The sequence below is a fragment of the Salmo salar genome, chromosome 27, assembly GCF_965601325.2.
Source record: "Salmo salar chromosome 27, fSalSal1, whole genome shotgun sequence".
In the NCBI taxonomy this organism is placed as follows: domain Eukaryota; kingdom Metazoa; phylum Chordata; class Actinopteri; order Salmoniformes; family Salmonidae; genus Salmo; species Salmo salar.
In genome coordinates, this window is record NC_138317.1 from 1,945,078 (window position 1) to 2,089,256 (window position 144,179).

At 42.9% G+C, this 144,179-nt stretch overlaps 2 protein-coding genes across 2 annotated transcripts; both read left to right on the plus strand.

Moving 5' to 3' along the window:
* The first annotated feature begins 29,009 nt into the window (after window positions 1–29,009).
* On the plus strand, window positions 29,010–35,135 carry cks1 (Cyclin-dependent kinases regulatory subunit 1). The gene is given in 4 exon segments (NM_001141438.2): window positions 29,010–29,213; window positions 29,878–29,945; window positions 30,076–30,203; window positions 34,383–35,135. Coding segments are annotated over 3 exon segments (231 nt in total). The 5' UTR covers window positions 29,010–29,213; window positions 29,878–29,886; the 3' UTR covers window positions 34,427–35,135.
* A 2,649-nt stretch (window positions 35,136–37,784) lies between these two features.
* On the plus strand, window positions 37,785–98,509 carry LOC123730992 (acyl-coenzyme A thioesterase 1-like). Its single transcript, XM_082970063.1, has 3 exons — window positions 37,785–37,794; window positions 97,485–97,687; window positions 97,925–98,509. Exons 1-3 carry the CDS (start codon window positions 37,785–37,787, stop codon window positions 98,507–98,509), a joined length of 798 nt encoding a protein of 265 aa, XP_082826189.1.
* The last annotated feature ends 45,670 nt before the right edge of the window (window positions 98,510–144,179 follow it).

Genomic DNA, 144,179 nt, shown 5'->3' on the forward strand with positions numbered 1-144,179 from the left:
TTTTATTTTTCACTATGATAAGCTTGTCAAAAATGGATGGATACAAACTTGAAACCACTGGTAATGACAATGGGGTGAAACTTCTGGACAGTAGTGATTGTCCATTTTACTTTAACCTGTCCTGTTTTTAGGATATGTTGTTTAACATGACAGCACATTTTTTATTTGATTGAGCGCCATTTAGCTTACATGCTGAGCAGACCGCGCATGTTGATTTTGTCCACCCACACCAGACGTGATCAGGACACGCAGGTTGAAATATCAAAACAAACTCTGAACTAGCTATATTCATTTGGGGACAGGTCAAGAAGCATTAAACATTTATGGCAATTTAGCTAGCTAGCTTGCCGTTGCTAGCTAATTTGTCCTGGAATATTAACATTGGGTTATTATTTTACCTGAAATGCTCAAGGTCCTCTACTCCGACAATTAATCCACAGATAAAAGGGTAAAAGTTTGTTTCTAGTAATCTATCCTCCTTCAGGCTTCTTATTTTGACTTTATATGAAGGTTGGCAACCAACTTTAAGGTGCATTTCCAATACCACCTGGACTGGAGTGTGGACCTCAGTTCATCTTTAAATCACCCACGTGGGTATATGCTCCTAAAAATCAATGAGGAGATGGGAGAGGCAGGACTTGCAGCGCATCAAGCGTCACAAATAGAACCAAGTTTTATTTTAGTGCCTGGCTACACAGACGCGTGTGAGCAGTGTGGGTGCAATGATTGAATAACATGTAAACTCAGCAAAAAAAGAAACATCCTCTCCATTTATTTTCAGCAAACTTAACATATGTAAATATTTGTTTGTACATAACAAGATTTAACAACTGAGACATAAACTGAACAAGTTCCACAGACATGTGACTAACAGAAATTGAATGTGTCCCTGAACAAAACAGGGTCAAAATCAAAAGTAACAGTCAGTATCTGGTGTGGCCACCAGCTGCATTAAGTACTGCAGTGCATCTTCTCCTCATGGACTGCACCATATTTGCCCGTTCTTGCTGTGACATGTTACCCCACTCTTCCACCAAGGCACCTGCAAGTTCCCGGACATTTCTGGGGGGAATGGCCCTAGCCCTCACCCTCTGATCCAACAGGTCCCAGATGGGCTCAATGGAATTGAGCTCTGGGCTCTTCACTGGCCATGGCAGAACACTGACATTCCTGTCTTGCGGGAATGAGCAGTATGGCTGGTGGCATTGTCATGCTGGAGGGTCATGTCAGGATGAGCCTGCAGGAAGGGTACCACATGAGGGAGGAGGATATATTTCTTGTAACGCACAGCATTGAGATCGCCTGCAATGACAACAAGCTCAGTCCGATGTCGTGTCTTTGGCTATGCCGGATTAAGTGATATGATATGCTAACTTATAAAATGATTTCTCTGTAATTAATATTACCTGATTAAGCTAATCATGTAAATGTAATTAACTAGAAAGTCGGGGCACCACGGAAGAATGTTTATAGAGCCGTTATCTTCCGAATAAACTCTTAAAATACTTTAATATTTTACATCGATAGCAGTCAATATTAACCCTTGTCTTATTTTCAGTCTCATAATGAAAGTTGTAAATTCTTGGCTATCTTCACGAACCCTTGCTAACAAGTTGAATCAGCAATACAAAATTGGGTTTAATTATTTATTTACTAAATACCTAAACTAATCACACAGAATTACATATACACAGAATACAAATGATGTCATACAGAAAACGTCCTGGTGGACGGAACCTGTATCATGGCTGGTTACACAAAGGAAAGGGGGTTGGGCTTGAATGAAAGAGCGGGAAGATTTAGGAACAGAGAAACAGCAGCTAGGCTATCGTAAATACATTATCTTATGCATTCTAAATTACCGCCCATTTGGAAAAGGAAAATGCAATAAATATTTACTCTGAGCTGCGCTTCGGTAGATTGGTCGTAGATGCTGGTCGTGTTGACCAACAGATCTTCCTGTAAACTCTTAAGAATGTCTCTGGTGGTAAATTGGATACGTGGTGGTATCTTCGTCCGTCTGTTAGACTGGATCCGTCGTCCGTCCTTTCCTGGCCCACGTCTACAGCGGCTAGGAAGTATCACTTCTGTAGTGAATAAGCTCAAAGTTCATACCATTCGCCACCAACGCTCACGCCGAGGTTGGCTTAGTTCTGTACTTGACGTGTGTCCTTCTAACGTAGAGGCTGCAGAGCTCACGTACTGGAACAACCTGGTTATCTTTTCGTCAAAGGCTTATATAGTGGAGAGGGGGAAGGATGTGTTTCATCGTTTATAACCCCTGTCTCTTCACAGGGGTGGGCCACTGATCAAGCAGGGCACTTTCCTTATGAAAACCCAATTCTCTCATTTGGAAGCTAAAATTACATTTAATCTCCTAACAAACAATTTCAATATCAAACATTTCAATTGCATAACAATTCCATGTTACTCTGATAACTAGAGTGTATACTTTCTCAGGTACCGTTTATGTCATCCTGTCATCAGTCATAATGTTTCAGATAACAACGAACTTGACATACATACTCATTACGTTCCCAAGCATATTTCCAACTAGTTTTATTACCAAAATATGGTTCCTTTTCCCCATTTGTTTGATGTTCCCAGACTCTCTATATTTAACACAGGCTATTCAAGTCCTTCAGTAGGGTCAGAGAGGGGAAGGGAGAAAGGTATTTATGGGGGGGGGGTCATAAACCTTACCCACAGGCCAACGTCATGACACCGATGATGCTGTGACACACCGCCCCAGACCATGACGGACCCTCCACCTCCATCCCGCTCCAGAGTACAGGCCTCGGTGTAACGCTCATTCCTTCGACAATAAACGCGAATCTGACCATCACCGCTGGTGAGAAAAAACCACGACTCGTCAGTGAAGAGCACTTTCTGCCAGTCCTGTCTGGTTCAGCGACGGTGGGTTTGTGCCCATAGGCGACGTTGTTGCCGGTGATGTCTGGTGAGGACCTGCCTTACAACAGGCCTACAAGCCCTCAGTCCAGCCTCTTTCAGCCTATTGCAGACAGTCTGAGCACTGATGGAGGGATTGTGCGTTCCTGGTGTACTCGGGCAGTTGTTGTTGCTATCCTGTACCTGTTCTGCAGGTGTGATGTTCGGATATACCGATCCTGTGCAGTTGTTGTTACACGTGGTCTGCCACTGTGAGGACGATCAGCTGTCCGTCCTGTCTCCCTGTAGCGCTGTCTTAGGTGTCTCACAGTACGGACATTGCAGTTTATTGCCCTGGCAACATCTGCAGACCTTGCAGCATGCCTAAGGCACGTTCACGCAGATGAGCAGGGACCCTGGGCATCTTTTTTGGTGTTTTTCAGAGTAAGTAGAAAGGCCTCCTTAGTGTCCTAAATTGTCATAACGGTGACCTTAATTGCCTACCGTCTGTAAGCAATTAGTGTCTTAATGACCGTTCCACAGGTGCATGTTCATTAATTGGTTATGGTTCATTGAACAAGCATGGAAAACAGTGTTTAAACCCTTTACAATGAAGATCTGTGACGTTATTTGGATTTTTACGAATTATCTTTGAAAGACAAAAAGGGGGCATTTCTTTTTTTGCTGAGTTTATGATTAGACTGTAGTTTACTACAGTGTCTGTAAATAAATATTGATAATGAAAAGAAGTGGAGAGCGCTCAACCTACCTGAGTTGAAGTGTAATCCAAAAACTTAATCATGATTTAAAAGTGAAACGCACAACGCACATATAGATTAGGCTACTATGGCGAGCAAGCGTTGCGTCTTCATTTTCAATTCAGTATGGATTACCCATTTTTATTTGTCTCTACCTGCAAATCATCCTCCTAAATGGTAGGGTATATCCTATAGGAGTTTGAAAAATGTAGCAAGTCGCTCTCATCACTCTTGCTGCCTCCAGTTCAGTAGCCATACCTATGAGATCAGATGCGCATGTGGTCTCAATTAAATGGATTAGGCTATATTCTATGTATACATAGGCAAAGAAGCACAGGACAGATATCTTTTCAAGGAAATGTACTTCTTAATAAATAGGCCTATGATTAGGCTATAGTTTACTACATTGCCTAGAAATTGGCCTAAGTATTGATCACCCATATTTCTCAGTCTGAAAATCTTCCCACACCTAAAAGGTAGGCTTTAAAAATAGCTCAAGAGAAAATGCAAGTCTCTCCAAATCTAGCATATCGGCTGAATCTCTGGTAAATTAACCTATTTCGTAGGTTATTTTTGCACATTTTATATTGCCTATAGGGTGCAAAATTGTTGGGGCCATGGCTGGCAAATGAGATCCAGTTAGGTTTGGGACCAGTTCATGCGGTAGTGGGTGGGAGTCGGACAGAAAGCCAGCTGGTGCCAGCTGGATGAAGAAATTGGTCCTGTGCAGACCTCAACTGTGCACCATGACAGTGAAGCCTGTAATGTTAGAGCTGTTTATTACTGTGTCAGTGTGAAAAGTGGGGAATTAGCTAGGGAAACTGACAGATCAATAACGTTACATTGATATAATGACTAATACAACTCACATTGATATTCTCAAGTTTTTTCAGTGTAATCTTCAATCGTTTGGCCGATGGTTTCATCGTTTGATTCAGGTCTAATTTGAATGCGGCAGAAATAATACCTAATGTACGATTACTTTTGGCCAGCTCTCTCTCTAATGGTACATCAACAAGCAAAAGCTTGCAAAGTTCATTTACTTCTGAAATGTCACAAAACAAAGGCTACAAAACAAGTCCATACAAATAACTGCTGTTAGATAGTAATAATAGCCACCTCATAACGCTATCTGACAGAACTAGAGGCTAGAGCTGACCTGGCTGTGGTAGCTACTCACTAGCGTAGCTTATTCATTCACCTCAGTTGAGAGTGATGAAACATTAGCTAACGTTACATGTCAGTTACAATACTAACTCAGCACTGCGAATAAACACTAGTTATTTGTTTTTCTGTCACGTTAAACAGCAGTTACCTTGCAAGCTACATCATGCAACTAAAGAGTAGCCAGATTCTCTATTATTTTTACAACTCGGTGAAAGAGCAAAACATGTACACTGAACTATGCTCAACTCTCCCATGCTGGTCCAGCTAGCCTTCCAGACGCATCACCTTCACACAGCTTGTCAACCAGCTCTGTGGTGTCCGTGTGGTCCTAAATCCAGTCAGCAAAACACTCCAAACAGCCTACCCGAATGCTCGGAGGCGTCTTCATGGTCCTAAAGCACACCATTGCCTTGTTTTGTATCACATTCCAATTATGAATCTTTGTGTGACAAAAATGCAATTTCAAAATGTGGAGGGGACAGTGAAAGTTGCATCCCTGCATTTATGGGCTGTTGACATATTTTAGAGGCTATTTATACAGAAAATTGGTATAAACTCTGTATAAACTGTATTTAGAATTATTTGACTAGAATTACGTTACACAATTTCTGATACATCACATGCCTTACTTTGTTTATCCTGTATAAATAAAAGCAGGAAATGCATCACCTATGCCTCTACTGCCATTAATTCCAATTAGACTGGTTTTGGATTTCTCCCTGACCAAGATGGTTGCCATTTTCATCCCATTATTTTTGCCCAATTATTTTAGGGTTTAGTAATTTAAAACCTCTTACATCTAGACGTTCCGCTAGCGAAACACCTGCTCCAATATCCAATGATGGGCGTGGCGCGAAATACAAACTCCTAAAATCCGAAAACTTCCATTTTTCAAACATATGACTATGTTACAGCATTTTAAAGACAAGACACTCGTTAATCTAACCACACTGTCCGATTTCAAAAAGGCTTTACAGCGAAAGCAAAACATTAGATTGTCAGCAGAGTACCCAGCCAGAAATAATCAGACACCCATTTTTCAAGCTAGCATATAATGTCACAAAAACAAAACCACAGCTAAATGCAGCACTAACCTTTGATGATCTTCATCAGATGACAACCCTAGGACATTATGTTATACAATGCATGCATGTTTTGTTCAATCAAGTTCATATTTATATCAAAAAACAGCTTTTTTACATTAGCATGTGACGTTCAGAACTAGCATACCCCCGCAAACATCCGGTGAATTTACAAAATTACTCACGATAAACGTTCACAAAAAACATAATTATTTTAAGAATTATAGATACAGAACTCCTCTATGCACTCGATATGTCCGATTTTAAAATAGCTTTTCGGTGAAAGCACATTTTGCAATACTCTCAGTAGATAGCCCAGCCATCACGGCTAGCCATTTAGACACCGACCAAGTTTAGCCCTGACCAAAGTCAGATTTACTATTAGAAAAGTTTGATTACTTTTAGTGTTCTTCGTCAGAATGCACTCCCAGGACTTCTACTTCAATAACAAATGTTGGTTTGGTTCAAAATAATCCATAGTTATATCCAAACAGCGGCGTTTTGTTTGTGCGTTCAAGACACTATCCGAAGTGTAAATAAGGGTCACCAGCATGGCGCATTTAAAATCAATTTTTATGCCATTTTTCTCGTAAAAAAGCGATAATATTCCGACCGGGAATCTGCGTTTAGGTAAACAGACGAAAGAAAACAAAGCATGGGGTCGACTCGGGCACGCGCCTGAGTCTCACAGTACTGTAACCAGCCACTATCCAAACGCGCTAATGTTTTTCAACCAGGGCCTGCAAAGCCACGATTCAGCTTTTTGCCGCCTTCTGAGAGCCCATGGGAGCCATAGGAAGTGTCACGTAACAGCAGAGATCCTCTGTAATGGATAGAGATAATCAAGAAGGGCAAGAAATTGTCAGACAGGCCACTTCCTGCATGAAACCTTCTCAGATTTTTGCCTGCCATAGGAGTTCTGTTATACTCACAGACACCATTCAAACAGTTTTAGAAACTTTAGGGTGTTTTCTATCCAAAGCCAATAATTATATGCATATTCTAGTTACTGTGCAGGAGTCGTAACCAGATTAAATCGGGTATGTTTTTTATCCGGATGTGAAAATACTGCCCCCTAGCCCAAAGAAGTTAAACCAGAAGATAATCGGCCTATACTATAATAGAATATAATATATAATGTTATAATATAGGAAAGTTATATTAGGAAAATTATAACTTTGTAATCTGAATATTTTCCTTGGTGCCCCGATCTCCTAGTTAATTACAATTAAACGATGAATCAGTTTGATCGCGTGATAATAATTACAGGGAGTTAATTGATAAACATGTCTTCAGTTTAATGGTACCCCAAAGACACGACACAGTAGGGGAAGCGGTAGTTGTTTGGGCTAAATTATAGATGGGCTATATACAGGTGCAGTGATCTGTGAGCTGCAGACAGTGTCGAAGAAACAAACGTTTATTTCTTGTACAGGGGCAGGCAAATGACAGGTCAAAGGCAGGCAGAGATCAGTAATCCAGAGAGGGTGCAAAAAGTCCAGAACAGCAGGCAGTTGCAGGGTCAGAGCAGGCAGGGGTCAATAATCCAGTGAGGTGGGGCAAGTATAGAACGGCAGGCAGCCTCAAGGTCAGCGCAGGCTTAACGGTCAAAACCGGGAAGGACTAAAAAGCAGGAGCAAGAACAGACAGGAGCAAGGGAACAAACGCTGGTAGGTTTCATGAAACAAAACGAACAGGAGACAAAGGGCTGTGAGACATGGGTTTAAATCTGGGATGTATACGGAGGGTGCGGGGCAACAGAAGATGAACAGCAGAGAGGCTAATGACTTTGATGGGAAAAGGGCCGATAAACCGGGGGAGAGTTTGCGGGATTCCACCCAGAGGGGCAGATCCTGGGTGGACAGCCATACCTTCTGCCCGAGACAATACCGGGGAGCCAGGGTGTGGTGGCGATCCACTTGTTGTCAATACCCGGAGGTGCCCTTGAGGAGGGCCGACCGGGCTCTCCTCCAGGTACGATGACAGCGGAGGACAAACATCTGGGCCGAAGATATGCCGACCTCTTCTTCTTGCTCAGGGAAGAGCAGGGACTTATAACCCAGGGAACACTCAAAAGGTGATAGGCCCGTGGCAGAGCAGGGAAAGGTGTTGCGGGTGTATTCGACCCACACAAGCTGCTGGCTCCGGGTGGTGAGGTTGGCAGAGACCAGGCAGCACAGAGTAGTTTCTAGGTCCTGGTTGGCTCGCTTCAACTGGCCATTGGACTGGGGGTGGAACCCAGAGGACAGGCTGGCCGATGACCCAATGACGTTGCAGAATGGCTTCCAGAACCGGGACGAGAACTGAGGACCCCGGTCAGAGACCATGTCAACTGGCAGTCCATGGATCCGGAAGACGTACTGCACCATGAGCTGGGCCGTCTTTGGCAGAGGGTAGCTTGGGGAGAGGAACGAAGTGGGCGGCTTTGGAAAACTGATCCACCACGGTCAGGATGGCGGTGTTGCCATCTGACGGGGGGAGACCCGTGACAAAGTCCAGGGAGATGTGAGACCAGGGACAGTAAGGGACAGGCAGAGGTTGGAGGAGACCAGCTGAAGCTTGCCGAGGAGTATTGTTCTGTGCACAGACCGTGCAAGCGGAGACGAATGCGGAGATGTCAGGAATCATGGTAGGCCACCAAAAGCGCTGTCGCACAAAATCCATGGTCCGATGGGAGCCCGGGTGGCAGGCAAGCCTGGAGGAGTGGGCCCACTCCACGACCGAGGAGCGGATCGCGTCGGAAATAACATCTTGGCATCTGGACCCCCACCCCCCGGGGTTCGCCTGGGAATGCTGCACCTCACGAACATGCTTCCCTATTCTCCAGCTGTGTGCCATCGCCAGGCACGACGTGGGAAGGATGGTCTCAGGTTCCAGGGTAGTAGCCATGGGGCTATAGCGGCGTGACAGCCCACCCGGCTTGACATTCTTGGATCCTGGCCGGTATGAGAGGGAGAAGTTCAACCGGGTGAACAGTGGACCCACCTAACTTGTCTGGAATTGGCGGTGCGGTGATATTCCAGATTCTTGTGGTCGGTCCACACAATGAAAGGATGTTCCATCCCCTCCAGCCAGTGCCTCCACTCCTCCAACGCCATCTGCACCGCGAGAAGCTCATGATATCCCTCATCGTAGTTCCTCTTAGTGGCGTTGAGGCGGTGGGAGAAGAAGGTGCAGGGATGTAACTTGAGGTCCAGGGCAGACCAATGGGACAGGACAGCTCCCAATTCGACATCTGAAACATCGGCCTCCACCACGAACTGGTGGGACGTGTCAGGATGAACCAAGATGGGAGCAGTGGTGAAGTGGTGTTTGAGATCCTGGAACACCCAGTCAGCTGTTGGGGACCACGTGAACGGAACCTTGGGAGAGGTGAGTGCAGACGGGGAAGCCAGGGTGCTGTAGCTCCGGATAAAGTGGCGATAAAATTTGGCGAATCCCAGGAAACGTCGCAGCTGTACTCTGGACGTAGGCTGGGGCCAATCCACCACCGCTCTCACCTTCCCGGCATCCATCTGTACACTCCTTGCAGTGATGATGTAACCCAGAAAGAGGATAGTGGAGCGATGGAATTCGCACTTCTCTGCTTTTCCTGGAGAACATGTCGGACGTGGAGCATGTGTTCTTGGGTGAAGCGGGAGAAGACGAGGATGTCAGAGGTAAATGAAAACGAACCGGTTCAACATGTCACGGAGAATATCATTAACCAGAGCCTGGAACACAGCAGGGGCGTTGGTAAGGCCAAATGGTATGACCAGATACTCGTAGTGACCACTGGCCTAGTTAAAAGCAGTTTTCTACTCGTCCACTTCCTGTATCTGCACCAGATGGTAGGCGTTCCGTAGGTCCAGCTTGGAGAACACGGTAGCCCATGGATCGGCTCGAAGGCTGAGGAGATGAGAGGTAGCGGGTAGCGGTTCTTATATCCTGCCTGTTTAGCCCTGTCCGGGGGTTTCATCGGATGGGGCCACAGTGTCTCCTGACCCCTCCTGTCTCAGCCTCCAGTATTTATGCTGCAGTAGTTTGTGTCGGGGGGCTAGGGTCAGTCTGTCACATCTGGAGTATTTCTCTTGTCTTTCCGGTGTGAATTTAAATATGCTGTCTCTAATTCTCTCTTTCTCCCTTTCTTTCTTTCTTTCTTTCTTTCTCTCTCTCGGAGGACCTGAGCCCTAGGACCATGCCTCAGGACTACCTGGCTTGATGACTCCTTGCTGTCCCCAGTTCACCTGGCCATGCTGCTGCTCCAGTTCCAACTGTTCTGCCTGCAGCTATGGAACCCTGACCTGTTCACCGGATGTGCTACCTGTCCCAGACCTGCTGTCCCAGACCTGCTGGAACCCTGACCTGTTCACCGGACGTGCTACCTGTCCCAGACCTGCTGTTTTCAACTCTCTAGAGACAGCAGGAGCGGTAGAGATACTCTGAATGATCGGCTATGAAAAAGCCAACTGACACTTACTCTTGTGTTACTGACTTGTTGGACCCTCGACAACTACTATGATTATTATTATTTGACCATGCTGGTCATTTATGAACATTTGAACATCTTGACCATGTGCTGTTATAATCTCTACCCGGCACAGCCAGAAGAGGACTGGCCACCCCTCATAGCCTGGTTCCTCTCTAAGTTTCTTCCTAGGTTTTGGCCTTTCTAGGGAGTTTTTCCTAGCCACCGTGCTTCTACACCTGCATTGCTTGCTGTTTGGGGTTTTAGGCTGGGTTTCTGTACAGCACTTTGAGATATCAGCTGATGTAAGAAGGGCTATATAAATACATTTGATTTGATTTGATTCACAGTGATGTCGTTGAGATCTTGGTAGTCGAAGCAACAGCATTTTGTCCTTCTCCACAAAGAAGAACCCTTCACTGGCGGGCGAGGCAGAAGGACGGATGAACCCAGCAGCTAGGGAGTCCTCAATGTAGGTCTCCATAGCCTTGGTCCCCAGACCGACAGAGAGTACAGTTGTCCCCGGGGCGGAGTGGTGCATGGGAGAAGGTCAATCCCGCAGTCATATGGTCGCTCCGGCGGCAGCGAAGTGGCCAGGGCCTTACTAAACACCACCTGGAGGTCCTCGTACTGGGCATGGCAGAACGGGCTCCAGCCCATGATGGCCCCAGCAGACCAGTCAAAGAGGGGATTGTGTTGCTGGAGCCAGGAGAATCCCAATACCACAGGAACCTGAGGAGACATAATGAGCAAGAACTGGATCGTCTCGCTGTGGTTCACTGACACACGTAGGTTGATAGGGGTGGTATTGTGGGTGACCCGGCCTATAGAGCACCCGTCCAGTGCTCTAACGTCCATGGGACTGGAGAAGGGAACTCGGGTAGCCTCGGGTTCTCTCGGTAATGGAGCCGTCAGGGACTTCCGGGATACCTCGGAGGCAAGGTGGATTCAAATCTCCTCTCATTCCTTCATTCCCGTAGTCGCCCATCGATCCGAATGGTCAAGCCGATGAGCGAGTGGAGATCGGTTGATAGTTCCTGGGCAGCAAGCTCATCCTTTACTTCCTCAGAAAGTCTGTGTAGGACGTCGAACAGCGCTTCCGGGTTCCAAGCACTCTCAGCTGCCAACGTGTGGAAACGTAGCTGGAGCAGCTTGTGAGCAGACTCTCTCCTGGACAACGGAGAATCAAGCATCTTCAAAACCTCCCCCATGAACTCCTCCAGACTGAGGTAGACAGCAGATTGTTGCTACCATACCGCCGTGGCCCAGGCGAGTGCCCTCCCAGACATCAGCGGTACTATGTACGCTATCCTCGAGTGGTCCGATGGGAACGAAGAAGGCTGCAGCTCAAAAATGAGGGAGCACTGGGAGAGAAAAGCCTGGCAGGTTCCAGAATCTCCAGCGTAGTGCTCCGGAGGAGGTAAGTGGGGTTCTCGGGACACTGGGGTAGGCTGGGAGATCACCGTTGAAACAAAATGAACAGGCTACAGTAAAATATTGGGGAATGGGGAAGATGGGCGACACCTGGAGGAGGGTGGAGACAAGCACAAAGACAGGTGAAACAGATCAGGGTGTGATAATGCATAAGATTAGCTAGCCAATGTCACTATGACATCGTCTACAAGTGTGATCGGGTATTTGGAGAAGCAGATTCTGCCTATCTTCATACTGTACTGTCTTTGGTAATACCAGTAGATCATCAGACAGAGAGGAGGACCAAACTTCCAGAGGTTGGCTTTGATGACAGGAAATTCCCAAAACATGTGTAAGAACGTTCCCTGAGAGTGAATTTGTTACAGATTTTCATGTGAATATTTTAAAATCCGCATAAAGAAAATACGCGCATTTTCCCGTGGTGTTTCGACCAAACTAACTTGTTGCAGATAAAATCAGTGGGTGATAGTGTACAAAAAATTACTTTTCCGCTTAGCATTTTCAACTCTACTAATAATTTTGTCACAAAAACTGTTGCGGTAAATAGCAAATGTGCCTACTCTGGTCTTGTGCGCTCTATCCAACAGCTTGCAGATACATTGTGGGTAGGCTGTCTACATAAATAGATTATGGGATAATCAAATAATGTTTTGATTTGTCAAAACAGCAGTCAAACATTGATCATCATATCACCAGAATTTAGACCCTCGACATTTATTGGAAAAGAGCATCAAACTAGACCCACTATAATTTGCATACCGCCCCAAAGGATCCACAGATGACGCAATCTCTATTGCGCTTGTCGTGGAAATTCTTAGACAGGGACACTCAAAGTCAATCTTAAATGAATCATTGTTTATTGTCAGCGCACTGGAGAGGTTTCAACCAACTCAATGTACCATAGGTCTGGGCGTACTGCCAAATTGCAGATACTGATAATGAGGATGTGTACAGTCAGCCACTTGCATGAACACAGAAATTGGTTTATAGGACAGCACATGAATAGAACACAGAAATTAGTTATAATTACTTATAAAAATTCCCATTACACACTGCCCTTTCTCACCTGGACAAAAGGAACACCTATGTGAGAATGTTATTCATTGAATACAGCTCAGAGTTCAACACGACAGTGCCCTCAAAGCTCATCACTAAGCTTAGGACCCTGGGACTAAACACCTCCCTCTGCAACTGGATCCTGGACTTCCTGACGGGCCGCCCCCAGGTGGTAGGTAACAACACATCCGCAACGCTGATCCTCAACACGGGGGCCCCTCAGGGGTGTGTACTCAGTCCCCTCCTGCCAAGCACGACCCCAACACCATCATTAAGTTTCCCGAAGACACAACAGTGGTAGGCCTGATCACCGACAACGATGAGACAGCCTATAGGGAAGAGGTCAGAGGCCTGGCAGTGTGGTGACAGGATAACAACCACTCCCTCAACGCGATCAAGACAAAGGAGATGATCGTGGACTACAGGAAAAAGAGGGTCGAGCACGCCTAAAAAAACCACATAAAAAACGACGTCCGACAGGAAAAAATATTTTGAACGGTCATCCAACTCGGAATCTCGGGCCTCTTTCTAGAGCTCCGACTTTCTGACCTGAAGATCAGTGAGGGAGCAAGGGGTCATGTTGAGGAGCTGAGAGCTCAGAGAAAAATGTTGAGTGCACACAAAGTGGAATTGAGCACAAGAAATGAGTTACAACTCGATCAGACCGACAGCGTATTTCCGCAAAATGGTACGTATCATCATCTGGATATGTGTGCAACAAAACTTCAACATTCACCTTCTGCTACCATTTCTGTCACGCTGTCTACACATTCAGTTTGATGCATACATTTTATAAATCCAATGTATACACCACACAGATTGCACTTGCAACAGCCTCTGCAACGCAATGCTGCAAGACAAATGCAGCGTTCCATTACAATACCCTGTTCAAAGGCACTTCAATATTTTGTCTTGCCCATTCAGCCTCTGAATGGCACACATACACAATCCATGTCTTAATTGTCTCAAGGCTTTAAAATCCTTCTTAACCTGTCTCTGCCCCTTCATCTACACTGATTGAAGTGGATTTAACAGGTGGCATCAAAAATGGTTAATAGCTTTCACCTGGATTCACCTGGATTCACGCAGTCGTGGCCAAAAGATCTGAGAATGACACAAATATTAATTTTCACAAAGTCTGCTGTCTCCGTTTGTATGATGGCAATTTGCATATACTCCAGAACGTTATGAAGAGTGATCAGATGAATTGCGATCTCATTCAATTGTTCAATCTAAGTGAATAACATTTTTATTTGAATAACAATCAAAACAAATTGCAGCATGTAGTCAGCCAATAACAAATCGACATGGACTACATGGAATTCATGTGTCGCCAGGAGCTGATTCTCATGTTGTCGTTCTCAAATCGTGTTCAGATATCCACATCCATCACACAAGCACTTCAGGAGCTCCATGGTCTTGTAAGAGAGCAGTTGAAGTTTACATTCCCATGTACAAAATGGAAGCTGTGGCAGGTGTGCGAGGACATCCCAAGCTTGTTATAAAACAAAAGTTGAAGAAAATGCTGTACACTCAACTGCCTGTGCCATGCATTGCCAGTCTGACAGGTGTGCCAAGATGTGCCATCTTCCGACAGATGCAAGAATTTGGTCTGTCTGTGGGGAATTGTATAGCACCATTACAGAGCAGGAACTTGATAACGTGGTGACAACTATCAAGACTGAAATGCCAAATGCTGGCTACAAATTGGTGAGAGGGAGGCTGCAGTCCTTGGGCTTTCATGTACAATGGAGAAGAATGGTGGCCTCAATGCACGGGGTGGATTCAGCAGGGATCCTGTCCAGAATGGCTCATCTTGGGTGTGTGGTGCAGAGAACATACTTTGTGCAAAATCCCCTCTCATTAGTGCATGTGGACACTAATCCCAACTTGATAAGGTACTGTACCTGTATACTTTTCAAATATTACATCTATTGTGTCCTTCATCAATTCATGTGTATTCAATTCATTATCTTTTATATTCCCAGGTACAACATTCTTAATGTTTAGAGGAGTGGATGGATTCTCCAGAAATGTAAGTGTGGTCACACATGTAGATGCATGTCGGTCTGATCTCCATTGGCTGATGATGATCTGGCACCAGCAGCATCACACTTGCCAATTCAATGTCAACTGCTCTTCACTCTCATCAGTCTGTGTGCTACAACTGCAGAGCAGATCAATAGCATTGTGATGTGATAGATTGAATAGCTTAGAACAGGGATTGGCAACTTTAAACGGGGGTGGGGGCCACAAAATCTGAACTCATCATGAGGGGCCGCAATTGCTCCCAGGTCTAAGTCCCCTCCACACTGCGAGCAAAACATTTTAGTGGCCCCCTCTTCACAGCTGAGACATTTAAAAAAAACAAGTTTTAGAGCCAATTTCACACATTTTGCAATGAGGTGTAGAAAAAATATTGCAGTTTTAACGCAAGTTTGCTGCAATTCTACACATTTTGCCATTGGGTGGAGAGAAGATTTAACAATTTTATAGCTAATTTCATGCAATGCTACTCATTTTCCATGGGATGGAGAGGAAAATAAGCTGTTTTATAGCTACTTTCCTGCAATTCTACACATTTTGCCATAGGATGGAGAGAAATGTTTGCCGTTTTTAATATGACATCTTAGTGAGACTGACAAAATTAATTCCCCCCGTCCAGTAATTCAACCATGATAAGAAGTTTAGATAGCTGGCCACTAAACTAACTTAGCAATCTAAAACATTTTGGCTGACATGGGCTAACTGACATAACAAGATAAACATTTTTGATGCACAACCAAATTTCAAAATTGCACCTTATGTATTCTAATAGTACTAACTTGCAACAGTAAGTTAAAGGGGGGGGGGGGGATTGATCCGAGGGCCTTTCGCCGCCAGTTACCCACCCCTGGTTTAGAATTTAGAACTGGTTATTAACTGGCTGTGAACAGTTTAATTCAGCAAAGCACTTAGCTGTAGTCAACAGCATCTTATGAAAATGCCTGATTGAGATTGGTTTCTTTTGCCCTCCACAGTTTGAAAAAGTAGAGTTAAATCCATTGGACGCTATTGTCACTGTGAAAGTGAAATGATTCAGTTAGGCTAGGTCTGTTATGAGATATTTAATAGCGTTTAGATCAGTGGTTCTTAACCTTGTTGGAGGTACTGACCCCCACCAGTTTCATATGCACATTCACCGAACCCTTCTTAATTGGAAAAATAAAATTCAAAACATAGGTATATATTTTACTGGTGCACAAAATGAACCATGCATCAACATCAGTGTTCAAAGAACAAAACCATTAAAACATGATTTTCACACAAAAACAAAAACATAATAATGAATATTTACTGCAAATCAGTGTGACTTCTGCTGTTGCCTTTCAGAGACCAGTTCAGAAATGCGCGGCTTCACCTTGGCAAGTGCCACTCTCATGTCATTTTCGCAACAAAGTCTGTTCCTTTTCTTCGTTTTTATGTCCAGCATCCTCGAAAAGGATTGCTCGCAAAGATATGTTGTAACAAACGGTATGAAAATCTCCAGAGCTTTCTTAGCAATAACAGGGTACGTTACCATTTGTTGACACCAAAACGTTGAGAGCGTTGTTGTTCTGAAGAGTTGCTGTTGAACCTGGCTCTGCTGAATTTCAATGATTTCATCGAGGTATTCATCATTGACATCTGTTGTCTCAACACTAAACGTGAACGGCTGTCTCACCCATGCTGGATATGACTCTCTTGTAGGGAAGTATCCGTCGAGAGACTTTGCAAGCTCATCTAAGTGGGATAACTTAACTTCAGCCGCTTTTCCCAGCATGATATTCGCCATCTTCAACACAGCTGGTTTTATGAGTGTTTCACCAATGGTGTGTGGTTTGCCCTGCTTTGCGATCAGGTAAGCAACTTCGTACGATGCTGTGAGGATCGGTTTGTTGATGGGTACAAAGCCGAGAACAGGCAGAGTAGCCTTTTCATCGAATCTGGCTCTCTTCACCTTGAATTCAGCGAGCGTTGTGTTCTTGTATTGTCCATCTCCATGCAGCTTAAGGAAGTGTTCTCTTAGTTTTGCCGGTGCTAGACTAGAATTGCTCAACTTGGCATTGCAAATCATGCAGTTAGGACGCTGACTCTCATCACGTTCCGTTATACATGTGAATCCATATTGTACATATTCGTCCGACCACTTTCTTTTTTTGCTCAACATAGTTAGTATGAAGGGATTAAAATATTAAGAAAGAAATCACACGACGTACCATCACGACAGTCACAATTCGACTACTGAGCGCGCCAAATTCCCTGCAGCACAGATAGGCCAAGCGATGTTGCGTGATCACCTGCAGCCAATGATGGCCAAGCGGGGCGTGTCATCACGAATCATATGAGTCGGGTGTGTGTCTTGACCTCCGCCGAACCCCTGAGACTGACTCACCGAACCCCTGGGTTTCGATCGAACCCAGGTTAAGAACCACTGGTTTAGATTCAGTGCCAAACATATTGATGTCATATTCATCACATCCATGATGGAAACGTGCACATGCACTGTCGTTCTGTGTGTGTGTATTTGGTTGATTTAAATGTAATTTATAGAGCCTTGACTGCTTTCAACTGCTTCCTGGAAGCAACTCAGACATGGAATACCCTCAAAGTAATATGTTATTTGGTGTCTCCAATTGAGTACATTCTAGTTTAGGGTTAGAGCAGACCAGGGAGTTAAATGCGGATATAGCTCGCTTTATGTTTTCGGTGCATGGAACTGGTTGAGGAAGCTTTATTTCAGGACAAAGATGTTCACAATCAGAAGTGATATTGAACCTTTTACTCTTGTAGTGATGCATATTTTGTGTAAATTAATACTAATGTTTATCAGCTGGCCAACCCTCCTGTAATGAATGGGTTAATTCATATTGTGCAATTTTTTTTATTTATTTAACCTTTATTTAACCAGGTAGGCTAGTTGAGAACAAGTTCTCATTTGCAACTGCGACCTGACCAAGATAAAGCGTAGCAATTCGACACGTACAACACAGAGTTACACATGGAATAAACAAAACATACAGTAGAACAAAAGAAAACAAAAAGTTTACATACAGTGAGTACAAATGAGGTAAGTTAAGGCAATAAATAGGCCATTGGTGGCAAAGTAATTACAATATAGCAATTAAACACTGGAATGGTAGATGTGCAGAAGATGAATGTGCAAGTAGAGATACTGGGGTGCAAAGGAGCAAGATAGATAAATAAATACAGTATGGGGATGAGGTAGGTAGATAGATGGGCTGTTTACAGATGGGCTATGTGCAGTGATCTGTGAGTTGCTCTGACAGCTGGTGCTTAAAGCTAGTGTGGGAGATATGAGTCTCCAGCTTCAGAGATTTTTTCAGTTCGTTCCAGTCATTGGCAGCAGAGAACTGGAAGGAAAGGCAGCCAAAGGAAGAATTGGCTTTGGGGGTGACCAGTGAGATACCTGCTGGAGCGCATGCTACGAGTGGGTGCTGCTATGGTGACCAGTGAGCTGAGATAAGGCGGGGCTTTACCTTGCAGAGACTTGTAGATAACCTGTAGCCAGTGGGTTTGGCGACTAGTATGAAGCGAGGGCCAACCAACGAGAGCGTACAGGTCGCAATGGTGGGTAGTGTATGGGGCTTTGGTGACAAAACGGATGGCACTGTGATAGACTGCATCCAGTTTGTTGAGTAGAGGGTCGGAGGCTATTTTATAGATGACATCAAAGTCGAGGATCGGTAGGATGGTCAGTTTTACGAGGGTGTGTTTGGCAGCATGAGTGAAGGATGCTTTGTTGCGATATAGGAAGCCGATTCTAGATTTAATTTTGGATTGGAGAAGCTTAATGTGAGTCTGGAAGGAGAGTTTACAGTCTAACCAGACACCCAGGTATTTGTAGTTGTCCACGTATTCTAAGTCAGAGCCGTCCAGAGTAGTGATGCTGGACGGGCGAGCAGGTGCGGGCAGTGATCGATTGAATAGCATGCATTTAGTTTTACCTGCGTTTAAGAGCAGTTGGAGGCCACGGAAGGAGAGTTGTATGGCATTGAAGCTCGTCTGGAGGTTAGTTAACAGTGTCCAAAGAGGGGCCAGAAGTATACAGAATGGTGTCGTCTGCGTAGAGGTGGATCAGAGAATCACCAGCAGCAAGAGCAACATCATTGATGTATACAGAGAAGAGAGTCAGCCCGAGAATTGAACCCTGTGGCACACCCATAGAGACTGCCAGATGTCCGGACAACAGGCCTTCCGATTTGACACACTGAACTCTATCAGAGAAGTAGTTGGTGAACCAGGCGAGGCAATCATTTGAGAAACCAAGGCTGTCGAGTCTGCCAATAAGAATGTGGTGATTGACAGAGTCGAAAGCCTTGGCCAGGTCGATGAATACGGCTGCACAGTAATGTCTCTTATCAATGGTGGTTATGATGTCGTTTAGGACCTTGAGCGTGGCTGAGGTGCACCCATGACCAGCTCTGAAACCAGATTGCATAGCGGAGAAGGTACGGTGGGATTCGAAATGGTCGGTAATCTGTTTGTTAACTTGGCTTTCGAAGACCTTAGAAAGACAGGGTAGGATAGATATAGGTCTGTAGCAGTTTGGGTCTAGAGTGTCACCCCCTTTGAAGAGGGGGATGACTGCGGCAGCATTCCAATCTTTTGGAATCTCAGACGATACGAAAGAGAGGTTGAACAGGCTAGTAATAGGGGTTGCAACAATTTCGGCAGATCATTTTAGAAAGAGAGGGTCCAGATTGTCTAGCCAAGCTGATTTGTATGGGTCCAGATTTTGCAGCTCTTTCAGAACATCAGCTATCTGGATTTGGATGAAGGAGAAATGGTGGGGGCTTTGGCGGGTTGCTGTGGAGAGTGCCGGGCAGTTGACCGGGGTAGGGGTGGCCAGGTGGAAAGCATGGCCAGCCGTAGAGAAATGCTTATTGAAATTCTCAATTATAATGGATTTATCGGTGGTAACAGTGTTTCCTAGCCTCAGAGCAATGGGCAGCTGGGAGGAGGTGCTCTTATTCTCCATGGACTTTAGTGTCCCAGAACTTTTTTGAGTTAGTACTACAGGATGCAAATTTCTGTTTGAAAAAGCTAGCCTTAGCTTTTCTAACTGCCTGTGTATATTTGTTGCTAACTTCCATGAAAAGTTGCATATCACGGGGGCTATTCGATGCTAATGCAGAACGCCACAGGATGTTTTTGTGCTGGGCAAGGGTAGACAGGTCTGGAGTGAACCAAGGACTATATCTATTCCTAGTTCTATATTTTTTTTTTGTCGAGTTTGCAAGTGTACAATTATGTTCACTTCTGGGCCTGAAACTCCCCATAATTCAATTTGAGACAAATGTACATCTGCTAAGAAAAATCTCAATGTCAACGTACAAGTGTAAGTAAAAACAAATGTAAACAAGTTAGAAATTGAGCTATAATGCACATGATGGCACAAACACGTCTCGTAATAGAAATTATGTTTTTGTTTGGTTAGCTTTTGGAAATTGTTGAAATAAAACATTTTCTTTCTTTAGAAGTTCCAACTAGGCAGGCTAACGTTATTTAGCTAATTTATTTGCTAGCTATCATTACAGTAGGCGTATATTAATAATTATATATTTAATGTAAGTAGACATGCAATTATAATTGACTGTAGCGCATATAAAGCACCCACAAGCTACCGGTGGCTGAAAACACAATCATTGCGGGATGAACGAGTGACTAATTTCCGGGCAAGGGCGGTCCATTTAAAAATCATTCCTTCTTCCCTCGCCCTACAAGTGTATACTCGTCAGACATCATCAGAAGTGTCCACTTAATTTGAGGGCAGAGGGGATATTGTGTGTCTTTTAAGTGTTTGGACTGCATTCAATGCAGCGTTTACGTCGTACTAGGTAGACGGACATCGGAGGTGCCAAGATGACGGTGTTGGGATAATATTTTCCTAAACTAAATGTGATGCATAGCTTATGAGTAAATTCATGTTAAACATAACAGGTTTGTATTGTACTAACATGGATTGAGCTACATATAATAATGTGTGACTAACTGGAGGGTTACTGGGGTGTAGGCTGAGTTGGACTCGTGACACACACACACACACACACACACACACACACACACACACACACACACACACACACACACACACACACACACACACACACACACACACACACACACACACACACACACACACACACACACACACACACAATGCCTGGTTGTGGGGCCGCTCAAGGACAGGTGTATGTGAGGAACTGATAGAGCGGAGAATGGCTGTGGCATAAAAACAGACACTGTCCTTGGGTGTCTGACTCGGATACACACACGAAGATAAACTGGAAGACAACTACGTTTGGCAACAATGATGCGTCTAGAGGCTGGGACCAGCCTGCACGCCAACTATAGGATGAGTAAATTTAAACCACACTCATCCTCCCTCTGACAGGCCAGCAGTTCTCTGTCTGTCCTGCGAGATGTTACAGTGATCTCGTATATACGAACATTGCATTTATCACCATTTACTTAGCCTAATAAACAGCTGTGAAACAGTACTAGCGACCAGAGTTTCTCTTTGTTCTGACACCAGATTCGAATTGACGCAACCCGACAACGGCTTGAACAGTCGCTTTTTTTTACCAAGCTCCGTACCAAACTTCAGAAAGATTGTGAAAAAAACAAGTTTACAGTCATTACTATTACTGTTTTTATTTGTTTAAGATATAAGACCTTTCCTGTGACTGGAATAATAATTGGATAATTTATTTCGGCATGTCCATGCAAAGTCGTGACAAAAGAAAGGAAGAAGTTAGCCGTTCTATTGCTAATCAACAAGAGAGAAACGTGCTTATAGACAACTGCCATAACTACGCTTGGCCAATGGATAATATCATGCTTTCGAATGCTGTTGAAGATGATGAGTTCCCCTCTTTACCGGTTACTCCGTGCAAACCTCCACCCTCCAAAAAACCCAACATGAACTCTGACATCGTGGCTACCCTCTCGTTACTCATCAACTCCAGGTCTGACGCCATAGAGAAAAATGGTAGGCGCGAACACCATGGTTATCTAAGGCTTGAAAAAGACTGGCGTTTGCATGTGGTGAAATCGAGGATGTGAAAACGAGAGGGGCAAAAGTTGAAAAGGTGGAAAAGAATAACAATGTCTACCTACCATAGAAGTCTCACTGATCTGGAACAATACACAATAATATGGAGCCTGAGACTCTACGGCTTGCCAGAGGTGGAGAATGAAGATGTGCGGGGAGAGGCTATCCACATCTGCCAAGAAGTTATGCCTGCAGAGAAGAACAAAGTTGGTGATACCATCGACGTTGTGCAACACCTCGGCAAGAAGCAACAGCAAAACGTTTCAAGACCAAGCATTATCATCATCCTCTTCACTGCCAGATTCTACAGGGATGCTGTCTGGAAAGCTGCTAGGAAGAACGCCTTCAGAGCCATGGTATGCGTTTCGCCGAGCATCTCAGCCCGGAGGACATAGAAAGAAGGAACAAGTTAGCACGAAATGAGGGAAAGGCTGCTTACTTCGGAGGACGAGGCTTCATCAACGGTTCAGAAATCCATATTCCGCCCTAAAATCTCACCAGAAGGAACAGATTGATGGTTTCAGCCATGGTATTCTCATTTTCCTTATATTGTTTACCTAACAAGCATCAGGTGACTATTTTTCAGAATACTCAGGTACTTCAATTTATTAGTTTGTTCTTGTATGACCAGAAGACCTATTTTGTTTACAAACTTACGATGAAGACTGAAAGCTGTATTTATTTTTTTATGTATACAGTAACTAAGATACTGTTTAAGGGCATACAGGTCTGCTCTGAGCTTACACGGGTATTGTTCTATTTAGTTATTAATACTTATTTCCAAGTGAAAAGGGGCTTAGGAACATGTATATGTAAAACATTTTTTATTCATTTTTTTTATGATCAGTTTTCATATGCACTTAAAATAGTAGGTACCCTTTTATTTAAATTATTATTTTGTCTTTTATTTCTCAGAATAGTTCCTGATTTACACTAAAGAGGGTTTTTAGTCTCTCTTACTACAAGAACCCTTGGTTTGGTCTTGAACATAATTTTCAGTTGAGTTGAATTTCAAAGCCGGATAACGTCTAGCTCAAAGTTTATGCAATAAGCTATTTTCACTTGAAATTGACTTAAATGGTGCAGATCGGTTCCTTATCGTTTACGTTCACTGCTCCTACATCTTTGACTCATCCTACTACAGTTTATACTTAATAATAATAATCTTTGTTGTTTTGTCTTTGTCTATAATTTCTCTTAATGCTAGGGGGTTATGAAACAATGTGAAGCGCAAGGCCTTATTTTTATTTGCTAAACAATTTAGAACAGATTTTTGCTTTTTTCAGGAGTCTCACTCAATTTCAGCTGATGCTAACTTCTGGAGGTCGCAGTGGGGCAACGATATTTGGCTTTTCCGTGGATCTGAACGCTCCGCTGGTGTCACTGCAATGAAAAATACCTTTGGTGGTAATATTCCACACTCGGAATGTGACCCCTTTGGTCACTTTATTTGTCTTGTGATCAGTTACAATGACATTACGCTCATTACTGTAAACTTCTACGGGTACAACACCAAACATGAGAATGATGAGTTGCTTGAATCTATAGAGAAACATATAATTCATTGGTTATCTAAATGTCCCAATTCATCATTATTGATAGGAGGGGACTTTAACATTGCTATAGATAATTCAACTGATAGATGGCCCCAAGGTAGGCCAACCAATCAGAATTTGGGTTTACATTTTTGTCATTCAGCAGACGCTCTTATCCAGAGCAACTTACAGTAGTGAATGCATACATTTCATACATTTTTTTTCTCCTTACTGGTCCCCTGTGGGAAACGAACCCACAACCCTGGCGTTGCAAACACCATGCTCTACCAACTGAGCCACACGGGACCACCGTTAATACTTTTTATGGAAAAGTTTGATCTTACTGATATATGAAAAGAGGTTTCCTGCCGACAGATCATTCACTTGGAGTAACAAAACAGGTCCCAGACAATCCAGAATAGATTTTTGGCTCATATCCAAATTTATTGATAGTGAGTGTGTTACTACAAATATTTGTACTACTCCCCTCACAGACCATAGGGCCATTTACATTGATATCAAAATACACTGCTCAAAAAAATAAAGGGAACACTAAAATAACACATCCTAGATCTGAATGAATGAAATAATCTTATTAAATACTTTTTTCTTTACATAGTTGTAATGTGCTGACAACAAAATCACACAAAAATAATCAATGGAAATCCAATTTATCAACCCATGGAGGTCTGGATTTGGAGTCACACTCAAAATTAAAGTGGAAAACCACACTACAGGCTGATCCAACTTTGATGTAATGTCCTTAAAACAAGTCAAAATGAGGCTCAGTAGTGTGTGTGGCCTCCACGTGCCTATATGACCTCCCTACAATGCCTGGGCATGCTCCTGATGAGGTGGCGGATGGTCTCCTGAGGGATCTCCTCCCAGACCTGGACTAAAGCATCCGCCAACTCCTGGACAGTCTGTGGTGCAACGTGGCGTTGGTGGATGGAGCGAGACATGATGTCCCAGATGTGCTCAATTGGATTCAGGTCTGGGGAACGGCGGGCCAGTCCATAGCATCAATGCCTTCCTCTTGCAGGAAATGCTGACACACTCCAGCCACATGAGGACTAGCATTGTCTTGCATTAGGAGGAACCCAGGGCCAACCACACCAGCATATGGTCTCACAAGGGGTCTGAGGATCTCATCTCGGGACCTAATGGCAGTCAGGCTACCTCTGGCGAGCACATGGAGGGCTGTGCGGCCCCCCAAAGAAATGCCACCCCACACCATGACTGACCCACCGCCAAACCAGTCATGCTGGAGGATGTTGCAGGCAGCAGAACGTTCTCCACGGCATCTCCAGACTCTGTCACGTCTGTCACATGTGCTCAGTGTGAACCTGCTTTCATCTGTGAAGAGCACAGGGCGCCAGTGGCGAATTTGCCAATCTTGGTGTTCTCTGGCAAATGCCAAACGTCCCGCACTGTGTTGGGCTGTAAGCACAACCCCCACCTGTGGACATCGAGCCCTCATACCACCCTCATGGAGTCTGTTTCTGACTGTTTGAGCAGACACATGCACATTTGTGGCCTGCTGGAGGTCATTTTGCAGGGCTCTGGCAGTGCTCCTCCTGCTCCTCCTTGCACCAAGGCGGAGGTAGCGGTCCTGCTGCTAGGTTGTTGCCCTCCTACAGCCTCCTCCACGTCTCCTGATGTACTGGCCTGTCTCCTGGTAGCGCCTCCATGCTCTGGACACTACGCTGACAGACACAGCAAACCTTCTTGCCACAGCTCGCATTGATGTGCCATCCTGGATGAGCTGCACTACCTGAGCCACTTGTGTGGGTTGTAGACTCCGTCTCATGCTACCACTAGAGTGAAAGCACCGCCAGCATTCAAAAGTGACCAAAACATCATCCAGGAAGCATAGGAACTGAGAAGTGGTCTGTGGTCACCACCTGCAGAACCACTCCTTTATTAGGGGTGTCTTGCTAATTGCCTATAATTTCCACCTGTTGTCTATTCCATTTGCACAACAGCATGTGAAATTTATTGTCAAACAGTGTTGCTTCCTAAGTGGACAGTTTGATTTCACAGAAGTGTGATTGACTTGGAGTTACATTGTGTTGTTTAAGTGTTCTCTTTATTTTTTTTTAGCAGTATATTTACCCCTGATACTAACCTTGGTAGAGCATCCTACTGGAAGCTAAATAGCTCATTATTAAATAATAATAGTTAAACTTGAGGTTAAAGATCTGCTCTCACACTTTTGGGAAAGGGCTTGTGAAGAAAAATCTTATTGCAAGAATTGGGAGCTCTTTAACTTTGAGGTGTCCAAATACCTTAGCAAGATTACTACCATATTTTCTAAGACCAGAAGAGCTGAGGAGGAAAAGGTGATCATTAAGATAACTTCCCTTTCTCAGGAGGTCCCCAGCCGGCCTCTTGGGGGAGGAGAAGATGGAACTAATTGAGTTACAAAATAAACTGGATAATATATATATATATAGATTAAAAGCAGAAGGAGCCTTTATTAGATCTAGGAGAAAAAATGGCTTGAGGAGGGAGAACAGAATTCATCCTATTTCTTTAGACTTGAGAAATGTCACTCTAAAAATAACACTATCCATAAGTTAAACATTGGTGTTATTACAGATGACCAAAAATTAATCGCTAAATACTGTAGCAATTTTTACAGAAAATTGTGTAGCTCTACGTACTGTCAGGAATCCACAGATATGTTTTTTTAACTCACTGAATAATGTTCACTCTATCAGTGATATAGAATCTAAACAATTTGATGAACCCATCAAAGTTGAAGAGATTAGAGTCTATCAAACATCTAAAGAACAATAAATCATTAGGTGTTAATGGAATTATATCAGAATTTTACAAATGATTTTCTGAACAAGTAGCTCCTTCCTATTTGAAGTCTTTTTAGAGAGTATTAAAAACAATGTTCTCTCTCCTACAATGAGTCAGGGGTTAATAACACTGATACCTAAGCTTAAAAAAGAAGTGCTGCTCATCGATAACTGGCGTCCAATTTGTCTTCTTAATAATGACCATAAGATATTAAGCCTTACTACTTGCAAAAATAATTAAAGAAGTCCTGGATGCAGTCATTGATGAAACACAGTCTGGCTTCATGAGGAACAGACATTTCTAACAATGTCAGACATACTTGACAACTCAGACCTAATAACTGAGGATAGCTTCATATTATTTTTAGATTTTTATAAAGCATTTGACACAGTAGAGCATCAGTTCCTCTTCTACTCCCTTGAGAGACTTAGCTTTGGGGATTTTTTCTGTAAGGCTATTAAGACTCTCTATGCAAATGGTAACAGTTCTATCAAATTGAAATATGGCACCTCACCTAGATTTGAGTTAAAGATAGGACAACCGTGCCTAATTCCTATCTCTGTACCTGTTTTTATTAATCACCCAACTTCTTGCAAATTCTTTACATAATAGTCCTGTACAAGGTATTTCCATAGCTGGTAAAGAAATTATATAAGCCAGCTGGCTGACGATACTACACTTTTTCTGAAAGACGCTAACCAAATTCCCATATCGATCAATGTGATACAATCCTTTTCCAAAGCGTCTGGTCTATATCTTAACATTAATAAATGTCAACTCATAGCTGTCAAAGATTGTGTGACACCTTCATATTATGGTATTCCAGTGAAAGAAGAACTTACATATTTAGGCATAACCATTACAAAGGATCAGAAGTCTAGAGGCTTACTAAATTTTAACCCTCTTAATAAAAAAACCCAGAAGAAGCTAAATCAATGGCTACAGAGGGACTTATCTTTAAAAGGTAGAGTCCTAATAACCAAAGCTGAAGGTATCTCTAGACTAACATATGGTGCTCTATCTTTATATCTTGACAGTAAAATAAGCAAGGAGATAGACCAGATGCTTTTCAACTTTCTGTGGAGAAACCGGGACCCATTACATTAGGAAAACTGTTGTAATGAACACTTATGAGAATGGTGGGCTGAATTCATGTCTTTACTACCTTAAATAATACTTCGGAATTGTTTTTTCCAATTGATCTTAAGACCCACTTCTATCTGGAATTGTATTCCTCATCATGTCTTCTCTACTTTTGGTGGCCTTAACTTCATGTTGTTTTGCAATTATAATATTGACAAAGTTCGAGTGAAACTTTCTGCTTTTCATCGGCAGGTTCTTGTCATGGTCCTTAATTTAATAACACCATTTTTCTCCACACAGATATTATATATGGAATAATCGGGATATATTGTATAAAAATACTTCTTTGTTTTTAGAATATTGGTTCCAAAATAATATCCTATTGGTGAGCCAACTGGTAAGTGCAGTTTACTCAGTTATAAGGAATTCTTATCACTTTACAAGGTCCCTGTAACACCTAAAGATTTTGCAATTGTTTTAGATGCCATTCCCTCAGGTGTTGCTCTGTTATTCAGGAATGTGTCAAGACCTGACCCTCAGAGCCTACCTTCTGTTGACTCATCAGTAGGAAAGATTTTTCTCTTTTGGTCCATTCAACAACAGAGCGATACGAACCTTGTTTCAGCAGGATGTATCTATACCTTATGTCATGCCTTATTATCAATAAATCCATTCCAATATCTGTTGGAAAAAAGTTTGGATGTTGCCACACACATACCTACTTGTTAACAAAATTAAGGAAGTTTCCTTTAAAATTATTCATGAATATTATCCTGCCAACCACTATATGAAGAAGTTTAAGGAAAACATCAACTCAAATTGCTCCTTTTGTAATGACCACCCAGAAACAGTGTTGCATCTTTTTTGGCATTGTATTCATGTAAGAATACTGTGGCAAGACATCAGTAGATTTATAATTGAACACTTTTATGAAGGTCTTACACTATTGTGGAGAGATGTACTGTTTGGATTATTTACCTATGATAGGAATAAGCTGAAACATATGTAATTCATTTCATTATTCTTTTGGCCAAATTTCCTATTCACAAATGTAAATTCACAAACAAAAAAAAAACATTTTCTTACCCTACAAAAAGAAATTGAACTGTATTTTAAAGACAAATACTCTTAACAAAAAATCTGTTAGAATTATAAGTGTATGTATGTCGCTAAAGGTCTTTGTGTAATGTAATATTGTACCCCCTAGCTCAATTGTCCATTATATAGTGTAACGACCCTGGGTTTATAAGCCCGGAAATCGACTCTGCCGCTCGAGCATGCTTTTGCGGCACAGTCGATAGCGCGCCGGACTTCAGGCTTGAACGTCGAGGGTTCGAGACCTGCTCCCTGCTGTTTCATTACAATATAATCTATATATACACTTGTGTTCCCTCATGTACTCTCTGTATTGATTTGTTGTTAATATAAATAAACGGATGTTGATTTGCACTGATTTTGTTTACTGAAATCACCATAGCAACATAGGGTCACTCTTTATATAGCTTTCTTTGTCCCTCTATGCCGACAGGTATGACGGTTTTTGCGTGTCTCGTCTAAACTCAGCATATGTCACATGATCATTTATGTGAAAGGATTGACCAATGAGGAGCAGCAGTGAGTTTTTGAATGGTGAAAGGCAGGATCAGTAACATAAGAGAGGGAAACTCGCAGCGAAACGTGAAAAAGGTCCTTCGACAATATTACATCAGAAGCAGTACAAGCTACTGTACGTGGAAATATAAATACATCGGTGACCGACAATATTATAGAAAAGACAGGCCTGTTGTGAAATTTCTAGAATTTCCGTCACCAAATCACGACTACAATAATTTGGAACGAGCCACCTGAAGAAAGGTGATTTGTGTTTTACTTGTCAAAGCTAACATAGTAGCTAGCTAAGCTCAATGCTAGATAGCGAAGCCTGCTAGCTAGCTAACTTGAGCTAATTCATTATTGTTAGCTAGCAAGTTAGCCAGCTATTTAACTAGCCTGCTAACTTAGCTAGCTAGTTCCAACGGTTGTTGGATGGCATTGTGTTTTATGAACTATGTTAGCTAGAACACTCAGTGGATGACATGCTGATGAACATGAGTAGCTAGCTATGTATGATGTAGCTAGTTGTTTGCTAGGTTGGGCTAGTTAAACAAAAAAAATGTAGCTATTAACGTTACTGTAGTAGATAAAGCTTGTCGCCTTACTTAGCTATCTAATGTTAGCTAGTTACATTCATTGGTTTATGATGCGCAATACAGGTGCATTGATCACATCTGACTTGACAAACCTGTAATTGTCATGTTATTGCCTTTGCTTGGGCTTTACTACTTCTTTGAGCCTTATTGGTAGACTTCAAACGATGAGGTGTATTGCCGCTACGTACTCTACGGGTAGTAAATTAAAAACATACTCCTTCAGTCAGTCCAAATCACTGGATAGAACGTTCAGTCGACAGGATTCCTTGTAATGCCCCTGCTGTAAAATCCCTGAGTCCCTAAACTTTCAGGTGCACTCTTTTTTTCAGGTTGGCATCATGTCTCAGAAGCAGATATATTACTCTGACAAATATGACGATGAGAAATTCGAGTATAGGTAAGTTAAGACTGTACGTTTTTCTAAAACCGTTTTTATCTAGCTAGCTAAAATCGACATGTATGTCTTGCCTGGCGGCGGTCTTCCTTCCTAGCCCTGTGATGTTGACACTGCATGACGCTCTCTGTAGGCACGTGATGCTGCCCAAGGACATTGCCAAGCGTGTGCCCAAGACCCATCTGATGTCAGAGACTGAGTGGAGGAACCTGGGCGTCCAGCAGAGTCAAGGCTGGATACACTACATGATCCATCAACCAGGTACACTGTCAGATGTTAGTACTAATGCTCAGTACAGTAGAAAGAGTGAAGTGCTATTGAATACAGCAGCATAAAGGCTATTATGGAGGAAAACAACACTGAACGGTACTGGGGGATTACAGTTGTGCCTATGTCGCACCATGGGGGTTCATATCAGTACAGTAGATAGTGTGATGTGGTGAATGCAGTGGCATAACATTGAGTTATACAAACACTGAATTGTAGCCTACTGTACTTGGTGGAACTCTGACTTGGGGATTACTTTTGTACCCATGTCTTGGGGTCATTACTGCTACACTGGTGGTTAGGATGTACATTCAGGGCACATTTGTAAAAGAGACCTAGGACTCAATCTTTGCTGTTAAAATGAAAGGTTAAATAACATGTTTTAAAATGTTAGTTTTCAGATCCACTTTACTTGAAGTTTCATAACATTTTGTTTTTAGAGTTAGAAAGAAGCCAATGTGTGGGAGGCAGGGCTCTACAGTGTGACCATTTTCCTCGCACAGGCGCCCAAATATTCATGTTGCACCTAGAAAAATGAAGGTCTGTGTAAAACCTTGTTAGGAACCATTTGTGCTTCCTTCTTGCCACCCTACATGCCAGATTTGTTGAGTGCTTGGGGTGTTGTTGTCACATGCACACTTTAACCAGTCTTGGCCATTAAAGCCTGTAGCTCTTTCAAAGTTGCCATTGGACTCTTGATAGCCTCTCTGATCAGACTCATACTTGCTTGGTCAACCAGTTTGTGGCGATGGACCTAAGCAGGGTATTGGTGGTGCCATACATTTTTCCACTTCCTAATAATCGTCTTGACTGTGCTCTAAGGCCTTTGAAATCTTTAAAATCAAATTTTATTGGTCACATACACATGGTTAGCAGATGTTATTGCGAGTGTAGTGAGATGCTTGGGCTTCTAGTTTCGACAGTGCAGCAATACTTAACAATTCCACAACAACTTCCTAATACACACATCTAAGTAAAGGAATACAAATCTATACATTAATGGATGAGCAATGAGAGCGGCATAGGCAAGATGCAATAGATGGTATAAAATACATGATATACCTTTGAGATGAATGATGCAAGATATGTAAACATTAAAGTGGCATTGTTTAAAGTGACCAGTGATCCATTTATTAAAGTGGCCAATGATTAAGTCTGTATGTAGGCAGCAACCACTCTGTTAGTGATGGCTGTTTAACAATATGATGGTCTTGAGATTGAGAAGCTGTTTTTCAGTCTGTCCCAGCTTTGATGCATCTGTATAGACCTCGCCTTCTGGATGGTAGCAGGGTGAACAGGCAGTGGCTCGGGTGGTTGTTGTCCTTGATGATCTTTTTGGCCTTCCTGTGATATTGGGTGCTGTAGGTGTCCTGGAGGGCAGGTAGTTTGCCCCTGGTGTTGTGCAGACCGCACCCCCCTCTGGAAAGCCTTGCTGTTGTGAGCGGTGCAGTTGCCGTACCAGGCAGGGCTATAGCCCGAACAGGATATGCTCTCAGTTGTCCATCTGTAGAAAAGTTTGAGTGTTGAAGGCACTGTTGCCACACTGTGTGGGTGGACCATTTCAGTTTGTCCGTGATGTGTACACCGAGGAACTTATCTTTCCACTTTCTCCACTGCTGTCCCGTCGATGTGCATAGGGGGAACGCTCTGTCTGCTGTTTCTTTTATATCCGTCCTCAATCTGTGCCTTTCCGCAACGTTGTCCCAGAGTTCTTTTGAAAGCTCTTGCTGAGTGTTTGCTTTGCAATTCACTACCCAACAGGAGGAACCTACAGGAATTGCTGAATTTATCCTGAAAGCATGTGAATCACTATAATTTAACACAGGTGGAGGCCAATGAACTTGGTGTGATTTTGAAGGTGATTACACCTGAGCTAATTTATGATTGCTTTTGCAAGGGGGTTGGACACTTATCCAATCAAGCTATTTCAGTTAAAGATTTAGATTTTCTTTAAAAAATAATAATCCAGATAATTTTTTACTTGGAAGTTGTGGGGTACAATGGGTAAATCAATGGAAAATGCATTTTAATTCCCGACTATAAGGCAACAAAAGGTGAATATTTTTGAAAGGGGGTGTACACTCTATAGGCACTGTAGGTGTGTTGACTAATAAAGGCACTCGATTCATGAGCTGTCTTGACAAATGAAATAGGCAGTGGCATGGTGCATATAGCCATAGAAGCACAGTGACTTGCCTTTAATGGAGTCATTTGTGGCTTTCAGTTCTTTTTTGGCAACCCATCCCATGAGTGTATGTCATTCCAGTTGATCTGTTCTGTTATATTTAAGCAACTCTGACTAACCCAGTGCACTGTTTGCTATGAATTCTATCTGATGGTGTTTGCATATTTAGGTAAAAAGACAAATGTTTGGAACGCCGACAAGTAAAGCGCGCACATGAGATGTACGCAAACCTTTTTTGCTCCTCTACCAGAAAGGAATATTAGAAAAGATTTGCCATTGCCTGCACTTACCCTCTGCCCAGGCTTTCAAAAGCATTCCCTTTCATCATGATTCGTCCAGTTCTATTTGATTTCGCGCTATAGACCGTTTTAGCAGTTTCTTTTATTAAAACATTTTTTTTCCCTCAAATTTGGGTGGTTGCCAATAGGGGTGGTAGCGTCGTATATCACAATGATTTTATAGGTACGTAATCAAGATGGGACAAAGGTTGTACATCGCCAAACCTAGAATACAGTACAGTCATGTTGAGAGCTCAAAGATCAGTGTTTGTAACAGAAGATGCTCAGCCTCCATTGGAATGACTTGTATTATAGGCTACTACTATCTTTGATACTGGTCTCTTGTCATCAGCAGATCATGAGGTCTGACTCATTCTGTTTGTCTCCAAATACATCTGTTCTTGTCTGTCACCTGAACACAAGACATTGAATCTAAGCATTTCAGCCATGATAACCAAATAACCTACGTGTTTTACCAAGTCAGGGCATCTGTTGAACAAATGGTTGGGTGTGTCCCACAAACATATTTGATGAGCTTGCCTTATGTGCATCATTACACAGCCTTGAATGAAGAAACAAAGAATGAATGGCTACATGGCCAAAGCAGACAATGCTAAGACAGGTGTTAGATGGAGAGGTTTGAGTGTGTGGTGCGCCCTAGAGGGGAGGTCTGTATCATCTTGTTACACAATCACCTTGTCATCGGATGGATGGATGGTCGCTGAAGTGTATTCAGCACGTGTGCACTGATTTGCAGCCTTCGTTTAACACAAGCCTCACACAGGCCACTGTCCTACATTGCATCTGGTTTAGTTTTCATTCATTTGCTTTCTTTTGCTCAGACAAGCCTCACACATGTCATGGTCCTAAGATGGGTACTAGAATACTACTGTCGGACACAGGCGTTGGTCACATTGTTCCAAAAGCCGCGGGAACTTGTTCGTCAGAAAGATGTTAAGTGGTTGAGTATGAGAGACTAGTGACGCGTTGCCACTTATGAAACCAATCAAATATTTTGTGTTGATGGAGCTCCAAATGGAGGTATTGTTTCTAAACATGGGCTACTAAACCTTTGTCTGACTGTTGTATTGTTTCTAAACATGGGCTACTAAACCTTTGTCTGACTGTTGTATTGTTTCTAAACATGGGCTACTAAACCTTTGTCTGACTGTTGTATTGTTTCTAAACATGGGCTACTAAACCTTTGTCTGACTGTTGTATTGTTTCTAAACATGGGCTACTAAACCTTTGTCTCACTGTTGGAAAAGCGGCACTGACCAAACAAATGCAAGCGCTAACAGCCAGCGCTCCCATTCAAAATCCAATACTGAAGTTCTCCAGACTTTCAATATTTGAGTCAACGAGATGAGATTTGGAAGGATCAAGGGTGGCCTCACGAGACTACTAGAATACATGAAAGAATGATCAGCTTTCCAAACTCTGACTCTAAGGATGAGTCCCAATAATGTCTCCTTTCGTTCACTACTTCCCACAAATCTGAATGCATTAGAGTGGTGTAGGCATGGGCTAGAGGGAGTTTCCACCATGTTTCTATACCAGCCATTTTCTTTCAAATCAGTGAAGGGCAGTAAACAAGTGCACACTTTGGAAGGAAGGAGAGATATTTGGGACACAGCCTGAAATGTTTTTCATTCAGTTCTTGAACTTCATTCACAAATGTTTCCTGTTTTTTTTGTTGTTTTTTTTCAGAGCCCCACATCTTGCTTTTCCGTCGTCCACTGCCCGCAGCCTGATCTCAGACAGCGTGCGTGAGAGAACACTCATAGAGAAGAAGATAAGAGAGTGGCTGGAGATGAATGAATAAAGACTATTTTCCACATGTGTATCGTATACATTGCAGTGGAGCCAGAGTCAAGAGCTCCAACCCACTGTCCTCACTCACTGTAAAGCCTTTCACATTTCCTATGGACCTGCTTGGAACCCTTTCATCCTTTTCTCTATCTGTATTTCTGTAATCATTCAAACGTTTGTATTTGGACTAACTTGATAATGTTTTCAGGCTGTATGTCTGGGAAGAAAAAGAAAAGCTGAGGTTGTGGCAACACTTTAATTATTCTAAACCTTACTTGCTGTGCGTTGACTAACATGATGCTAATATCTATTTTAAGCTATATAGTAACTGTAAAATGTAAGGGGGACATTTTTGAAAGCGCAAATGTGCAGGGATACATGTTATGGCACTTGATTCATCTTGTTTTGAATACTGCAGATTGTATCAAGTGTATGCACACGTACTCTGGACATTGTAAAAATATATGTTTAAAAAAAAAAAATCATAATAATTGTGACCTGCAGTTATAAGTAACGCTGTTGACTGTCTGCATTTTAGAGTTGTCAAAATGGGGCCCAAGATCTTTGTTGCCATGTCTATTATTGTACAAATCAGCTGCTCAGTATTTATGAATTCTTGTACCCTGGAAATAAATGTTTTTTTTATTTTGTAATTCTTCTCACAGATTATGTGGTTGTGAATTATTATTACTATATATATATATATATATATATATATAAATAAATAAAGTGGCGCTAATGGTACTGTCCCCACTACAAAAAATACATACTTAAATACATGTAAATTGGTCCTTGAAACATTTACATTGATTTACTGTAAAATTCCATTAGCAGGGGTCTGGGACAGGGTACCATGACCGGTGAAGTCAGGTCAGGGCTCCACAGCATAAATGGGATCAGCAGCACCACCAGGTGGTCAGGAACAGCCAGGATTGGAATCATCAGACCAGGTTGTACTGAGGCACTGTCCAAGGGCTCAGGTCTGACAGGACAAAAAGAACGAAAGAGGGGAGTTGGTGGCAGTATGCCAAAGATCACACAGTATACCAGGTAAGTCAGGCTGACCCTAACAATGTGGCACGTACAAGCTATTGCAGTATAAATACTGGGGACTGAGACAAGGGGGTTGGAAAGACACTGGCCCTGTCCAAAGGTACCCATGGAGTATAGGCACTATAACATGTTTGTTCAGTAGACATAGTTATCAGTTTTGAGTAGTTTCATTAAGTGCTAGTTATGTTTTAACAAATGTCAAGGAAATCATATCAAAAGTAATGTGAATATTGATTGTATTGTGAAAAGCAGATACCAGATGGAATATGTATTCAAAGTGTTTCAGTGAAGTGAATAAGGGACTTTGTTTTACCCAGACAATTTAAAATGTAGTTTTGAAACATGAGCCATTTTGATGATCTGTTCAGAATGGTATGCTTAGAGTTGTGAAAATGTACCACAAACTTGTGAATTGCATCAAAGTGATTGAACAAAAAAAAGTTGAATGTTTAGAGACCTTCCCTCCCAGCCAACATGTCCAGGTAGGCCTGTCATGCCAAAAAAGTGTCCCTCACGGCGTTACCATGGGATTAGATCAACTATTAGCGTCCGTTGCTATATCAAGGGTGTGATGACCTAATGATTAGAATTTTGGAGATCATTACAGCCCAAATTATGTTATTTTCATCATCGCTATGCAAACAGGGCTGAGTTCCGCAACAATTTCGCTGTTTAAATAAGTTGTTTAGCTAATAAAATGAAAACATTACTTCGAACTACTTTTGGGTGTCTTGTTAACATTAGAACATGAAATCCATGTCTTAAACGTTGCTACGTTTCGGAAATAGCAAAGAAAATGTAATCTGCTTGACGCATTAAAGTTACTTACCTTACATATCACAAATTTGGCTAATTTCCACTCCATTCAAACACTGGCTTGTCTGGCTGTCATATTTTTATTTTAACTTGCCCTTCCCTTATCTACACTGAAATAATATATTTTCAGTAGTCCTAGTTTCCATACACTAAGTTGACTGCGCCTTTAAACAGCTTGAAAAATTCCAGAAAATGATGTCATGGCTTTAGACGTTTCTGATAGGCTAATTGACATAATTTGAGTCAATTGGAGGTGTACCTGTGGATGTATTTCAAGGCCTACCTTCAAACTCAGTGCCTCTTTGCTTGACGACATGGGAAAAATCACAAGAAATCAGCCAAGACCTCAGAAAAAAAATGGTAGACCTCCACAAGTCTGGTTCATCCTTGGGAGCAATTTCCAAACGCCTGAAGGTACCACGTTCATCTGTACAAACAATAATACGCAAGTATAAACACCATGGGACCACTGCTCCAAAACCACCATAAAAAACAGACTATAGTTTGCAACTGCACATGGGGACAAAGATTGTACTTTTTGGAGAAATGTCCTCTGATCTGATGAAACCAAAATAGAACTGTTTGGCCATAATGACCATCGTTATGTTTGGAGGAAAAAGGGGAACGCTTGCAAGCCGAAGAACACCATCCCAATCGGGGGTGGCAGCATCATGTTGTGTGGGTGCTTTGCTGCAGGAGGGACTGGTGCACTTCATAAAATAAATTGCATCATGAGGAGGGAAAATGATGTGCATATATTGAAGCAACATCTCAAGACATCAGTTAGGAAGTTAAAGCTTGGTCGCAAATGGGTCTTCCAAATGGACAATGACCCCAAGCATCCTTCCAAAGTTGTAGAAAAATGGCTTAAAGACAACAAAGTCAAGGTATTGGAGTGGCCATCACAAAGCCCTGACCTCAATCCCTTAGAAAATGTGTGGGCAGAACTGAAAAAGCGTGTGCGAGCAAGGAGGCATACAAACCTGACTAATTTACACCAGCTCGGTCAGGAGGAATAGGCCAAAATTCACCCAACTTATTGTGGGAAGCTTGTGGAAGGCTACCTGAAACGTTTGACCCAACTTTAACAATTTAATGGCAATGCTACCAAATACTAATTGAGTGTATGTAAACTTCTGACCCATTAGGAATGTGATGAAAGAAATAAACTGAAATAAATAATTTTCTCTACTATTATTCTGGCATTTCACATTCTTAAAGTAAAGTGGTGATCCTAACTGACCTATGACCGGGAATTTTTACTAGGATTAAATGTCAGGAATTGTGAAAAACTGAGTTTAAATGTATTTGGCTTAGGTGTATGTAAACTTCCGACTTCAACTGTATATACTAGGCATTGTCAGAGGAAGGCAAAAAAATGTGTCAAAATCTCCAGTCACCCAAGTCATAGACTGTTCTCTCTGCTTCAGCATGGCAGGAGGTAAGTCTAGCACCTAAAGGCTCCTTAACAGCTTCTACCCCCAAGCCATAAGACTGCTGAACAATTAATCAAATGGCCACACGGACTATTTACACCCAGACTATTTCAATTTTTATACTACGGCTACTCACTGTTTATTATCTATGCATAGTCACTTTACCCCTACCTACATGTACAAATTACCTCGACTAACCTGTACCCCTGCACATTGACTCGATACCGCTACCCCCTGTATATAGCCTCGTTATTGTTATTTTATTGTAACTTTTTATTTTATTTTTTACTTCAGTAAATATTTTGTAAATACTCTTTCTTGAACTGCATTGTTGGTTAAGGGCTTGCAAGTAAGCACTTCATGGTAAGGTCTACACCTGTTGTATTAGATGCATGTGACAAATAACATTTGATTTTATTTGAACTACCATTTCTTGCTTTCTCAAATGTCAACCAAAGCTTAACATACTTTGTCTATTGGGCTTCACATAAGTGTAGGGCGTCAGGGCTTTCAGTGGTCGACCGTCCAACTGCTCCAACTGTAGAAGATTGTTGGCTTCCACCGAGGTAACCCTAGGAAGACAAAGGGAAAAATATGTTAGGGAAACTAAAACTAGCTTCAAGTTATTTTGTGTGCAACTGCAAAGAGTTATTATCTGAGATGTTTTGTATTCACGTTAACAGAAGTTGACCCCAACTAGGAGCGAAAGAGCAGAGAGGTTTCCCTGGTCTTGCCTTTCTTTCGTCCTTCTTCCAAACCAAGTAATTCGGAAGGATGTCGTAGCACTTGGTCCCCTTCTTGATTCTGCTCCGGTAGCTCTCCTTCTGTTTCTCCAGCGCCTTGTCGATGTTCAGTTTCACCTTGATTGATAACAGGATTAAATGCAATCATATTTCATATTACAAATACATTTCTTACATATCTCTTGGAGGTCCAGAAAATAAATTAACAGCAGACAATCATTTTTATCTGGTCAAAAACATCAGTCCGTGCCTGAAGGTGGTCCTCGAAGGCGTTCTGATCTGGTTCGACAACTTCCACCACATCAGGTGGGATTTCAGTGATCTGAAATTATTTATACAACATAAGCAATAGTCAAACAAGAACACTAAGTCAATCACAAATTTGAAAGAATACAGTATATGCAATAATGGTATATACAATGGCATTGTTTATCTCAGTCAACAGCTGCGGCTCCCGTCCGTACAATCTTGGTTTCATCAGACCAGAGAATCTTGTTTCTCATAGTCTGTGAGTCCTTTAGGTGCCTTTTAGCAAACTCCAAGCGGGCTGCCACGTGCTTTTTACTGAGGAGTAGCTTCCGTCTGGCCACTCTACCATAAAGGCCTGATTAGTAGAGTTCTGCAGAGATGGTTGTCCTTCTGGAAGGTTCTCCCTTCTTCACCAAGGTACTCTGGAGCTCTGTCAGTGTGACCATCAGGTTCTTGGTCACCTCCCTGACCAAGGCCCTTCTCACGGGATTGCTCAGTTTGGCCGAGCAGCCAGCTCTAGGAAGAGTCTTGGTGATTCCAAACTTCTTCCATTTAAGAATGATGGAGGAAACTGTTCTTAGAGACCTTCAATGCTGCAGACATTTTTTAGTACCCTTCCCCAGATCTGTGCCTCGACACATTCCTGTCTCGGAGCTCTACAGACAATTCCTTCGACCTCATGGCTTGGTTTTTGCTCTGACATGCACTGTCAACTGTGGGACTTTATATAGACAGGTGTGTGCCTTTCCAAATCATGTCCAATCTATTGAATTTACCACAGTTGGACTCCAATCAAGTTGTAGAAACATCTAAAGGATGATCAATGGAAACAGGATGCACCTGAGCTCAATTTCGAGTCTCATAACAAAGGTTATGCATACTTATGTAAATAAGGTATTTCTGTTTTTTATTTTGAATACATGTGCCAAAAATCCTAAAGACCTGTTTCCACTTTGTCATTATGGGTTATTGTGTGTAGATTGATGAGGAAATGTTTTTTTATCCATGTAAAAAATGTGGAAAAAGTCAAGGGGTCTGAATACTTAACGAATGCAATGCATATATTATTATTTAAAAAAGTATTCAAAGATGTAGCCTACAATGCAATACACGTGATCATTTTAAGCAGAACAAAAACTACTTAGCCTACATTTGAACACCACCGCAGAAGCTTCCAATTTCGATATCTATCCAATTAAGTAACCTAGTTTTGTTTGGCTACTTGAGGAGAACTAAGCAAAGCAGTGCGACACAAACAACAGAGTTACACATGGAATAAACAAACGTATAGTCAATAACACAATAGAAAAGTCTATATACAGTGTGTGCAAATGACGTAAGATTAGGGAGGTAAGGGAATAAATAGGCCATAGTGGCAAAATAATTACAATTTAGCAATTGAACACTGGAGTGATAGATGTGCAAAAGATGAATGTGCAAGTAGAGATACTGGGGTGCAAAGGAGCAAAACAAATAATAACATATGGGGATGAGGTAGTTGGGTGGGCTATTTACAGATGGGCTGTGTACAGGTGCAATGATTTGTAAGCTGCTCTGACAGCTGATGATTAAATTTAGTGAGGGAGATATGAGTCTCCAGCTTCAGTGATTTTTTTGCAATTCGTTCCAGTCATTGGCAGCAGAGAACTGGAAGGAAAGGCGGCCAAAAGAGGAATTGGCTTTGGGGGTGACTAGTGAAATATACCTGCTGGAGCGCATGCTACGGGTGGGTGCTGCTATGGTGACCAGTGAGCTGAGATAAGGCGGGGCTTACCTAGCAAAGACTTATAGATGACCTGGAGCCATTGGGTTTGGCGACGAATATGAAGCGAGGGCCAGCCAACGAGAGCATACAGGTTGCAGTGGTGGGTAGTATATGGGGCTTTGGTGACAAAACAGATGGCACTGGGATAGACTGCATCCAATTTGCTGAGTAGAGTGTTGGAGGATATTTTGTAAATTACATCTCCGAAGTCAAGGATCGGTAGGATAGTCAGTTTTACGAGGGTATGTTTGGCAGCATGAGTGAAGGATGCTTTGTTGCGAAATAGGAAGGGGATTCTAGATTTAATTTTGGATTGGAGATGCTTAATGTGAGTCTGGAAGGAGAGTTTACAGTCTAACCAGACACCTAGGTATTTGTAGTTGTCCACATATTCTAAGTCAGAACCGTCCAGAGTACTGATGCTAGATGGGCGTGCAGGTGCGGGCAGCAATCGGTTGAAGAGCATGCATTTAGTTTTACTTGCATTTAAGAGCAGTTGGAGGCCACGGAAGGAGAGTTGTATGGCATTGAAGCTCATCTGGAGGTTAGTTAAAACCTGTTGGGGCAAGGGGGCAGTATTTTCACGGCCGGATATAAAACGTACCCGATTTAAACTGGTTACTACTCTTGCCCAGAAATGAGAATATGCATATAATTAGTAGATTTGGATAGAAAACACCCTAAAGTTTCTAAAACTGTTTGAATGGTGTCTGTGAGTATAACAGAACTCATATGGCAGGCCAAAACCTTAGAAGATTCCATACAGGAAGTGCCCTGTCTGACAATTTGTTGTCCTTCTGTTGCATCTCTATCGAAAATACAGCATCTGTGCTGTAACGTGACATTTTCTAAGGCTTCCATTGGCTCTCTAAAGCCGCCAGAAAGTGGAATGGGGTGTCTGCTGTCTCTGGGCAAAGTACAACAGCTCTGTTTGTAAGTGGTCAGCCTGGGGACAGTGAGACAGATGCGCATTCACGAGACTACTCCATTTTTTTCTTTCAGCCTTTGAATGAGTACAATGTTGCCCGGTTGGAATATTATCGCTATTTTACGAGAAAAATAGCATAAAAATTGATTTTAAACAGCGTTTGACATGCTTCTAAGTACGGTAATGGAATATTTTGACATTTTTTGTCACGAAATGCGCTAGCGCGTCACCCTTCGGATAGTGACCTGAACGCACGAACAAAACGGAGCTATTTGAATATAACTATGGATTATTTGGAACCAAAACAACATTTGTTGTTGAAGTAGAAGTCCTGGGAGTGCATTCTGACGAAGAACAGCAAAGGTAATCCAATTTTTCTAATAGTAATTCTGAGTTTAGTGAGCCCCAAACTTGGTGGGTGTCAAAATAGCTAGCCGCGATGGCCGAGCTATGTACTCAGAATATTGCAAAATGTGCTTCTACTTCAACAACAAATGTTGGTTTGGTTCCAAATAATCCATAGTTATATCCAAATAGCGGCGTTTTGTTCGTGCGTTCTAGACACTATCCGAAGGGTAACGAAGGGTGACGCGCGGACGCGTATCGTGACAAAAAAATTTCAAAATATTCCATTACCGTACTTCGAAGCATGTCAAACGCTGTTTAAAATCAATTTTCATGCAATTTTTCTCGTAAAATAGCGATAATATTCCGACCGGGAGTCGTTGTTTTCGTTCAAAGACTCAAAGAAGAAAATGGACTCTTCACGTGCATGCGCGCACCCGTCTCATTGTTCTCAGATCGACCACTTACCAAATGCGCTACTGTTTTTCAGCCAGAGACTGCAGAGTCATCATTCAACGTTCTGGCGCCTTCTGAGAGCCTATGGGAGCCTTAGAAAGTGTCACGTTACAGCAGAGATCCTCTGTTTTGGATAGAGATGACAAAGAAGGCCAAGAAATGGTCAGACAGGGTACTTCCTGTACAGAATCTTCTCAGGTTTTGGCCTGCCATTTGAGTTCTGTTATACTCACAGACACCATTCAAACAGTTTTAGAAACTTTGGAGTGTTTTCTATCCGTGAAAATACTGCCCCCTATCCATAACAAGTTAAGGTCCCGCTCCTTGAAAGCGGCAGCTCTATCCTTTAGCTCAGTGCGGATGTTGCCTGTAATCCATGGCTTCTGGTTGGGGTATGTACATACAGCCACTGTGGGCACAACGTCATCGATGCACTAATTGATGAAGCCAGTGACTGATGGGGTGTACTCCTCAATGCCATCGGAAAAATCCCAGAAGCATATTCCAGTCTGTGATAGCAAAACAGCCCTGTAGCTTAGCATCTGCATGATCTTTATTGACCAAGTCACTGGTGCTTCCTGCTTTAGTTTTTGCTTGTAAGCAGGAATCTGGAGGATATAATTATGGTCAGATTTGCCAAATGGAGGGTGAGGGAGAGCTTTGTACTCGTCTCTGTGTGTGGAGTAAAGGTGGGCTAGAGTTTTTTTCCCCTCTGGTTGCACATTTAACATGAATGCCATTTTTCTCGTAAAAAAGCGATAGTATTCCGACCGGGATTCTGCGTTTAGGTAAAAAGAGGAAAGAAAATAAAGCACGGGGTCGACTCGTGCACGCGCCTAAGCCCATTGTCCTCTGATCGGCCACTTGCCAAACGCGATAATGTGTTTCAGCCAGAGGCTGCCTCGATATCATTCAGCTTTTTCCCGGGCTCTGAGAGCCTATGGGAGCCGTAGGAAGTGTCACGTTACAGCAAAGATCCTCAGTCTTCAATAAAAAGAGCCAAGATGAACAAGAACTTGTCAGACAGGCCACTTCCTGTAAGGAATCTTCTCAGGTTTTTGCCTGCCATATGAGTTCTGTTATACTCACAGACACCATTCAAACAGTTTTAGAAACTTTAGGGTGTTTTCTATCCAAAGCCAATAATTATATGCATATTCTAGTTACTGGGCAGGAGTAGTAACCAGATTAAATCGGGTACGTTTTGTATCCAGCCGTGTCAATACTGCCCCCTAGCCCTAACAGGTTAAAATAATTGTTATGTATTTTGTCAACGTTTATCATGAGTAATTTAGTAAATTCACCGGAAGTTTTCGGTGGGTATGCTAGTTCTGAACATCACATGCTAATGTAAAAAGCTGGTTTTTGATATAAATATGAACTTGATTGAACAAAACATGCATGTATTGTATAACATAATGTCCTAGGGTTGTCATCTGATGAAGATCATCAAAGGTTAGTGCTGCATTTAGCTGTGGTTTGGGTTTATGAGACATTATATGCTAGCTTGAAAAATGGGTCTGATTATTTCTGGCTGGGTACTCTGCTGACATAATCTAATGTTTTGCTTTCGTTGTAAAGCCTTTTTGAAATCGGACAGTGTGGTTAGATTGACGAGAGTCTTGTCTTTAAATAGCTGTAAAATAGTAATATGTTTGAGAAATTGAAGTAATAGCATTTCTAAGGTATTTGAAAATCGCGCCACAGGATTCAAGTGGCTGTTATGTAGGTGGGACGATTTGGTGCCACCTAGCCCAGAGAGGTTAATGCGGTCAGTCTCCATCTCCACCCCTGACGCGGACAAACGGTACCCAAGGAAGGAGACGGACTGTTGGAAGAACAGACATTTCTCCACCTTGACGTAAAGGTCATGCTCCAACAGTCGACCAAGCACCATTCGTACAAGAGACACATGCTCAGCGCGGGTAGTGGAGTATATTAGAATATCATCTATATACACCACTACACCCCGCCCGTGCAGGTCTCTGAAGATCTCATCCACAAATGATTGGAAGACGGATGGAGCATTCATTAATCCATACGGCATGACGAGGTACTCATAGAGCCCAGAAGTGGTGCTAAATGCCGTCTTCCACTCATCCCCTCCCCTGATACGCACCAGGTTGTACATGCTCCTGAGGTCCAATTTTGTGAAGAAGCGCGCCCCGAGCAATGACTCTGTCATACTGGCGATCAGAGGCAGCGGGTAACTGTATTTAACAGTGATCTGGTTCAAACCTCGATAGTCAATGCACGGGCGTAAACCACCATTCTTTTTCTTCACAAAATAAACTCGAGGAGACAGGTGAAATGGAGGGCCGAATGTATCCCTGTCCCAGAGATTCAGCGACATATGTTTCCATAGCCGCCGTCTCCTCCTGTGACAGAGGATACACGTGACTCCTGGGAAGTGCAGCGCCCTCCAGGAGATTTATCGCACAATCCCCCGGTCGATGGGGTGGTAATTGAGTCGCCTTCCTTTTACAGAAGGCGATTGCCAAATCGGCATATTCGGGAGGAATGTGCATGGTGGAAACCTGGTTTGGACTTTCCACCGTAGTGGCACCTAAGGAAACACCTAAACACCTCCCCGAACACTGACTGGACCATCCCTTGAGAACCCTCTGTTGCCACGAAATAATAGGATCATGAGAAGCCAACCAGGGAAGACCCAACACAACAGGAAACGCAGGAGTGTCAATCAGAAATAGACTAATACTCTCTTCATGACTCCCCTGCGTTACCAGAGCAATGGGAGCTGTGACCTCCCTAATAAGCCCCGACCCCAACAGACGACTATCTAGGGCATGTACAGGGAAGGGAACATCAACAGGAACAATAGGAATCCCTAATCTATGTGCTAAGGACCGATCAATAAAGTTCCCAGCTGCGCCTGAATCTACTAGCGCCTTATGCTGGGAATGCGGGGAAAACCCCGGAAATCCTATAGATACCCACATGTGAGCAACAGGGGGGTCTGGGTGAGTCGTGTGCCTACTCACCTGAGATGAACCACCAGTGTTCCGCCTACCACCTCGACTCCCTGGAAAACCTCCCCAGCACCGACCAGCAGTGTGCCCTCTGCGGTCACCTCTAGTGCCTGGAATGGTCTCCCCTCCGGTCTCCCTAGTACCAGCCCCTCCCAACTCCATAGGAGTTGGATCTAAGGGATTGGGGGATGGAACCAACGGACCCCGATCCGGACGTCCGCGGGAGACCAGCCGATTATCCAGCTGGATCGATAAGTCCACCAGCTGGTCCAGGTGGATGGTGGTGTCCCTGCAGGCTAGCTCCCTACGAACGTCCTCTCGCAAACTACACCTGTAGTGATCGATCAGGGCCCGTTCATTCCATCCCGCACCAGCCGCCAGAGTCCTAAAGTCCAGTGCAAACTCCTGAGCGCTCCTCATCTCCTGTCTTAAATGTAACAAGCGCTCTCCCGCCGCTCTCCCTTCTGGTGGATGATCAAATACTGCCCGAAAGCGGCGGGAGAAGTCCTCGTAGTCCTCCAGTCGGGCTTTTCTCTTCCCAGATGGCAGTGGCCCACTCCAGGGCTTTACCAGTCAGACAGGAGATGAGAGCGCTCACTCTCTCGCTTCCCGAGGGTGCCGGCTGGACAGCCGCCAGGTAGAGCTCCAGCTGGAGTAGGAACCCCTGGCACCCGGCAGCTGCTCCATCATACGCTCCTGGGAGCGAGAGTCGAATCCCACTGGATACAGACGGAGGATGGGTAGAAATGTGTTTATCAGGAGGTGCAACTGGTGGTGGTGCGACTGGTGGTGGTGTGGCTGGGTTGACGGGACATCTTTTTCTCTCCATGGTCTGCAGCACGCAATCCATGGCAGTCATGAGACTCTGGATCATGCTCGCTTGCTGCTGAACGCGCTCCTATATATGAATTGGAGGGCTGGCTGCTCCTGCTGACTCCATAGTGGTCGGTGATTCTGTAATGGATTTCTTTAGAGAAGTAGAGGAGTCAGGCGCAGGACACAGGGATCAATGTAAACAAACGTGTTTACTTGAAAAATCAATAAATCTTCTCATAGGAAAATACATAGTGCGGAGAAACACCTCCAACCACACAAAACAGGAAACAATCACCGACAAGACAAACAGGAAATGCAGAGGTTTAAATAATGAACATAATTAGGGAAAATCCAAAACAGGTGTACACAATAAAGACAAAACCAAACAAACAGTGAAACATCGATCGGTGGCAACTAGTAAGCCGGTGACGTCGACCGCCGAACGCCGGCCGAACAAGGAGAGGGGCCGACTTCGGCGGGAGTCGTGACATACATTTACGTCATTTAGCAGACGCTCTTATCCAGAGCGACTTACAAAATGGTGCATTCACCTTATGATATACAAGCCTAACTTCCTTTCATGGGCAACATCTTAGCTACATGTTGAACTTCCATCCTCTCAGGTTAGGGGCACAGTGTATGAATTTGTGGTTGGATCAGAATCTTTGTTTTAATAATTTACCAGTACGGAGAATTAAGTAAAACCACAAGACGAAATCCCTACCTCCATCCATGGTTAATTTAGGAAAGGGACAATTTTAGCTAGCTAGCACACAACAAGATGCAACTATTCCATTTTTCTGTCAATGACGTTTGGCTTCTAACTCGCTTATTGGTGTGAAGCCAAATCCATACTTGACACTTTTTTGGGGGGGCACCAGGACCACTCACAGCTGAGCTCACTTAGTTTAGCTCAACGCTGATTGGCTATTATTTTATACTTTTTTTTATCAAGGTACGCCAAATGCTCACTGGCTTCCCTTGCATTCAATACGACGGGCAGCAAAAATGTCATACTCTTTTTGACTAGACAGCATAGATGGGCGCCACATACAGAGACAGAGAGGTGCTGTTTTGTTCGCTTGGATGCTTTCTTAAGTGAGAGACATTCAGCCTCTTGCAAATTGAAGGACATTTATGAAACACAGAGAGACGAAATATCATTTTGTATATATTTTTTTATTTTGTTCTTGGTCATTTTTTTGGGGAAGCCTGGATTCCCTTGGCATCCATGTATACACACCACTGCTGATAAATAAGCAACGCCTCATTATCCCTGTCAATGGTAGGATGATTGTAGAGCAGCCTGCCTCAGACTGTCAGTATGTTAATTTTCTAGCTCACAAACTACATTCCTTTGCTGTGATGTTTTCTTTTACTCATTCTTGTCTCTCACTTTTGTCTCACATGATCTGTTCAGCTCTCCTGTGTCCTGCTCCCAGAGAACAACCAAGTGCTATTCCCCAAGCGTGGGCTGATTCACTCACCTGTGAGGAGAACCATGCTACTGCAGTTTGAACTAGCCCCGCCGTCACTATTTAGACATTGAGACAACATATGCATTTGCCTGTTGCTTTTTCTTTGTGGGTTTTGTCTTACACAGTGTAGTGCATTTTAGTGTTGAAGAACAACTACAGATACACATGCTTGTGTGAGCATCTCTGTAAGGGTCCTGTGTGTAGCTGGTGTAGAGAGTCAGGCGCAGGACAGCAGAATTGAGTAATCAACGTACATTACTCTAAAAAGACAAATTTACAAAGTAACATCACGAGCCCACAAAGACGGACCGAATTACAATAAACAATCACTCACAAACACAACATGGGGAACAGAGGGTTAAATAATAAACAAGTAATTGGTTGAGTGAAGCCAGGTGTGAAAGACAAAGACAGAACAAATGGAAAATGAAAAGTAGATCGGCGGCGGCTAGAAAGCCGGTGACGTCAACTGCCGAACGCCGCCCGAACAAGGAGAGGGACCAACTTCGGCAGAAGTCGTGACAGTACCCCCCCCCCCTTGACGCCACGCACCGACACCGACCTCGTGGACAACCTGGAGGACGAGGCGCAGGGCGATCCGGATGGAGACGGTGGAAATCACGCAGCAACAAAGGGTCCAGAACGTCCTACACCAGCACCCGGCATCTCTCCTCCGACCTGAGGAGAGACACATGGAATGAGGGATTAATATGATAATCTGGGGGAAGCTGTAACCTGTAGCATACCTCGTTCAGTCTCCTCAGGACTTTAAATGGCCCCACAAACCGCGGACCCAGCTTCCGGCAGGGCAAGCAGAGGGGCAGGTTTCGGGTCGAGAGCCAGACCCGGTCCCCGGTGTGAACACTAGGGCCTCGCTGCGGTGGCGATCGGCGCTCGCTTTTTGCTGCCTCACGGCCCGTTGTAGGTGTACATGGGCGGCGTCCCAGGTCTCCTCCGAGCGCTTAAACCATTCGTCCACCGCAGGAGCTTCGATCTGGCTCTGATGCCAAGGTGCCAGAACTGGCTGATACCCCAGTACGCACTGGAAAGGAGAGAGGTTAGTGGAGAAGTGGTGGAGTGAGTTTTGGGCCATCTCTGCCCACGGGATGAACGCCGCCCACTCCCCCGGCTGGTCCTGGCAATATGACCGCAGAAATCTACCCACATTCTGGTTTACTCTCTCCACCTGCCCGTTACTCTTGGGGTGAAAACCTGAGGTGAGGCTGACCGAGACCCCCAGACGTTCCATGAACGCTCTCCAGACCCTGGACATGAACTGGGGACCCCGATCAGAAACTATGTTCTCAGGCACCCCGTAGTGCAAGAAGACGTGTGTGAACAGGGCCTCCACAGTCTATAGGGCCGTAGGGAGACCGGGCAAAGGGAGGAGACGGTCCACAACGACCAGGATCGTGGTGTTTCCCTGTGAGGGAGGAAGATCCATCAGGAAGTCCACCGACAGGTGCGACCACGGCCGTTGTGGAACGGGTAGGGGTTGTAATTTCCTTCTGGGCAGGTGCCTGGGAGCCTTGTACTGGGCGCACACCGAGCAGGAGGAAACATAAACCCTCACGTCCTTGGCCAAGGTGGGCCACCAGTACTTCCCACTAAGGCAACGCACCGTCCGACCGATGCCAGGATTACCAGAGGAGGGTGACGAATGGGCCCAATAGATCAAACGGTCACGGACAGCAGACGGAACGTACAAGCGCCCAGCTGGACACTGGAGGGGAGTGGGCTCTGTGCGTAACGCCAGCTCGATGTCCGCGTCCAGCTCCCACACCACCGGTGCCACCAGGCAAGATGCCGGAAGTATGGGAATGTGATCCATGGACCGCTCCTCTGTGTCATACATCCAGGACAGTGCGTCTGCCTTAGCGTTCTGGGAACCTGGTCTGTAGGATAGAGTGAAAGCAAAACGGGTGAAAAACATAGCCCACCTTGCCTGGCGAGGGTTCAGTCTCCTCGCCGCCCGGATGTACTCCAGATTGCGGTGGTCAGTCCAGATGAGAAAAGGGTGTTTAGCCCCCTCAAGCCAGCGTCTCCATGCCTTCAGAGCCTTGACAACAGCCAACAGCTCCCGGTCCCCCACATCATAGTTTCGCTCCTCCGGGCTGAGCTTCTTCGAAAAGAAAGCACAGGGGCGGAGCTTTGGTGGCGTGCCCGAGCGCTGAGAGAGCACAGCTCCTATCCCAGCCTCTACTATGAACGCCAAAGATGGATCCGGATGAGCCAGCACGGGAGCCAAGGTAAACAGAGCCTTCAGGCGACCAAAAGCCCTGTCCGCCTCAGCCGACCACTGCAGCCGCACCAGTCCCCCCATTAGCAGTGAGGTAATGGGAGCTGCTACCTGACCAAAACCCCGGATAAACCTCCGGTAGTGGTTGGCAAACCCTAGAAACCGCTGCACTTCCTTTACCGTGGTGGGAGTCGGCCAATTACGCACGGCAGAAATGCGGTCACTCTCCATCTCCACCCCTGACGTGGAAATGCGGTACCCTAGGAAGGAGATGGACTGTTGGAAGAACAGACATTTCTCAGTCTTGACGTACAGGTCATGCTCCAACAGTCGACCAAGCACCCTGCGTACCAGGGACACATACTCGGCGTGTGTAGCGGAGTATATCAGAATGTTGTCGATATATACCACTACACTCTGCCCGTGCAGGTCCCGGACAATCTGGAAGACTGATGGAGCATTCATCAACCCGTACGGCACAACGAGGTACTCATAGTGCCCTGAGGTGGTACTAAATGCCGTCTTCCACTCGTCCCCCTCCCGGATACGCACCAGGTTGTAAGCGCTCTTGAGATCCAAATTTGTGAATAAGTGCGCCCCATGCATTGACTCGATCGCACTGGCGATGAGAGGCAGCGGGGATAGCTGTACCTCACAGTGATCTGATTGATACCTCGATAGTCAATACACGGACGCAGACCCCCATCCTTCTTCTTCACAAAAAAGAAACTTGAGGAGGCAGGTGAAGTGGAGGGCTGAATGTATCCCTGCCCCATAATTTAGTCGCCTTCTTCTTACAGAAAGCGAGATCCAAATCAGCATATTCTGAGGGGATGCGCATGGTGGAGACCTGGTCTGGACTTTCCACCGTAGTCGCACCGATGGAAACCCCCACACACCTCCCTGAGCTCTCTCATGACCACCCCTTGAGAGCCCTCTGTTGCCACGAAATAGTGGGGTCATGACAGGCCAACCAGGGTAAGCCCAGCACCACGGGAAATGCAGGAGAATCAATAAGGAAGAGACTGATTCTCTCCTTATGACCCCCCTGCGTAACCATGTCTAGTGGAGCTGTGGCCTCCCTAATCAGCCCTGAACCTAATGGTCAACTATCTAGGGCGTGCACAGGGAAGGGCATATCCACAGGAACAAGGGGGATCCCTAAACTATGGGCAAATGAACGGTCAATAACATCCCAGCTGCGCCTGAATCTATTAGTACCTTATGCTGGGAATGCGGGGAAAACTCAGGAAATGAAATAAACACATACATGTGAGCAACTGGGGGCTCTGGGTGAGCCTGGTGCCGACTCACCTGGGGTGACACGATAGTGCCCTGCCTGCTGCCTCGTATCCCTGAGGAACCCCCCCAGCACCGACCAGCAGTGTGCCCTCTGCGGCCACAGATGGTGCAGAGAATGACCCCTCCTCCGGTCGCCCTAGGTGCAGCACCTCCCAGCTCCATGGGCGTCGGAGCGGAGGTACTGGGGGATGGAACTGACAGGCCCCGATCCGGACGACCACAGGCAGTCAGCAGGTTGTCCAGCCGGATGGACAGGTCCACCAGCTGGTCTAACGTGAGGGTGGTGTCTCAGCAGGCCAACTCCCGACGGACGTCCTCACGCAGACTGCACCGGTAGTGATCGATCAGGGCCCTGTCATTCCATCCCGCGCTGGCGGCCAGGGTCCGGAAATCCAAAGCGAAATCCTGCGCGCTCCTCGTCCCCTGCCTCAGGTGGAACAGATGTTCACACGCCGCTCGACCCTCAGGCGGGTGGTCGAACACTGCCCGAAAGCGGCGGGTGAACTCTGGGTAATGGTCCGACGCTGCGTATCCCTCCCTCCATACGGCATTGGCCCACTCCAGGCCTTTGCCTGAGAGGCAGGAGACAAGGGCGGACATGCTCTCACGCCCCGAAGGAGCCGGGTGGGCAGTCGCCAGGTAGAGCTCCAGCTGGAGTAGAAACCCCTGGCATCCGGCAGCCGTCCCATCATACTCCCTCGGGAGCGCGAGTCGAATCCCGCTGGGACCGGGTGAAGGAGGGGTGGACAGTGGGACCTGCTGTAGTGGGGCTGGTGGAGGCGCTGGAAAACCTCCTCTCTCCCAACGATCCATCGTCTGCAGCACGCGATCCATGGCGGTGCCCAGATGTTGCAACATGGTCGTGTGCTGCTGAACGTGCTCCTCCACTGCAACAGGGAGGGCTTCTGCTCCTGCTGACTCCATTCTTCAGGTGAGTGATTCTGTAAGGGTCCTGTGTGTAGCTGGTGTAGAGAGTCAGGCGCAGGACAGCAGAATTGAGTAATCAATGTACTTTACTCAAAAAAGACAAATTTACAAAGTAACATCACGAGCCCACAAAGACGGACCGAATTACAATAAACAATCACTCACAAACACAACATGGGGAACAGAGGGTTAAATAATAAACAAGTAATTGGTTGAGTGAAGCCAGGTGTGAAAGACAAAGGCAGAACAAATGGAAAATGAAAAGTGGATCGGTGCTGGCTAGAAAGCCGGTGACGTCGACCACTGAACGCCGCCCGAACAAGGAGAGGGACCAACTTCGGCGGAAGTCGTGACAATCTCGAAGACTAAATTCAATGTAGAATCAGTTTAACAGGTGACAAACAGATAATTTTACTATTGTAACATGCAGTGGGGAGCTGACAGTTGATTGATATCTTAGTGATAAAAACCAACAGCCTCATTCCATTCTATGATTAGTGGTGCATGTGAGGGAGATGTTTCCGGTCGAACTGAGCCTGCATTCCATAGACAAGATGTGGTGTATGTTTAACCAAGATAGACACAAACACAATACCGGCCATAGATGTCAAGTCAAGGAAAACAACTTTGAGCAAACCATGCTCCTTGGCAATTACAACTGTGTTGACAGGGGTTTCCAATAGGGTCACAACATGAAAGCATGTACCATGTGTTACAGTATCTTGCAGCAAAGAAAAACCGCAACTTTCAAATTCGCTAATAAGTGCCCATTTGTCAGCTGATTCCTCAGAGGTAAAGAAGAATTCAATCTGTCCATACTTCATTTGTGCTACATTAGAAAAAAAAACGGTAAAATTGTTCCTTATTTTTCCTTTCCCATAATGCCTTGATGTGAGATGAGTTCTCTTAACTTGTGCCCTGTGAAATGCCTTCACTGAATGTGGTGAATTAATGTGGCGACCAGCATGTTTTTCTATTGCAGAGAGTTGCCTTTGCCTCCTGTTAAAGTTCACTTGATGCTCCAATTATGTTTGTTCTCGACTTATCACTGTTTTCGTCACAAAAACTATGGTCATTGGTCATCCGTGCGTAAAGGTCAGCTATGCCATTAGCTGGCTTTATGATTTGCGAAATAGCAGGGCTAGACTGCACTAGTTCGACTGCATGGACCATTTGCATGGGTATATTTTGAGTACCATGTATGAGCCTTGACAAATTGCTGTTTTTGTTTTCAAAATGGAAACATGAATGAGTCCATAATGGGCCAAGGGCTCTGACGGTATCTGACAGGTGCACAATATTTGCAGTTTGGTAACGCTCACCATAGAGATTACTAATTTGATAGCAAAGTTCCATAGCAGTTTCTCTGCATGATCGATCTGTTGTACTGATGAAAATAGCTTCACTTAGAAGGAGTAAGTGATTGTTGTAAAGTGTTCCAAGAATACCACGGAAAACAGCAGGTCCAAACAGATTAAAAGAGCCCGATATTCTGACGCCTTAAAAAACATCCTGTGAGATGCTACAGATTGAGGATATTGCGTCATGGATGGTGGTTGGATATCTTGCAATAGCTTTTCTTTTTTTTCTTTTGACATGCTGAAGGTCTGATAAGAAAATAATCTGCTTGCTAAATAAACTGAATTTAGATAAAGCAATGATTGTAGTTATCATATCATGAGTGATTGATGGGTTAGAATTTGAATTTATATAAATTGGTGAAAGAAGACAATTGAAACCGCAAATTTTCATGAAAACAAACATATTGAGATTACTATTCACAGAATGGACATGCCACTGCCTAAGAAGAATTGTCCTCCAAAGAGACAAAAGTTTCCCAAAGAGGTGCATGATATGTTTCCATAATTAGACCCAAATGAGCATTCTGGTAAGTACTGCGCTAATCTGAAATCATATCAGTTTTTGCTACCCGTAGGATAAGCACCAGGAGAATATGATGATGTGCAAATATGTGTCTCTTTTCACATGTGTCAACCAGTGATCTTTTGAGAAACTTAAGGCTTTAACATTTTCTCTCCCTCTTCAATTTCTCTTTCAGGACATTTTTCTTTTGTGAGGTTTGAGGATGGATACACTGCAAAAATCTTCCAAACATCTGATATTCTAGGTGATGAGGATGTTCCTATCAGACAGCTGCAAGATCTTAGGTCAGGAGTAACCATTCTAGCCAAGTGATCGGACGGCAGATTTTATAGGGCCACTGTTGAATACATTGGGCAGCCAGACCAGATTGAAAAAAAAGGTTTTAAAGAAAAATAATTTCATATTCTTAGATAAGGACAAGCAAGAGAAGGGCCACCCACCTCAACCAACAGTACGCCAGTCACCCACAACTGAACATTTAAGCTCACAGTGTTCAAGTGACACTGTAATAATTGAGGAGTCCACTGTCTGAGCACGGTGAAGAGGTCAGATCAATACCCCCTCTCTGCAGACAAAACACAGCCAGTCCATCTCTCTAAAGTGGCAATGCACGCACCCTGGTGAGACAGCATCAATCAGCCCCAATTGAACAGCACGCACCATCCCCAGTTGGACAGCATCCCCCAGACCCCATGAGACAGCACACACCCACCCTGGTGAGACAGCACACACCCACCCTGGTGAGACAGCACACGCCCACCCTGGTGAGACAGCACACACCCATCCTGGTGAGACAGCACCTACCCCCCTGGTGAGACAGCATCCACCAGCAGTGCAGGGACAGCTTCCCCTAGCCCACGCGAAACAGCACGCACCAGCCCTCACTGGATGGAACGCACAAGCTCCAGTGGGACAGCACGCACCAGCCGCACGGCAGCCATGTGATGGTTGCAGGGACAAGGTCGAAAAAATCCTCAGTGACAAGGGAAGGAAGGAGGAAGTAATTTTGAGAGTAGATAAGTAATTAATATCATGTCACCTACTATCAAACTTTATTTTGTGAAGTTGAATTGGAAATCATTTTGAAAAACTTCTCCAACCCAATTTCGGGGTGTTTTTGTTTACATTTGGAAGAGTGATTGGACATTGAACACATAATAATGATTTTACTGTATGTGCTATTGCCTCCTCTCAGACCCAGTCCAGATCCGAGAGCTGCACACTCTCATTAACATCGTTGGAGAAACACTGTGAGCTACAGGAGAGAAGGCCATCGGTGCCGTCTGGCGAGCAAGAGTTGTTTCCTGACAGTGGCATGTTCCTCTCATTGTTCCGCCTTGCTGCCATCCATCAAATCAAATAACATTTTATTGGTTACATACACATGGTTAGCAGATGTTAATGCGAGTGTAGCGAAATGCGTGTGCTTCTACTTCCGACAGTGCAGTAATATCTAACAAGTAATCTAACAAATTCACAATGACTAATTTATACACATAAATGTAAAGGGAATAACGCTTGAGATTTTCTGGGCTAACAATGTAAGAAGTAATACATTAAAAAAAGAAAGTACTGCATAGTTTCCAAAGGACCTGAAGCGAGGCGACCATCTCTGTCGGCAATCTTGCCATCTAGGCTTGCGTCTGTTTCATTTGCTTTTTGACAAAAAACATTCTCAGTGGAAGAATGTGTCAATTCAGTTGCCTTTGGACGCTGTGGCAAGATCCCCAAGGGGAAGCAAGTCCTCGACCGGAAGAAGGTCAGCGGAATTCTAATTAAGTATTTTCTCAAAGCTAGGTTACTTTGTTACTTAAAAACTGCCTACAGCAAATTAGGATTGATTCTTGATGAAAAGGATTTACATATGTTATTTGCTAATTCATCACTGCAATCAAGTCAAATCAAGTTTCTGAAAACAGTATCTTAAAAACCTCTAAAACAAACCAAAATCCCCAATGCCCTTTTAAGACGTTTGTGTTTTGCATACTCGGAGTCCTTGAGTAGAATTGTCATGTGTTATTTGTCAAAATATTCATGAAATGTTTTATATACTTTATTCCAGCCTACGTCTTGCGATGTGCTACCTTGGATGCTTGGACCGGAATCGATGAAGCCAAACTGAAGAAGGCATTCATCAACAAGTGTAGGACCAGAGCAGGACAGAGTTGTGACTAAAATATTTTTGTGTACAATGTGCAATGTTCATATTTGCAATAAGGTTAGTTTAAGAACATACTGTTATGTGCTTGTGTCACGTCCTGACCATAGTAAGTTGTTATTTTCTATGGTAGAGTGGTCAGGGCGTCACAGGGGGTGTTTGTCCGTTTTTGTATTTCTATGTTTAGTTTCTAGTTTTGTATTTCTAGGTTCATTTTTGTTTGGCATGACCTCCAATTAGAGCCAGCCGGTTGTCTCTAATTGGAGGCCATATTTAAGTTGATGTTTGTCCCACTGGTGTTTTGTGGGTGACTATTTTGTGAGTAGTTGTTTGGTTATGGTATAGTGGGGTTGTGAGTGTTGGTTTAGGTTCTAGGTTAGGTTTTCTATGGGTAGGTTGGGTGCTGGACTCTCAATTGAAGGCAGGTGTGTTGAGTTGCCTTTGATTGGGAGTCCTATATTAGTAGGGTGTGTTTGTCTGTGTGTTTGTGGGTAATTGTATTTTGCACTGTTTCGTTTCACCTGTGAAACTGTCACCTTTCTCCTTTGCGTGTTTATTTTGTTTTGTCGTTTCCATCTATAATAAATATGATGTGGAACAGTCAACCCGCTGCGTATTGGTCATCGAGTGATTTCGACATATCTTCCGATGAGGGAGAATACGAGGAACGTTACAGTAGTGTATGTCTGATTTGCGTCACGGCTTTCTTGTTTTTTGTATTTCAAGTGTATGGTATATTGCATTAGTTTCACAACTGAATAAAAGATGTGGAACTACGATCACGCTGCGTATTGGTCCGATCCTTCCGAAAGCCCTGACAGCTTGGTGTCACATGTAGGTTTGACTTTTTGTTGACTACATCTGGTGGGTGACAACTGCCTATTTTCATCTCTACAATATTATTTTTGTGTTTACCTAAGGTACAAGAGCATATGGTTTATATTACTTTTATTTACGTTCTTACAGTTAATGGAACCCAATCTGTGCTGGGAATGAAAAGTGAGATGTTTTGTTAGTATAATAACCACTGTTGAATACATTTGTTGAACTGTATCAGTTTTCATTCTTGTTTTTAACAGCTAATCATAATTAATACAGAAAATTAATGCCAACAAATGAAATGTATCTCATTAATGAATATCTCATTAATCAAGCTCATGTATAGCTTCTGTAGTAATTTTAAGAGAAATAAATGAGACATGGAGATGTTGCACATCAAATGTAAAGATCTTTATGGCTCATACTTCTTAGATATTTCTGATATGATCACCTCAGACAAAGATCATTAGTCTAATAAAAGTCTCAAATTTGTCTCAGGAACTTATCATTATTGCTCCTTTAAAATAACAGAGGCAAGAATGAGCTCAGCGGTATACAATGATGAGACCTCTACTGATCATACTTCTCGAATACTGCTAAAACGATAATCTCAATTCAAATTCATGCGTCCTATATATGTCTCATAGAAGTCTCTAAATTCATCTCAATATTTATCCTAAGGGGCCTTTAGGAGCAATAACCCAGACACAAACGGTCACAGAATGATTCAAAATTGAGAAGCTCTAGGCAGTCTCAAAAGATCTGGAGGATATCCGAGTGAGCAACATATTTTTTCCTATGGGTGGGCACACAAATGCTCCTAGAGAGAAGGGGGAACACTGAAGCATGTGTTGATGACAGTTCTACAGTCTCCATCAGAGGCCCAGGCTTTTGGCATAGATGGTAAAGCTCTCATTTCTGGACAGCAACATTGTAAGAGTTTGTCCTCCAAGGCATTAGATATACATTGATTAGTAGGTTACACTATATTTAGATACTTTAAATACTGCCTGAGACACCTTTGCTATTTGTCTTTGTACTCAATAAATGGTGAAACACAATTTGTATTGGTTTTCTTTGTTCGAATGTATATGCATGAAACGCACATTATGGAAAACATGTCTCACACTCCAAGGTAATAGAATAATGAATGGATTGGCAAAAATGTTGGTACCGCCAGCTTTTAGAAGGTTAGTAGGAAAGTTAATCATGTAAACCATCTAAATATACTCACATTCACTGAACATTTAGTATCTGAAACTCAAACATTCATTTCCCAACTACTTTTTCTATAATCCTACAGGCTCTTTATCATTCTCCATACCTTATATTCCAATGCATCATTATCCGTGCACACCATGGTATTGTGCAGCTACTATTTGAGAACTACTACTGTCTTTAGAGAAGATTGTATTGTATGTACTGGCTAATATGCATATGCGTTTTTTAAACCTCCATTCTAGCGTACATAATCACACATTTTTATCTACATGCTTTTATTTGGATTTCTATGCAACATATATGATTGAATGTTTATTTAAGCCTGCAGCTAGTTACTTGAAATTAAACATATATCATGCCAAAACATGATAAAAAATGTAATTCACTGACAGAGATGGCTAGCTAATGAAACACAAATTGACATTTACAGTAGCTGGCTAGGCTACTCAGTCTGTAACATTGGCTAGCTTTCAATAAATTGGCTAAATGGTCAACTGAGGTACTGAGTTCATGTGACCAATGACAATTCGTATTGCATGCTGCATATTTCAAGTGTACTTGAAAACAGATATTTAACTTATTTCAGTCTTGGGGAAATAGCTATAACTGTTCCTTTTCATCTGACAGTAGCATGCGTTTTCACAAGAGGCTGTGTTTACGTCGTAGATAGAAGGCCATTGGCTGCCTTCATCACGAGGGGTATGTATTTGCCCGAGCAGACATTGTGTTGAAATATACTTCTTATGAGAAATTGTGCAAGAATCGAAGGTGGCAACAACTTTCATAGTTATCATAAGAATGTTTTACTATCATATACAAAAGATCAGCTCCTCCCTCGACTGGGATTGATCAACTTAACTATTTTCGGCTTCGGCCCACTACCTATTGATTTCGGTAGCGCATTCCCATATCTAATTGTTAATCAGCTGTTTTTAAAGCCGAAATAAGTATGACATCCGAGAATTTTAAGTATATTCGATATACAAAATGTCGCATACTCAAAAATACTGTTTGCAATTTTGCATACTCTAATGGCCTACTATTTAGGACACAAGTATGGATATTTGGACATAAGCCAGCGTCCTACCCTCCTCGATAGTCACCTTTCACCGAGACGGTTAACGGCATCGAAGACCGAAAAGGAGTAACCAGTATCTTTGGCTGGGGATATTGTTTTTGGTGATCAAACTTGAAGTGTTTGCCGCGCGTGCATGTGTGCATCTGGAGGTGGAGGGCTGGAGCGAGTGGGGAATGGTGTCCCCTGAGAGGGCAAGAACGAGATGTATGTCAGGAGAAGTACAGTATTATCATAAGGAGATATACAGTGCATTCGGAAAGTATTCAGACCCCTTCCCTTTTTCCACATTTTGTTACGTTACAGCCTTATTCTAAAATTGATTAAATAAAAACAAATCCTCATCAATCTACACACAATACCACATATTGACAAAGCCAAAACAAAACATTTTTGCAAATGTATATAAAAAATATACATTATTTACATAAGTAGACATTTTTGCAAATGTGTATAAAAAGTATACCTTTACATAAGTATTCAGACCCTTTGCTATGAGTCTCAAAATTGAGCTCAGGTGCATCCTGTTTCCATTGATCATCCTTTAGATGTGTCTACAACTTAATTGGAGTGCACCTGTGGTAAATAACATTTATTGGACATGATTTGGAGAGGCACACACCCGTCTATATGAGGTCCCACAGTTGACAGTGCATGTCAAAACAGAAATCAAGCCATTCCTCTGTGGAGATGGGAAAACGTTCCAAAAGGACAACCATCTCTGCAGCACTCCACCAATCAGGCCTTTATGGTAGAGTGGCCAGACTCAAAGAACATGACAGCCTGTTTGGAGTTGCCCAAAAGGCACCTAAAGGACTCTCAGACCATGAGAAACAAGATTCTCTGGTCTGATGAAACCAAGATTGAACTTTTTGGCCTGAATGCCAAGCATCACGTCTGGAGGAAACCTGGCATCATCCCTATGGTGAAGCATGGTGGCGGCCGCATCATGCTGTGGGGATGTTTATCAGCGGCATGGACTGGGAGACTAGTCAGGATTGAGGGAAAGATGAACGGAACAAAGTATAGAGAGATCCTTGATGAAAACATGCTCCAGAGTGCTCAGGACCGCAGACTGGGGCGAAGGTTCACCTACCAACAGGACAATGACCCTAAGCACACAGCCAAGACAACGCAGGAGTGGCTTCGGGACAAGTCTCTGAATGTCCTTGAGTGGCCCAGCAAGGGCCTGGACTTGAACCTGATCAAACATCTCTGGAGAGACCTGGATGTGCAGTGACGCTCCCCATCCAGCCTGACAGAGCTTGAGAGGATCTGCAGAGAAGAATGGGAGAAACTCCCCACATACAGGTGTGCCAAGCTTGTAGCGTCATACCCAAGAAGCACTCGAGGCTGTAATTGCTGCCAAATGTGCTTCAACAAAGTACTGAGTAATGGATCTCAATGCTTATGTAAATGTGATATTTCAGTTTTTTTATTTAGAATACAAAAAAAGTTTTTGTTTCGTCAGTATGGAGTATTATGTGTAGATTGATGAGGGGAGAAAACAATTTAATCCATTTCAGAATAAGGCTGTAACAAAATGTGGAAAAGGTCAAGGGGTCTGAATACTTTCAGAATGCACTATATACTGTGATTACGGAGGAGGAATGGAGAGGGAAAAAAGAGGCAAAGGAGGTCTTTGAGAGAGAGGGAGAAAGAAGGTGAGCTTGAATTGGTAAAAAATGTAGGAAAAAAGGGAGATACTTTGTTGATGAAGAATGGTAAAAAATGTATGCAGAGGAAGCTGTACACCAGATTGAAGACAGGAGGAGAAATGGAAGTGAATGAGGGCAAAGTCTCAGAGGTGGTAGATCTGGGGAAGTTCTCGGAGCATGTCAAGAGTGTGTAAAGCTGTCATCAAGGCAAAGGGTGGCTACTTTGAAGAATCCAAAATATAAAATATATTTTGATATGTTTAACACTGTTTTGGTTACTACATGATTCCATATGTGTTATTTCATAGTTTTGATGTCTTCACTATTATTCTACAATGTAGAAAATAGTAAAAATAAAGAAAAACCCTGTAATGAGTAGGTGTGTCCAAACTTTTGACTGGTACTCTTTATACAAACGGTGTTAGAGGAAGGCCCAAACATTGTCAAAGACTCCAGTCATCCAAGTCATAGGCTGTTCGCTCTGCTACCGCATGGCAAGCTGTACTGTAGTGCCAAGTCTAGGTCAAAAAGGCTCCTTAACAGCTTCTACCCCCAAGCTATAAGAATGCTGAACAATTAATCAAATGGCCAACCGGACTATTTACGTTTTTACACTGCTGTTACTCGCTGTATATTATCTATGCATAGTCACTTTACCCCAATTTACATGTACAAACTACCTCAAATAACCTGTACCCCTGCACATTGACCGTGTTACTTTTTATGTTTTACTTTAGTTTATTTTGTAACAATTATTTACCAAATACATTATGTTGTTACAGATGTCAAGCTTATGGGAATGTGGCAGCAGTGTGAAGGATGGAGGTTCCTGAGCTTAAGGGTGCTGAAGGGCATGAGACAAAGGTATGTGTAGCATTGGGGAAATAAGCGGTATGTGAGAGGTAGTGAAGAAAGAAGAGGAAGATGGGTCAAGGAGAGGGATCCTGAGACGAGGGGTGTGATTAGTAGATCTATACCAGTACAGAGGGATAGGCCAACAAGTGATATATGCTTCAGCAAGAGTGGAATTTTTGCATTTATAGCAATGGCTATCAACTGTACTGCAGGGATGGAGCATAAGTCGCAGAAAATAGAGGTTGTGGTGGCAGCTGAAATAAAAGTATTTGGGTGTATGAGATTTGATGTCAGAAGAGTTACAGGGTGTGCTGAGTGGTGGTGTCCTTCCTCTCAGGCTGTTGGCCTAGATTTAGTGGAGTAGAGTGGTTGGTTTTTAATGAGTGTAGATTTAGATGGTAGGGTATTTGTTGATTTATTTATTATTTCCCTCCCCAAGCAATGTATAAGGGAGTTCTACTGCAGTGTAGTTGGTGCCGATAATGCAACATTTATTGCATGCCAAACGCCTAAACCTAATCAAAGAAGAACACCTTTCACCGAGGATATAGCGCATTCCTTCCCTCCATAGTACCCTCCAAACTCGTCATTAAGCTCAAGACCCTGGGTCTCGACCCAGCCCTGTGCAACTGGGTCCTGGACTTCCTGACGGGCTGCCCCCAGGTGGTGAGGGTAGGTAACAACATCTCCACCCCGCTGATCCTCAACACTGGGTCCCCACAAGGGTGCGTTCTCAGCCCTCTACTGTACTCCCTGTTCACACATGACTGCGTGGCCATGCACGCCTCCAACTCAATCATCAAGTTTGCAGACGACACTACAGTGGTAGGCTTGATTACCAACAACGACGAGACGGCCTACAGGGAGGAGGTGAGGGCCCTCGGAGTGTGGTGTCAGGAAAATAACCTCACACTCAATGTCAACAAAACAAAGGAGATGATCGTGGACTTCAGGAAACAGCAGAGGGAGCAGCCCCCTATCCACATCGATGGGACAGTAGTGGAGAGGATGGAGAGTTTTAAGTTCTTTGGCGTACACATCACGGACAAACTGAAATGGTCCACCCACACAGACAGCGTGGCGAAGAAATTTGGCTTGTCATCAAAAACACTCATAAACTTTTACAAATGCACAATCGAGAGCATCCTGTCGGGCTGTATCACCACCTGATACGACAGCTGCTCCGCCCATAACCGGAAGGCTCTCCAGAGGGTAGTGAAGTCTGCACAACGCATCACCGGGTGCAAACTACCTGCCCTCCAGGACACCTACACCACCCGATGTCACAGGAAGGCCAAAAAGATCATCAAGGACAACAACCACCCGAGCCACTGCCTGTTCACCCCGCTATCATCCAGAAGGCGAGGTCAGTACAGGTGCATCAAAGCGGGGACCGAGAGACTGAAAAACAGCTTCTATCTCAAGGCCATCAGACTGTTAAGCAGCCATCACTAACATTGAGTGGCTGCTGCGAACATACTGACTCAACTCCACCCACTTTAATAATGGTAAAATTGATGTAATCAATTTATCACTAGCCAATATTATATAATGTTTACTTACCCTACATTACTCATCTCTTATGTATATACTGTTCGCTATACCATCTACTGCATCTTGCCATCTGATGTAATTAAATGTATCACTAGCCACTTTAAACACTGCCACTTTATATAATGTTCTCATACCCTACATTGCTCATCTCATATGTATATACTGTACGCTATACCATCTACTGCATCTTGCCATCTTGATGTTAATGTATCACTAGCCACTTTAAACAATGTCACTTCATATAATGTTTTCATACCCTGCATTGCTCACTGTACTCTATACCATCTACTGCATCTTGCCTATGCCGTTCGGCCATCACTAATTTATTTATTTTTATGTACATATTCGTATTCATTCCTCCACACTTGTGTGTATAAGGTAGTTGTTGTGAAATTGTTAGGTTATATTACTTGTTAGATATTACTGCATGGTCGGAACTAGTAGCACAAGCATTTCGCTACACTTGCATTAACACCTGCTAACCATGTGTATATGACAAATACATTTGATTTGCCCTTTGGGATGATTCCCATGGCAGAGACATAAGCATTTTTTCATTATATACCGATCTCTGCCATAAGGGGCTTATTTGAGCTTTCGCTTCTGACTGAGACTTGTAAAAGTGTGCTTTAATGAAGTTGCCAGTTGAGGACTTGTGAGGTGTCTGTTTCTCAAACTAGACACTAATGTACTTGTCCTCTTGCTCAGTTGTGCACCGGGGCCTTCCACTCCTCTTTCTATTCTGGTTAGGGCCAGTTTGCGCTGTTCGGTGAAGGGTGTAGTACACAGAGTTGTACGAGATCTTCAGTTTCTTGGCAATTTCTCGCATGGAATATCCTTCATTTCTCAGAACAAGAATAGACTGATGAGTTTCAGAAGAAAGGTCTTTGTTTCTGGCCATTTTGAGCCTGTAATCGAACCCACAAATGTAAGGAATGACACTGGAGAATAGAAGCAGGAACGGACATGCAACAGGACAGGAAGAGCGTCAGAACTGGGAAATACAAAAATAGACGACAAACAATGCAACAGCAGGGAACAGAGCTGGGGAACTTACAAATAAAGGGGAGGTAATAAACAGGTGATTGAGTGAGTCCATGTGAGTCCAATATCACTGAAGCGCGTGATGATGGAAGGCAGGTGTGCGTAAATGATGGTGGCAGTAGTGCGTAATGCAGGGCAGCCTGGCTCCCTCGAGCACCAGGGGGGAAGAGCGGGAGCAGGCATGACAACAAATGCTGATGCTCCAGATGCTCAACTAGTCTAAAGTTTTATTGCTTCTTTAATCAGGACAACAGTTTTCAGCTGTGCTAACATAATTGCAAAAGGGTTTTCTAATGATCAATTAGCCTTTTAAAATGATAAACTTGGATTAGCTAACACAACGTGCCATTGGGACACAGGAGTGATGGTTGCTGATAATGGGCCTCTGTACGCCTATGTAGATATTCCATAAAAAAATCTGCCGTTTCCAGCGACAATAGTTATTTACAACATTAACAATGTCTATACTGTATTTCTGATCAATTTCATGTTATTTTAATAGACATAAAAAAAATTGCTTTTCTTTCAAAAACAAGGACATTTCTAAGTGACCCCAAACTTTTGAACGGTAGTATATATGCCCTGAGTAAATTATTCAAGCCATTGCACAAAATAAAAATAGGGAATTGCCATTTTTTTATTATTCATGGGAGACTAATAAGCCCAAGCGGAAGGCTAGGCCATGACATATGTTATACAATATTTAAAATGTGTAAATAAAAAAAAGTCACTACATTGGGGAAAATAAGTAATGTGTACACATTGTCACTGGTGTAAAATTCCAAATGCACTTTGATGTGCTAAACTGTGTACGCGACCAGCACACTTTTATTTGATCATTATTTGAAGCCTTTATTGCCACAATAATTGAAGTGTAATTTAATTTAGAACAAATTACATAAAATTGCTTTTTTTAAATACAGTCAGCCACCTTGCATATATCATTCACAAAACAAAAAAAATTGTCATAGTAATTTACAATATCCCAGTCCAAAGTGTTCAACATATCAATACACTAGATATTAATATCAAGAACACTAATGGCTAAGCAAAAGGGAGCTGGGAAAGGTAGAGGAGCTCGAATAGAAAAGGGGGAAAGGAAGATGGCAAAGGAAAGAAAGAAAGGGAGCTAGGATATGAGGAAAGGAAATTATGAAAGGGAACTGGGAAATGAGAAAAGGAAAGGAAGCACAGAAAGGATAGGAGGAAAGGAAACAAAGAAACAAAGATAGGACAATGAGTAGTAGAGGAAAGGGAGTTCAGAACAAAACTGAACAGCATTTGCAGTAAACGGTTTCTGTTACCAAACGTTTTGCGACAGACTAAACATTTTGCAATAAAATCTGGTAATAAATACACACAAGATTGGACCCCTCTATTTCCTGGGGCACTTTTAGTAGGCAAACGTTGTGGAACGTTGCAAATAGAAATGTCATGAATGGAGGTGACATTAACTGTCATTCTATAGTCAGCGAGGCATGTTTGTACCACACAATACATTTCTATCTAAAGGTTGAACAACATTGCACCCTGTTGAATACAGTCCTGACCCCCTGCCGACGCACCATCCCCGGTCTCTGATGCTACAACTGAAAACGTTGCGTGGAGAATCAGGTTGTGCACCCAGACAGCATATCATGTACAGAGAGATGGGCAGGACAAAGTAGCATGAAAGACAAAACATCTGGAAAGCAAAAAGTGTCCTGATCAGGGAAATGGATTTAAAGACAAAGCAATTCATAATGACAGACTATTGCTGATTCTGATACAGAACATGGCTGTGAGTGGATACCACAGTATCTCTCTTAAAGTGTTGGCTTGTGTGAACAGCCCATGTGTGTTTCTCAGGTTAGGCTGCTTCCCAAATTCAGGCAAACCCCAGGTGCACGGTTACTATTCTTGCATCTCCCTGTGAAAACACAGAAAAGTTTTGAATAATTCCTGTTTTTCAATAGTAGTTTCTTTATAATGTAAAATAGTAAGAGAAATCATTCTTCATACTCTACATTCATACTTGAATGTCCCTGCAGACTTCTAAAACACTGGACCCTGGCCAGTACTCATCTTATATTACTGAATGGCATGCTAATGGGAAGACAAATAATCAATTGTCGTGTCTTTGGCATCATTAAACTGAAGATTAATCTTTATCAAAAATTCTCTGTAATTATTATTACGTGATTAAACTACTTAATCATGTAACTGTAATTAACTAGGAAGTCGGGGCACCAAGGAAAATATTCAGATTACAAAAGTTATAATTTTTCTAATGTAACTTTCAGATATTTTAATATCTGATCACTTAGTCTTCTGATTAATGAATTATTCTTTACCTCACGTTAGTCTCATTCCAAACGTCGTAAATTGTTGGTTATCTGCACGAACCCAGTGTCGTGTCTTTGGCTATGCCGGATTAAGTGATATGACATGCTAACCTATAAAATTCTTTCTCTGTAATTAATATTACCTGATTAAGCTAATCATGTAAATGTAATTAACTAGAAAGTCGGGGCACCACGGAAGAACGTTTATAGAGCCGTTATCTTCCGAATAAACTCTTAAAATACTTAGTAATACTTTACATCGGTAGCAGTCAATATTAACCCTTATCTTATTTTCAGTCTCATAATGAAAGTTGTAAATTCTTGGCTATCTTCACGAACCCTGGCTAACAAGTTGAATCAGCAATACCAAATTGGGTTTAATTATTTATTTACTAAATACCTAAACTTATCACACAGAATTACAAATACACCGAATACACATGATGTCATACATGATGGCTGGTTACACAAAGGAAAGGGGGTTGGGCTTGAATGAAAGAGCGGGAAGACTTAGGAATAAAGAAACAGCAGCTATGCTATCATAAATACATTATCTTATGCATTCTAAATTACCGCCCATTTGGAAAAGGAAAATGCAATAAATATTTACTCTGAGCTGCGCTTCGGTAGATTGGTCGTAGATGCTGGCCGGGTCCTGTCCTCGGAAGAATGTCAATGGTGGTAAAGTGGATACGTGGTGGTATCTTCGTCTGGTTGTTAGACTGGATCCGTCGTCCGTCCTTTCCTAGCCCACGTCTACAGCGGCCGCTGCTAACTCAACGGCTAGGAAGTATCACTTCTGTAGTGAATAAGCTCAAAGTTCATACCATTCGCCACCAAAGCTCATGCCGAGGTTGGCTTAGTTCTGTACTTGACATGTGTGTCCTTCTAACGTAGAGGCTGCAGACCTCACGTACTGGAACAACCTGGTTATCTTTTCGTCAAAGGCTTATATAGTGGAGAGGGGGAAGGATGTGTTTCATCGTTTATAACCCCTGTCTCTTCACAGGGGTGGGCCACTGATCAAGCAGGGCACTTTCCTTATGAAAACCCAATTCTCTCATTTGGAAGCTAAAATTACATTTAATCTCCTAACAAACAATTTCAATATCAAACATTTCAATTGCATAACAATTCCATGTTACTCTGATAACTAGAGGGTGTATACTTTCTCAGGTATAGTTTATGTCGTCCTGTCATCAGTCATAATGTCTCAGATGACAACCGAACTGACATACATACTCATTACGTTCCCAAGCATATTTCCAACTGGTTTTATTTCCAAAATATGGTTCCTTTTCCCCATTTGTTTGATGTTCCCAGACTCTCTATATTTAACACAGGCTATTCAAGTCCTTCAGTAGGGTCAGAGAGGGGAAGGGAGAAAGGTATTTTTTTGGGGGGGGGGGTCATAAACCTTACCCACAGGCCAACGTCATGACAGTCCCCCCATGTTGGGTTCAATCTTGCGATTAAACTGCATGTTGTAAACCAACATAAAAATTAACGTGGGTTGTCCTGGTTGTGGATCATCGTTGTGGTCCCCATCTGGCGGTCGACCCGGGTAGGGTGTCTGCAAATGAAGAAGTCCGCTCCAAGGCTGGGCAGCAGATGTCCAGTTGGTGGTTGCTATTGCAGTCCCCCCTCTGGTGGTCGACCCGGGTAGGGTCTCTGCAAATGAAGAAGTCCGTTCCATGGCTCGGCAGCGGATGTCCGGATTGGGATCGCCGTTCCGGACCCGTCGTCTGGTCGTCCAGACTGGAATATCTGGGCAGTAACTTAGGCAGATGTTAACAACGCACACACACTCATGAAATATATCATTACATTTCCTCCCAAATGAGCGGCGTTGTGGCACTAACTGATGGTTGTATGGGGGAGTTGTTTATGGCTTTATCACTTTCTATGTGCCGAAGAAAATGAAACAAAATGAATGAAAGCATAAACAAAACAAAATATAGTTATGCCACCTTAATCATCTAATTGGACTGTATTCTATCTACGTCCATGGTCTTGGCAAAATGACCCTATCATGGCACTGTCTAATGTCATATTTAGGGCTTTCCTAATTTGCGGGGTGGCGCTTAGGGTACTATCCTAAGTTGACAACTATATGATAAGTCTACAGCTGTAAGGCACTAGTTTTGGGCAGTCTACAGGGATGACCTATGGACTTCTGGTTAGAAAACTGGTGAGTGCTGTAGAGTCAAAGGCCTAGAAGTAAATGTTCAACTTTACTAAGGCTGGTATTTTGCTTGGACCCTTAAGTGATCCTAGCCTGTTAGGGCTAGGGGGCAGTATTGACACGGCTGGATAAAAAACGTACCCGATTTAATCTGGTTACTACTCCTGCCCAGTAACTAGAATATGCATATAATTATTGGCTTTGGATAGAAAACACCCTAAAGTTTCTAAAACTGTTTGAATGGTGTCTGTGAGTATAACAGAACTCATATGGCAGGCAAAAACCTGAGAAGATTTCATGCAGGAAGTGGCCTGTCTGACAAGGTGTCGTTCTTCTTGTCTCTGTTTATTGAAGAGTGAGGATCTTAGCTGTCCCGTGACACTTCCTACGGCTGCCATAGGCTCTCAGAAGGCGGCAAAATGCTGAATCGTGGCTTTGCAGGCTCTGGCTGAAACAAAGTAGCGCGTTTGGGTAGTGGCTGGTTACAGTACTGTGAGACTCAGGCTCGTGCCCGCGTCGACCGAAAGCTTTGTTTTCTTTCCTCTGTTTAGCTAAATGGACATTCCCGGTCGGAATATTATCGCTTTTTTACGAGAAAAATGGCATAAAAATGGATTTTAAACAGCGGTTGACATGCTTCGAAGTACGGTAATGGAATATTTAGATTTTTTTTGTCACGAATTGCGCCATGCGCACGACCCTGATTTACCATTTCGGATAGTTTCTGGAACGCACGAACAAAACGCCGCTATTCGGATATAACGATGGATTATTTTGGACCAAACCAACATTTGTTATTGAAGTAGCAGTCCTGGGAGTGCATTCTGACGAAGACAACAAAAGGTAATCAAACTTTTGTAATAGTAAATCTGATATTTGTGAGTGCTAAACTTGCCGGGTGTCTAAATAGCTAGCCCGTGATGGCTGGGCTATGTACTTAGAATATTGCAAAATGTGCTTTCACCAAAAAGCTATTTTAAAATCGGACATATCGAGTGCATAGAGGAGTTCTGTATCTATAATTCTTAAAATAATTGTTATGCTTTTGGTGACATTATATGCTGGCTTGAAAAATGGGTGTCTGATTATTTCTGGCTTGGTACTCTGCTGACATAATCTAATGTTTTGCTTTCGTTGTAAAGCCTTTTTGAAATTGGACAGTGTGGTTAGATTAACGAGAGTCTTGTCTTTAAATAGCTGTAAAATAGTCATATGTTTGAGAAATTGAAGTAATAGGATTTTTAAGGTATTTGAAAATCGCGCCACTGGATTAGACTGGCTGTTGCGTAGGTGGGATGAATTCGTCCCGCCTAGCCCAGAGAGGCTAGCATAAATCCTAATTGGATGTTCCGTTGTGCATGTGCGTTTACGTTTACACAATCGCGCATGTCAAGGGAAGAAAACCAAGTATCCTGGCAGATTACAACTTGTTCAGAATGAGTCTGACGTAGTCAGGTAATTTTCAGGTCAATGCCTGGAGGTCAGTCAGAATTGGTGTCAAGGGAGTCTGTAGTAGTTTTTCTACAAGTCACTGTGTCTTCCACTATTGTAGTGGCGGTAGGTATGAAGTCTATTTCATAGCTATGTTATCCACGGAGGAGCTAACCTCACGACGGAAGTACTCTTTAAGTATTGGACCAGTCATACGTGCTGTGATCATGGTTCATGACTTCTAATAACTTTTCTCCTGAACGGAGGGTTCTATTTATTAGTGGCATGTGTTAACCATTGGAAGAGTGCAATGGAGATTCCCTTCCCCGTGTTGCACTCTGAGTGACTCCTATGACGCTATTATCAATAGCAATTTAACTTGTGAGGTTACTAATCCTCTTACTGAGTGTTGCTGGACTGACTGTGGTATTGGTACTGGTATTCAAGGGGTCCAGTTGTCCTACCGATTTATTCTGAAATATTATCTATCGGAACACATGATTGGAGCATATTACTAGTTGTATTGTAGTTGAACCTACACATGGCAAGGAATGATTATTGTTGCCATTTGTTTTGGAGGTGGACAAGTCCATTGGACTTCCTTTACGACCAGTGTGGTACACCTCAGTACTATCTTAGATGTGTTCTAAGATAATCCCCGTCTAGGGGCCTGTCTGCTCCTCACTGTTCTCATAGGGGAGTTTACAACTAGATTTGATTTATGCTCTGGCGGCCTCGTACGGTGTTGTCCGTAGTCTCGACCCCCCCACCGGCCTCGATGAGGCTCATCATGGGTCTGGGCTACTATTCCGCCCCTTTGTGTCTCGGGATCCCCCCACCAGCGGGTGGTGTTGGTGTCCGAGGCGCAAACGAAAAGGTCTGACCCTATGTACGAGTTGTCAGTGGCCACGTTATTATGAGAATGGCTGTAACCTTTCAACCAAATCTCCTGGTGTTTGTGCTTGAAAGCACTCAGTGGCTGTCGAGGAATGTCAGTCACCACCGCGTCCGCGTGTGGCAACCTCTTCAGTACCTGCAAACTGAGACGAGGATATCGGTCTGTGATAACGCAAAGTGTTTCACCAGTAGGAGTCATTGGGTCAGTTGCTGGACTGACACCATTAGTGTCATTGTAAGGGTTGACAGTCCCCCACAAAGCGGAAGGTGTATCATCGGAAGCAGAGTATACTCTGCGCATCAATGTTTTTCTTGCTGACGGCCGCAGTGCTTGCGGAAGTGTCCGAAGGGCAAGAGAAGTTCATCTCAACTACCGTATTGCACGACTGCAAGGAGGAGGGAAGTTGCTCATTCACAGAGACAGCTGGCTCGAAATCATGAAAAGAATGGTCAATCAGATTGGCTGATGGAATGTGTCGAGATATCGTAATATCTCCTTGGATCGGATTCTGCACCAAGAGGTTTCTAAACGTCTTTTTCCCAAGGGGTGCTTTCGACAGATACCCCTCGTGAATAGGGGAAGACAGTGTGGTCAGTGGAGAAGGCACTGTGGCCTGTGACCATACCTGGTTGGTTTTCCAATCCATCAATGGGAGTAATCGATCCATCAAGTCTGCTCCAAGTAGCAGGGGTACAGTTTCGAGGCTGGTAACATACACAGGGTGAACGAGCGATACGTCCTTGAACTGTAGTTTCAGCATGACTCTCAATGTGAGAGGCGAGGTAGTCTGAGTGACCCCTCGAAGTGTAGTTTCGCATCGTTCCACTTTTAACCAACGTTTAGTTGGATTCAAAGCCCTTTTGAGATCATCAAACAATGTTTGAGAGATGAGTGATATTGTCGGACCCGAATCAATTAGCGCATGACAAGTTAAGCAGTCCTCCAGGACTGTTTCCAGGTATGGCCGTTTAGATTCGTGTTTAGTGGACATATTCCCCACAAAGTGGAGTGGTCGTTCGCAACGACGTGATGTGCCATTTCTGTTCAAGGTGGAAGCAGATTGACTTTTCCAATTTTGAGTGGGCTTGGCTTTAACGAAGCGTTTAACCTTTTTCTTCTTAACTTTTGTATCAGAGTCTACAGACAAAGCCCGGGGGCTTGTTTCTTGATCAGGCGGGCCCTGGATAGGGTCTTGAATGAGAGCGGGAGAAATTTGGACTTTAACGTCTTTGCTATGGGTGTTAATTTCTGCGGACCTGGTGTCCGGTAATTTCCCGTCTAGTCCTTATGACTTATCTTTTACCCTTTTCTCAAATTGTTCTCGCTATAGTTCTTCACGTAGTGGAACTTCTGGAGAACATTGGTCTACGTTTTGATCGTCCTTCAACCCTTTGTTACCCTTGTGTTCTGACACTTTGTGTGGGTTGGGTGCAGGAACGTAGCGAACAGGTCGATTGTAGCGGTAGTCGTTTTGAAGGCGACGTACTTTACACTTATTTCGACCGCGGCGGTTATTGGAATCATGGTTTCGTGGTAGAAACTGTTTTTGTGCGTCAGCTCTCGACGCTCCAATACCTGATAATGCACCCTCTAACTGGAGTGAGTGCTCCTGGTCAAACTTCAAAACCGAGTGGTCAGGGCTCTTAGCGTTGCGAGCTTTTGATGCCTCAAAAACTGTGCTTGCAAGCTCTCTGAGTTGTAAGATAGGCAAGCCAACGTGGGCTGCAGGGCCCAAGTAGGTAATGAAGGTGGGATACATGTTCGACAGAAACATTTGTTTGAATGGTAACAGCTCTTCCATTCCTGTTTCCGTGAGTAGGCCAAAGTAAGCTGAACGAAGCCTATGATAGAAAGCTTGTGGGTGTTTGTTCCGAGCTTGTTTGACCGTGTTAGCCGGTGAGCTATCGTGTTTGCGAGTCGCAGAACCACTGAATTCTAATTTCAAAGCTGTGGCAAGTTTAGCGTAGTCATTTAGCACGTGTTGCTGTTGTAGGCGAATGAACCTCGTCACGTGTCTATTCGACGTTCGCTTCAACAGGTAAACCCTGTCAGAACCCGTAGCATTCGGGTAGCCACCCAACGCGTCCTCTATGTCAGCTAGGAACGTCTCAGTATCGTTTGGCTGACCTGGAACGGGGTCAAAGGTGGGGAAATTCTTGACGAGTTTGTCAAGGTATTCCGCGCCAAGCGGGCGGAGAGGGTTGGCTTCATCCTGTGGAGAAATTGGGGCCGACAGGCCAAGAGGAGAAGCCAAGCTTTGGCTTTGTTGGCCAAGAGGCTCCATATTACTCAGTGCCGAATGGCCAAGAGGAGAAGACTGAGGGACACATGATGGAGGCAATGTCTGAAACCTATCGTCTTCACTCCTTTGAGTACCGGAGTCCGGTTGCTTGGATGGGTAGTCATGCTGTAGAGCGTGACCATTCTGGACTTCCTCCAGATGGTACCTAAGGGTGGTCTTCTGCTGCATTGCAGAGTCCACTTGAGCGCTTAGAGTACCAATTTTGGACACGTGAGTGTCACACCTGCTCCTTTCGGTCTCAAACTTATCTGTCATGGTTTGCAGATGGAGGTCTCGAGTACGGAGCGAGAGATTCAGTGATGAGATTTCCTCTGCTTGCTTAGAAATCAATATTTCCATCCTCATCACCTGAGTTCTCTCATCATTAATTTGGTCAGCAACTTCAATAAGTTCTGCTGATTTGTCATCCAACTTTGTCATTGTGTTCATCAACTGATCGTCTTTGGTCTGCAGAATTTGGACTAGAACATTGTTACCTTGAGTAACGTTCAACAAAACTGCCTGCATGTTATCAAATTGTGCGCTCCTGTTTATAGATAACTCGACAGATTTATCTAGTTTGGAGTGGACTACATCGTATTTAGTTTTGGCTAAATCGAGTTGTTCCTGCAGATGACGATTTTGTTGGAGAGTTTGTGCTCGTTCATCGTCATAAGTATTTGCAATTACTTTTAATTCTTCCGATTTCAAATGCAGTTCCTCGACTAGCAGAATGTTTTCATTTCCTGCTTTTGTCAATAGTTGCTCAGTTCTCTCCACCTTTGCCCTCATGTTAGCCATGTCTTGCACGTGCTTCAGCTGTGCACTGTGGTATTGGATCGATGCCAACCTTTGATGGCGATACATAAGTGCTAAAGTGGAGAGAACCGTCACAAAGCCTGTGTTTGATGGTTGATTTTGGAGAGCTTTCGCAATTTCGGCTGTGTTTTCGCTAATGTCATAATTAGGGTTGGTATCCCTGCTGAGGTCAGAGATCAATCCTTTTATGGGTGGAGGATCACTAATTAGCGGAGGAGTGGTGACCACCTCCTTTGGTAGCTTGCACATTATTAGAAAAATTTAGAGGAAAAATGTTCCTATTGTTTTCAATGTTTGGGTTTGGAATTCATTGGAAGCTGCAAAGACAAGTTTTATCTATTTATTGATGTTGACGAACCATCAGTACTGTACCAGTAATGTGGAAGTTGGACGTGAATGAATTTGCAAAAGCAAATTGAATTAATTAATCAATGCCAATGATTAATCCTACCTGGGTAGGCTATCTAGGTATTAAACTTGAATTAACCTGAGAGGTTGCTTCATCCAGGTTAATATGAGAAGTTTTAAAAGTGTCTCATTTGATTGGAAGAACATTAAGGTATGTTCAACAATTTAAATTATTAAATTGAATGAGACGATAATCCATACAATCTCCATTGATTGGATTTCATAAGTGTAAACAGTCGATCAAATGTTGGGAACACTCCCCACTATGGTACACTTCTTCCTTGGGCCGAAGCCACATGGGATTCCCGCTGGGGCGGGACTTCTGTCAGTACTGGATTACTGAATGGGTTTTGCAAAAACCAAATTTTACTGATTGATCAATTTTAATGATAAATCAAACCTGTATAGGCTATTTGGGATTTTAACTTTAATTAACCTGAGAGGTTTATTCATCTAGGTTAATGTGGGAAAAAGATTACAATGTCTCATTTAGAAAACTCATCAATTTGAATATTATTTAAAAGATCCACTTGAGAATGTAAATCTGGCAATTTCACTTATTAGTTCAATTGAATAAGACATCGATATGAGTCTGGATATCATGAGTAACGACTTGAGTGTCACCTGACTAATTCTTCTTGAAGGAAAGTACTGGTGACTCTTCAGAGGTCCCTGCTGGCACACGCTGAAATCAAGCGGAAGTACCCAGGGTGGGACTTCCGTTCAGCAAGGCGGAGGATTTACAATGTGGCACATAACAAAATGGCTGTTTTCCCTTTTGTTAGCTTAGCATCTCGAGCAAGCTAATGCTACTTTATGCCTGAAAAATGCTCAACATAGGATTCCCTTGGCAAGGGAAAGGTTTTACTTATAACGTATTATGTTCAAACCCTTTTTGGCGATATTTGACGATGTTTTAACCGGAACTCGCGGCAAACAACGAAATGCACCGTGGTCTACTCGCATCGAAACGCGAGAGAGACAGAGAGATACTTATCGCTGGTCAAGCTAATCTCTCCTAAATTTCAATCGGCTGGCACTTTGTCCTCGCTCGAGAAATTAATAATGAACGAGCCTACACGCGTCTGGAACGCGTGAGGCAGAAATAGCCCAGTGTTTGGCCAAACGCGCTATTTCTCAGATAGCTTTATCAGCCCTCATACAGAACTGTAGTTTAAGCTCCCCACTGACTACGTCAGAGCACAAAACGGAGGCGATTCTCCAGAGCACACATGCACCAATAATTCCGCTCTACAATTCCCATAATGTATATAATAAACTTGGTATATTATGTAATCTGCTTTTCAATTTTATATAGGCTGAATCAAAATGAAAGCTTCATCCTATTTTAGATTCCTCGCACGGGGCGTCATATGTCGAAATTACCCAAACGTGCGGCCTAGTTTTAGAGTCCACACAGGGGGCGCCAAATGTCTGTTCAGACCCTTTTCGGATCATTGAACAATGTTAAATTCTTAGGAAGCAGAGTATACTCTGGGCTAACAAGTTGAATCAGCAATACCAAATTGGGTTTAATTATTTATTTACTAAATACCTAAACTAATCACACAGAATTACAAATGATGTCATACAGAAAACGTCCTGGTGGACGGAACCTGTATGATGTCTGGTTACACAAAGGAAGGGGGGTTGGGCTTGAATGAAAGAGCGGGAAGACTTAGGAACAAAGAAACAGCAGCTATGCTATCGTAAATACATTATCTTATGCATTCTAAATTACCGGCCATTTGGAAAAGGAAAATGCAATAAATATTTACTCTGAGCTGCGCTTCGGTAGATTAGTCGTAGATGCTGGCCGGGTTGGCCAACAGATCTTCCTGTCCTTGGAAGAATGTCTCTGGTGGTAAATTGGATACGTGGTGGTATCTTCGTCTGTTCGTTGTTAGACTGGATCCGTCGTCCGTCCTTTCCTAGCCCACGTCTACAGCGGCCGCTGCTAACTCAACGGCTAGGAATTGTCACTTCTGTAGTGAATAAGCTCAAAGTTCATACCATTTGCCACCAAAACTCACGCCGAGGTTGGCTTAGTTCTGTACTTGACGTGTGTCCTTCTAACGTAGAGGCTGCAGACCTCACGTACTGGAACAACCTGGTTATCTTTTCGTCAAAGGCTTATATAGTGGAGAGGGGGAAGGATGTGTTTCATCGTTTATAACCCCTGTGTCTCTTCACAGGGGTGGGCCACTGATCAAGCAGGGCACTTTCCTTATGAAAACCCAATTCTCTCATTTGGAAGCTAAAATTACATTTAATCTCCTAACAAACAATTTCAATATCAAACATTTCAATTGCATAACAATTCCATGTTACTCTGATAACTAGAGGGTGTATACTTTCTCAGGTACAGTTTATGTCGTCCTGTCATCAGTCATAATGTCTCAGATGACAACCGAACTGACATACATACTCATTACGTTCCCAAGCATATTTCCAACTGGTTTTATTACCAAAATATGGTTCCTTTTCCCCATTTCTTTGATGTTCCCAGACTCTCTATATTTAACACAGGCTATTCAAGTCCTTCAGTAGGGTCAGAGAGGGGAAGGGAGAAAGGTATTTATGGGGGGGGGGGGGTCATAAACCTTGACGTCATGACACCAGTCTTCACTATGAGTCATCCATACATCAATTGTCTTAAAATCATTTATTTACTAACTAAGTACTCACAGAAATGCATAACAAACAAACAAAGTAGATATGGTTACAAAGAAATGATAGGAGAATGTGCCCTAGTGGGCTAAACCAGTATGGCGGCTTGTTAGACAAAAGGGGAGTGGGGGTCAGCTGAGAAGACACTACAGAGTTGATAATTATAACAATTGAAATGCTAATCCTTTGCACCTGAACGCTCACTCATTCGGGAATAATTGCAATCAATATATATATTTACGGTCAGTGTATCGTCGGGATCTCTGTTGAAAAGTTTGTTTCTGATGGAGAGTTTGTCCGCTCTCTCTCTCTCTCTCTCTCTCTCTCTCGTGGTTAGAATGGATAGTTCCGAGTGACATTCATTTATGTCGTTATAGAATAGATGTTTCGGCGGTTGTCGGTCTTCACGTTCAATGATACCGAATTCCTAGCTGCAGACTAGTAATTAATATCAAAGACTTGTTCTTATTCTGTCGGTATCGATAGTCTAAAAGTTTGACCTCTCTAGGGTATGTGGGACGAAATCCCACCTACTCAACAGCCAGTGGAATCCCGTGGCGCGTTATTCAAATACCTTAGAAATGCTATTACTTCAAAATCCCAAAACTTCCAATTTTCAAACATATGACTATTTTACACCATTTTAAAGACAAGACTCTCGTTAATCTAACCACACTGTCCGATTTCAAAAAGGCTTTACAACGAAAGCAAAACATTAGATTATGTCAGCAGAGTACCCAGCCAGAAATAATCAGACAACCCATTTTTCAAGCTAGCATATAATGTCACATAAACCCAAACCACAGCTAAATGCAGCACTAACCTTTGATGATCTTCATCAGATGACAATCCTAGGACATTATGTTATACAATACATGCATGTTTTTGTTCAATCAAGTTCATATTTATATCAAAAACCAGCTTTTTACATTAGCATGTGACGTTCAGAACTAGCATACCCACCGCAAACTTCCGGTGAATTTACTAAATTACTCATGATAAACGTTCACAAAAAACATAACAATTATTTTAACCTGTTAGGGCTAGGGGGCAGTATTGACACGGCTGGATAAAAAACATACCCGATTTAATCTGGTTACCACTCCTACCCAGTAACTAGAATATGCATATACTTATTACATATGGATAGAAAACACCCTAAAGTTTCTAAAACTGTTTGAATGGTGTCTGTGAGTATAACAGAACTCAAATGGCAGGTCAAAACCTGAGAGATTCCTTTACAGGAAGTGGCCTGTCTGACCATTTCTTGAACTTCTTTTCCATCTCTATCTTTTACTAAGGATCTCTGCTCTAACGTGACACTTCCTACGTCGTCCATAGGCGCTCAGAGCCCGGGAAAAAACAGAATGTCGTCATCCCAGCCCCAGGCTGAAACACATTATCGCCTTTCTCAAGTGGCCGATCAAGGGACACTGGGCTTAGGCGCGTGACCCGACCGCCCCCGCCTTTGTGATTTTTTCCTCTGTTTGCCGAAAAGGAGATTCCCTGTCGGAATATTATCGCTTTTCTACGAGAAAAATGGGGTAAAAATTGATTTTAAACAGCGGTTGACATGCTTCGAAGTACGGTAATGGAATATTTAGAATTTTTTTGTCACGAATTGCGCCATGCGCACGACCGTTCTTTACCATTTCGGATAGTGTCTGGAACGCACGAACAAAACGCCGCTATTCGGATATAACGATGGATTATTTTGGACCAAACCAACATTTGTTATTGAAGTAGCAGTCCTGGGAGTGCATTCTGACGAAGACATCAAAAGGTAATCAAACTTTTATAATAGTAAATATGATTATGGTGAGTGCTAAACTTGCCGGGTGTCTAAATAGCTAGCCCGTGATGCCTGGGCTATGTACTTAGAATATTGCAAAATGTGCTTTCACCAAAAAGCTATTTTAAAATCGGACATATCGAGTGCATAGAGGAGGTCTGTATCTATAATTCTTAAAATAATTGTTATGCTTTTTGTGAACGTTTATCGTGAGTAATTTAGTAAAATGTTAGCGAATTCCCCGGAAGTTTGCGGGGGGTATGCTAGTTCTGAACGTCACATGCTAATGTAAAAAGCTGGTTTTTGATATAAATATGAACTTGATTGAACAAAACATGCATGTATTGTATAACATAATGTCCTAGGGTTGTCATCTGATGAAGATCATCAAAGGTGAGTGCTGCATTTAGCTGTCTTCTGGGTTTTGGTGACATTATATGCTGGCTTGAAAAATGGGTGTCTGATTATTTCTGGCTTGGTACTCTGCTGACATAATCTAATGTTTTGCTTTCGTTGTAAAGCCTTTTTGAAATCGGACAGTGTGGTTAGATTAACGAGAGTCTTGTCTTTAAATGGCTGTAAAATAGTCATATGTTTGAGAAATTGAAGTAATAGGATTTTTAAGGTTTTTAAAATCACGCCACAGGATAGCAGTGGCTGTTACGTAGGTGGGACGAATTCGTCCCGCCTAGCCCAGAGAGGTTAAGAATTATAGATACAGAACTCCTTTATGCAATCGCTATGTCTGATTTTAAAATAGCTTTTCGGCAAAAGCACATTTTGCAAAATTCTGAGTAGATAGCCCAGCCACCACCGGCTAGCTATTTAGACACCCACCAAGTTTGGCCCTCACCAAACTCCGATTTACTATTAGAAAAGTTTGATTACCTTTGCTGTTCTTCGTCGGAATGCAGTCCCAGGACTTCTACTTCAATAACAAATGTTGATTTAGTTCAAAATAATCCATAGTTATGTTCAAATATCCTCTGTTTTGTTCGTGCGTTCAAGACACAATCCGAAGGGTGACGAAGGGTGACGCGCCCGACGCGTTTCGTGACAAAAAAAAATCTAAATATTCCATTACCGTACTTCGAAGCATGTCAACCGCTGTTTAAAATCAATTTTTATGCGATTTGTCTCGTAAAAAAGCGATAATATTCCGACCGGGAAACCCTGTTTTAGTTCAAAGACGAAAAAATAAAAACATGGTGTCGCCTCGTGCACGCGCCTCAGTCTCATTGTTCTCTGATCGACCATTATCCAAATGCGCTAGTGTTTTTCAGCCAGGGCCTGCAAAGACATCATTCAGCGTTTTGCCGCCTTCTGAGAGCCTATGGGAGCCGTAGGAAGTGTCACGTTACAGCAGAGATCCTCAGTTTTCAATAAAGAGAGTGTAGAAGCCCAAGAAATGGTCAGAGAGGGCGCTTCCTGTAAGGAATCTTCTCAGGTTTTTGCCTGCCATATGAGTTCTGTTATACTCACAACACCATTCAAACAGTTTTAGAAACTTTAGGGTGTTTTCTATCCAAAGCCAATAATTATATGCATATTATAGTTTCTGGGCAGTAGTAATAACCAGATTAAATCGGGTACGTTTTTTATCCGGCCGTGCAAATACTGCCCCCTACCCTAGAGAGGTTAACCACGTGGTATGGTTAAAAGATTCAGCCATCTACTCAAACCTTAGCTGATACTCAGGTTTATGGTCTCTACCGAAACCTTGGCCCTCTCGTGGTAAGCTGGTCTGCAACCTTTAGCCATCTTGTAATTGAGGTAAGCTCGGTCTGCTCTCAAACCTTGGCCCTCTCGTTATCGAGGTAAGCTGGTCTGGTGATAGAACACCTAGGTGGGGGTTTTATTCGGGACATAGAAAAAGGCTGTCTCATGACGCCATGTCCTGTCTGTGCCCCTGTGGACTTAGTGAAACTTTTTAGGGAATTGGAGTTTCCTTCATTAAACATTCCAAAATCACATTACACAATTTCACAAATAGCTTCATCCTTATTCATTCATTTTATACAACCATTAGATGTAAGCCTCATACCTGAGACTCTTCTATAAACATGGTTATGGTAATGTGGTGCTATTGTCTCTCATGAGTTTCACAAAATTGTACCAAACGGACCAGTTCGTAGCTGGATTCTTCACCGATCTTTTATACCTTCTCCAGAACATAAATGTCATTTGGTTCTCCAGTTCTGTGAAGTGGAAGAAATTCCTTTGTTCTCTCTATGAAACTCACTCTCTCTCTATACTGTGGCCATGAGGAGAGGATCTCCTCCAGGAATTTACGACCTCTCTTACAGAGCCTGGTGTCAGGAGCATAGAGAGGGGGATGGTGCTCGCTGTACCCAAAGAGGGCAACGTCATGACACCATATTGTACAACTGTGTGTGTGTGGCAACACTGGATGGCCTGAGGCTGCAGGGGAAACTTACTGCTGGACTATGCTGACCACTGTCTCCCATTCTATTTACCAGAATGTTGCTATTGTCAAGGACATTCTCACTTTTTCCGGTAATGTGAGACCTCAAGTTCAAACGACAAAAAAATGTCCTGTAGCACTCTGGTGCACTGCAAATCATGACCCATTCTGTATCTTACATACTGTCAAATGTAATGGAGTGTGTTAAATGGTAGTTGTTCATACAAGGACATGTGTATAGCTAGACATGACCGCCTCAATGACCAGATAGCCATTGAGGTGAGAAATGTAGCTTTACCAACAGCAAACACACCTAATAAACATTCTTGTGTAAGCAAAAGTTGGTTTGATGATGATATGGTTTCCTCTGTATCAAATAGGGGGTGCGCTGCTCATTTCACTGTTAAATGGATCAGGCCTTTCCTGACCAGCATATGAAATACCATAACCTTGTATCACGCTTGGACAGCCTTGGATATACAGTGGCAAGAAGAAGTATGTGAACCCTTTGGAAATACCTGGATTTCTGCATAAATTTGATCTGATCTTCATCTAGGTCACAACAATAGACAAACACAGTCTGCTTAAGCTAATAACACACAAGAAATTATACATTTTCATGTCTTTATTGAACACACCGTGGAAGCATTCACAGTGCAGGGTGGCACAAGTATGTGAACCCTTGGATTTAATCACTGGTTGACCCTCCATTGGCAGCAATAACCTCTACCAAACATTTTCTGTAGTTGAGGATCAGACCTGCACAACAGTCAGGAGGAATTTTGGACCATTCCTCTTTACAAAACTGTTTCAGTTCAGCAATATTCTTGGGATGTCTGGTGTGAACTGCTCTCGAGGTCATGCCACAGCATATCAATCGGGTTGAGGTCAGGACTCTGACTGGGCCACTCCAGAAGGTGTATTTTCTTCTGATGAAGCCATTCTGTTGTTGATTTACTTCTGTGTTTTGGGTCGTTGTCCTGTTCCATCTCCCAACTTCTGTTGAGCTTCAATTGGTGGCAATCCCAAGCTACACAACAAATGGTCGTTTTGTTCGATAAAGTCCTTCTTTATATCCCAAAAAAGTCAGTTTAGTTGGCGCGTTTGACTCAGTAATCTACCCGTTCCACTCGTTCAACATGCAGACAAAGGAATCCCAAAAGTTACCGGTAAACTTTGTCTGAACAAGTCAAACAATGTTTCCCTAATATGTAAATAAATGATACAATTTAAGACGGAATGTAGTATGTTCAGTACCGGAGATAAATAACGAAGTGCGCGCACTCATCCACGCGCGCCACAAGACTACAGTCCTAATGAAAGACACCTTGAAAAACTACAACTACTAGCTAATTTTTCAAAAAACAAGCCTGAAACCCTTTCTAAAGACTGTTGACATCTAGTGGAAGCCATAGGAACTGCAATCTGGGAGGAATTCCTTTGAATACCCCATAGACAAGCATTGGAATGGCCTGTGACCTCAAAAAATACAAATCAGGATGGATTCTCCTTGGGTTTTTGCCTGCCATATCAGTTCTGTTATACGCACATACATTATTTTAACAATTTTAGAAAGTTCAGAGTGTTTTCTATCCAATGCTACCAATTATATGCATATCCTAACTTCTGGGCCTGAGTAACAGGCAGTTTACTTTGGGCACGTCAGTCATCCGAACCTCCGAATACTGCCCCCTAGCCTTACCATCCACTCTATTTAAGACATGTGGAAGGACCATTTATTATTGTGAAGCACGCAACAATCAATCAATTCTGGAACCAGGAAACATAACGTGTGTGAATCACCTTTCCAAGTAGAAAAAAAGCATTATGTACTGGGAATGCTGGTGGTCACTTATACCAGCTCCAGTATGCAGCAGTAGAAGTTCAAGTAATGCTACTGTAGTGATTGAGAGGGAGAGAAGTAGGACGAGGGCTGCTTACCCTGGTCCAACTTCTCTGCCTCAATCACTAAAGTAGCTTAACCTAGCTATATCACCAGTATCTTTGTGTAGACCGATCCTGTTATTTCTGTGCCATAAAGGTCCAGACCTCTTGGTAGATGTCAAGCAACCATACAAGGATGCTACGCAGGGTTACTACTGTATGTGCCTCTGACATACATCCAGTGTCTCATTCCTGCCTTTGAACAATAAATAACTAGCTGGGTTAGCACACAAATTAGCTAACATCGTAGCTGGTATGAAAAAGATAGCAAAGTCAGTTTCAGTAATATAACGATGATGTCATGCATTTCTATCAGAAGTTGCTGGGCTGACAGTTGGCCTGAAATGGCAAATGACTTGTCAGAAAATGGCAACGTCTTTACCATGAAATGAGTAAACAAACTAGATACAACCCCCTCTTGGCTAGTCAGTTTAAAAGAAAGCTAACCAGCTAGTTGGCTAAGACATAATAGAAAGGTTTGGGAAACTAGTTAGCATGACACTTTCAGAAGAGAAATACACATTGTCACCTGTGCTCCCTCTCCGGCCTCTAGGTCACCAGGCTGCTCGTTATGGCGCACATCTGTCACCATCGTTACATGCACCATCATCACTCACCTGGACTCCATCACTTCCTTGATTACCTGCCCTATATATGTCACTCCCTTTGGTTCCTTTCCCAGGCGTCATTGTTTCTGTTTCCTGTCTGTGATTTGTTTGTGTGTCTAGTTTTGTATTATGTTTCATTTATTTATTAAAACACTCACTCCCTGAACTTGCTTCCCGACTCTCAGCGCACATCGTTACACACATTCACAAAAGCTATACAGTACTAGTTGTAAACCTTGATGGAATGTATAAAATCATATCTAAAATCCGGAAATAAAATAGCACACTTACAGATAGGTAACATTAGCGAAGGAGCTCCTCTATAAATGTTTTCGATCTTGAACTTGCTTGAAGAAATCAATCATTGGGCTTCTATATTTATATATACAGTACCAGTCAAAAGTTTGGACACACCTACTCATTCAAGGGTTTTTATTTTTTTTAATGATTTTCTACATTGTAGAATAATAGTGAAGATGTATAAATTATGAAATAACACATATTTCCATATGTGGTAACCAAAAAAGTGTTAAACAAATCAAATATATTTTATATTCGAGATTCTTCAAAGTAGCCACCCTTTGCCTTGATGACAGCTTTGCACACTCTTGGCATTCTCTCAACCAGCTTCACCTGGAATGCTTTTCCAACATATGCTGAGCACTTGTTGGCTGCTTTTCCTTCACTCTGCGGTCCAACTTATAGCAAACCAAGCCAGTCAGTTGATTATTGACAAGTTTTTCCAACACTTTTGATATACAGGGCAAAATAGAATTAGGCTTATAACAGTTAGGATCAGCTTGATCTCCCCCTTTAAATAAAGGATGCACCATGGCTGCTTTCCAAGCTCCCCAGAGAAGAGAGACAGGTTAAAAAGTTCAGAGATAGGCTTGGCGATGATAGGGGCAGCAACCTTAAAGAAGAAAGGGTCTAAACTTGGGGTCAAGTTTAAGGAGCTCCTTTAGCACCTCGGACTCAGTGACCGCCTGCAGGGAGAAACTTTGTAGCGGGGCAGGAGAAAAAGAGGGAGGAGCATCGGGACTAGTCGCATCAGAAGGGGTGGGAGATGAGGAAATGTTGGACGAGCAAGGAGGCATGGCTGAGTCAAAAGGAATCTTGACTCAATGAAGTGGTGATTAACCTGTTAGGGCTAGGGGGCAGCATTTGCACGTCTGGATAAAAAAAATGTACCCGATTTAATCTGGTTACTAATCCTACCCAGTAACTAGAATATGCATATACTTATTATATATGGATAGAAAACACTCTAAAGTTTCTAAAACTGTTTGAATGGTGTCTGTGAGTATAACAGAACTCATTTGGCAGGCAAAACCCTGAGACATTTTCTGACAGGAAGTGGATACCTGATGTGTTGTATTGACTTTAAACCTATCCCATTGAAAAACACAGGGGTTTAGGAATATTTTGGCACTTCCTATTGCTTCCACTAGATGTCACCAGCCTTTACAAAGTGTTTTGAGTCTTCTGGAGGGAGATCTGACCGAACAAGAGCCATGGAACGATGATGTCCCATTAGACACCTGGCGCGCGAGTTCATGTTGGGTACCCTCGTTCCAATACGTTATAAAAGAGTATGCATTCGTCCACCTTGAATATTATTCATGTTCTGGTTAAAAAAGGCCCTAATGATTTATGCTATACAACGTTTGACATGTTTGAACGAACGGAAATATATTTTTTCCCCTCGTTCATGACGAGAAGTCCGGCTGGCTTAGATCATGTGCGAACAAGACGGAGATTTTTGGACATAAATGATGAGCTTTTTTGAACAAAACTACATTCGTTATGGACCTGTGATACCTGGAAGTGACATCTGATGAAGAGAATCAAAGGTAATGGATTATTTACATAGTATTTTCGATTTTAGATCTCCCCAACATGACGTCTAGTCTGTATCGCAACGCGTATTTTTCTGGGCGCAGTGCTCAGATTATTGCAAAGTGTGATTTCCCAGTAAGGTTATTTTTAAATCTGGCAAGTTGATTGCGTTCAAGAGATGTAAATCTATAATTCTTTAAATGACAATATAATATTTTACCAATGTTTTCTAATTTTAATTATTTAATTTGTGACGCTGACTTGACTGCCGGTTATTGGAGGGAAACGATTTCCTCAACATCAATGCCATAGTAAAACGCTGTTTTTGGATATAAATATGAACTTGATAGAACTAAAAATGCATGCATTGTCTAACATAATGTCCTAGGAGTGTCATCTGATGGAGATTGTAAAAGGTTAGTGCATCATTTTAGCTGGTTTTATGGTTTTGGTGACCCTGTCTTTGACTTGACAAAACATTACACACAACTCTTGTAAACGTACTGTCCTAACATACTCTAAATGTATGCTTTCGCCGTAAAACCTTTTTGAAATCGTAAAACGTGGTTAGATTAAGGAGATGTTTATCTTTCAAATGGTGTAAAATAGTTGTATTTTTGAAAAATTTGAATTTTGACATTTATTTGGATTCAAATTTGCCGCTCTTGAAATGCACCTGCTGTTGATGGAGTGCACCACGGGTGGCACGCTAGCGTCCCACCTAGCCCATAGAGGTTAAAGAGCTCAGCTATGTGCTTCTTGTCAGTAACAACCACATCATCAACATTAAGGGACATGGGCAGCTGTGAGGAGGTAGGTTTATTCTCCAGGTCTTTAACCATTTTCCAGAACTTCTTGGGGTTAGACTCACAGAGAGAGAACTGCTCCTTAAACAGCTGCAGACTGAATGTTCCTGTGTAGTCTTCTTTGAGAGAGAGAGTTTCAGAGTTTCTAACCATTTCATACATTTCAGCTCATGCTGTCGGTCACGCTGGTCTAGTGTAGAGTCTAACCATATTACACGTCTGGCTTACTGTCCGTATACTGGTCTAGTCTTGTAGTTTTTAAACCATTTGTAACGTATTCAGCTGGAGCTGAACGTATACTGGTCTGTTGAGAGTTCAACCTGTGGATGGTCCTCATGTTCTCTGGTCTAATGTACATTTCGTTAGGAGTCCTTTTATACACTCTGGCAAAAGGGCAGTTCCATTACGTTTGGCATAATGTCTGTGCTCATGTGGGCATGGTTACTGACAGGATAAACTTTATATATATATATTATTTCTCATTTTGAAGGATAAGATGACATTTCATTTTCTCACAAAATAGTTTCATATTTAATCATGTAAGTTCCACAGCATTTAGATGTAAATCTAAGAACTGGGAAATATACACATTCAGAGATACAGTTATGTTGTTCTACTGTCCTTAGTTACATCACAAATTAGTCACGAATTTTACATGATTGTTCTTTGAGTCCCCCCCCCCCCACCATTTCAACATTCTTTATATTAGAAATATTGTTTCATTCTCCACTTTTGGATGATGGAGTTTTGGCAGGAAGAATGTCTTTGTTCCCCAGAGGTTCTCTCCCTCAATACTCCATGACAGTGAAGGGAAAGTTTCTGCAAGGAATTTACGACCTGTCGTTAAGTCATAAAAACAGGCTAACTTCTTCCCCTCCCCTCCCTCTCCTGTGGAAAAGATAGAGGGTCCTTTGATCCATTGTCAGGAGTGTCATGACACCCCTGAGTCAATACTTTGTAGAACCACCTTTGGCAGAGATTACAGGTCATTTTGGACATGTCTGCATCAGCTTTGTACATCTGAATATGGGGATTTTCTCACATTCTTCCTTGCAGATTTTCTCAAGCTCTGTTAAATAAGATGGGGAGCGGCGGATAACAGCAATCTTCAAGTCTTTCCACAGATTTCCAATGGGATTCACGTCTAGGCTTTGGCTGGGCCACTCAACGACTTTCACATTCTTGTTCTGAAGCCATTCCAGCATTGCTTCGGCTGTATGCTTGGGGTCATTGTCCTGTTGGAACATACATTTTTGCCCGAGTCTAAGGTTGTTTGCACTTATTAAGGTTTTGCGTGTATTTGGCTCCATTTATTGTTCCCTCTATCACTACCAGTCTCCCAGTCCCTGCTGCTGAAAAGCAAACCCATAACATGATGCTGCCACTGCAGTGCTTCATTGTAGGGATGTTGTTAGACAGATGATGAGCTGTGTCAAGTTTTCTCCAGACATACCACGCCAAATCGTCTCATCAGACCACAGAATCTTTTACCTTAATATCTCAGAGTATTATTATGTGCCTTTTTGCAAACTCCAAGCATGCTGTCATGTGCCTTTTTCCCAAGAGTGGCTTCTTTCTGGCCACTCTCGCATAAAGAACAGATTGGTAAAGTGCTGTTGAGACTTTTCATTTAGGTTCAACACAACAGTAAGTGTACACCTGACAGAATTGAACATATATCAGTAATATGGTAGTAGATCAGACACTCTCTTAGGTTAGGTTGTGTTACTACTGTTTTACTTACACTGATTTGTGCCACTCTGGTTTTGAACGGGAATCAAGAAGTGTAGGATGGTAGGGACTAGTACTACAGTGGTTTATGTTCATTTAAAACTGTATTGTACAGTCGTGCTATCCAGAATTTGCCCCGTCTTTCGGGGTCCATTCAGATAAGCATTATTCTCAAGGTGAAGCTTGCTGTTGGCTTTTGTGGGCGTGTACCAGAAACTCTCATGTTCTATCCAATCCAATCAACCGACTCTTATTATTCAAACCCTGATTGACTATAGACAGAAGACAGGCCCAAAATAGACCTCCTGATGCTTCTTTTCTTTCAATACTTTCAAGCAACACAAAACTTTGGCTTCAAGCCCTAACTACCTGTCTGGACTCTTCTTCCCAAATTAAACCTAAACCAAAGTTGTGTACTGGACTGTGCAGTCAGAGCCAGATGAGGCTGGTTTTAGTGCATAAGCTTGAGCAATACTTGTCAAAAGTAGTGCACTTTGATGGGAAACGTGCCTTTTGGGACGTAGACATTTACTTGCTGATACTACTGTACAAGGTGTCATCTCTGTAATAATGATGGCAATGGGCAATCATAGAGATGCAAAACCATAATCAACATCAGCTTTATCTACGGCATCATGGGGTAGTGGATGACCATTGATATTTAATGAGACGAATTAACACTTTTGATACCCAATTCCCTATAGAGTGCACTACCAATGCCTCGTCAAAAGTATTTCACTATGTAAGGAATAGGGTGCCATTTGGGACTTAGACTTAGTTGTCCATGACTCTTAGTAATACTCCCATATGGGTCCATAGGTAGGACAGTCTGTCTATGTGCAGTGGAAACTTACTTGCTCACTTTTCACAAATCAACACTTTTCTATTTTTATATCAATCTTGCTGAGGTGTTTTTTTTTCTTAATATCTCTGAATATGCTTGAAAGACGAGGAAAGGGGTTGAGTTAGCTTGATACTTGAGCACAAACTGAAACTGCAAACCATGTGATGAGGAGAGGGAATTGGGGGGAGATATAAACTGAAACTGCATTCAAACCGAGCTTTTAGCACGTCATAACTACTGATCTATAATCTCTAGATCTAGATGTAAAATACCAATAACATAAGCCACCAGATGATACCAGCTGGAGAGTTGTGGAGATATAAGGGATGTCTGACCTGCTCGCTAAGCCTCTGATTAAAATGAATGGCTATTTATCTTCAGAAAGGAGAAGGGACACTGTAATTGACTCGACTGGTTGAACTTTGATCTCTATTAGACTTCTTCCACTGACTGAACGAGTCCGAGATGCTGACTTACACTGACTGGGTTGTTCTTGATACATTTTTATTTTACCTTTTGGTTTATTTCAATGAAAAATGATAATTATAAGTGTTAAGACGTATTCCGTGTAAGACGATTTGAACCTTTGACTTTCCATACCATCCAGCAGGTCAAAGAACAACTGAAAATAGCGAATCACTCAGAAAAACGAATCGTGACTATAGTCATTAAAAATAGTATTTCAAAAATAACGAATCGATCGCGAACTGCACGTCACTCATTTCGACCTTTTTCAAAAGTAGGCGAGAGGATGCAGGTGAATACAAATCTAATTGATAAAAGGCCTTTCTTTAAAAGTTCAGACAATCACAGTCCTATCTCAACCAAAACTACAAGGAAAAAGTATGCATCCATGACAAAGTGAGTACAGCAATCTTGTTATAATAGGCGATTGTATATCCTTCCTTAACGCAGTTTCTGATAGCATTTAGGCAACCACTGCCATTGTGGTAACAAGAGCAAGCAAATCAAGGTCAAGTAGGCTACAAGCCAACTTTTGGTTAACAATTCCTTTTAACTCCTGTGATTGAGGTGCAACAATTTAATTGATATTCTGTTTAGATTAAGATATTTATATTCAAGGTCATATTCAAGGTCATGATTATTATTTACACCAGAAGGTTTGTGCATTTATTTATGTTAGCTATCACAGGGGAACAGAAGCACATTCTGAACACCACCTAACAGTTAACCTGTTGGGGATAGGGGGCAGTATTTGCACGGCAAGATAAAAAACGTACCCGATTTAATCTGGTTACTACTCCTGCCCAGTAACTAGAATATGCATATAATTGTTTGATTTGGATAGAAAACACCCTAAAGTTTCTAAAACTGTTTGAATGGTGTCTGTGAGTAAAACAGAACTCATTTGGCAGGCCAAAACCTGAGAAGATTCCAAACAGGAAGCGCTCTCTCTGACCATTTCATGGCCTTCTTGATCATCTCTAACCAAAACAGGGGATCTCTGGCATGACGTGACATTTTCTAACGCTCCCACAGGCTCTCAGAAGGCGCCAGAACGATGAATGGTGGCTTTGCAGGCCATGGCTGAAAAACATTAGCGCATTTTGTAAGTGGTCGATCTGAGGACAATGAGACTGGAGGCGCGTGCACGAGCCGACACCATGTTTACTTTCTCTCTCTTTGAACGAAAACAACGACTCCCGGTCGGAATATTATCGCTTTTTTACGAGAAAAATAGCATAAAAATAGATTTTAAACAGCGGTTGACATGCTTCGAAGTACGTAATGGAATATTTTGAATTTTTTTGTCACGAAACGCGTCGGGCGCGTCACCCTTCTTTACCCATCGGATAGTGTCTTGAACGCACGAACAAAACGCCGCTATTTGGATATAACTATGGATTATTTGGAACCAAACCAACATTTGTTATTGAAGTAGAAGTCCTGGGAGTGCATTCTGACGAAGAGCAGAGGTCTCGAGCGTATAGCTGGCACAACCCTTCCTGGCTGGATGCTTACTTTTGCCCGGCAAACGCGGGGAGCTGGCACAGGACGAAGTGGGCTGTGAATACGCACTGGCGACACAGTGCACAGCGCCGGCGCAGGATATCCTGGACCGAGAAGGCGAACTGGAGACCAGGAGCGCTGAGCTGGCACCACCCTTCCTGGCTGAATGCTCAACCTAGCACGGCAAATACGGGGCACGGGCACAGATTGCACCGGGCTGTGATTGCGCACTGGCGACACAGTGCGCATCACCGCATAACACGGTGCTTGCTTCTTCACTTGCTCCCCGTGGTAAGCACGGGGTGTTGGCTCAGGTCTCCACCCTGACTCTGCCAATCTCCCCATTTGCCCCCCCAATTTTGTTTTTGGGGCTGCCTCTCGCACTTGCCTCGTGGTTGGTATAATGCCTCGTAGTATTGCCGTTCCGCTCTTGCTGCCTCGATTTCTTCTTTCAGACAGCGATACTCCCCAGCCTGACTCCAGGGTCCTTTCCCGTCCAGAATTTCCTCCCAAGTCCATTCCTGTTTCTCCTGGGCACCCTGCTTGGTCCTTTGGAGGTGGGTGATTCTGTCACGGATGTCGAAAAGAGAAGAGGATCAAAATGCAGCGTGTGTCGTTCCACATTTTATTTACACTGTGAAACTATGCAATACATAAATACAATGAATGAAGAAAAAAAAATGTGACGCAGAGATGAACACATACACTACTCAAAATTAATCACCCACAAAACCCAGGTGGAAAAACCCATACTTAAGTATGATCTCCAATTAGAGACAACAAGGGCCAGCTCCCTCTAATTGGAGATCATCCCAAACAAAACCCCAACATAGAAATACAAAACTAGAACCTAAATATAGAACTAGAAAACATAGAATAAAAAAACCCTATCACGCCCTGACCTACTCTACCATAGAAAATAACATCTTTCTATGGTCAGGACGTGATATCACGGTTGTCGAAAGGAGAAGCGGACCAAAGTGCAGCGTGTGTGTCGTTCCACATTTTATTTACACTGTGAAACTATGCAATACATAAATAAACTGAATGACAAAAATAACAAACTGTGACACAGAGGCGAAACATACACTGACTCAAAGATAATCTCCCACAAACCCAGGTGGGACAAACACCAACTGACCCTGTACTTTGTTGAAACACCTTTGGCAGCGATTACAGCCTCAAGTCGTCTTGGGTATGATGCTACAAGCTTGGCACACCTGTATTTCTCCTATTATTCTCTGCAGATCCTCTCAAGGTCTGTCAGGTTGGATGGCGAGTGTCGCTGCACAGATATTTTCAGGTCTCTCCAGAGATGTTAGATCGGCTTCAAGTCCGGGCTCTGGCTGGGCCACTCAAGGACATTCAGAGACTTGTCCCAAAGCCACTCCTGTGTTGTCTTGGCTGTGTGCTTAGGATCTTTGCCCTGTTGGAAGGTGAACCTTCACCCCAGTCTGAGGTCCTGATCGCTCTGGAGCAGATTTTCATCAAGGATCCCTCTGTACCTTACTCCGTTCATCTTTCCTTCTATCCTGACTAGTCTCGCTGTCCCTGCCGCTGAGAAACATCCCCACAGCATGATGCTGCCACCACCATGCTTCACCGTAGGGATGGTGCCAGGTTTCCTCCAGACGTGATGCTTGGCATTCAGGCCGAAGAGTTCAATCTTGGTTTCATCAGACCAGAGAATCTTGTTTCTCATGGTCTGAGAGTCCTTTAGGTGCCTTTTGGCAAACTCCAAGCGGGCTGTCGTGCTTTTTTACTGAGGAGTGGCTTCGGTAGGGCCACTCTCCCATAAAGGCCTGATTGGTGGAGTGCTGCAGAGATGGTTGTCCTTCTGGAAGGTTCTCCCATCTCCACAGAGGAGCTCTGGAGGTCTGTTAGTGTGACCATTGGGTTCTTGGTCACCTCCCTGACCAAGGCCTTCCTCCCCCAGATTGCTCAGTTTGGCCAGGCGGCCAGCTCTAGGAAGAGTCTTGGTATTTCCAAACTTCTTCCATTTAACCTCTAGGGGCTAGGGGGCAGTATTTTCACGGCCGGATGAAAAACGTACCCAATTTAAACAGGCTACTACTCTGGCCCAGAAAATGTAATATGCATAGTATTAGTAGATTTGAATAGAAAACACTCTGAAGTTTCTAAAACTGTTTGAATGGTGTCTGTGAGTATAACAGAACTCATATGGCAGGCACAAAATCTGAGAAAAATTTTATCAGGAAGTGGGAGAATTTAGAAATGTAGTTTTTGTTTAGAATCCCTTGGAAAACTACAGTGACATAGGATTTACGTTACACCTCCTAACTCTTCCATTGGCTGTCAACAATCTTTATGAACAGGTTTCAACCGTCATCTGTTACCGGGCAGATCATTTTGGCTCAGTCAATCATTGGCCAGTCTGAGGAGAGGTGTCTTATGATGCGCGTACACGTGACGTCATCATTTTTTAATTTTTCCTCTGGGATGAATAGCTATTGCCCGGTTGTAAAATTATCGCAATTTTATGTAAAAAAAATACCCTAAAGGATTGATTGTAAACATCGTTTGATGTGTTTCTACAAACGGTAATGGAACTTTGAACATTTCGTCTATGGATTTGCATCCACGCCACATGGCATTGTAAAGTGTTCTGGATGGGTCAACAAAACGGACGTATTTGGACATAAATGATGGACTTTGCAGAACAAATGAACATTTCTTGTGGAAGTGGGTGCCCATCCGAGTGCATTCCGCCGAAGATCAGCAAAGGTAAGTAAATATTTCGAACATATTGTTAGAGATTTGTTGACGCCGTGGTTGTAGGCTAACTGTATAGCTTAGCATTGAAGGCTAAGTTCTGTACTCAGAATATTGAACAATGTGCTTTTTCCATAACGTTATTTTGAAATCTGACAAAGTGGTTGCATAAAGGAGTAGATTATCTCTAATTCTTTAAATAATTGTTATAACATTTTTCAACGTTTATGAGTTCTTCCGTAAATTAAATGTGCCTATTCACCGGAGGTTATGGGGAGAAAACATTTTCTGAACGTCACGCGCCAATGTAAAAATTGGGTTTTTGGATATAAATATAAACTTGATCGAACAAAAAATGCATGTATTGTCTAACATGATGTCCTAGGAGTGTCATCTGATGGAGATTGTCAAAGGTTAGTGCTTAATTTTAGCTGTATATCTGGTTTTGTGATGGCTATCGTGCTTGGAAAATTGCTTTTTTTTCTTTGCTGAGGTGCTATGCTAAAATAATCTAATGTTTTTCTTTCACCGTAAAGCCTTTTTGAAATAAGACAATGTGATTGGATTAACGAGTTGAGTATCTTTAAAATGCCGTATAATACTTGAATTTTAATTTTGAGATTATTTTGTTTTGAATATCACGCCGTGCTATCTCACAGGTTGTTGTCCAACCAATCCCGTTAGCGGGATTGTAGCCTCAAGATGGAGGACACTGTGTTCTTGGGGACCTTCAATGCTGCGTAATTTTTTTGGTACTCTTCCCCAGATCTGTGCCTCGACACAATCCTGTCTCAGAGCTCTACGGAAAATTCCTTTGACCTCATGACTTGGTTTTTGCTCTGACATGCACTGTCAACAATTATCGCAATGAACCACCAGAGGACCACAGAATAATACCTGATAAAACCCTGAGATGACTTGTAAACAGTGTTGTGACTTGACTTTAACTGTCACATTCCTCGTATTCTCCCTCATCGGAAGATATGTCGAAATCACTCGATGACCAATACGCAGCAGGTTGACTGTTCCACATCATATTTATTTTAGATGGAAACGACAAAACAAAATAAACACGCAGAGGAGAAAGGTGACAGTTTCACAGGTGAAACGAAACACAGTGCAAAATTACAATTACCCACAAAAATCAAACACAAACACACCCCACTATATGGGACTCTCAATCAAAGGCAGATAGACAACACCTGCCTTCAACTGAGAGTCCCAACCCCAATTAACCCAACAGACATACACTCACTAAACTCCACATAGAAATACCTAACCTAGAACCTACCCCAACACTCACAACCCCACTATACCATAACCAAACATAACTGCCACGTCCTGACCAAATATAATACAAAAAAACCTAAGTATATGGTCAGGACGTGACATTAACATTAATATGAAGACTGTTATTTATCTAATTACCTAAATATGTAACATTTTTAGCAATTTAAATTAATCATGTAACAATTAACTAATTTGGAACTGGGGCACTACGAGAGCAGTTCTTTAGAGTTACCATTTCCCAAATTAAACTCTAAAGATCTTTACCTATCACATCTATAAACAGTCAACTTATTCATTTTAACCTCGTATCATATCATCATTCTGAAGAGTCGTAACCTCCTTGCATCTGCAAAAGGCCCGAGCCTTACTTATGATTCAGTACTACACAAATTGGTGTAATAATTTATTTCCTAGGTAATTAAATGGTAACACAGGATAAACATACACACTTAATATGTTAAAAACAGGTCAGTAGTGGACTGACAACAATATGGCTGCTTGTTACAAAAGACATGGAGAGGGTGAGAGAGGGACATAGACACTTAACGTTGGTACATTTAGAAACTACTCTCACTTAAAGTACTCCTATACTTTGCACATAGACTGCCGTCCGCTTGGAGTAAGCAATCATGAATGTAAACGCCGCAATAAAATAAACTTCCTCTCACTGTCAACTGCATTTATTTTCAACAAACTTAACATGTGTAAATATTTGTATGAACATAACAAGATTCAACAAATGAGACAAAAACTGAACAAGTTCCACAGACATGTGACTAACAGAAATTGAATAATGTGCCCCTGAACAAATGGGGGGTCAAAATCAAAAGTAACAGTCAGTATCTGGTGTGGCCACCACCAACTGCAGTGCATCTCCTCCTCATGGACTGCACCAGATTTGCCAGTTCTTGCTGTGAGATGTTACCCCAATCTTCCACAAAGGCACCTGCAAGTTCCCAGACATTTCTCGGGGGAATGGCCCTAGCCCTCACCCTCCGATCCAACAGGTCCCAGATGTGCTCAATGGATTGAGATCTGGGCTCTTCACTGGCCATGAACAATTACATTCCTGTCTTGCAGGAAATCCCGCACAGAACGAGCAGTATGGCTGGTGGCATTGTCATGCTGGAGGGTAATGTCAGGATGAGCATACCGGAAGGGTACCACATGAGGGAGGAGGATGTCTTCCCTGTAACGCACAGCATTGAGGTTGCCTGCAATGACAACAAGCTCAGTCCGATGATGCTGTGACACACCCCAGACCATGACAGACCCTCCACCTCCAAATCAATCCCGCTCCAGAGTGCAGGCCTCGATGTAATGTTCATTCCTTCGATGAGAAACGCAAATTCGACTATCACCCCTGGTGATACAAAACCGCGACACGTCAGTGAAGAGCACTTTTTGCTAGTCCTGTCTGGTCCAGGGACGGTGGGTTTGTGCGAATAGGCGATGTTGTTGCCGGTGATGTCTGGTGAGGACCTGCCTTACAACCGGCCTACAAGCCCTCAGTCCAGCCTCTCTCAGCCTATTGCGGACAGCCTGAGCACTGATGGAGGGATTGTGCAATCCTGGTGTAACTTGGGCAGTTGTTGTTGCCATCCTGTACCTGTCCCGCAGGTGTGATGTTCGGATATACCGATCCTGTGCAGGTGTTGTTACACATGGTCTGCCACTGTGAGGATGATCAGCTGTCCGTCCTGTCTCCCTGTAGCACTGTCTTAGGCATCTAACAGTACGGACATTGCAATTTATTGCCCTGACCACATCTGCAGTCCTCATGCCTCCTTTCATTATGCCTGAGGCATGTTCACTCAGATGAGCAGGGACCCTGGGCATCTTTCTTTTGGTGATTTTCAGTAGAACGGCCTCTTTAGTGTCCTAAGTTTTCATTACTGTGACCTTAATTGCCTACCGTCTGTAAGCTGTTAGTGTCTTAACGACTCTTCCACAGGTGCGTGTTCATTAATTGTTTATTGTTCATTGAACAAGCATGGGAAACAGTGTTTAAACCCTTTACAATGAAGATCTGTGAAGTTATTTGGATTTTTACAAATTATTTTTGAAAGAACAGTGTCCTAAAAAAGGGACGTTTATTTTTTTGCTGAGTTTATTAGAAGTTGGTATTTACCATCAACGTGATGTGTGCTGATTTTCAATGTTTTAAAGTGTATATTTCCTTCTTTACAGAAATAGGTCCACACCCAGCTGTTTTAGACCTATACACATATGGAAGAGGTCTATCTGAAGCTAGAGCTTCTCTACTTGCCAACAGAGGTTTTGTGGTCTTTACAGTGTCATTATATGGGTATGATGATAATCATAAAAACATGACCAAGATCCATCTGGAGTATTTTGAGGAGGCGATTCAGTTCTTGAAAAATCAGCCGCAGGTCAGCATTAAATAATCCTCTGATTTGATTTTATTTCCATATTTTTGATTTTACTTTACAGCACGAATTAAAGGAGTAACATGGTAATAATGTGAAAATTTGTTCTAATTGCTTACAGTTTATTCATTGATTTGTAATTACTTCAATATTACTTCAAATCACTCGTCTTTCATGGAAACAGTACTACCTGAATGTCTTATGGTCGGTGCTTTATTTGCTGTCCTTTTATCTTTTAAGGTTTGCGGCTCTGGATTAGGTTTGTTATCACTGTCCAAAAGGGGTTATCTAGCACTGTCCATTGCCACTTTTCTGCCAGGCATTGCTGCTACCGTATGGATCAATGGTTGCAATGCCAATGCCATGATTCCTCTTCACTACAAAGGCACAGCCCTAATGCTTGATACCAAAAGAGTCTTTGCTACCAAGTCAGGGGCCTTAAATGTGAAATATGTTATTAATGACCCCATGGCAGTGGAGAATCAGGCAATGCTCATCCCAATTGAGAGAGCCAATGGAAGGTTTCTCTTTGTTGCTGCAGAGGATGACCAAAACTGGGACAGTTGTTATTTTGCAGATCAGGCAATGCAACAACTAGAGAGTCATGCGAAGGATGATTACGAGTCAGTATTTTACCCTGGGGCAGGACACTACTACATGCCCTTCTGCCCGTCCAGTATTCATGGTGTTATCGGAAAGCCTGTTGTGTGGGGAGGTGTGCCCAGGTCCCACGCAGCAGCAGAGGTCGACCTTTGGAGGAGGATTCAGGAGTTCTTTAGAACTAACCTGGCAAACAATAGCAACTTGAGTAAAGCCAAGTTATAAAATGTTGAAATGAAAACTGGATAAATATGTGGTGCTTAATGTTTTGCTGTGTAGTAGAACTTAACTCATAATGAACATATTTTACATGAGCTTAACTCACAAGTTCAAAATGGCTTGATAATCCATGCCTGACACATTGCCTGCCCCACATTGCCTAATTAAAGTTACCACTAGCAAGTGCACATGTATTAAATGCCTGTTTGGCCCTCTGTACCAGAGGCAGCAAAGCAACCCCACAGAATGATCAAACCTCCCCGTGTTTAACTGAAGGAAGGGTGTTCTTTTCTTTGAATTCTTAAGTTGGTCTTTGGTAAACATAGGAAGATCCCACCTCTGAAAGAGACACACAAAACCCTGATTGAACTTAGCAAAAAAACACCCAAACAAGCCTGAATCCTGGAGGAAATGTTCTTTGGACTGATGAAACAAAATTAGAACTCTTTGGCAATACAAATCATTGCTAGGTTTCCTGACGACCAATTGAAGCATTCAAAGGGGTTGCTTTGCTGCCGCTGGTACTGGGGGCCTTGAACGTGTGCAAGGCGTCATGAAATCAGAAGAGTATTAAGGTGTTTTGGAGTCCAATGTTAAACCCAGTGTACAAAAACTGGGTCTCATTCGAAGGTTGTGTGTCTTCCAGCAGGATAACGACCGCAAACACACATCAAAATGCATGGAATGGTTCAAGAAAAAAACACTGAACTGTTCTGGCCAGCATTGGTCCCGTGTGGCTCAGTTGGTAGATCATGGTGCTTGCAACACCAGGGTTGTGGGTTTGAGTTATTTAGCTATGCAAGTCAGCTAAGAAACAAATTCTTATTTACAATTACGGCCTACTCCAGCAATGCTGGGCCAATTGTGCGCCACCCAATCACAGCCAGATGTGATACAGCCTGAATTTGAACCAGGTACTATAGTGACACCTCTTGCACTGAGATGCAGTGCCTTAGACTGCTGCGCCACTCGGGGAGCCCGAGTGAATTGGAGTGGCCAACATTGGTTCCATGTCTGAATCCCATCAAAAACCTATGGCGACATCTGAAAACAGCAGTTGGTCGAAGGCACCCATCAAACATTTCAGAATTGGAGCAGTCTGCAGCTGAAAAGTTTGTTAAACTTCCAGTAGAAAGGTGCATCAAGCTCATACTACAAGAAACATTTGTGGGCAGTTATTTTGACCAAAGGCTGTGTAACCAAGTATTAGCTCAATGATGGGAATAATTTTGTGTATTAGGTCCATGCCATTTTCTTTTTCTTTTCAAAATGTCTCTTTTCTAAATTGTATACTTAAGTTTCAAAAATAAAAAGTGTTTCTACAATGCTGAAAATTCAATAAAATGGTGTGGAGGCCAACATAAAAAAATATATATATTTAAGAAAAGTGCAAGGGTGTCAATGTATTTCGCCGGAATGTCATTTGAGAAAGTTATTCAAAGTTGGGATATGTTTTACATATTGGCTTTATTTATGCCCTGTCATATTCCAAAGAAGCATACTATTTAGTTTTTTTTCCTTAGTGCCTCTGAATACACTGTGATCTGGTAACATATTTTCAAATTAAAGGTAACTGTTGGGGGGTAACTGTTGAATCCATCTATGGAACTCACTTCCTAATAATACATTTGAAAAGTTTGCAGATTGTAATGAATTTAACATTGGTCAATCCTATTCTTCTGACTTCTTTTCTATTCCTATGGTACTCCTAAAAGTCAATGTATTGTAAACTATCCTGGGTTGTCCATAGTAGGCTACATGACTGGCTGATCTGGCCATCAGGCTGTATTAAAAACATTGGTAGCACTTTACATAACACAAAATAAAGTGGTAATAAGATGGTAACGAGTTCTAGTTACCAAACACAATTTGCTCGGATACCCCTTAATTTCAGTAAAATTATTGTTGCAGGACAGTTACAACACATACTTTAGCCATAGTGTAGACAAGAACTTTGATACATAAATGCAATATCTTCTCTAGTAAATTTGATCATATGCTTGTTCTTACACAGGTAGCCTCTAGATGGCAGCAATGGACAGTTCTATGCACAGTACGCTTTAAATGATAGGATGAAAATACTGTGTTAGTATCTGTGATATGTTAAATGGCAAGTGGCAACAATGGGTAAATCTCATCCTATAGACGAGGAATGTGTTACCCTTCATTAAACAGTAAAGAAATTAGTCACTGTGAACATTTGTGTTTCTCTGTCATGTTTCTGTCTTCAACTACCAATCTCTGAATACTAACGAACCCAATGCACCAATAGGGTTCAACCTGCACCGACATCAAGCGCCATATTAAAAGTAATACCATGTTTGATCTTCATGATTGAAAAAGCAGGATATCCCTAATCTAGAACAAAGATGAGGGTAATTCCAAGCACAGTGTTTTATTGAGCACAGCAGTTCGCTGGTCATTTTTCAGTCACCTGCCACAATAGACAGGTTGGCTGACAACGTCACGAAAATGATGCACGCGCATCGATGTGGCAGGAAGGTGTGTGGTGTTTTGATTTTGAAGGTTGTTATGATTCTGAATGGTCAGATAGCTAGCAACAATGACAAGAAGCTGCCATGTGGGGAATCGTATAGTGCATTCGGGAAAGTATTCAGACCCCTTCCCTTTTTGTTACGTTACAGCCTTACTCTAAAATTGATTAAAATAATATCCTAATCAATCTACACACAATACCCCATAATGACAAAACAAAAACAGGTTTTTGGATATGTTTGCAAATGTATAACAAAAACGATCAAATTTACATAAGTATTCAGACCCAGTATTCTAACGTCTCAAGGATGATCAATGGAAACAGGATGCACTAGAGCTCAAGTTCGTGTCTCATAGCAAAGGGTATGAATAGTTATGTAAATAAGGTATTTCTGTTTTTTCAATTTTTTAATACATTTGCAGACATATTTAAAAACCTGTTTTTACTTTGTTATTATGGGGTGTTGTGTATAGATTGAGGGGAAAAAGCTATTTAATCCATTTTAGAATAAGGCTGTAACATAACAAATTGTGGAAAAAGTCAAGGGGTCTGAATACTTTCCCAATGCACTGTAGCTGGCTCGTTTCAGCTCGTTATATTTTGTTATTGATACCATGTCTTGTTTTGAGATGTTTTCACTGATGTCATGTCTATGCTAATATGGATACAATTTGCTAGCTAGCTAAACAACAACTGCAGCAATGTATTTAAGAGACAAGTGCTCATTGTGCAAACGTATTTATGTTTTCAATAAACATTTGGAGACTAAATGTTGTCAACAGTCAAAGCTAACCCTGTCTGTTTTGCCCCATGTTGTGTACACACCGGTTTTGTTGCTAAACAACTACCCCATCTATAGCACAGAAAACTAGATTCACAGTAAATACAAACTAAGTATTATTAAGGATAGTATACGGTGCCTTCGGGAAAGTATTCAGACCGCTTGACTTTTTCCAGGTTTTGTTACATTTTAGAATAAGACTGTAATGTATTAAATCATTTTTTCCTCATCTACACACAATACCCAATAATTACAAAACGAAAACAGGTTTTAAAAAATGTATTAAAAATAAAAAAAACATACCTTTGCTATGAGACTTGAAATTGAGCTCCGGTGCATCCTGTTTCCATTGATCATCCTTGAAATGTTTCTACAACTTGATTGGAGTCCACCTGTGGTAAATTCAGTTGATTGAACATGATTTGGAAAGGCACACACCTGTCTATATAAGGTCCAACTGTCACGGTTGTCGAAAGGAGAAGCGGACCAAAGTGCAGCGTGTGTGTCATTCCACATTTCATTTACACTGTGAAACTATGCAATACATAAACTAAAGAACAAAACAACAAACCGTGACGCAGAGGTGAAACATACACTACTCAAAAACAATCTCCCACAAACCCAGGTGGAAAAAAACTCTACTTAAGTATGATCTCCAATTAGAGACAACGAGGACCAGCTGCCTCTAATTGGAGATCATCCCAAACAAAACCCCAACATAGAAATAGAAAACTAGAACCTGAACATAGAAATAGAAAACATAGAGAGAAAAAACCTGTCACGCCCTGACCTACTCTACCATAAAAAATAACATATTTCTATGGTCAGGATGTGACACCCACAGTTGGCAGTGCATGTCGGAGCCAAAACCAAGCCATGAGGTTGAAGGAATTGTCCGTAGATCTCAGTGACCGTGTCAAGGCACAGATGTGGGGAAGAGTACCAAAAAATATCTGCAGCATTGAAGCTCCCCAAGAACACAGTGGCCTCCATCATTCTTAAAAGAAAGAAGTTTAGAGTTACCAAGACTCTTCCTCGAGCTGGCCGCCCCGGCCAAACTGAGCAATCGGGGGAGAAGGGCCTTGGTCAGGGAGGTGACCAAGAACCCGATGGTCACTCTGACAGAGCTCTAGAGTTCCTCTGTGGAGATGGGAGAACCTTCCAGATGGACAACCGTCTCTGAAGTACTCCACCAATCAGGCCTTTATGGTAGTGGCCAGACGGAAGCCACTCAGTAAAAGGCACATGACAGCCCACTTGGAGTTTGCCAAAAGGCACCTAAAGACTCTCAGACCATGAGAAACAAGATTCTCTGGTCTGATGAAACCAAGATTGAACTCTTTGGCCTGAATGCCAAGCGTCACGTCTGGAGGAAACCTGACATCCTCCCTACGGTGAAGCATGGTGGTGGCAGCATCATGCTGTGGGGATGTGTTTCAGAAGCAGGGATTGGGAGACTAGTCAGGATCGAGGCAAAGATGAACGGAGCAAGGTACAGAGAGATCCTTTTTGAAAACCTGCTCCAGAGTGCTCAGGACCTAAGACTGGGGTGAAGGTTCACCTTTCAACAGGACAACGCCCCTAAGCACACAGCCAAGACACACAGGAGTGGCTTCGGGACAAGTCGCTGAATGTCCTTGAGTGGCCCAGCCAGAGCCCGGACTTTAACCCGATCGAACATCTCTGTTGGGACCTGCAAATAGCTGTGCAGCGACGCTCCCCAACCAACCTGACAGAGCTTGAGAGGATCTGCAGAGAAGAATGGAAGAAACTCCCCAAATACAGCTGTGCCAAGATTGTAGCGTAATACCCAAGAAGACTCGAGTCTGTAATTGCTGCCAAAGATGCTTCAACAAAGTACTGAGTGAAAGGGTCTGAATACTTATGTAAATGTGATATATATGTTTTAAATGTTTAATAAATTGGCTAAAAATTCTAAACTGTTTTTTCTTTTTCAATTATGGGGTATTGTGTGTAGATTGAGGGGGGGAAATGATTTAATGACTTGTAGAATAAGGCACTGTATGATAAGATACCTAAGTCTCAACATCTGGAGCTCTTTGGCACTGACTTAGTTAACAGTTTACTGTAGACAGGACAGCAGTTACACCATAGGTTTAAGATACACCACTTGGGAAAATATGGATAATGGGAAAACAAAATGTTTTAGATATCACAGAGGGAGATTTCTATAATTGCAGGAAAACCTTTTGGAAGGCTACAATCTCCTGGGTGGTGATGGTGTAAGTCAGCCATTTTGAGCCACTGCTGAGATGCTGAGTGTGGTTAGTCGCAAGGTTGGGCAGTTTGACTCCAAATGTAGAAAAAGTATCTGTAGCCACACAGAGATACTGTATCTGTGACTCGTCCTGGTCTAGACCTCTGTGTTATCATTACAAATCTGTATCTCTAAGGCTGCATTTACACAGGCAGCCCAATTCCGATCTTTTGCCAGTAATTGGTCTTTTGACCAGTCAGATCAGATATTTTACCAATAGTTGGGCAAAGATCAGAATTTGGCTGCTTGTGTAAACGCAGCCTAACAGGTGCAGTAAAATAAGATTATCACTAATATCCAAATCTGTAACTCTACATGTGTGTAGGTCGGTGGAAATCCCCGTCAACTGAGGATGAGTGACCATTTATAGTTCGGTGGAAATTATCCAACCATTATTATGAAGAAATTATGTTGAAATAATAATATACTACATTCATCAATCTGACTCCAATATTTTGTAAATAAATGCAACAGGCCCTGTGTGTCTCTGGAGAAATATAGTGAAGGTAGCGAACCTTGCATCACCACTTAGTATGACTATAATGAACATGTGTTTAACTTGCACCATTATAAAGGGACTAGATACAAATAGCTAATCCTGGCGACCAATGCTCTAGCATTAATTTATTGAGGCAAGCCGATCAGAGATGTCAAGTTAGTACCCAAGCATGTGTAGTAGTATAATTAACATCTACCAGTAGATACACTCAATTCTAAGCTTATAGTCAGTCAAATAATGACTCTGTAAAACAAGGAATGCATTCACTCAATTCAACTAATATCCTTTATTTGTCATGAACTAAATAATTAACACTCAAACAATTAGTGTACATGACGTACATGATACATTACAGACTACTCAGAGTAAATGACTATTATCAATAGGTTAAGACTTAGCGTGGTTACATGTCTTCAATTCAGATGAATCTCTAAGAGAAAAAAACTATGTGCGTGATACACACAGGAGCTTGGTAGCAAGTTCTCAAAGTATGAACAAATTCACTGTCATTTTAACCAAATTCAACACACCCAGAAACCTAATCAACTCAATTTAAATGATAGGAGCGCACCCCTCTGCCACTCCTCTTTGAACTATCCGCCAACCAATGAACAAAACAACACAGTTTCCCTGTAACAACAAATCCATAGCACTTACAGTACAATAAAACACATCAAAATTCATAGCTCTTTATGAACTCTTGAAACAATTCATTGTAGTGGAAGAATGAGACAAGGTGATACTCGCGACTAGCGACTTGCAGGCACCGAGGCCCAGCATGATGACTCAATCACGATTTATTGCCTGGATGGCTGACAATCTGTGGGCTATCACAGGGGTCAAACACAACTTATCTGTGGCAAACTCGAGAAAGAGACATCAGTCTTCCCACCTCTCCTGGCATCAGTGACCCCAGGACTTCTGTGGGAATGTCTCTTCTTTGAGATTGCCACAGATAAGGTATGTTTGACCCCTGTGATAGCCCACAGATGGTCAGCCATCCAAACAATGTAATGAATCATGATTGAGTCGTCACGCTGGGCCTCGGCGACTGCTGGTCGCAAGTATCAACTTCTCTCATTCTTACACTACAGGTGCAGTATAATAACATTATTGTCACTAATATCAAAATCTGTAAGTCTACAGGTGCAGTAAAATAATGTTCTCACTAATATCCACATTTGTAACTCTACAAGTGTAATAAAATAATATTTATTCACAATTTTAATTTGGCACAGTGATGGAAAATTATCTCCTCATTGTAAATATACACTCACTGGACAGTTTAGTAGGTACACACATCTATTTACAGGTCGGACCCCTTTTTCTCCAGAACAGCCTGAATTCTTTGGGGCATTCTACAGGGTGTCAGAAACGTTCCACAGGGATGTTGGTCCATGCAGACGCAATGGCATCACGCCGTTGCTGCAGATTGGACGGCGGTACATTTATGCTGCGAACAGCCTGGTGCTCTATTGGGTTGAGGTCTGGGGACTACGCAAGCACTGAACTTGCTGTCATGTTCCAGGATATTTTTTTCCACTCCCACTCCTGTTTCCACTCCAGTGTTGGAGATCGTGTGCCCACTGGAGCAGCTTCTTCTTTTTTTGCTGATAGGAGTGAAACCCGGTGTGGTCGTCTGCTGCAATAGCCCATCCGATACAAGGATCGTCAAGTGCATTCTTAGATGCTGTTCTGCAACCTGGTAACAGAGCATTTCGTATTATTATCCATTTATATGATATGTTTCGTATGGTATGTATTAATTTGTGGATGTCCATCACCTATTTTGTATGATATGTTATGAATTACAATTCGTATTATATGTTACTAATTTGCTAAACGTTCAATATGTTATGCATTCTAGCTAGGTGCCTAACATTAGCTAACTGGCTAAAGTTAGCTAGGATAGGGGTTAGGGTTAAGTTTAGGAGTTAGGTTAAAGGGTTAAGGGTTAGGGGAAGGGTTAGCTAACATGCTAAGTAGTTGCAAGTAGCTAAAAAGTATGAAGTAGTTAATTAGCTAATTAGCTAAAATGCTAAAGTTGTCCCTGATGAGATTCAAACTCTCAACATTTGAGTTGCTAGATGTTGGCATTGTACGCCTGCCCATCCACCGCTACCAACCACCCTACTTTCATTTTTGCCTTATGTAACCATCTGTCTTATGTAACCATACCAAACGTAACATATCGTACTAACTTCAGTGTCCCGGATTTACATTTACTATGTTACGTTTAGTCTATGTGTTCTGCACACCATTGTTGTATTGTGCATTTATTTGTCTTTTTGTGGTCAGCTTGCACGATTCTTGCCATTCTCCTTCGACCTCTCTCACCAACGAGCTATTTTCACCCACAGGACTGCCACTGGCTGGATATTTGTTGTTTGTCGGCCATTTCTGAGATACTGGACCCAGCACCAAAGATCATACCATGCTCAAAGTCACTTAGGTCACTAGTTTTGCCCAATCTAACTTTCAGTCAAACAGTAACTGAGTGCCTCGATGCCTGTCTCCATGCTTTATATTGCAAGCCACTGTCACGTGACTCACTGTCTGTAGGACCGATCCATTTTCGTGAACGGGGTGGTGTACCTAATAAATTGGCGAGTGACTGTACACCTTGTGTTAGATGTAGGTTATGCATGAATATTTGTTTTCCATGATACTGTTTCAACATTGGGACTTTCCATATATCGAGCCATACATCCAGCTGCCTATGATCAGAGGTATTATCAGAATCCATCGAGAGCATCCTGACTGGTTGTATCACTGCCTGGTATGGCAACTGCTCGGCCTCTGACTGCAAGGCACCACAGAGGGTAGTGCGAACGGCCCAGTACATCACTGGGGCCAAGCTTCCTGCCATCCAGGGCCTCTATACCAGGCGGTGTCAGAGGAAGGCCCTAAAAATGGTCAAAGACTCCAGCCACCCTAGTCATAGAGTGTTCTCTCTGCTACCGCACGGCAAGCGGTACCAGAGCGCCAAGTCTAGGTCCAAGAGGCTTCTGAACAGCTTCTACCCCCAAGCCATAAGACTCCTGAACATCTAGTCAAATGGCCACCCAGACTATTTGCATTGCCCCCCCCCCCCACTCTCTTTACACAACTGCTACTCTCTGTTGTCATCTATGCATAGGTACTTTAATAACTCTACCTACATATACATACTACCTCAACTAACTGGTGCACCCGCACATTGACTCTGTATCGGTACCCCCCTGTATATAGTCTCGCTATTGTTATTTTACTGCTGCTCTTTAATTACCTGTTACTTTTATCTCTTATTCTTATCCATATATTTTTTTTAAACTGCATTGTTGTTAGGGGCTCGTAAGTAAGCATTTCACTGTAAAGTCTACACCTGTTGTATTTGGCGCATGTGACTAATAAAATTTGATCTGATTTGAATCCACATAGTATATGAAAATTCATATCTGTCACATAATAAATATAAAATGTGGAGGTATAAGGAAAAGTATACCAATATAATGTTGATTTTGCAAATACGGGTTTTTGAAAATGAAAACTCTTGAAACTGCTTTTTGTCTAACTGGATATTTTTCTTCATTCTGTCTAGAAACAATATCTAATAGTGGCTGAGACCATACTATTTAAGAATATAAAGATTTGTATCAGTTTACACAAATACCTGAGTGGAAATGTCCTTACCACCATGTCATAAAATTTGCTATTTTAGTTGAAAAAGAAATTACAGAAATTGTGCCTAAGGTATTCTATATAACATTTCATGTGATTTTTTGTAATCCTTTTTTTTTTACTATTTAGAAGTTTTCTTAATCATATGTATTCATCATTGTCATGTGTCGTGGGCGAATCAGAATTAGTTGGGTAACAAATATAATTAAGATGTTTTATTAGTATAATATGCTTATTTGAGGTACTTGTCATTAGAAAGTGTCCATTGGACTCTGGTGTCTTTTCAGTTGCACGTCTACCTTAGCTGGGGCTCAGACACTTGGGGCCCAGAGAGGGGAGAGGTCAGACTTGTCGTCATGGGAATGTGTCTTTAACTATTTCTTAAACCATGTGAAGGGATGCGTGATTAATGGGGAACCAATGACTTGTCTCCACAATGTCTGTGAGCAAGTCACTCCCTCCTTTTCTTTATTGTGGGGAGGATTATGGCAGTAAATGGACCCTTGTATGTCCTATCTTAGATCTCACACTTATCCTGTGATAATATATGGCCTAGAGGCTCACTCCCCCCAGTGAGCCTGTCCAGGAGTGGGGTCAAGAGGGGGTTTGCTTGAGATGGGAGTATCTAGAGTTGACAATTGATATATGCCATTGGATGAAATAGTTCTGTTCAATACCGTACCAGGGAGGGACGGTTCTAAGGAGACCAGATACTGGGCTATACAATGAATCCTGTTGACATAGCAGTTACTGTCTGATGTGTTTTATTGATATCTGTCATACAAAACTTAACCTATGTGAACTGTTACTAAGTATCTGTGGTTTGTCAATGTACGTTGAAGGGGGTGTATCGTTGCTATAAAAGATCCCTGTAGCCATTCTGTAATCACCTTCCTGGTTCATTCGAGAGAGTGCATTATTGAAGGTCAAGAACTTTTGCAAAAATATCTTAAGTATTAAAGATGTAGTTTAACTCGGACTGGTGTGTTTGTAACTCCTCATTTGGTAATGCGGAAATTAGCCACCACACATGTCTAAATGTCCATATGCCTTGATGATACTCAGAAACATGTATTTACCACGTCAAAATCTGAATATTTTACATAATTCCTAAAATAATCTTAAAACCAAGCATAATAAGGTTCACATAATGGGAAAATTCATCATTATCAATTGTAATTTAATACACCTGGGGGGGCAGTGTAAGGCGTGGGTGTTTGCTGACGAGGAATCAAGTGCAGGAAAACAGCGATTCAGGGTAATGGCTTTAATAGGCACACTGACCTAACAACAAGCCAACCCAAACAGCGCACAGAGCGCACTACAAACAAAAGTGCCCCAAACACAAGGGACAGAGAGGGGAGCCACCTTCGGTAGGAGTCGTGACAGGCAGGTTAGAGCGTTGGGCCTGTAACCAAAAGGTTGCTGGATCGAATCCCTGAGCTGATAAGGTAAAAATCATGTCGTTCTGCCCCTGAACAAGGCAGTTATAACCCACTGTCCCTAGGCCATCATTGTAAATAAGAATTTGTTCTTAACTGACTTGCCTAGTAAAAAATAATAATAATTACAAAAAAACACCTGTGCTGGAAATTTACCACAGGGACACCTGAAGTCAATTTTAAAATGAATCCCTCTTTATTATCAGCAAGCTGGAGAGGTTACAACAAACTCTGTACACCGTACAGGTCTATCAGCAGCTCTGTTGGAGCGGACCCAGCAGTTGTCTTATATACGGCTATGCATTTGCATGATTTAGCATAATTCATTAATCACTACCGGTGGCTCGCACATGTGACTGACCAGTACCTCACAAGGCTTTCTCTTTCTCCAAGTTGAGACCTTGAAACTGAGATACATTGCTTGTTCCCATAGCAATATTCTGGGCATATTACCAAGTTGAGAAACAGTGGTAGTGAGTATTCCTCCATACACGATCAGTCAGTCATCTGCATGGACATTTCCAATTAGTTATTAGAAACTAGCATTGATTGGATACTTTGTAGCATTGATTTGATACATAATCATATTATTTCCCTCACATTCCCTCCTCTTATCACCCTGTGATAATTATTGTTACATTTTAATGTCAGCATTAAATTATGGCTTCTATCAAAGGAGGTTCTATCAAAATATTTATATTAAAGTAAATTAAATCCATACATTGCACCAGACAGTCCATCCTTACAAGCCCTTCACTCTGGGTTTTACAATCTAAAATACACACACATACACAAGTTTAGGCTTGACTAAATCTCTCAATGTTTAACCATTGTTTACATAGTTCTTACCACCATCGGGTTGCAGCTACATCTGTTCTGCACCAACTATCAAAACAGACTAGTCAAAACAGAAAACAAATCCGCTTGGGCCTTCTAAACTTGTCAAACAAAAACAACCTCCAATTCTCACTCATCGTCTTTATCTACAGGGGGAAAAGGTAGCTCATCTAGTGTTGGCAGCTCATCAGTCTCACCATCCTCTTGAGGAGCATTAAACATAATGGCTGCCGAAACCTTCTCAATTAGGGAGGCACAAATTGCCTTACAACATATTAGACAGACTAAGCAAAAAACACATGCTCCAACCCATTGGGCAATCCAGGATCCCCAACTCCCAAACACAGATTTCAACCAAGTTGCAAGCGTCCACTCGGGCTGTGGGGAATTGTTCTTAACCACAGTGGCAATGTATTTGGCGAGATCGGTAACATTAGAGTACCGATCTGGGACAAAAGTGCAACATTCATCTCCAATTATTGCACAAGTGCCCCCTTGACCTGCCAAAATATAGTCAAGAGCCTCTCTGTTTTGCAGAGACATTTTACACAATTCTTTCAGTTCGTCTTTCAATTGTTCCAAGGCATTTCGAGTAGCATTGCCAATTTTCTCCACATGTTTAGCGATATCATGCATTTGATCTAGGGCACATGCAACTCCATATCCTGGAAAAAAACACACCAAAGAACCTGGAGGCAGGTGCCTGAATGTGACATCAGCCAGAGACCTTTTATCTCTCCTCATTCTAGGAGGTATGCAGTCTCTAAACGGAGCCTTCAGACTCTTATCATTGTTTGGAACGGTTCTCGTAGCTGTTACCACAAACCCAACAGTACAACTACCTCCCCATTTCAGGGGCAGGCTATAGTAAGCCATTTCCCCACACAACTAATAGGTTCCATTCGGAACTCCTCTCAAAGGGATAAGAACATTATAGACTGAAATACCATAAGTAACATTACCAGGTTCCCCAGTGTCGGCATTGTTAACAGTTAACTTACAGGTATTGGACCCGTTGTAATACATTGTACAATTACATTGCACCTCACCCAAATGATTACTTCCTTCTCCTCTAATACACCAAGGGGTTGTCATCACTCCTGCTACTGACATGGGTGGGAGTGAAGTATTATCTTGCCTAGCAAACGACGATGGGCCTACGTGGTTATATAATGCAGAAAAAGTCATGGGGTCAGGGTCATGTGGCATCTCTTCCAAGAATGGCAGGTCCGTTTGTATAGTCAGATTTACCCCTATGGGAACACCCACAAGTGGTAAATCTGCTCCTACCTTAACTGGCCCCAACCCAAACACCTAACACTCTTTTTGTCCAGATGTAAGATTAGCAACCATTTCTGCTCTAGAAAGGAACAGATTTCCCTTATGGTTATGAGGGTTTCCAACAAGGGGATAACCTACTGTTCTTATTAACACTCCTGTAGTAATGCAGAGGAGGGCCACACTGCACCACCGGAACTGGCAAAGTCCCACCTTCTCCTGGATCAGGAACTCGTCTGCAGTGGATTCAGGTATCTCTCTCAGCAACCTTTACCGCAGTGGGGGTGGTCAGAAGAACTTCGTACGGCCCTCTTCAATGGGGGTCCTGCCAACTCTTTCTCCTGAAGTCTTTGACCACCACAAAATCACCTGGGCTCAAACAGTGTTCAGCTCCAACTGCCAAGTTCGGCAAAGACGCCTTCACTTGAGGAAAGAGTCTTGAGAACACGGTTGAGTATTGTGTCAGTGTCTTCCTCCATTCCTTGCAGGGACAACCTGTTCAGGGCAAAAGGGGCATTTGTCATTTTGTTGGGGGTTACCCTGGGGGTCGGGTGTGTGGCTACACCAATGCCATGATTACTGTATATATGTGATAACCCTTGTATGCTTGCAATGCGCAATGATGGAAAAGTACTGGGTAATGGAGATGTACTGCTTTGGTTCTCAGGCTATACCAAGGTTCCTGTGTCTGTGTCATCTATCTGGAAGACTGATTATTGAAGGAAACTTACATCACCCCATGCAAAAAGGACCACCCAACATTTGGCAAGCTTGCCAGGAGTGAGTGACCACTGCGTCTGGATGATCTTCGTCCCAATGTGCAGCTCATCAAATTATAAGGTAAGCAGACGCCTGTTAAACCAAAAGTCTGAAATTAGAAAAAGCACTGTTTGGTTGATGACTAATTCCAGTATGTAAGTGGCACCTCACTCATGGGGTTGATAATTACAGGAACAGTTGATACCTACATTTGTGTACAAGCCCGTAATATATATGATATATTTGTAATAAATAACACAGAATCCCCGGTGTAATAGTTAGAAATTCCTGAGGGTCTGATGGAACCTTGTGTGAGGAACTTAGTTATAGATTGGGATGAACCAAGTCAGTACTGAGGTACTGGGTGACAAGTGATTGAAAGTGTTATATGCGCATTGTGTCCTTACATGAGGGAAGGCACAGGTTTTTAAAGAATTGTTGTGTATGGTGCAATAATTAAAATTTTTCAAACATACGACTATTTTACACCATTTTAAAGATAAGACTAACCACATTGTCCGATTTCAAAAAGGCTTTACAGCGAAAGCAAAACATTAGATTATGTTAGGAGAGTACATAGACACAAATAATCACAGCCATTTTCCAAGCAAGCATATATGTCACAAAAACCCAAAACACAGCAAAATGAAGCACTAACCTTTGATGATCTTCATCAGATGACACTCCTAGGACATTATGTTATACAATACATGCATGATTTGTTCAATCAAGTTCATATTTATATCAAAAAACAGCTTATTACATTGGCGTGTGATGTTCAGAAAATGTATTCCCACCGAAAACTTCCGGTGAATTTACTAAATTACTCATCATAAACGTTGAAAAAATACATAACAATTATTTTAAGAATTATAGATACAGAACTCCTTTATTCAATCGCTATGTCAGATTTTAAAATAGCTTTTCGGCGAAAGCACATTTTGCAATATTCTGAGTACATAGCTCAGCCATCACGGCTAGCTATTTTGACACCCGCCAAGTTCGGGGCACACTAAACTCAGAATTAGTATTAGAAAAATTGTATTTGCTGATCTTCATCAGAATGCACTCCCAGGACTGCTACTCCCACAAGAAATGTTGTTTTTGTTCCAAATAATCCATAGCTATGTCCAAATACCTCTGTTTTGTTCATGCGTTCAGGTCACTATCCAAAGGGTAACGCGCGAGCACATTTCGAGACAAAATTTGTTCAAAATGTTCCATTACCGTACTTAGAAGCATGTCAAACGCTGTTTAAAATCAATTTTGATGGTATTTTTCTCGTAAAATAGCGATAATATTCCAACCGGACAATAGTGTATTCATTCAAAGAGGAAAAGAAAAAACACCGTTGGCGCGTGAACGCGCATATCCAATCTCTTTGTCACCAGGCAGACCACTGAGAAACTGAGCTACTATACTCTGCCCAGATACAGGAGACGTCTCAATCCACTTTCTGAAGGCTTTAGAGAGCCAATGGAAGCCTTAGAAAGTGCTATGTAACCCCACAGATACTGTAGTTTCGATAGAGAATCAAAAGAAGAACTACAAATTCTCAGACAGGCCACTTCTTGCTTGGAATTTTCTCAGGTTTTTGCCTGCCATATGAGTTCTGTTATACTCACAGACACCATTCAAACAGTTTAAGAACCTTCAGAATGTTTTCTATCCAAATCTACTAATAATATGCATATTCTCGTTTCTGGGCGAGAGTAGTAACCAGTTTAAATCGGGTACGTTTTTTCATCCGGCCGTGAAAATACTGCCCCCTATCCCAAAGAAGTTGTTAAACAAGGGTTAGCTAAGGCATGCCACTCCACCAAGAAATCTTGGGTGGATTGTTTACCACTGGTGTTAATGAAAATGCGCAGTAGTGTTAATGAAGGCCTGGGGTGTACACCACATGAAATGTTGACAGGAAGACCCATGAATGTTCCCGCACACAGACCCATGACTGACAGACAAATAGACCTCACTCTAGCTGAAGTAGAACATGAAAGAGGTAACTACTATTGTCAGATCTCTCCACTCTCACACTAGGAAAGCTCAGGAGGAGGTACCAGGTGAGGACCCCGACTACCTGCCTGTGGAGATTGGAGACTGGGTCAAAATCCGGGTCCACAGGAGAAAATGGAACCAGCCAAGATGGATGGGGCCATTAAGGTAACCATGGCAACACCAACGGCGGTCAGAGTTCAGGAAAGGTCCGGCTGGCACCACCTGTCCCACTGCCAGAAGGTGTTCAGCCCACAGGAGATGATGGAGCCAGACACAACCTGAAGCAAGAGGCAGAAGCAGATGTGAGTTGAGACCAAAGACTTGAAAAAGATGAAGGGCAAGACCAAGCACTGAAGAACCAACTGTTTTACATGATCAGCAAGGTTATGTTCTAAATAAACAAACTCTTAGGGGGGTATAAGAGAGGGAAGACGACAGCATGTGGTCGTTGGTGGTTAACTGTGTTGGCTCTATCCACACTACTTGTTTGTTTAGGTGAAGCCGGCCCTGTCAACACATGGGTAAAGTTTGTTTGAGACTTAGGTAGAAAAGTGTCCCAAAACGGGACTGCAGTGTTAATTTTGTCTAAACCCAAATCCATGACAGAGTTGTTTGGTTCAATGAGTAGACCAATGGCAGAGACAGATCAGGCCTGTGGAATGTTGTATTTTATGAGGAGGGCAAAAGACAAGCAGAGCCAGCGTAATTGTACCCTAGGACTCTTTTATGGACATGAGCTAATTGATCAGGGTAATTAGAACGTATCGAAAGGGACTGGGGGATACAAGATCTGGGGAGGGTGTTTGACAAATGGGAATCCAGAAGCTGTGGATGAAATAGGGACTGTAACTCGTGGATGATGATAATTGGAAGATAGTTAGGAAAAGGCTTTTGTGTACTCACCCAACGATGTATGGTTGGAGTGAAAACCTGGGGACCACTGTGGCTGAACCAATTTTAGAGAATCTGAAGGAAGAACGTGTTCCACCATTATGTATCTGTAACAATGGCTCTTTGGCTGTGGGTGTAACAGTCCATTGTAGATCTTATGCAGGCTACCTCGCTAAAGAAGAAGAGCGCAGGCAAAATTTTAGTACACCCTATGGGTGGCATTTAATGGATGTCTCATATTTAATTACTAGAGTGACCTATCTTGCTCTAAATGATGTCATGGGATCACCCTTGGGGTTTATGTGGATTTGCGGCGGTAGAAGTTATCTGGTAATTCCAAATAACTGGCACGGGTGTTGTTTCCTCGGTGAAACTATCTTACCAATGCTCTCAGTCCCCGCCTCTGCTACACTAACTAACCGTTCCACTGATCCCATTTCCACACGTATGATCCCATTTCCACATCAATTAACAATGAGGCGTATGGCCATGTCCTTAAACCATCTGAGATATTCGGTATCTCCATTATTCCTAGCAGTGTATCCATTTTAGGTTATCTCGACTTTCTCTTTTTGTTTTGAGGGTCCTCTTCGCATGAGGGAACAGCAGCAGTACAACGTAGGTATTCAGACACTTCCCAGTTACCATGCAACGGGGAAGAGAGCAATTGCTCTCTCAGCTGACCCTCAACATGGTGATCATTCAGGTGTCATGCATAGTAACAGTTAATCAGGCATGGGAAGATTCCATTTTCTCTCGATCCCAATGACAGTCCTTCTTCAGTACAGGCAACAGATACATTCATTTTACACATCAAATCTCTTCATAATACATTTACTGGGCAGGCGGAGGAGTACAGGAATCGGTGTTTCCATTTTCCCAGGAAATGGTGTTTCCACTCCACATCCAGGGGAAAAGTCAAACAATCTTCAGAGGGAATTCCAGACACCTCATCCTCAAACCTCAAAGCATCCTTTGCGGGGTCAATGACTTTGCCCACTATTGCTTTTATTTCATCAGCATCCCACGGTTTCTCCATTTCCAACATCCCACCTCCATTGGGGTTGGGGTAGAGTATTATTGGAAACATTCCCTCAACCTTCTTTTTGGAGGTTTTCTTTCTGTTCTTCTGCTGGTCTTTTCTGCCTTGTCCTTCATTGATGTCCTCGCTGCTGCTCCTTTTGGCTACTTTCTTCTTCATTCCTCCTGCTTGCACTTCTTAATTTGCTTCTTGTTTCTCTACTTTCCACTTTTCTCTTATGTTTCTCAAGTTCTTTCCTGAGCTCCCCCTCTTCACTCTTCCTCTCCTCTGTTCCTCTCTGCTCGTTCACTTTGGTCCTTGTTTTTGCTGTTAGCTTTCTGTCTTCAGCTCCAGCACCAGCACCTGCAGCCCCTCCAAAAGCTCCTAATCCCGCAGCTCCTCTACCTGGCACAGGCCCAACCCCAACTGGGTTAGGAGGGGGTGGGAAGCCACCATCTCCGTGTGCTGGTGGGGGATACAAGGTGGGCCCCATACACGGGTTCCCCTCAGAGAAAGGCCAGCCAGGCTTCTTCTTTTTCTATATTCCTCTTTCCTCTCCAGTTCCACTTGCTTTACTATCAGTCCTCTTACAGCTTTATCCTTAGCATTTTCTGCTTCTCTCCCACTTTCTGAAATCATCCCACTTCACTTTAACCTTGTGTTTTCTTTCTTTACTTTGAAGTTGGCCTCTCAAAGACTCCCGTCTTTCTGTGCTCAGTGTCCCATCAATGGGGAAATGTCCATCTGTCCATTTTGTCCAGTCCTCTGTTTGGTTCAGTACCCCCCTACCATTTTTTTTTGCCATTACACTTCACAGCCCTTTTGGTTCCCAGCACGGATCCTCCATCCTACTCTTACTATTTCCCTTTCCCATACTCAAACCCTTTGTTGAACTCTTTAGAAAATAACTTCCAGCTTAACACGTCATCCCACCCAACTCCCACACCGGGGCTAACCCCCTATTCAGTTAATTAGTCAAGCACACAATACTCTCATCCTCAGTCACATACTCAGTAATCTCCCGTCTCACCCATCATTACCTCCTATGCATACATATATCTCTTCTGCGGTTCCTCTATAGTCTCTATAGTTGCCATAGTCTCTACAGTATCAATGGTCCCTGAGCATCAATAGTCCCTGAGCATATTTAGTCCCAATAGCATCCATAGTCCCTATAGGTATAGCATCTATGGGCCCTACAGCATCTATAGTCCCTCAGCATCTAAAGTCCTTCAGCATCCATAGTTTCAATAGTTTATATACAGTGGCAATAAAAAAGTATGTGAACCCTTTGGAAATACTTGGATTTAATAACTGGTTGACCCTCCTTTGGCAGCAATAACCTCAACCAAACGTTTTCTGTAATTGCAGATCAGACCTGCACAACGGTCAGGAGGAATTTTGAACCATTCCTCTTTACAAAACTGTTTCAGTTCAGCAATATTCTTGAGATGTCTGGTGTGAACTGCTTTCTTGTGGTCATGCCACAGCATATCAATCGGGTTGAGGTCAGGACTCTGACTGGGCCACTCCAGAAGGCGTATTTTCTTCTGATGAAGCCATTCTGTTGTTGATTTACTTCTGTGTTTTGGGTTGTTGTCCTGTTGCATCACCCAACTTCTGTTGAGCTTCAATTGGCAGAAAGATAGCCTAGAATTCTCCTGCAAAATGTCTTCATAAACTTGGGAATTCATTTTCCCATTGATGATAGCAAGCTGTCAAGGCCCTGAGGCAGCAAAGCAGCCCCAAACCATGATGCTCCCTACACCATACTTTACAGTTGGGATGAGGTTTTGATGTTGGTGTGCTGTGCCTTTTTTTCTCCACACATAGTGTTGTGTGTTCCTTCCAAGCAACTCAACTGCAGTTTAATCTGTCCACAGAATATTTTGCCAGTAGTGCTGTGAAACATCCAGGTGCACTTTTGCAAACTTCAGACGTGCAGCTGTGGGTTTTTTTAACAGCAGTGGCTTCTTCCGAGGTGTCCTCCCATGAACACCATTCATGTTTAGTGTTTTACATATTGCAGACTCGTCAACAGAGATGTTAGAATGTTCCAGAGATTTCTGTAAGTCTTTAGCTGACACTCTAGGATACTTCTTAACCTCATTGAGTATTCTGCGCTGTGCTCTTGCAGTCATCTTTGCAGGATGGCCACTCCTAGGGAGAGTAGCAACAGTGCTGAACTTTCTCCATTTATAAATAATGTTTCTTACCTTGGACTGATGAACATCAAGGCTTTTAGAGATACTTTTTAACTCTTTCCAGCTTTATGCAGGTCAACAATTCTTAATCTTAGTCTAAGATCTCTTTGTTCAAGGGCATGGTTCACATCAGGCAATGCTTCTTGTGAATGTTTTTTATAGGGAAAGGCAGCTCTAACCAACATCTCCAATCTCGTATCGTTGATTGGACTCCAGGTTAGCTGACTCCTGACTCCAATTAGCTTTTGGAGAAGTCATTAGCCTAGGGGTTCACATACTTTTCCCAACCTACACTGAATGTTTAAATTATGTATTCAATATAGACAATAAAAATACAATAATTTGTGTGTTATTAGTTTAAGCACACTATGTTTGTCTATTGTTGTGACTTAGATGAAGATCAGATCAAATTTGATGACCAGTTTATGCAGAAATCCAGGTAATTCCAAAGGGTTCACATACTTTTTCTTGCCACTGCATTCATAAATGCTATGATCTCTATAGTCTTGCCACTTCCCATACATATAGAATAGCACCTAGTGCACCTTATGCTACCAGCAGGGCAGATTTTGACAAACTGACTTGTTGGAAAGGTGGCATCCTATGATGGTGGCAGTTGGGGTGGCAGGGTAGCCTAGTGGTTAGAGCATTGGACTAGTAACCGAAAGGTTGCAAAATCAAATCCCTGAGCTGACAAGGTACAAGTCTGTCATTCTGCCCCTGAACAATGCAGTTAACCCACTGTTCCTAGGCTGTCACTGAAAATAAGAATTTGTTCTGAACTGACTTGCCTAGTTAAATAAAGGTAAAATAAAAAAGTCATTAAGCTCTTCAGTACGGGCCAATCTTTGTCTATGGAGATGGCTGTGTGCTCGATTTTATACACCTTTCAGCAACGGGTGTGGCTGAAATAGCCGGTGTGGCTGAAAATAACCAAATCCACTAATTTGAAGGGGGTGTCCACATACTTTTGTGTATATAGTGTATGCTCTTGCCTCTCCTTGGTTTATTTAGTGGGCATCTTATAGTAAACTTAAAATAAAATAATTTAAGTCAGTAACCATAGTAAGTCACATAAATATACATCAAAATCATCAATCATCCTTACATAATACAAAATGTGTTCGATTTCAACTTAACCATGATCATATATGTAATTTGTGTGTCTTTTCAGGTCTTAAGGTAAGTAAAAATGAATGAACTAATACATTTTGTCATTACCACCAGATTCTGTCCTTACTATCACAGTTAATTATGTGGTGGAAATGGCATGTGGTGGGAATGACATTTTTACAGTATTTGGTCATAAATAGCAGGAATTCTAGCATGCTAACTCCAGTTGAACAGCTAGCATACAATGTATCCCAAATACACATAATTAAACATCATTTAAAAAATCGAACATAAGTTGATGAAATTATAGCCTATAGCCATTGACGTACAATAACAATATTATCTTCTCAAGTCATATTTACCTTTATTTTTCTATAATTTCCCGGCATCAAAATTTGAATATCCCTCCATGATATCCATGTTCTCCACTGTCACTATTCATATCCATGGTAACCAAGTACCCAAACTTTAGAAAAAACATTATCATGTATTTAGCTTGTCATGGTGATAATGACACAATACTTGGAGACGACTGTATTTTGTGTTAAACATTTTTACAAATGGCTTATGAACATCTAATATGTATATTTATTTGAATATTTTTTTAAACAGTTGCGTTAAATATGTTCTAATTATCAAGACTTTTGTAAGTGTAATACATACCAGAAGGTCAAAAGTCTGGGTGTGAGACAAGACAAAAACAGTGCAAAACAGTGAAATCCAGACATGAGATGCTTTATAAAATAAAATTAAAAAACATATTGAAAGCTGAAAAAATGTGTTAAGGTTATATTAGTCTTTACTTAATGGATGTGAAAAAAAGTTCGGAATTAGTAAAATCACACAAATTGTAGAGATACATTCCATCTAAGACTGTAAGAGGAGGAATATTGGAAAGATTTACACAAGCAATAAGAGGTGCGACACAAAGAGACAAAGCCAACCAGGCAGTGGAAGGCAATGGATGTCTGGAAGTGAGGATTAGGGAGGTGGGGGGTGTATGAGTAGAGGAAAATGCAAAGAGAGAGAGAGAGAGAGAGAGAGAAAGAGAGAGAGAGAGAGAGAGAGAGAGAGAGAGAGAGAGAGAGAGAGAGAGAGAGAGAGAGAGAGAGAGAGAGAGAGAGAGAGAGAGAGAGAGAGAGAGAGAGAGAGAGAGAAGGTCAGACAGAAAGATGGGGAGTGTAGAGGTGTGGGTGTTTGTGTCTGGGTGTCGCTCTCACAGCGGGTGTAGTCTTAAAGTGGGTGCCGTCTAAAATACTAGTTTGAGAGAGAGAGGAGGGGGGAGAGGTATGATGTAGGGAGAGAAGGCTGATATTGCAAAGAGGCTAAAGATTACCAAGCAAATGGGTTGCCTCTATTAGGATGTCAAGGAACATTCATTTATATTTATTTTTCTCCCAAAAATTTTGTTAACATTACTTAATCATTGAGAATAATCTATTTGAGTAAATACCCATTTCATTCCAAGGATCGATACTCCCCTCAATTTAATTATCAAATTAGTAATGAATAAATATCTACAATTTAGTTAATGTCATTATTAATTCCTGTCAGCATTTACTTGGGTAAGCTCAAGACCTATAACATAGAAACAGAAAAAAAAATACTTTATGCAACAAAGTCAGTTTCTTATAAATGTATATGGCGGAAATAAAACTTGTTATTTCATCATCCTCCTTAGCAAAATTAACAATGACATATTTATTTTAGGACTCCCTGCCCCTCTCTGTCCACATAATGTTTTTTCTCCATTTATTCGTACTGCTCTGTTTCAGCTAATGTAATATACAGTGCATTTGGAAAGTATTCAGACCCATTGACTTTTTCCACATTTTGTTACATTACAGCCTTATTCTAAAAGTGATTAAATTGTTTTTTCCTTCATCAGTCTGCACACAATACCCCATAATGACAAAGCAAAAACAGTTTTTTTTACATTTTTGCAAATCTATTGGGTTTCAGAAGGGGGGAAGGAGAAAAGTAGTTGAGTGTCATCCGCATAGCAATGATAGGAGAGACAATGTGAGGATATGACAGAGCCGAGTGACTTGGTGTATAGAGAGAAGAGGAGAGGGCCTAGAACCAAACCCTGGGGGACACCAGTCGTGAGTGTACGTGGTGCAGACAAATCCTCTCCACGTCACCTGGTAGGAGCAGCTTGCCAAGTAGTATACAATCCAAAAGTGTGCAGAGCCTGAGACAGCCAGCACTGAGAGGATGAAGAGGAGAATCGGATGGTTCATGGTGTTGAAGGCAGCAGATAGATCTAAGAGGATGAGAACAGAGGATAGATATTTAGCTTTGGCAGTGCAGAGAGCCTCATGACACAGAAAAGATCAGTCTCAGTTGAGTGACCTGTCTTGAAGCCTGACTGGTTGGGGTGAAGAAGATCGTTCTGAGAGAGATATGGGAGAGTTGGTCAGAGACAGCACTCTCAAGTGTTTTTTGAAAGAAAAGAAAGAAGGTATACCAGTCTGTAGTTTTTGATGTCAGAGGAGTTGAGTGTTGGTTTGATGGGAGGGGAGGGGAGCGACTCGGGACATTTTGAAGTCAGAGGGGACGCAGCCAGTGGTCAGGGATGAGTTGGTGAGGATTGGGAGAAGGTCTCCAGAGATGGTCTGGAGAAGGGAGGAGAGGATGGGGTCGAGCAGGTAGGTTTACGGGTGACCTCACTAGTTGCAGGATTTTATCTGGAGAGAGCGAGGAGACAGAGGTCAAGGAGTAGGGTAGTTCTGTGTGAGTGGGACCAATGGAGTCAATAGGCTGAGTGAATGAGAAGCGGATGTCATCAACCTTCTTTTCAAAGTGGTTGACAAAGTCGTTCTTAAAGAGGGAGAACAGAGGGGGAGAGGGTGGAGGATTAAGGAGGGAGGAGAAGGTTGAAAAGAGTTTCCTATGGTTAGAGGCAGAAGGTTGACATTGAGAGTGGTAGAAAGTGGCTTTAGCAGTGAATACAGAAGAGGACAAGGAAGAGAGGAGGGAGTAAAAAGATGATAGGTCCTCCGGAAGTTTAGTTATTTTAGCTATTCCTCTTGGCTGCTCTCGGCTGCTATTCTGTAAGCTCGCAATGAGTCACTCAACAACATAACATGAGGGGAGGGCTGAGCCGGCTGGGGGGAAAAGGGGACAGTGCGAGTCATAGGATGCAGAAAAGGAGGAGAATAGGGTTGAAGAGGCAGAATCAGAAGACAGGAGGGAGAACAATTTAGCAGAAGGAAGAGAGTAGTAGGAAAGAGAGAGCGAAGACTGCAACGGCACATGGCCATCTGGGTAGGGGCTGAATGGCTAGGGTTGGAGGAAAGGGAGACAGAAAATTAAACAAAGTGGTGATCAGAAACCTGGAGGTGGGTTGCAGTGAGATTAATAGGTGAACATCCTCTAGTAAAGATGAGGTCAAGCATATTGCCTGCATTGTGAGTTGGAGTGGACTGGGAAAGGGTGAGGTAAAAAGAGGCAAGGAGGGGAAAGAGAGTTTGAAATAAATGACTACAAGGCAGACATCGGAAGGTTGAAGTTCCCAAGTACAAAGAGCAGTAAGCCATTGTCAGGAAATTAGCTCATCAAGGTATCAAGCTTATTGAGGAACTCTCTAAGGGCACGTGATGGGTGATTGAAATCCTGCTATGCCCTGCGACGAACCATCAAACAGGCAAAGCGTCAATTCAGGGCTAAGATTGAATCATACTACACCGGCTCTGACGCTTGATTTATGTGGCTGGGCTTGCAAACCATTACAGACTACAAAGGGAAGCACAGCCGCGAGCTGCCCAGTGACACAAGCCTACCAGACGAGCTAAATCACTTCTATGCTCGCTTCGAGACAAGCAACACTGAGGCATGCATGAGAGCATCAGCTGTTCCGGACGACTGTGATCACGCTCTCCGTAGCCGACGTAAGACCTTTAAACAGGTCAACATACACAAGGCTGCGGGGCCAGACGGATTACCAGGACGTGTGCTCCGGGCATGTGCTGACCAACTGGCAGGTGTCTTCACTGACATTTCGAACATGTCCCTGATTGAGTCTGTAATACCAACATGTTTCAAGCAGACCACCATAGTCCCTGTGCCCATGAACACAAAGGCAACCTGCCTAAATGACTACAGACCCGTAGCACTCACGTCCGTAGCCATGAAGTGCTTTGAAAGGTTGGTAATGGCTCACATCAACACCATTATCCCAGGAACCCTAGACCCACTCCAATTTGAATACCGCCCAAACAGATCCACGGATGATGCAATCTCTATTGCACTCCACACTGCCTTTTCCCACCTGGACAAAAGGAACACCTATGTGAGAATGCTATTCATTGACTACAGCTCAGCTTTCAACACCATAGTACCCTCAAAGCTCATCACTAAGCTAAGGATCCTGGGACTAAACACCTCCCTCCGCAACTGGATCCTGGACTTCCTGACGGGCAGCCCCCAGGTGGTGAAGGTAGGTAGCAACACATCTGCCACGCTGATCCTCAACACTGGAGCTCCCCAGGGGTGCGTGCTCTGTCCCCTCCTGTACTCCCTGTTCACCTTCGACTGCATGGCCAGGCACGACTCCAACACCATCATTACGTTTTCAGACGACACAACAGTGGTAGGCCTGATCACCGACAACGACGAGACAGCCTATAGGGAGGAGGTCAGAGACCTGGCCGTGTGGTGCCAGAATAACAACCTAACCATCAACGTAACCAAGACTAAGGAGATGATTCGAGGACTACAGGAAAAGGAGGACCGAGCATGCCCCCATTCTCATCGACGGAGCTGTAGTGGAGAAGGTTGAGAGCTTCAAGTTCCTTGGTGTCCACATCAGCAACAAACTAGAATGGTCCAAAAACACCAAGACAGTCATGAAGAGGGCACAACAAAGCCTATTCCCCCTCAGGAAACTAAAACGATTTGGCATGGGTCCTGAGATCCTCAAAAGGTTCTACAGCTGCAACATCGAAAGCATCCTGACTGGTAGCATCACTGCCTGGTACGGCAATTGCTCGGCCTCTGACCGCAAGGCACTACAGAGGGTAGTGCGTATGGCCCAGTACATCACTGGGGCTAAGCTGCCTGCCATCCAGGACCTCTACACCAGGCGGTGTCAGAGGAAGGCCCTAAAAATTGTCAAAGACCCCAGCCACCCCAGTCATAGACTGTTCTCTCATGGCAAGCGGTACCGGAGTGCCAAGTCTAGGACAAAAAGGCTTCTCAACAGTTTTTACCCCCTAGCCATAAGACTCCTGAACAGGTAATCAAATGGTTACCTGGTCTATTTGCATTGTGCCCCCCCCCGCCCCCCCCCCGCCACGCGCCCCGCGCAAGCCCCCGCTCTCCTCTTGGGCCGCCCCAGGCCCCGCACTGGCTCCGGCTACGCGGTCCCGCCCCCCCCCCGCCCCCCTCCGCTCTGCTACCCGCACATATATGCATAGTCACTTTAACCATATCTACATGTACATACTACCTCAATCAGCCTGACTAACCGGTGTCTGTATGTAGCCTCGCTACTTTTATAGCCTCACTACTGTATATAGCCTGTCTTTCTACTGTTGTTTTATTTCTTTACTTACCTATTGTTCACCTAATACCTTTTTTGCACTGTTGGTTAGAAGTAAGCATTGCACTGTAAGGTCTACACCTGTTGTGTTCGGCGCACGAGACAAATAAACTTTGATTTGAGATGACAACAATGTTACGCTTGAGTGGACAAGTGACAGTGACATCATGGAATTCAAATGAGGAGATGGACAGGTGAGAGAGGGAGAAAAGAGAAAATATCCACTTAGGAGAAATGAGTAGCTCACCGCGATGTTCAGATGCTTTTGTTGTTGTTTTTTGTCTTTTTATATTCTTCTTTGAGTTTCTAAATTGTTTCCCTGCACTGTTTTAGCTCGGCTAATGTATCCAATATTATTTTGAAGATCTTTTCATTCCTGGTGGAAGAATCCAGTTGCCTCTGGATGCTGGAGTCTGCGTAGATGCTCAAAAGCACTTGGACATCTCCAACTGAACAATTTGCTGCTTCCATTATTCGTTTTTAGCTTTAGAGTTATTCGTTAGTGTAGTTGTACTGTTCGTAGTCAGATTTACCTTGGCGCCAGTGACTCGTGAATGAGTATTAACCACATACGCAACACTGGGATGGGCTGAGGGAAGCTGAGGGTTGGAATGTGGAATTTGAGACAAGCGGGAGTGGAGTTGCTGGGCGGGGATAGAATGACAGTCAAAGATAAAAGTAAAAAAATAAAGTCAAAATAAAACATAACAAAAAGTAAGTTTGAATGACACTGAGGGGCAGTGTTGTTACAGTTAATGTTGGTTTGCCTGAGGCTGATGCCGTGCAGGTGTTTGTACAAATGCAATATACACACTCTCTCATTCAATTGCACACATGTGCACATACATGGACACACACACGTAAATAGTGCCATAAATGCACTCAAACATATTCAGTTGGCCTTGCTGTTTTGATTTTTGTTGTTCTTGATGTCTTTTGTTTTATTTATGCATTGTTGTTTTCTGTTTTCCTTTGTCTTTCTCTTTTTTCTCTTTTGGCCATTTTATTGGTTGAGGGGGCATTGAACCTGGTTGCTTCTGTTTGTCACTCTGGATGGGAGTCTGTTAAATGACTAATGTGATGTAGTTGTTGAGCGGCTTCACTGCAATTATATTGTATGTTTTAAATATTCAATAAAAAACACTGTGAGATCATTGCGTGAGACCAATCATTGAGTATGGCCATTTGTAACCGCACCCACCGGCCTAATTGGTTTAAGGTCAGTACCAGATATCACACTAGGCTGAATATCCCTCTTGGTTCCAGGAATCAAGCGGGCCATGGGCAAATGGAAATGAAATAGGAACCGTGATATTCACGACACGACCTGCAGTGGAAAAGCACCATTAGAGACCTCCACTGACGCTGCTCTGAAACCAGTCTAGGAGACCTACAGGTTAGCTGTATTGATTTCAGTGCAGAGTCTGTTTACTGAATTAGGGCCTTTAGGGCTGGTGGTGTGTGGGTTGTTTTGTCAGTTGGCCTATTGGGATTGATAGAGATTGAAAGACAGACACAGTTGCATTCTATAGCCAAGGAATCTGTATTTTCTGTCAATATGTAGGATCAAGCGTCCTGTCTCTAAATACACAGACGTACAATACAGGCTCTCTGGCCTTTTCCCATCATTCTCCTGAGTTAGCTAAATCAAACAGAATAACTGGATTTTGGATGATGTCCCAGTTTATTGGAAACTTAAAAAAATGAAATTAAGCTGCGCTGTTAGCTAGGATTTATCCATTTCAAACCAGGCCTGTACGTGTTGGGGATGATACATCTATTTTTAGGATCGACCCGGCACTTTGTCTTGATTTCCGTCCTTGGCAGGATCCTTACGGAGTCCTTTAAACCTCATTTTTTATGGCTGCGGTCGAAGCTTTTGACGGCTCTTTATGTAGAACAACACTCTGCCATCTGGGATCAACTCAATCCGAGTGTATAAATGAGCATATTAAAGCAGCACTTGTTGATGAAAGGTGTGTGAATAGGGTCTGTGGACTAAGTATTGATAGATCCAGTCAGGGAGGAACTCAAAACGCCTTGATTTCCGTGGCCTTAGTTTGAGCCTTGTGCCCAGACTGGACCTGGAGACTACTCTGTTGATCAAACAGGCACAGGCTAAGTCTCAATTGGCACCCTATTCCCTATTATAGTGCACAACTTTTGACCAGTGCCCATTTCACTATATAGGAAATAGGGTGCCACTTTATACATCTGGCGCCGACAGAGATGGCCGCCTCGCTTCGCGTTCTTAGGAAACCATGCAGTATTTTGTTTTTTTAATGTATTATTTCTTACACTGTTTCCCCAGGAAATCTTAAGTCTTATTACGTACAGCCGGGAGGAACTATTGGATATAAGAGCAACGCCAACTTACCAACATTACGACCAGGAATACAATTTTCCCGAAGCGAATCCTGTTTGGTCCAACACCCAGGACAATGGATCGGATCCCAGCAGGCGTCCCAAAACAACGGTGCCGCAGAAGGGGCAGACGGAGCGATCTCCTGGTCAGCCTCCGTAGATGGGCATATCGCCCACCGCTCCCGAGTATACTACTAGCCAATGTCCAGTCTCTTGACAACAAGGTAGACAAAATCTGAGCAATGGTTGCCTTCCAGAGAGACTTCAGATTGTAACATTCAGAGAGACTTCAGAGATTGTAACACGGCCTTGAAAGAACTTCATTGGACTCTATGTAAACTGGAAACCACATATTCTGAGGCTGCATTTATTGCAGCTGGGGATTATAACAAGGCTAATCTGAAAACAAGGCTCCCTAAACTTTATCAGCATATCGAATGTGCGACCAGGGCTGGAAAAATTCTGGATCATTGTTACTCTAACTTCCGCAATGCATACAAAGCCCTCCCTCGCCCTCTTTTCAGCAAATCTGACCACGACTCCATTTTGTTGCTCCCAGCCTATAGACAGAAACTAAAACAGGAAACGCCCGTGCTCAGGTCTGTTCAACGCTGGTCCGACCAATCTGATTCCACGCTTCAAGATTGCTTCGATCACGTGGACTGGGATATGTTCCGGATAGCGTCGAACAACAACATTGATGTATATGTTGATTCGCTGAGCCAGTTTATTAGCAAGTGCATCGGTGATATGATATTGTAACCACGGCGACAATTAAAACCTTCCCCAACCAGAAACCGTGAATTGATGGCAGTATTCGCGCAAAACTGAAAGCGCAAACCACTGCTTTTAATCAGGGCAAGGCGACCGGGAAACATGACCGAATACAAACAATGTAGCTATTCTCTCTGCAAGGCAATCAAACAAGCTAAGCGTTAGTATAGAGACAAAGTAGAGTCGCAATTCAACGGCTCAGACATGAGAGGTATGTGGCAGGGTCTACAGTCAATCAAAGAGAAAACCAGCCCCGTCGCAGACCCCGATGTCTTGCTCCCAGACAAACTAAACAACTTCTTTGCTCGCTTTGAGGACAATACAGTGCCACCAACATGGCCCGCTACCAAAACCTGCAGACTCTCCTTCACCGCAGCCAACGTGAGTAAAACATTTAAACGTGTTAACCCTCGCAAGGCTGCCGGCCCAGACGGCATCCTTAGCCACGTCCTCAGAGCATGCACAGACCAGCTGGCTGGTGTGTTAACGGACGTATTCAATCAATCCCTATCCCAGTCTGCTGTTCCCACATGCTTCAAGAGGGCCACCATTGTTCCTGTTCCCAAAAAAGCTAAGGTAACTGAGCTAAACAACTATCACCCCATAGCACTCACTTTCGTCATCATGAAGTGCTTTGAGAGACTAGACAAGGATCATATCACCTCCATCCTACCTGACACCCTAGACCCACTCCAATTTTCTTACCGCCCCAATAGGTCCACAGACGACGCAATCACAATCACACTGCACACTGCCCTAACCCATCTGGACAAGAGGAATACCTATGTAAGAATGCTGTTCATCGACTACAGCTCAGCATTTAACACCATAGTACCCTCCAAACTTGTCATTAAGCTTGAGACCCTGGGTATCGACCCCGCCCTGTGCAACTGGGTCCTGGACTTTCTGACGGGCCGCCCCCAGGTGGTGAGGGTAGGAAACAACATCTCCACCCCGCTGATCCTCAACACTGGGGCCCCACAAGGGTGCGTTCTCAGCCCCCCACTTCGTGGCCATGCACGCCTCCAACTCAATCATTAAGTTTGCAGACGACACTACAGTGGTAGGCTTGATTACCAACAACGACGAGACGGCCTACAGGGAGGAGGTGAGTGCCCTTGGAGTGTGGTGTCAGGAAAATAACCTCACACTCAACGTCAACAAAACAAAGGAGATGATCGTGGACTTCAGGAAACAGCAGAGGGGAGTACCCCCCATCCACATCGACGGGACAGTAGTGGAGAGGATGGAAAGTTTTAAGTTCCTCGGCGTACACAGCACGGACAAACTGAAATGGCCCACCCACACAGACAGCGTGGTGAAGAAGGCGCAACAGCGCCTGGTACGGCAACTGCTCCGCCCACAACCGCAAGGCTCTCCAGAGGGTAGTGAGGTCTGCACAACGCATCACCAGGGGCCTTCCAGGACACCTACACCAACCGATGTCACAGGAAGGCCAAAAAGGTCATCAAGGACAACAACCACCCGAGCCACTGCCTGTTCACCCCGTTATCATCCAGAAGGCGAGGTCAGTACAGGTGCATCAAAGCTGGGACCGAGAGACTAACAGATTGCTTCAATCTCAAGGCCATCAGACTGTTAAACAGCCATCACTAACATTGAGTGGCTGCTGCCAACATACTGACTCATATCTCGAGCCACTTTAATAATTAAAAATAGGATGTAATAAATGTATCACTAGTCACTTTAAACAATTCCACTTTCTATAATATTTACTTACCCTAATATTACTAATCTCATATGTATATACTGTACTCTATACCATCTACTGTATCATGTCTATGCCGTTCGGCCATCGCTCATCCATATATTTACATGTACATATTCTTATTCATTCCTTTACACTTGTGTGTATAAGGTAGTTGATGTGAAATTGTTAGATTACTTGTTAGATATTACTGCATGGTCGGAACCAGAAGCACAAGCATTTCGCTACACTCGCATTAACATCTGCTTACCATGTGTACAGTATGTGACCAATAACATTTGATTTGATTTGATTTTTGACGCAGCCCAATCTTCTTAAGTATCCTCTTGATTGAATCCTCTTCACACCAAAGAACACTTCCGAAATGACAGTAGGCTAATCAATGGGAAGGGCTTATTAAAATCCTTAAGAGTCTATTGACTCTATGACCACCACAAGGGTCACAGGACTCATCTGAATGTAACCTGATACCTGTTTGAATGGAAGTTTGGAAATTGGAAGTTTGGAAATTGTTTTTTTGCCCCACCCCCCAGTAAGGGGTTAAATGTGTCCAACAAACTAAAAATGATTCCTATATCTCCGAGATATAGGACAGATACTTCAAAACCTTATTCCTAATGATAAAATGTGTTGACTGACTGTTTTACCATTTATGAATGTGTTATTCAATGCGTTTCTATGGGACATAGCAGTAAATCAGATAATTGTTTATACCTTCAGAGGGACTAAAATTAAAAATCAAATATCTGAATGATCCCTGGTATGACCGTCTTAAAACAATTACATATGTTAGCTTAGTAGAAGACAAGTGTGAGGTGTGAAATGGAAATGTTTTTTTTGTGCATATCCCTACTTCCCCTGAGACACCCTCGGAGAGTGGGGTCATGGCCAAGCATCAGCCATTATTGACACAGTACTTAAAACTTCTTGCGGATCAGTGGGACGCTAGCGTCCCATTTCAAAAACCTCCGGTGAAATTGCAGAGCGCCAAATTCAAATTAAATTACTATAAATATTAAACTTTCATGAAATCACAAGTGCAATACATCAAAATAAAGCTTAACTTGTTGTTAATCCAGCCGCCATGTCAGATTTCAAAAAGGCTTTACGGCGAAAGCAAACCATGCGATTATCTGAGGACAGCGCCCAGCACACAAATGCATAACAAATCATTTTCAACCAGGGAGTTGCGACACGAAAGTCAGAAATAGCGATATAATATATGCCTTACCTTTGAAGATCTTCTTTTGTTGGCACTCCAAAAGGTCCCAGTTACATTACAAATGGTCCTTTTGTTTGATAAAGTCCTTCTTTATATCCATAAAAACTCAGTTTAGCTGGCACGCTTCAGTCAATAATCCACTCGGTTTCCCTCCTTCAAAATGCATACAAAATGAATCCCAAACGTTACCAATAAACTTATCCAAACAAGTCAATCAACATTTATAATCAAACCTTAGGTACCCTAATACGCAAATAAATGATACAATTTAAGACGGAGAATCGTTATTGTCTTTACCGGAGAAAAATACCAAAGAACGCATTCTCATTCACACGCTTGGAAACACTACAGCCAAAATTGGAGCCACCTAGAAAAACTACAATTTCTGGCTAATTTTTCCAAAAACCAGCCTGAAACTCTTTCTAAAGACTGTTGACATCTAGTGGAAGCCTTAGGAACCGCAATCGGGCACGATTTCGCCCTATTATAAAAGTGCCAGCCATTGAAATCAATAGTAGGATGTAACCTTTTTTTATTTTGGGATGGTTTGTCCTCGGGTTGCAATTTCAGTTCTGTTATACTCACAGACATTATTTTAACAGTTTTAGAAACTTTAGAGTGTTGTCTATCCAAATCTACCAATTATATGCATAGCGTAGCTTCTGGGCCTGAGTAGCAGGCAGTTTACTTTGGGCACGCTTTTCATCCAGACATCAAAATACCGCACCCTATCCCAAAGAAGTTAACACAGTAAATACTAAAAGGCTGCCAGGTTCACATAACCCTAGAGCAGAGCAAGTCTGTTTCAACATAGCATGTGCCCTTGCATACCTTGTGACTGTGCCAAACTGTATACTGCACTTACAGTCTACAACATACACTTACAGACTACAATAGTCTAGACAAAACGGATAGCAAAATGGACTGCACCATAAAGAGAACCATACACTGCCCTTAACCATACTTGCAGTCAATGAGTCTTGTCTCCTGTATTTTGAAGGGTGTCCATAAAGGGACACTTAAAAATAAATAAACGATCCGCTTCTGCTACAAATGAGCAAAACAGGAAAGGGGTATAGTGGGATTGTGGTATTCCGGATGGGAGGAGGTGGATTAATTTACAAATATATATATGTTTCATCATATAAAACAGGGACACACATGAGGGGGTGGTGGGGAAGGGGGGGAGTCCATTACAGTGAATACACGGCAGGAGGGAGAGTGGGGAGACGTTGGGAGGGAGGACCAATTAGAGAGAGTCAAAATGGCCATAATGGCTTCTCACAACAGGGGAGAGAGAGCGAGAGAGAAAGAGAGTGGCAAAAATGACAGCAGTGTTTAGCATCTCGTCAAAGCTTCTGTTGGAGAGCGAACTGGGGAGAGAAGCGAGGGGCTATGGGTTGAGACATGAGGCAAAAAAGACTGATGAAAAATCGGACCAGTTGTACAGCTTGTGATATACTGTATCTAGACATTTTTGATTATGACAAGAGTTATGGTTTGTGATCAAGAACTAGAAAAAAACAAGAACCAAAAAAAGCAAGGAAGGAGATTTAAACTGCCAAGTGTAATCTTCACTAGCTTTTCCCATTAGAGTATTACACGACGACAACCTTTCTGCTTTATCTCCTTCTTTAATGCTTTTAGCCCTACTCTCTCAATTGCCTGACAGCTGCGGTGGCTGGCATTGCCCCCTTGGTTTCTTTGGAGCTCAAATGACTGAATTAGGCTCCTACCTTTAAAGATAATTGCTTAATTGGGGCCTTTTCATTTGCTGTCAGTGAATGAGGGCCTGAGAATGGCTCAGATAAGGCTGTAATTATGTGGGTACTGCAGATATCCACAACCATCGTGGTGCTGGAAGTCAGGGCTCCCTACAGTTACGTGCTCTCTTTTAGCGTCCCAAAATGGCACCCTATTCCCTACATAGTGCACTACTTTAGGGAATAATAGGTTACTATATAGGGAATTGGATGCCATTGAGGACTCATCCTCTCACTCGCTCTCTCTCTCTCTCTCTCTCTCTCTCTCTCTCTCTCTGTCTCTCTTTGGCCTGTCAGATACTGATGAATGTACAGGGTGTAGGAACATATGTGTGTGAGGGAACGCCGCTACTAAATGAATGAACTGTCAGCCGAGACTGAACCTATAGAATCTCTGTATCTTATAGAAATCGTTTCAATTCCCAATGCACGTTGTCTCCCTCCTGAAGAGTCAGAACTGTTCCACTTCGTTCCTCCCCTGCATATGCTGTTTAAATGTCAGATCAAGTCTATTTGTTTTACATCTTTCCTTAGAACATGTGAGGAGAGTACAACTTGAGGCAGGTTAGAGCATTAGGCCAGTAACTGAAAGGTCACTAGTTTGAATGCCTAAACCGATAAGGTGAAAAATCTGCTGATGTGCCCTTGAGCAAGGAACTTAACCCTAATTTGCTCCAGGGGTGCCGTACTGCTATGGCTGACCCTGTAAAACAACACATTTCACTGCACCTACCCGTTGTACGCAACAATATATATTTTTATATATTTTTTTTGTTTTTAACTTACATTGATTCATTTACTTATTTCTTTAAACAGTCCCAAAGTAATCCCTGTCCATGTAGCTTCACCAGAGAGAGGAGAGTGGACAGGAGAGATGTAGATGGGGGTAGAGGGAGGAGAGAGGGAAGTAAATACCACTACAGGCAGAGGTGAAGAAATGCTAGGTGTTAGAGCACAAAGAGGGGAGATGGAGGGAGAAAGAGAACAGCGAGGGACAGGGGAGGGGGATGGAGCAGAGACAGAGCTGCCATTGAAAGGGGGGAGATTAGTCTTGCTCTGGTAACGACAGATCATAAAAACACGATAGGGAGGAAAGAAGAGATGAAAAGGAGAGAGGGGGAAGATTAGTGCCACTTCAGGAACAACAGAACATAAGAGAGAAAGAGGAGTGGGATGGGGAAAGGGAAGGAATCCTAGTAGTTTAGATAGGATTAGCTTTGCTTCAGGGATGCAGGATTGAAATATGGAGCGAGAGTTGGGTGATCTTGGTTGGATCATGGAAATAAAACTCTGTTATCAATCAGTTGGTGTCTCTAGTAAGGCCTGCGGCATCCCCTTTCCTCCCACACAACTACTTTTTGTGTAGATGCTGTTTTCCTGGCAGGAAAAAGTGTCATATCAAGTTAATTTACTAAATAAGTATTGATGAAACGGTATGACGACTCCTATGAATTGACAATATGTCGGTTTTATAGTTGGACCACTGATACGTATGCTTCAGTGGCATCATTTAATCTGAGGGAACAGTGATCGGCATATCGCTAGGTCAGGTATAAGCATTCCTGAGCGAGTTCACACAGTGTTTCTACGGCTACTATCCCATTAGCAATGAACTAGATGACAGAGCAGCATCAGGAGGTATTGTTAGAGAGAACCCTGCATGGTTAAGTGTCCATAGGAGCACTTTTTACAGAGACTCTAAAGACCAGTGAGTTATCTCAATGTATATTTCCACACCAAGCCCTGATAAATACAGGAGAGAGAGAGAGTATTACATGGATAAATTTCAGGTTGAGGAAAAGAGGCAAAGTGGGAAAAGTGGGAGAAGAGGGAGCAAGAAAGGGGAGACAGATGGAGAGAGGTGATGAGGGAGGGAAGGACAGAGAGAAAGAGGACTTGTGTTTAATTAGTGGCCCTGGAGAGCTCCTTGGTAGAGCCAGGGAAGAAACTGGGATGTTCTTTAATTGGCCCCGCTCTGAGGAGAGAGGGGGATGGGAGAGGAGAGGGGGCCGGACAGGTCTGTATGTGAGCTTGTGTTTGTCCGTGAGCAAGAGAGAATGTATTTGTTGGGGGTGTGCGTGTGCGTACCTGTATATTGTGTGTGTGTGTGCTTGGTGAGTGTGCGCACGTGTGAGTGTGTGTTTGGCGAGTGAGTGCGCGCGTGTGTTTGTGTATTGGCTTCAGAAAAAGAGAGAAGGGGAGAGAGACGGTTGTCATGACATTATGGAGTGGAGAGAAAACTCTAAGGATATGAATGGGCAAATGGGAGAGATGGATGAGGGAGAGGGTAGAGGGAGGCGAGAGACCGAGATGGATGGAGTCAAAACTGTGGATATAGAGAGACAGAACTGTGGGGAGAGTGAGAATTCACAGATGCACAGAGGAGACCTGAGAGAGGCTTTGGAAAAATGTTAAGTCAAGAATGGGGAAGAAAGGAGGGATAATGAGAAAAGAAAGGAAAGTGTGTGTGTGTGTGTGTGTGTGTGTGTGTGTGTGTGTGTGTGTGTGTGTGTGTGTGTGTGTGTGTGTGTGTGTGTGTGTGTGTGTGTGTGTGTGTGTATCTACGTGTGTATCTACGTGTGTGTCTACGTGTGTGTCTACGTGTGTGTCTATGTGTGTGTCTACGTGTGTGTATGTGCATGCAGGTGTGTGTATGTGTTTGTGTAAGGTCCAGGGAAATCAAAACAGCTCAAAACAGCTCAGCAACTTTGGCCCTCTCCTCTCCTCCAGTTTGAAGAACAACAGCATTATTCTAACCATCGTCCCGGTCGATACATGTGACAGAATATTGGTGATCAATCAAAGTGCCAGGACAGGATTGATCATGCTCAGTCAAATGTGACATAAACAAGGCAGTGCGATCAATGCGATGTTAGTGCATTCAGTCCGAGACAAACGCACTGTACCTCAATTAACTCCTCATTGTGCTGCTGTACACTTTGATAAAGATACTCATTTATGCACATCAGAGTGACGCAAAGACTGGATGATGTCCCTATAGCAACGAAGACACATCCAACCTGTTACTGTGACCCAATAGAATGGAATGGTGCACGATGCAGGGCTGGCCATTTTATATTATCGGCACAACCATGCAGATGTGTTATATTGTGTTGTCATGTATAAGAAAGACATTTCAACTTGAACACATTTGAAAATCTTGTGTTGCAAAAATAGTTGCTGTATGTGTTGTTTACAAAAACCTCTCACTCGCTCTGTGTCCAACCTCACCAAAACCACAGTGATTGTTAGCAAGTATACTCTGGTGCAACAGTATGTGCACAGCTTACTGAGAGGCAGAAACGAGGTAAGGACTCGAAGAGAGACAGAGAGGTAGGGTGATTACTCAAGGTCGCCGTTTGAAACGCGAATCGTACACACATTAGCAAAACAATCCGGCAGCGCCACCATGGATACAATTAGAAGTCATTTAATTATAGGTAGATGCTAATTGCACTAGATTAGAGTTATTCTGATTGAGCATACAGAGATGTCACCATATAATGAGGTACAGTAAGGGTCAAGCAACATGCCCACAACTATACACTTACATCACAATGGAGGGACCCAGCGGGAGACAGCGGAATGATTTTAAAATCGCAATTAGGCCCGAATGATTAGAATGTAAATGGGGTGCAGGGATCAATACCATTATATATGGCTTTACTAATGGTGTGGACAGTAACGATGATACAGTGTTAAAGCTGCACATAACTCCACATCAGGGATATCACCTTGCTCACCTTTAGCACCTGTTATACCTGCAATGTAATGATAATGCTGAGAAGAGGAGGGAGAGGAGGTCCGTGACTCCACAACAGAGCCGCTTCTATCACGTCTAAGTGACACTTCTCCTGACCTCAGGTGCTGGTCGGTATGGAGCCTGTGGGAGCGTTGGAGCCGTAATGCACCATTATGATATTGAGCGCCTAGCTCCCAAAACCACTGGATTCTGAGCCGCTGACGCTGCTAGGGCCGCTAACGTGTTTCCAGCAGTGAAAACTCAGAGGAAAAGGCGAATGGCTAAATTGACCACATTACCGAGACTAATTGTTCCAATACGCAGAAATGGCTCATTAAGATGAGAGAGAAGATAATGTTGGAAACGGGTGGTGTCCCAAATGGCACCTTATTCCTTACTTAGTGCAGTATGGACTCTGGTAACAGCAGTGCACTATATAGGGAATAGGGTGACATTTTGGAATGCAGGCTTGGTGAATGAAAGTTGAGGCCTTCTCCAGTGTGTTTTAGTTAAGGATAAGCTGGTTGTTATATAATAATACAAATATTTGAATAGGTATTTATTGTCTGTAAGTTACTTATCATTGTTAATGGCGTGTTCATTAATGTACAGAACGATTTCTGTCTTACTGTAGTAGACGAAGAGAGTATGGATGGATTGGTTTCGAGAAAGAGTGATGGAGAGAGAGAAGAAGTTGCCATCCAGTAAAGTAGAAGGCAGGTGGCAGAGGGGAAGTAGGAGTACGTAAATATCTCCGTCCCTCCATCCCTCCTTCTACCAAGGGCCTCCATCGCTTCATTGCCCTCTCACTCCACAGGCCATCTCTCCGTCACAGAGTGAGAGAGGGGAACGGACAGCATCGCCTCGAGCCAACGGAGCGATAGAGCAAGGGAGGGAGAGAGAGAGAGGCAGAGACAGGGTAGGAGGTATGAGGAGGCAGATAAAATGACAGAGAGTTGAGAAATAGAGACATGAATGCTATGCCAGGGTAGAGCAACACCCCCCCCCCCCCCCTACTGGTTATCCTTCGCCACCTTTCCCATGTCTATTCCGTCCCAGTGATGCTCTGCAGTGGCCCCATTGCTGCGTGACCTTACTGTCACCTGCCATCCCTCATCCAACCCTGTCACTCTCCCCTCAGCCCACACGCATCTCACATGGGAAGGTCGTACAGCGTCTCACGCAAACACACACACAGATGTAAGTGTAACAAAGTGCAGACTTTGTGACTGGAAGTGACAGTTGAATATCTGACCTTTGATCCCCAGACCCAGACGATACACACTAACATACCAACCTCCTGCGTAATGTCTAAGTGAGAGATAACAGCTGGTGCCTTGTCAAAGCAGAGTGTATTGTACATCATCTATAGAATGACATATAAAACACTGTGTAAACCCATTAATAACCGTGCCTGTAATTGGACGTGCATCAATGCAGACATGCATAAGTACATACAGTATCAAACACACACACACCACGTGACCAGCAGTATGCACATACTCAAAGTGTAATTGCAAACACAAAATGGTGTAGTATCAAATCAAACTTTATTTGCCACATGCGCGGAATACAACAAGTGTAGACTTTACCGTTAAATGCTTACTTACAAGCCTTAAACCAACAGTGCAGTTCAAGAAGAATAAATGATTTACCAAATAGGCTAAAATAAAAAGTAATAATAAAAAGTAACACAATAAGAATAACAATAATGAGGCTATATACAGGGGGTACCGGTACCGAGTCAGTGTGCGGGGGTACAGGCTAGTTGAGGTAATCATTACATGTAGGTGGGGGCAAAGTGACTATGCATAGGTAACAAACAAACAGCGAGTAGCAGCAGTGTACAGGGGGGGGGGGGGGGTGTAAATTGTCCGGTGGCGATTTTTATGAATTGTTCAGCAGTCTAATGGCTTGGGGGTAGAAGCTGTTGAGGAGCCTTTTGGTCCTAGACTTGGCGCTCCGGTACCACTTGCCATGCGGTAGCAGAGAAAACAGTATATAACTTGGGTGACTGGAGTCTCAGACAATTTTATGGGCTTTCCTCTGACACCGCCTATTATATAGGTCCTGGATGGCAGGAAGCTTGGCCCATTGATGTACTGGGCCGTTCGCACTACTGTAGCGCCTTACGGTCAGATGCCGAGCAGATGCCGAGCAGTTGCCATACCAGGCTGTAATGCAACTGGTCAGGATGCTCTCGATGGTGCAGCTGTAGAACCTTTTGAGGATCTGGGGGCCCATGCCAAATCTTGTCCCCTGAGGGGGAAAAGGTTTTGTCATGCCCTCTTCACGATTGTCTTGGTATGTTTGGACCATGATAGTTCGTTGGTGATGTGGACACCAAGTAACTTAAAACTCTCGACCCGTGCCACTACAGCCCCGTCGATGTTAATGGGGGCCTGTTCGGCTCGCCTTTTCGGCTCGCCTTTTCCTGTAGTCCACAATCAGCTCCTTTGTCTTGCTCACATTGAGGGAGAGGTTGTTGTCCTGGCACCACACTGCCAGTTCTCTGACCTCCTCCCTGTAGTATGTTGAGCACATAGAGATACAGTACAAAGGACCTCTATCTTAAATGCCCAATCTCACACCTTTTTGTCTCTCCCTAACAACATTATTAGTAAAGATTTGCTGTAAGTACTTGTGATTTTAACAGACATTCTTATCCAGAGAAATGTAGGATTAAGTGCCTTGCTCAAGGGCACATAGACCAATTATTCACCTAGTCAGCTCAGGGATTCAAACCAACAACCTTTAGGTTACTGGCCCACCGCTCTTAACCGCTAGGCTACCTGCTGCCCATAGAAAGCTGGCTATCCTGTTGTCTGCACTGTCTGAAGACCAGCATAATAAAGCTATGTTTCATCAGGTGTCTCTGCACTTTAGTATTCTGCACAAAAGTAGGTAAGGCCATACAAACTAAACAAAATCTTTAAATGAATACATATTGAAGTTTTTGAAAAGTGAAGCGAGCAAGCAAATAGCGTCCTTAGTTCAACACCTATCCTCAATGTTGGTAGTCAGACTCCTGATTGTGATAAAGCTATCTCTCCTGTGGTTTGTGAGGTGTCTATGTTAGCAGGCTTAGTCCATATACAGTATGGGAACATGGCTGACCTAGGCTCTATGCAGTTCTCAGGGCTATGCAGTTCTCAGGGCTAAAGTACAGTATAATGTTTGAATCACTTGTTCTGTTGCGCTCTTCCAATCTCCCTCCAAGTGGCCTTCTCTTTCTTTCTCTATGTGGCTCTCCCTCTCTCCTTCCTTCTGAGTGGCCTCTCTCCCAAGCCTTCTCCCCTCCCTGCAAGAATGACCTGCTCCATCTGCCTCCCTCCCTTTCTCTCTCCCTCCCTTTCTCTCTCCCTCCCTCTTTGGCTTTCACTCTCTCCCTCCTTCTGAGTGGCCTTTCTCCCTAGCTTTCTCCCCTCCCCGTAAGGATGACATGCTCTCTCTTTTTCTCTCTCACTCTTTGCTCTCTTTCTTCCTCTGAGTGGCCCACTCTCTCTCTCCCTCCCTCCGGCTCCTACTCTCTTGCAGTGTTTATTTAAGCACTTTCACGGTCACTGCACTCTGCTCTTATAAGGCAAAACTGTACTCTCGCTCTCTGTCTCCCTCCCTCTTTCCTTCACCCACCCCTTCTCCTAAACACACCATCTCTCTCACGCCATTTCTTTATCCTTTCTTCTTATTACACACTCACTCCTTCCCTTTTCTCCTTCTTCCCACACTCCTTTAAAAGTTCTAGCATTCACAATTGCTTGACAGACTTCGCAGGCCTCCTCTCCCTCTCGTCAGAGCCTTTTTAGATCTGAGGAATGAAGACGAAGAAACTTGGCCAAATATAACTCACTCTACAGCCTGCGTCCCAAATGGCCCACTATTCTCTACATAGTGCACTATTTTGGCCATAGGGAATAGGGTGCCATTTGGAATGCTACTAAAGAATATGTCACTTAAAGTCTCAGAGACACATAATTGTTAAATTAAAGGAGGGCCTTCCTAGGCAGCATGCATTAATCAAGAAGATGATGCCTTGAAAGCTAAATATGACTCATTTGAAAAGTGAAAGTGGACAGTAATCTGATTCATCCTAAGCATTACATTCACTATGTCAATGATATGTGTTCTGGGGCTTGTTTTACCATACATATTGAACCAATCATTTATAATGAAAATATGATCTATGCATTTATTTTCTCACCTCTGCGAAAACTACATGGAGAACATGGTATGAGTGATATCGCCTGAAGGCTACAGGATGTTAGGTATTGTACTGAATTGTTGTTGTAATACCTTAATTCACTGATCATTCACTGTTGAATATAATACATCCAACTTTTGCCCCAGTGTTAGCCTTGACATGATCTGAGTGGTTCCTGTATGTCTAAGATACTGTACATTAGCCTTGTTTGTATACAGTATATTGTTGATGTTCCAGTATATCTCAAAATCAGTCTTACACTACCACTCCGAATATCAGTCTTACTACAATACCATTGTCAGTTACAGCACTCAGTAATTTTGTAAAATATGCCACGTTATTTAGCTACTTACTCATTTGCTATGTTCTTTTAGCACAAGTCTCCAAACTTTGAGTTTCAGAATACGTGTTCTGGAATTACAGTAATGTCTTCTATCCCTCCCAATGGTCGTGATGGCTTCCCTCATCTCTCTTTTACCTCAGGGACCAGCTTGTTGTTGTGGGAGTTGAATTTTGTGTCGCAAATGGCACCCTCTTCCCTATATAGTGTTTTTTTTTTTTTTTTGACCAGGGCCCTGGTCAAAAAAAGTGCACTATATAGGGAATAGGGTGTGCCATTTGGGACACAGCCAAAGTCTGTTGACTGCCCCCTCCCATTCCTTTATAATGTGTTTTCTCCCCTGTTGGTCCCATCTCCGTCACTTTATTATGGGAGTAATGTCTTTTCTCCTAAACGCAATGAACAGAATCGGAGAGAGGTATGTAAAGAATAGAGTCTCATTGAATAAATGTCTGCAACGGTGGGAGTCTGGGAGAGACATTAAAAGAGTAGTGGTGGTATTTTTCTCTCCTTATGTTTTCTCCATACTTCTCTGCGTGCCCTCTTGCTGTCTGCTGTGCCCCTGTGTTTGTCCTCCAAATTGAATTATCACATTGACACAAAGGTAAGACACACACACTCACACACACTCTCTCTCTCTCTCACACACACACACACACACACACACACACACACACACACACACACACACACACACACACACCCAGAGAGAGAGAGAGAGAGAGAGAGAGAGAGAGAGAGAGAGAGAGAGAGAGAGAGAGAGAGAGAGAAAGAAAGACTAATTAATAACTTACATTTCAAACCACACTGGCTCCAACAACTGTTGGTCTGAGACTGCTCGAGGCTTTCGGTATCCAGGGGATGTGTCAGTTATATGGCAAACTAGGTAATTCTTCCACAACGAACACCATCCATGGCTAAACTAATGAGTGCAGAATGAAGAGATGAAAAAGAGAAAAATCTCTTTCTCATCCCTTCATTCTGTCTCTCCTCTTGGACATTCCCCTCTTACCTGCACAGATTGTTTCAGAGGCTCCTCAGAGTCTTAATTATGCCTGCAATTACTGTGGGAAAATGTGCAATTAAAGTGGATAGTTATTCTGTTGCCGTACGACTCAACATTTATTAGGGTTGCACCTGATTTCTGGGACCCAGGTGCCTCTTTCTGCCGTACCATCTTTTCTTTCTGTCCCGGGTATCTGTCACAGAGCTCTGAGGGGAGTTAACTCACATTACTAAGTCCCATAATGTCTGCTATATTGCAATCACTACTAATGTGTGTAGCATTAATGTGAGTATATAGCGTATATGATTACTATTGAGTAACACAGTGTGGATACCAAACACAGAACTCCTACGAAAGTCTACATATTTTGTTTTAATTTAGCTATATCTGTTGACTAGATGTAGGCCTAGCTCATGTTCGGCTTAAGAAGCTTGTTTAGAATAGAGCGAGTCCTACCGAGCTCTTCCCTATAGGAATAACATACACAGAACTCTTCGGAAACGTCTACATATTTAATTTGTATTTATTTCTGATGCTCACGTAGATGTAGATGTCAGGCTTAAGAAGCTTGTTTGGTTTTGGAGTAACCCCAAGTCTTACCGAGAGCTTCCTTATTGGAATCCGATTCTTAAACACAGTATTACGGCACGACCAAACACTTACGTGCTGCGTTAATCCGTCCCAGCACTGTTCGATCACAACCTCCGGGCCAAGACACTCCCCATGCTGTTCATTATGAGGGCCTAATCCTGATAAAGACACTCCTCACACGGGACACCATGAAGATGGGCGAAGGAGCAAGAGACGTGCTTTGCTTACCCACAGAAAGCCCTGAGCAAACACAGCAGCTGGAGAGGGTGACACTGACAGGGGCCATAAGGGTGCAGTCTGAGAGATGGGAAGGACTGGAGGAAAGGAGAGGAGAGGAGAAAGAAGAGGGAGAGAGAGAGGAGGAGAGGAGAATGAAGAAGCTGGAGACAAAAAATAAGAGGGAGGAAAGTATGAATATGGACATGAAGGAGAATATGGAGGGGAGAAAGAGGGAGAGAAGGGCCCGTGGCAATTCACTGATCACCGGCAGCCAAGGGGACATGAAATTCTGAGAGGGCCTATTCACAGAGGCAGCTGGCAGCACATTATACTGTACACCCCTCTGCCTCACAGGGCCATGACTTTATGCAGTGTGAAACTGTACCCATATATGGGTGGCTGGTGAAACTGGGAGTACCTCATCATCTAAAAGGTGTGAAGGTTTTTGGAAAAATATGAAAGCATAATTCATGAATGGCACGAGCCGATTTTAACCTTTTTATTTTATTTACCATATGGACATGTAAAGGCTTCTAATATGAGACACATGCATAACTAACTATGGTGTCAATTGAAAGGGAACACTTTGGGGATTATGATGGAATACACATAATGACATTTTCAGCACTTGTCAGTGTTTTGTTCTTTGTTTTTGTACCCATACTGTATATGGGCACCGTGTGGAACTGGGATAGGATAATTGATTTACATACTGTATATTGTAGCTAATATCTAATCTCTGTTGTTTTTATGAATATTCTTAAGAGATTACTTTACTGTCATCATTGCAATTGAATACTTGCTGGGAAGAGCTAGATAGGGAATGATCAAATCTAACCCCTTTTAAGTCGTTTCCTTGATGTTTTGACAGCGAGGTACAGAGGAAAATGAAGAGCCTTTAGATAATTCAGAGTGGACAGAA

What these genes read in the sequence shown, in the direction of transcription:
- LOC123730992 (XM_082970063.1), top strand. An exon ending in TCTTGAAAAATCAGCCGCAG is followed by an intron (nt 97,688 to 97,924) that starts GTCAGCATTAAA and finishes TTATCTTTTAAG; the next exon opens with GTTTGCGGCTCTGGATTAGG.